The following is a 144,179-nucleotide window of genomic DNA, read 5'->3' on the forward strand; positions in this document are numbered from 1 at the left end:
ATTTAAAAATTATGTTATTATGTATTGAAGATTTTAACAAGAAGTGTAAATAGTAACAATAAAAATTTTAATTATTGAACATGAAGTGTTGAAATATCTAAATAGTAACAATGAAATTTAGAACTTTTAATTTTACCAAATAACATGCTCAAATATTATTCTAATTTTAATTTTTTATAGTTAAAAAAAGAGAGTAAAGTCCGATATGTAATTCAATAACTTGAACCAAAAGAAAAAACAAAAACACAAAAATTAAAACTATCATATTCATGATTCATTTAATGCATTAGCATCCAAAAACTTTAAAAAAAAAATGATAATAATATTCATACTCTTCTTTTAAAAGGTTATAAAATAAAAATAAATGATTTAAAATGAAATCTAATTGTCATTGCTTAAGAAAAAAAATTTAAACAACATATTTTAAGCTAAAAAGTATGTCCAATTTTTTTCTAAAATTGATTTCCGTGCATATCACGGATGCACTGCTTGTACAGTAACAAGCAAATCATTTTTGCTACTAAAATTATAATTGATGTTAATAAATTTTTAACTAAATTAGAATAAGTTCCATATAGGAAGGTTTATTTATAAATCTCATTTAGTAGACTTACAGTCAAAAGTCTAATTTTTTTTTAATATTCTATTTAGACTTATATTCTAATAGTCCTTTTTCCTATATTATAATTATTATGTGAACTATTTTACTCTTATAGATTTTTATTATAATATATATATGTATATATATATATATATATATATATTACACCATATATCGAGGAGAGATAAAATCAATTATATTAGATATATTTTATTTGTGGTATATATAAAACATTGTATATAGAATATTAAAGATTATTATTTTTAGTATTTTTTTTGTCTCAATCTGAGGGATTCATTTAATCAAAAATCTTCATTTATCATTATTTTGCATTAAGGTCTTGCTATAGAAAAATATTTGGAAGAGAAAATTAGTTGTAGACTGATAATAGAGATGATGGACTCGCATCAGAGATAATGATAAACCAGCAATGAATAATCATTTTTTTGCTACTGTTACACATAAACCATTATCTCTTCGTCGATTTGTATAGCCATCAGTATTGTGTAGTTTATTCACCAGTATTATACCGACGTTGATTATATACATATTTTTTAAAAAAGACTCGTCAATATATATGAACTATTTGATGATTGTTTATGTATTGTTTGATCATTTTTTGTATATTGAACTATTTGATGATTTTTTTGTATATTGTTTGTTACTAGTTTTTTGAACAAATATTTTTTGTTGCCATTAAACAATCGGAATAATCAATTTGTTTTTTTTTTTAATTTTTTTTTTCATGTTTTCATGTTGCAGTATAAATGTTCACATTTGTATGAATTTAATTTTTTTAACGCTAGCTGCATGTTAATTGTAAATTGTGAACATTCACATTATATCTTGTTATTAGTTTTTTTTTTTATTTTGAAAATTAGTTGTATATTTCTTGTTTTTGTTACTATGCTTGTTGGTTGAACAATCATTTTTGTTACCATTGAACAATTGAAATAGTCAATTTTTACTTTTTTCAATTTTGTTTTATATTTTCACGTTACAATGTAAATGTTCACATTAATATGAGTTCATTTTTTTAAGGTTAGATGTATGTTTGTTATTTTTGTTACTCTGCTTGTTGGTTTAACAATCATTTTTGTTACCATTGAACAATTGAAATATTTGATTTTCACTTTTTTCAATTTTGTTTTATGTTTTCACGTTGTAGTGTAAATGTTCACATTCGTATAAATTTATTTTTGTTAAGGCTAGTTGTATGTTAATTGTAAACTGTGAATATTCACATTGTATTTTGGTATGAGTTTTATTTTTTCGAATGGTAGTTATATGTTTGTTGTTTATTGTGAATATTCACATTGTATTTTAATATGTGTTTTATTTTTTCATAAATTAGTTGTATATTTGTTATTTATTGTGAATATTCACATTGTATTTTGATTTTCGTTCAATTTTTTTGTTGCATTATTTTTAAAATTTTTATATTATAAAAATGTTAAAAGTTCATAATTTGAGATTTTTTCCGTAAAATGAAAGTGAGATTTTTTCTTTAGAATGGAGGAGAGTTTTTCTCCATAGAATAATGAATATATTTTCTCCTTTAAGGGAACTTTTTTTTACATAAAATGAGGGACTTTACACTACACCATAGAATTCTGATAGAGTGGAGTCCTACACACAAAAAAACAACAAACTTTGAGCTGTAATAAGTTACACTACTACAGTGGGCGTTGGTAGTACTAGTTCATAATTAAAGACACAAAAATTTAGTTTCAAAATGGAAATATTAGTTTCAAAACGGAAATATTTGCAAAAAATTAAAATAGTGATTTGGTCATATTATGTTAAAGAATAAAAATTGGGACCCCCTTTCCCCCACCCCCTTTTGACCCCCTTTCTTTTTTGATTGGTCACTTTTTCTTTTTCTTTTTCTTTTTTTTCTTCTCCTCCAATCACCACCCGCCATGTGTGTGTGGGGGGGTGGTGGGGGTTGAAGTTTGAGGGGGTCTAAATCACTGCTGTATATTAAATAAGATGTAATGGAATATTCCAAAAGAAGATGAGTTAGATAGAATAAAACACTTAAAAAAAAATTTCAAAAAATGACTCTTTCACATATATATCATCAATATTAAAGTCTCATAGGATGATAAATAAAAATAATAAAAGTAAATACAGTAAGCAAATCATTTTTGTTACTAAAAATATAATTGATGTTAATAAGTTTTTAATAAAATTAAAATCTTTATTCAGTCTCAAACATGTGGAATCTTCATTGTATCATATTTAGCATCACGCGTATCTGATCTGCTTCCGTGGGTATACATATTAACCCTACAACAGTAAATAATTTTGAGGTAATTACAATTTAATAGAATTTTAAAAAAGCGACTACATATTAATATTAAAAAAAACTAGCGTAAAATCTGCAACGCTCCAAAAACTATATACATTCGACAATTTCAAATTAATTCATATATGGGGACCAAATCTCATTACTTTCAATTATTAACATACAGGAACATTGAATATTATAGACATTTCAATAACCAATATTCATACTAAATCCCCACCCTTTCCTTAATAATATTCAACGTGTGATTTAACAAAACAGTGACCACATGCATTAATATTTTCATCATCCCTAAGATATGAATATATAACATATGATAATAACAAGTTAAAACAATTTAAATATAAATTAATGCTTTAATGGCTACAAATTCCAAGGCTTTGCCCAGTTACAACAAAGTGGTTTTCAAACCAATACATAGATAGCCCTTGGCTTGCAAAACAAAACAAAACAAATAAATAACTGAGCCTTGTGCTCCAAAAAGATCTTTTACACCTTCACTTTGGTGAAGGCACATCACAATCACTTGAAAAATGGTTTCCACTGAGGGATGAGCATAAAGCCGAGTAGAGATAATCTAAATAAAGTGCACACAGTTTAACAATATCATGAGGGGCAATGCATATGAGATGTCCATGCCAAAATCATAGGTTTTCGCATTTTGAAATTCTCATGCCATGAATTTGTTCAAAAACATAACCAATTCAATCATCCATTTGATAGAACAAGGAGCGGTAAATACGGCACTGGTAATCCCTAAACTGGTGTCTGCAAGTAGGCATAACCAGCACTACCAATCTCCACTTTACCGACTCCTAACCGAAAGACACGTGGTACCTACTTCGCACGTATTTTCGGTCTTTCACCTTGGAAACTCATGCCAACTTAAACAATACCAATCTACACCCCCTATCCGGACTTACCGAACGTATTTACCCCATAACTCAACACATTTCAAATATTCTCAATGAATCAATTTGAAAATCGATTTCTCAAATCCAATGTGAGGTTTAAATCATGAGATTATGCAATATTCAATGTCATGCATATGAGGTATGTGGTAACTTAAAGGAGGAGCAATTCAAAAGGGAGAAATGAAGGATTAGAGAGGTTTAACAGCCTAGAAGTCAGGAAGCAATTGCAACAGTTACACAACAACAGTTGCAGATTGAGGAGATCATGAGGGTGTGGCAAAGGAAGAGCCATAAAGGCCAAAAGATTTGTAGAAAGAGGAATGATGAACAAAAACACAACAACTTAGTTTTTAGACATATGAGTAGTTTAGATTGTAACTTAGGAGTAGTTTCTTCCACTGTAATTTGTACTTTGTAATTGGATGAGCCTTGGTGATTTCAATCTGCAATTACTTTTGTTTATCTTGTCTACTTTGTTACCATTAGTTGATATAAAGCAGTTTGTTTCTTCTTGTTTATTTTGTTACCATCAGTCGATCCAAAAATCCTTTTGAGGCATTTGAACTGAAACCACAATTGTTTAATTGTTCTTGTTTAAGTTGTTTAGTTTGAATTACTGCCTAGCTTCTGTTGATCCCACCTTAGCATAATTTTTACTAACAACTATAAAAAAATATTTTCCGTTGACTTTTGTTTTCCGTTGTACCAAATGGCAAAAAATACATAACATATTTTCCATCCAAACAAACGGAGCATAATATGAAAACATATTTTTGCAAATTATTTCCAAAAACTTTTTTTTTTTTCATTTTTTTTTTCTTTCTAAAAACAACTCCTTTACGTTGTGTTTGGTTGGGAGATTTGAGGAGGGATTTGGAAAGAGAAAGGGAAAAGATAGGTGAAATGTAAATAAAATATATCTATATTTCACATAATTTCATACACATTTTTCCTTTTCCTTTCTCTTTCCAAATCTCTCAACTAAATACAGCGTTAAGATTCTATTAAACACAAACTGAAATATAATTATAAATTTGTTTACTAGTGAATATTAAATTTTGCCATCACACCAAAATTAGTGTATACACGCAACCATTCCACAGCGATGGAGCTCTTTCCCACTAAGTTATCACCTTCAATTCCAATCCATCTCCAAAAACGAGACCACATCAAGTACACATTTTATCAACCCCAGAAGATAGACACATTTTGATCTTGAGCAAATAAAAACAGAAATAATATATCTATTATGAAAAATAAAGTAAACAAAATGTCTAATAAAAGAATTTGGAAATTTTCTTTTAATGTCATTGGCAGCTCATTGCAGGGACTGTAAGAATTTATGTATTATTGATTGATCTGTCTTGATGTTATGTTTTGGATTACAAATTACAACTTCTATAAATAGAAAAGAAAGTGGTAGTAGGTGTAGTGTAGTGGAGGTGGTAGGTGAAGTGGGTGCTAGTGGAGATGGTAGGTGTGGAGAGAAATTCTAACAGCCCCCCGCAAACTCAAGGAGGATAGGAACTAACCAACTTGAGTTTGGAGAGAGTTTACAAAACAAGAAAATACATAAAAATAAAAAAAAGAAAATACATAAAAATAAAAATAAAAAAGATAGGGGACACTGTCGGGACAGTTTATAGGGTCATGTCGGACCGTTGAAGATGCTAACCGGAATCAAATGTCGGGACAGTTTATAGGGTCATGTCGGACCGTTGGAAAAGTTGCACCCTCAAAAGGTGTGCCCAATTTTTCAAAAGGCGTGCCATCAAAAGGCGTGCCCACTTTATCAAAAGATGTGCCATGAAAAGGCGTGCCAATTTGTCGGGCGGCAAAAGGCGCGCGATGCGCGTGGCTGGCCCTGGCTATTTAAAACAAGGTTGAGGCGAAGGCTGTGCATACTAGCCTGAAACCTCTGAACGCTCGGAGAGCTTGTCTCTGCAAATCTTGAAACACCCGGAAACCAACCCTTCTCTGAAACACTTAGCAACTCAGAAACATGGCCTCTTCTTCCCGTCCAGCTACCCAGAACCTGCTCACGCTCTTTCCAGAACTGAACGAGCCCACAAGAGAAATAACTGGTGCGGTGGCCAGTGAACCGCAACCAAACACCTCTGGTTTTGCTCCATTGAACTTTCCGATGCGGTCGGTGGAGCAAAAAATGGCGATGCAAACTGATATTGAGGCTAATCAGTATACTCTGAAGTCATGCGTGGAAACCATGACGGCGGTCACAAATTTGTCGAACCGGCTGCAGAGTAGGACAAATGAGGTGCAGCATTTAAACTCCCAGCTGGCTCTGCTCCAACGCATGTATAAGGATGCGCGAGCAGAGATAAGCGTGCTAAGGGCAGAAAACAAGGAGCTGAAGCGGAAGGCCACCGTGATGTTCCGATTTGGAGGGCCACCATATGCGGCAGTGGAGGAGCAGGGAGTAAATGTGCTCGGTGGCGGAGGAAATCCGGAGGCAACATCGTCAAGGGCCGTCCAAGACGGAGGCAAGAAGAAGAGACCTGCAGCAGAGTAGAGAAGAAAAATTCCAATGTGGATGTGGGTGTTTTTTTTTTTTTTTTTTTTTTTTTTTTTTTTTTTTGTATGGTGATCGGGGTGAGCCCCGACATGAATAAAATGAGATTGAGTTTGGTGGGCAGTTCATCTGCGTCGTGGGTTTTTTTTTTTTTTTTTTTTTTTTTTTTTTTTTTTTTGGTGTTAAAGACATAATAATGAAAAAAAAATAAAAAACAGAGGAAAAATAAAGGGAAAGAGTGGGTCACGTGGGTGTGTTGGCCACGGTTAAAGTAATAAAAAAAAATAAAATAATAAAATAAAAAAAAAGAAAAAAGAAAAGGGAAGATGCAAATAAAAAAAGAGGAAAAATAAAGGGAAAGAGTGGGTCACGTGGGTGTGTTGGATAATATCAATCAAGAAAAACAGATATAATATATATATATATATATATAGAAAAGAAAGAAAGTTGGCAAAATAGTGGGTGGATTCTTTTCAAAAGAAGGATTAAAATAAATATAAAAAAAGAAAAGAAAAGAAAGTGGAGTGTGTTAAAGAAAAGACATCATTCATGTTGGTGCATTTTTCATTGGCCGACTTGATAGTAGGCTGGTTTTGTTTGAGTGTTTGATGGGTCCCTCCACATGGACGAAGAAGTGGTAACAGCAACATCCATTGCCACTGTTAAGGAAGAGAGAGAGATAGCGACTGAAGAGAGGAGAGAAGGGGTTTGTTTCATGGCATAGCGAACGCCGGCGTGAGCGGCGAGGTGGAGGATGTGGGTGCCGACGAAGCCGGCGGCGCCTGTGACGAGGATGGAGAAGCCGTGGGTCGATGTCGCCATTGATGAACAAATATGTGTGAGGCAGAGAAGAGTTCAGAAATGGATTTGTGGTGCTGGATTGGAGACCGGCGTTGCCGAAGGAGTACCTGTACAACCAATCTTGCAAGGTCGTCAGGCTAATACACTTGACCATGATGGGTACCGTATAGCAGAAAGGGGAGGAGTGAAGGTATGTGTAAAAAATTCCAGCGGGCAGCAATGGCAAAGTTGCCGGCCGGCTGCCCGCCGGTGACAAATAAATACAGGCTTAAATCTTATAGCTCTGATACCATGTAAGAATTTATGTATTATTGATTGATCTGTCTTGATGTTATGTTTTGGATTACAAATTACAACTTCTATAAATAGAAAAGAAAGTGGTAGTAGGTGTAGTGTAGTGGAGGTGGTAGGTGAAGTGGGTGCTAGTGGAGATGGTAGGTGTGGAGAGAAATTCTAACAGGGACCTTGTTACTAGAATCTTCGTCTTGCATGTGTAAAGGAGTAATGTTAGAAGTTCACAATTTGGATCATTAAATTTATCTACAATGATGCAATAAGAGATGCAGGTCATACACAATAGAATTTATGACAAATCAAAAATTTACATGTATCATGTCACATTATTGTGGGAGTTTTTTTGTGGGTCTTAAACATTTTTCTGTGTGAAGGTCAGTGGAGGCAGTAAATTAGTTGCATTCCCTTTTATTTTAGCTGGTTAAATGTGCTTAATTGAGGCCTCAATTGGAATGAAGAGATGTGGGTTTTTGCAAAGAGATGTGGAGGGTGGTAGAGTGATGAGAAAAGGGGCAGTAGTGCTTTTCAAATGAAAAGATGATAGAGAATAGATGGAGAGAGAAATAAAGGCAGCAATGACGACACTGATGCTATGATAGGGTTGTGGTGATCGGCAGGAACAGGAAAGGAGTTTGGTGGATGTATGGATCGGTAGGTTTCTTGGCTATGGTGGATGAAAGAGAGAGCAAGAGAGATATTGTGGAACAATGAGGGGTTGAAGATGGAGATTGTCTTGGTTTGAGACAGAGTATAGATCAGAAAAGCGAGAAAGAAAGAAAGAAAGGTAAAGGGTAAAGGAAAATTTTGTTTTGTAAATGCCACGTTTGTTTGGCAGTTGGGTTGGATGTGCTTGTTAGTGAGAAGATGATTAGTGAAGACATTATTAATGTAAAGATTGTTAGTGAAAGAATTAAGTAAAAGTGTGTTTATTTTGATGATAGTGGGAGTGATGATCAGTGATGGGATTACTAAATTATTTTCATATAAAATTTAAAAAATATATATTTCTATATTAAAAAAAATTCTAAAACAAATATATTTTTTTTATTACAAATAATAGGTTGCACTTGGGTAAAAAAAATATAAAAAATAAAAATAAATTAGCACTTAATCCCCTAACTATTTTTTCAATCACATACCTTCTCCAGCTTTGTTAACCCAGTTATATAAGGAGATTGTTAATCCGGCTAGACTAATAATCCACTCATAAATTTTCTCAACCAAACAAGCTTTCACAGGTCTAACCTCATTATGATTCCAATCCTACCACTCATAGGGGACAACAAACATGGCCAAAGGGTATTCCAATAATTTTATCATTTGAATTAATAGTGTTAACTGACTGGGAGATCAGTGATATTTTGATTATTAAAGGGGCGACAGTGTAATTTTATAAAAATAAGGGGTGACAGTTTAATTTACCCTTTTAAAATGACTACTGATTTGATATTTTCTCAACAATTTTCCGGAATGAGACGCGCATGTGACTTCCGAACATCAACTTTAAATCGGAAAGTCGTCCACTTAAGTCGTCTTCGGTGGGGCTCCACCCGCAGAGACGCGTGATGCCTTTCTTAACACATTCATAGAATTTTTTTTTTTATTTTTTTATTTTTTTGTTGTGGACATTCTTAGAAATTGATTCATTACTAAAATTATTTAATAATTTTAAAGATGAAACATTATTTACATAATTTTTTAAAATTTAAATTTCTTGTAGTTAAAAAATAAGCATTTATACTATCTTATTATACAAATTTTAACTCTATTTTGTGTCAATTACTAATATTTTTTAACAAATTTGGTACTCTAAAGCTACTTAATTAAAAAAAAAAAAAAAAAACTCAATGGATCACCTTTTTTATTTTTGTATCAATAACCTATAAATTTCAACAATTTTTGCATTATGAAGCTACTAAATAAAAAAAATTAAAAAAATAGCATCACTTTTCTTTTTAAAATCATGGTTAGTTTCATTTTAATTTTGTTTTGCGTCAATAAGCTATAAATTTTAGCAATTTTTGTATTTGAAACTACCAAATAAAAAGGGCAAATTACATATACCTCCCTCGAGGTTTAGCTAAATTACAGATACCCTCCTGAGGTTTCGAAAATTACAGATACCCGCCTAAGGTTTATATTTTCATAACAAATTATCCCCTGAGGTTTATATTTTCATAACAATTTGTCCCCTAATTTGTTATGCAAATATAACTTTCAGGGAGGTATCTGTAATTTCTCAAACCTCAGGGGTATCTGTAATTTTGGTAAATCTCGAGAGTGGTATACGTAATTTTCCCAAATAAAAATAAATGTAACTTTTCTTTTTAAAATTTAAATTAGTTATATTTGTATTTTGTGCTAAGTGCCGGTAAAGTAACCTTGGTAGTGCTATACACAAGTATAAATAAATAACCAAAAATTAGTTTTAAAATTAAATAATAATATAAAATTTATTTAAAATATGTTGTAAAAATAATTTATAATCAATTAAATTTTATTCATTTTTATCAGAGTTACACATCAATAACTTGTATATTTATACCAACGTTACTTTCACCAAATCATTAAAAATTGTCTTGGTTTATACCCAACTTATGAATCATTTGACCTATTTATTTATTAAATTGGTAAATAAATATTTATACGTATTTTTATTTTTAAAATAAAAATATGAACATATTTTGATATATATCTATTAAAAAATTTGAACTTGGGTAAAAAATTATATATTTATGTTAGCACTATGAAATAAATAGTTTCATATATTTATATATTATAACATTATCTAAGATAGAGTCGCCCTAAATTATATGTCATATTTTAATCTTAGTAAAAATATTTGATAATAATAAATTTAAACATTATATATAAATTATATTATAATTTATCGATTCGTGACTAGTATAAATTAGTTTGGGATTTGTAATATCGGATTAATCATTCAATGGGATAATTTTGGGGTCCCGTTTTGATGATTCGAACCGTTCACATTTTATGATTCGTTGAGTAGATTGTCGCTGCAAAAAATCAAGTTGATTAGATAACATAAATCACATGTTTGGATCAATTTTGTATGAACCGTTCATTTTCTCACCGTCCATTTTTTCATACAAACACATGGTTGCCATTATCTGATTGACTTAATTTTTTATAGGAGTGATGTAGTCGATGAATTTTAAAATATGAGTGGTTCATATTATCAAAATAGAACCCAAAAGTGGGCCCACAATGCCTAACAACACATCTCCAATCTGATGGAGGACTAGAGAGAAGCCCCGACCATGTTAAAAAATCAATAATGTTCAAATTTTAAGTTAAAGAATCGATTATTTTCCATATTTGTATGTATGAATGTATCAAAATCATGCATTAATGCAATCTTAGGGAAGCAATTTTGAAAATAAATTTGGTATGGTAAACATAAATTAAGGAAGTAATTTGAAATGGTAATTATGGTGGCATAATTTATGGGTTTAATATAAAACTTCATGAATTTAATTATGACCTAATTAAAATGCCACACATAATGACAATTAATATTTTCATTATTAAAAAAAATTAAAATTAAAAAAAAAATGAATTGAGAGTTTGAATCTTAAAGAAACCCTATTAAGGTTTACTATGTATGAAAATAATGAGATTTTCAGTAGTAATGGCCATGGTGAGGGGAAAAAAAATATCTTACGAAATTTTAATTATATAAATTATTTTATACTTTATGGTGAAGAATTTAAAATATTTTAATAGAAAATATTTTACTACAAAATATTTTTGAGTGGGATTTATTAATTTTTTAATTGAAAAATTCCTTTTTTGAGTGTGTGATTTATTAATTATTTTTTCTTAATTGGAAAACTCCTTCATTGTTTGATGGTAAGGAATGAATGATTTTAGAAATAAAAAATGCACTTTGTTTAAAAAAAAATTAAAAAAAAAATTGTTAGTGTGTGATTTATTAATTATTTTTTTAAATTAAAAAATCAAGAAATTTAGATTGAGCACTTAGAGTTCTCTTAGCTCTTCTCACTAAAAATCACCTTTTGCTTATATAATATATAGATATAGATAGATAGATTATACTAAGGGAAAAATTAACAATACATCCTTCCTGTAGTTTCAGTAATAAGAGAGGTCCAAGATAATTTTCGTTCTTAGATCTTACAGTGTTATTATTTTAATAGTTTAGGTATTTTATCACACCTTTTATATTATGCTTAATTGATTTCAAAATTTTAAATAACTTTTAATTTATATCTCCATTTTGTGTAAAATTTATATTTTTAGAATGAAGATCATTCAAACAAGATCCATGCATAATATGAATTTTGAATGAAAAAATCATGAAATTTCATTGACTCACTGACTTGGTTGTTGAAATTTCACTGACAATGGCTTGACCATCGAAATTTCACTAACCAATCGAAATTTTACTGACTTAGGCTGACTTAGTTATCGAAATTTCACTAACCAACCGAAATTTTACTGACTTAGGCTGACTTAGTTATTGAAATTTCACTGATCAATCGAAATTTTACTTAGATGAACTTGGTCAATGAAATTTCACTGACCAACACAAATTTCACTGACATGTCTTGATGAAACGATTCAAAAAACACAAATTATATATGTATATATATATATATACATATAATAGAGATTTAGATAAAAAAAAAATTATAGAATTTTCGAATTTTCAAATGGGATAAAAATAAAGTTATAGAATTTTGTCACCATGTGTTTTTGAGGACTTAAACTAATATAGAAAATTGTGTTTTCTTTTTCATTCTAAAAAATATTACTAAGGATCTTAAACTAAAAACTCATTTTAATTATTAATATTTATAAAATTTATCATTAACTTACAAATATTTTTTAAAAAGGTAAATTACACTAGCACACCCCTTCAATTTGTCACAAATCACACTATCACTCCTTTTATTCTCTGAAATATCGTTGAACTCCCCTATGTTACACAAGTGTATAACACTTGGAACCGTCTGGTGGCAAACTAGGAAAATGCTAACATCAGCATAAATAACACATGAAATGCCCAAATTACCCTCTTATAGCCACTTTACCATCTCTTTCCCCATGCTCAACTTTCCTTGCCATTTATTTGATTTCATATGATCTGTTTCCAAAAGAGAATCTTTCATCATTGAAGCAAGAAAAGAGTGAAGATTTGTAGAGGAAGAAAAATAGAAACTGTTGATGAGGGAAAACGATAAAATAGAGAAATAGAGAAGAGAGAAATTACATATTTTTGTTTGTTGTTTCTGGAAAGGTAATTGATAAGCTTCATTAATCATTCTTCGTCTACTTAGTTGGGTAGGTTATTATTTTTGTTTTATGTTTTCTGTTCACGAAAACACAACAAATGAACTAACGCTCCGTTTGTTTCGGCGAAAAACATTTTCCATGGAAAACATTTTCTTATGTTTAATTGCATTCTTGAAATTAATATAATAATGGTTGCATTAGTGGTAGTAATGTTGGCAGTAATGGTGGCGGCAGTAGGGTGGAGGTGAAAGTGGAAGCGGAAGCGGAAGCGGAAGCGTTGGAAGTGGTAATGGCAGTAATGGTATGGTGGTAGTGGTAGTAATAAGGTAAAGGTGGTAGTGGTAGTAATAAGGTAAAGGTGGTAGTGGCGGTGGATGTGGGGTGGTGAAGGTGGTGGCGACGACTGTAGTGATGGTAGTTGTGGCCATGGTAGTAATAGAGGTGATGGTAGTGGTAATAATGTAGTGACATTGAGAAAATTTTGTTTCAAAAAACGTTTTTTGCTTTTTTAAAAGTGAAAATATTTTCTGCCTACATAGGTTTGTTTTTCATTGACCATAAAAAAATGTTTTCCGTTGACTTTTGTTTTCTGTTGTACCATATGGCAGAAAATACATAACATATTTTCCATCCAAACAAACGGAGTACAATATAAAGACTTATTTTTGCAAATTATTTCGAAAAACCTTTTTTTCATTTTTTTTTTTTCTAAAAACAACCCTTTTACACTATGTTTGGTTAGGAAATTTGAAAAGGGATTTGGAAAAGAAAATGGAAAATGTAATGCCCTCAAAATACAACCCAAAAACATATATAAAGAAGGCAACGTACATCGGAGTAAACAGTTCTCCCATTACACAAAGTTAGTATTACAATAGAGTTTATCATAATAAATGCCCTTCGGGCTTCCACCTTTCCAAGTCTTAACTCGGTTATAACAAAAGTGGGTCTAGCCCTTACAATTTAAGCTCTAGGCTATACAAAAAGGAAACAAAACAAGAAGCCCTCTTGCTTCCCAAATAACCCTCCAATGCTATTACCTTGGTGGAAGCATGCCGTCATTACCTGAAATGTTTTTCCTCAAATAGGGTGAGCCACAGCCTAGTAAAGATAATTTAGCACAGTATATGAGATTTAACAGAAGTATAGGAGTAGTGAGCATAACAATGTTAAGGCTAAAACATTCATCATTTCTTGTATTTACAACATAACATGACCACAGCTCATTCCATTTTCCCTATTGTTCATCTTGCTATATGAACCAATTTTATGTATCCTCTCCAATAACTCAAGTGAGACTACAACTCAATAACTCAACAATTTCAAGTCAACACATCAACACATCCAATTGCCATTTTACGGATATTTCGTCCATAGGATCGGTACCCATGTATAGATTTCAAGACTTTCACCTAGGACACTCCGGTCAACTTAATTATAATGGAGTCCATTTCCTTTCTCCTCCCAAACAAACCTACATGTGCAATGCATATAAATACAAAATCACATATGGAGTACATCTCCTTTTCACTCCCAATTAAACATACATATACAATGTATTCACAACATGATGATATTCAATGATAGTCAACCATGGAATAGTTTCAATTCACCTAATCCACATGCAATTTCTATAACAATCAAAGCTATCTTCCACGGATAGCCCAATACAGATATTTTTAAACTGATATATAATTTATTCAAAATTTCTAAGGGTGAGACGCATCATTCATTTCATTTCACTATCCATCTCCATACATGTCCAATTCCGTGTTTACAACATCAATTTCATTCATTTATACAAAATAAACATAATACTCATTCTAGGGCAAATTTCCATTCTTTCCCCAAATCTCAACCAAGTACCAAAAGCAACTATCTTGACACTACAAGACTTCATTTTCAACCCCATATTCTTTAATTTTATTTCCACCAAAAACCTTTCTTTTACATAACACCCAAACCCTAGGTTTGTGTTCAAAATACCCCAAATCCACCATTGTTGCACAACTACAAAATACCTAAGTTAAAACCCATATCAAAGTGCAGAAATTTCCTATCTGAAAGAGTAAAGACGAGCCAAGCAAGGGTGGAATCCCAAAAATGCCAAAATCCAACTTTAATAGGGTAGAAGAGAAGATCTTAAGGAGCTCTATCTTTTTAATAAAGGCTCAATGGTGTAGAGAAAAAAGGATCTAGGTCAAAATGTAGAGAGAAAGAGAGTTTTAGAGAGAGAGGCTCTCAACTTTAGGGTTTTGGGTGAAAAGAGATGAAAAAGTTATGTAAAAAGTCACTTTTACGATCTGATATACGCGCAGTCCGCTCGAGCGGAGAGTTTGACGCTCGAGCATCAGACACAAAAATTCGTCCCCCTCGAGCGCCAAGACACAACAACAAGGCATTACCAGCTCGAGTGCAATAAGACCCGTTCAAGCGTAGAATACATACTTCTAGTATTTTACAAACTTCAGACAGCCGCTCGAGCGCAAGAAAGGCCGCTCAAGCTCAGACCCGCTCGAGCGTTAAAAACACTTCTCCAGCATTTTTGCAGACGTGCAAAGTACTGAAGGTTTGCACAACCCGCTCGAGCGGAAGGCCAAAATTTTGAACAACAAGGTTCTAGACCAACTAGCAACCAACCTGTTCTAAACACGCTCAAGACATTCCAAAACTCAAATTCAAAGAGTAAGAGGAGGAAAAGGCATAAACAACAACATTAAACCACGAGACCCCAGTCCGGAACACCATAAAAGTCGGGCTAAAATCCGGAATCGCTATATCCTCCATCTCTTAAAGAATTTCGTCCTCGAAATTTGAAATTAAGTTCAAATCAACATTAGATCTTTCAAAACCAAGTTATTCTTACAAGTTAATCACCATGACTGTAATAACCCCGATCTGTAATTAGCCACTAATCAGTAATTAAGGATATTAATTAAGTGAATAAAATAAATTATGGGTTTATTATGTAATTTGTATGACATTTGGCTCTCTATCTGTTACTTGTAGAAATATATGTCTGGAATACCGCTTTAATATGTAAATTGAAAGCATTATCAGCACCCGAAACCGAAATTGATTACATCAATATGTTCTTTGGAATTTTTAGAACCATATGGCAAGTTTTATTAAAAAAAATTGATTCAGTCTGATTAATTAAGTCATGTTTGGTTAGCCTAATATTCTAATTAATGTGTTTTAGGACCATAAACATATATATGAGACATAATCTCATTTTGAGCTCATTTTCTTTTATCCCTTGAGTGGAAAAATCTGGTGAAACATTTTAGAGAGAGAAGGAGCACAATTCTAGAGAGAGATAGGAAGAGATTGAAGAAGAATTGAAGGTTTTGTGTTGAATTCACCAAGATTGTGCTAGAACAAGAGTGATTCAAGACTCTAGGTAAGCTTTTGACTATTAATTCAAAGAGTTATGTGTTGTAGAGATGAATTCATGGAGTTGTTAGGATCATTGCATGTAATTTACATATGTTGGTCAAGAAGATGGAAGATTTGAGTTGCAATTCATACATGCATGTACATTTTCTTACAAATTGAGCATGATTTCCATGAATCCTCTCTTACGTGTTTGAAATTCAACTTCATTTAGGGATGTCATCAAGTTTCAAGTTGTTTTGTAGTGTTTGATCATGTTTTGAGAAGTTTGATACAAGAAAAATTCATGCATGTTGTGTTCATAAACATTCATCATGTTTTAAGTTGAAATTGTGAGTTTTTAACAAACTCTTGGGCCATGATTTTATGAAATTATCCTAAATTCTTCATGTTTTACAAGTTTGCTATGTTATCTCAAGTTTTAGGGCCCAAGAGATGTGTTTTGAAGGTTGGAATTCGAGTTTTGAGCTCGTAGGTGCAATCTAGAAATTCCAGAATTTGCATCTATGCTCGAGCGTGGGAGTTCATGCTCGAGCGACCACTTTGAGTGCGTGCACTCCGCTCGAGCGACCAAAAGTCCACTCGAGCGTAAATTGCAAGCTCCCAGAAGTTTCATGTCTTTTACAGATCGCTCGAGTGAAGGAATGTGCGCTCGAGCGACCATCCACATTTTGCATGTCCGCTCGAGCGAGGAAAGCTACGCTCGAGCATGGACCTTATTTTCAGAAATTTTCCTAAGTGTTCCAAGGCATGTTTTGGCATCCTCATTGCATCTTAGGCATTCCTAAGCCTTAATTAAGCCATGGTAATGAGGTTATGGATTAGAAACACACTAAGAAAAGAATGTACTAAGTTCTGAGACTGCAAGTGTGTGTGTTTTAGGCAATATGATAAGAAAGAATAGGAACCAATGTAATGAAAGCTAAGCCTTAATGGCCACTTGAATGTGTAGTGATAAGACATGCTTGTGTTATGTATTTTGTGATTGTAGGTCAAGACTCGAGGATTGATTGACCATTGCTGGAACCACTGTGAGTAACGTTATTGTAAAGATACGTTTATATGAATTATGTTCCAAATGAAATGTGATAAGCTATGATTTCTGATATGATATCTGTTTACGTGAACGAGCATCCCAAGTTTGAAATCTATTATGGCATCCATAGATAGTCCCAAGTCATGGGGGACGACATGAAAATGCGGGTCCATGACATACAAGTAATTACGAGATCTCGTTAGCCACTTCATTGTGGTGATATGTGTTTAATCGGTATCCGGAACCGATTACTCTTGTCGAAAGATGTTCTGTGATGTGTTCTATGGGATGTACCGTTATTATGTTCTGATATGAGACTGACTATGCTATGATCTGTGTTTACGCCTATGATATGTTCAGATTTCGTTCACTAACCCCTTTACCTTAATGTTATTCACTGGGCTTTAGCTCACTGTTTGTGTATATATATATATATATATATGTATAGGTGAGCATTTCTGGAGTTCGAGCCTGAAGGCTTTTGTCTGGATTTGTATTCTGTTGTCAGCCAACAATTGTGCCTCACGTGGAGGTTCCCGAAGCGTCCTGTGTTTAAGTTCTGTGGCTTCTGTTTATTTAAGACTTGATTTGATGTCGTTGGCTGTACTTAAAATACTGTAATGTGTGTGGGTATAATGTATGGTTGACTACCGGTTATGTATATAAAGTTTTAAATATTCTGTTTCATATAAGTCAACACAGCTCATTGGACAACTATATTTATGTATTTGCTTCCGCTAGCCCCTTAATCTTGTTAATATGTTCAGAGGCCTTCGGTAATCCAAGGATTACTGGCCGGTTACGATGCTAAACCTATAGGGGCGGGTTTGGGTCGTGACAATGACCCACTCCCCGGTCATCCATCCTCATTGACTCGATAAACAAGTCCCATATAGAAACGAAATTCACCATTTCCAAAACATTGACAATGTCTAATCAAAATTCAAGTTTCCAAGAAATGTACAGGGCATATACAATGCTTCCAAAGTGATACAATATATGTGGTATTCTAGATTCCTAAACATATGCAATGTTTATAGTAAACCCATGTTTCCAAGATGTCCATAACATATGCAATGTTCTCATAATTTAAAACATATACAATGTTCATACTTTTCATCAACAACAATTACAATCTCAATACGAAGTCATATATTAGCAATATGGATATTTCTTTCGAACTTCCAATTCACGTTCCCAAGTTGCTTCCTCAACTCCGTGATGTTTCCACAAAACTTTAACCAAGGAGATCGTCTTGCCCCGCAAGACTTGGTCCCGTCTATCCAAGACCCTCACCGGTCTCTCCTCATACGAGGCATCCTCGTCTACTTCTAAGTCGGTCCAATCCAACACATGCGATGGATCCGACTCATATTTCTGAAGCATACTAAGGAAAAGGTGGTAGTGGCGATGGCTGTAGGGTGGTGAAGGTGGTGGCGACGACTATGGTGATAGTGGTTGTGGCCATGGTAGTAATAGAGGTGATGGTATTGGTAGTAATGTGGTGACATTGAGAAAATTTTGTTTCAAAAAACATTTTTTGCTTTTTTAAAAGTGAAAATATTTTCTGCCTATAAATAGTTTTGTTTTTCATTGACCATAAAAAATGTTTTCCGTTGACTTTTGTTGACTTTTGTTCTCTGTTGTACCATATGGCAGAAAATACATAATATATTTTCCATCCAAACAAACAGAGTACAATATGAAGACTTATTTTTGCAAATTATTTCGAAAAACCTTTTTTTCATTTTTTTTTTCTAAAAACAACCCTTTTACACTATGTTTGGTTAGGAAATTTGAAAAGGGATTTGGAAAGGAAAATGAAAAATGTAGGTGAAATGTGAATAAAATATACTTATATTTCACATAATTTCACATACATTTTCCTTTCTAAATCTATCAACCAAATACAGCATTAAGATTTTATTAAACACAGACCAAAATATAATTATAAATTTGTTTACTAGTGAATAGTAAATTTCACCATCACACCAAAATTAGTGTATACACACAACCATTCCACAGTGATGGAGCTCTTCCCCACCAAGTTACCACCTCCAATTCCAATCCATCTCAAAAAACGAGACCACATTGTGTACATACTAGTGTATGCCCGTGCCTAAAGGCATGGCGTCAATAATGTTTTGTTTGAATAATTTTTATTTATCACTCTCTTAAGCTAGGAACATTGAGAATCAAGTATACCTAAAATTCTGTTTTCCCATGACATACAAAAAATGAATAGATAACATACATTTGAGCAAAAGGATCCCCTTTATTATAGACACAACTTCAAAATAAGAGGAACAATAAAATGGTGTTCTCCCTTTCGAGCACACCATGCCAATACGAAAATAGTATTCTTGATCAAAATCTAAATAACAAACACCTCCAAATGTCTACCTCTCAAACAAAACCAAATCTATATAAATTTACACAACGTCAATCTGCCTCTAAATAATCTTTAACTTAATACAACGTCAATCATTTTCAAAGTTTGTTAACGATAAAACCAAAAATAGTGTAAATTCTGCCATCGAGATTGTTGCTCACTCGAGATTGCCCCTCTTTCAACACTCATCAATCAAAGAAGTACACGTTTAGTTTACACAACAATAAATACAAAATCATTAGAGAGATAAGAAAAACTTAAGCTTAAAAAAATGTAGACCTGTAAAAAAAGAGTCAATATTACCATTCGCTTCTAGTCTTCAATTCAAAAAGCCAATATAAGTCAATATTACCTATAAAATACAGAAAAAAGCCAATATGATAATTAAAAGAGACTATCCAATTCAAAACAAACACATGCACTGTCACACTAATGAAAGGTTTTTTATAGACCACCCAATTCAAACTAAACACAAACATTGTTGCAAAATAATAATTGGTTACCCAATGCAAACACTACGAACAAACACAACACATTGTCAACACAGATACAAATTAATGATTGATAAAAACATTAATTTGCAAAAAGCAATCAATCTTTTCTTTGGGTTTTATTTTTTTCAACTCTTTCTTTTTGAAACTTCCTTTAATTGATCACATAAAGTTATGGGGAAAATTTAAGAAAGAAGTGTTCTGAAGAAAGAATTTAATAAAATAAAATTCAAAAAGCAAACTCTTTACATGGTAATTCAACAACAAATTCTAACTAACTTAATTCCTCCATCATTTACAAATCAATACAGCCTAAAAAACCCCATTTATTTTGTCCAAAAACCCAAAGCCATTAATTATATCAATTTAGTCCTATCAGTTTTGTGTATGTAACCCTCCATCACCTTCTTCAATCTTCACCTATACCGATTCAGATTCATTTTGCTTCCAACCTTAAATTAATTTTGAATATTTGTTAGCAATACATGACCATAAGCAAAATATCAAACCAACCCCTTTGGATCTATTTGGTTAGCTCATGGGCGGCAACAAACAAAATTTAGATTGAAATTAAATAAACTATAAGACTAAATTGATATAATAAAATTCAATAGATAAAACAACAAATCAACAACATACAGTAAGGGGACAATTGTTTCCAGGGTCTTAAAAAAGTAATAGGCAATGCAGAAACTATATATATATTTTTTTATCACAGCTTACCAATCCCCACTCCCAAATAAAGGGGAAAAAAAATAGAAAAACACAAAAAGCCCAATAAATATAGGAAAATCCATATCAGTATTTAAAGAGTATTTAGCAAACTCAGAAGTATTTATAGATCCGTATATATTTATGAGTATTTAGCAAACAATAGCAAAACTCATAATATAGAAAAACCCATTTTATAAATAAAAAATTAGTACCCATTTCAAAAATTAACACCCATTTCTCATTAAAGAATCAAACATTTCATTAACTCTGTGTGTGTGTGTGTGTTGAGTCAGTACCTTTGAGACTCAAAAATAGTAGGAAGTGTCTGGTTCATCCTCTTCAATCACAACATATAAAAAAGAAAAAAGAAAAAAAAAGTCACTAAGATTACTTGCCTCCAATTCTTAACTAATGTCTGATTCTCTGCCCTTTCAGAACTTTCTCAATAAGTCATCCTCTTTCTCTGAGGCCAAACACTATTCTTCTCTCATTGAACCAGTTTTTGCTCATCATCTTCCAAAACAGCTTGGCATGCAGAATCGGAATTAGAGGTTGGCGATATTTAGATGATTGTTTAAACACCTCTTGGCATAATGTTGTTTTAAATTGGGGTTATGTTCCTGACAGAAAATTGACTATATGGTCAAGAATTATGTGATAAAATATTGAATTTGGTTTATAAACATGTCTATTCTAAGCAAAAGGAGCTTATTCTAGCTTGAATGAAACAGAACTTTGATATTTGTTCATAACTATGTGATCTCAAAAGTACTGTACACATACCTTATTTGTTTGTTAGAAATCAAAATCTAATTATGGAAATGGCTGTGAAATTATGTTATTTATTTTTGAGTTGAACAGAAAGGTCTGGAACCATTATTCTAATATTGCTTTCTTAGTTGGAGAAAATTGTGGCCAAAATTGCCCATTGATGTTACAGGGCGTCTGGGTTATTATTTGACCAAAATGGGGGCAATCCCTCTGGATGTCTTTTTATTCTTTATTTTTTATAGCAACACTCTGAGCTTTTCTGGATTCTGATTTCATTCTTGTTTTGAGAGGGAATTGGAGTTTAACATATCCCTCAATACTTTTCTGTCTCTCAAGGCATTTGTGTCCCTCTCGAATGTAACAAATCCCATACTGCCAAGTATTTGTAAGTGCATTCCTATTATAAAAAGTGGTTGTTATTTCCTGGCAAAAAAATAAAAACAAACTGACTGAATCTATACAATCTAATGCCTAAAATGAATGCATACCTTACACTTCCATGTATTATTTTTGTGTGTTCCTGTTATGTTGACGCAGAATCTATAATGTCTATAATAGCCATAAGTTATGGCAGTTTGTGTGTTCCTGTGTTCCTGAAGGCACTGACAACAATTTTTTTGATATCATGTGCTACGAAACTCAGTGGTAATGAATCAATTCAAAATGATAATATTACTCCGATTTAAAACTTCACCTATAAGAAACTGAAATTGTTTCTACACATTGAATTAGCGAAAGCATTTATAAATTTCAAATATCAAATTTTAAAATTAAAGTCCAAAAAATGAATTATATATTTCAATGTAACATAAGCAAAGAATCTAGAAATATTTAAAGTCCAAATAGCAAATTTTAGATTTTTATCCACGTCAAAATAACACATATATACACTATAGCAAGTTAGAATGGGATAACCTTCAATAAAAAAACATTATTGAATTAGTATCATAACTGGTAACGTTTTTGCTTTATCAAATTTCAATGCCTTCAAATAAAGGTCAATGAACATTTTGGTACAAAACAATCATCCTAGCTAACCCAAAAAAAAAAAAAAAAAAAAAAAATTAATCATTTTGTTTAGAATGAGAGAGCCGACCAACCACACACATGTAGAAGCAACGTAACCCAACGTTTCTAATATGGATCAGTCACCTGCAATAAAATCAATCGTTTAAATTCGCTTTAAAAAACCAATAGCTATGAAAAATTACATCAAAATACATATGAGAAATCGGAAGAAATTGTAATGAAGAATAATTGCATCAAAAGAAACTGTAACATGAAAAATCGTATCAAAATACATATGAGAAATACAAAAATCAATAACTATGAATTAAGAAGAATTAAACATAACTATTATGGTCAACTGAATTATGTCATTCAATGGTGAAGTGAGAATAGACATATGTATGCATTACTAAAGTAAACAAATGAATAGAAAAGCAAATAGATCATACAAACTTCCAAATAGAATTAAACTCAAATTTTGTAAGGGGAGCGAATAATTAAACTCAAATTTTATTAAGACTAAGAGTCTTGTTATAAAGAAGAAGAATTTTTGAAAGCTGTAAAACCAAACAAAATTAAATTTTAAAACAATTAAAGCTTACCTTGTGCGAAGATCCTTTTTTGGATGATCATGCTCCTTTGAGTTTCTATCCCTGTGATAATGCATATCTCATTTTCTAGTTGAAGCATTATGTATAACAATTAGTAGGCAACACAAAAAGAATCAAACTTGAAATCAATGTTAATGGACAAATCTAACTAAAATTAAACCTAAGGTTCATTAAATAAAATTAACTGTACTATTTTTTTAAACAAAGATCACAACCAAATACTTATAAAAGATACTTACCACAACTGAAAAATGAAAGAGAGAATGAAACTGAATGAAACAGAACAGTTAGAAAGAGAATGAGAAAAACATAATTAATACTCCAAATGATATAAATAGAATAGTTACATAGGGGAACTAAATTAAACAAAATAAAGATAGGTTTCCGAAAATCAGTACATGAAAATTGATTTTAGAAACTCATTTAGAAACCCATTATAATAATTGCGTTGGTTCATTTATCATTTTCATATTTTTGAAATCAAAACCATTTAGAAACACATTTAAATCTAACCCATTTTAAAAAATCATTACATGAAGATAGGTTTCTAAAATCTAAACCATTTCAAAAAATCATTATATGAAATTCACGGCTTTTCCTCACCTCATACCCAACACCACCTTTGCCTCAAACTAATTAATTGACCTGCCTACTAAAAAAAAGAAAAGAAAAAGGGATTAGTTAGTTTGTATGCTTTGTAGGTGATTGATAACATGCTAGTTATTAAGTGAGGATAGAGAAAAGTGAAAAAATAAAACTTTATTATAAACACGCCCAATAAAACTTAAGAATAAAAAACTTTATTGATAGCCCGTGCCTGAAGGCACGCCCAATAAAACTTAAGAATATATTTTAATTTTATTAGACATTTGGTTTCTATTAACAGAAACCAAAGTGTAAGCTTCACATCAACACTGAAGTGTAAATCGCCTACTAAACAAAGCACACAAACCAAAGCTATTGTACACATGTTAACGCTTTATAATCCCCCCAAAAAAAAAAAATTACTAAACACCAGATAAAGCACACCAGCAAGTGTTTTGCAATCCCACAAAAATTAAAACTAAACACCAAACAATGCACACCAACCAATACTCTGCAATATAAAAATATTAAAATTAAAATGGACACCAACCAATACTCTGCAATTCAAAAATATTAAAATTAAAATGAGCATTAGTTAGTGCTCTACAATCTCACCAAACAATGTACACCTCCTAGTGCTACTACTGCCAATCACATTTGCAAATTATAAACCCGAAATATAGTGAGAAAAATAGAGAAAAAAAAAATGCACTGCTCTAATTTTTTTAACCACAAAGCACTCCCATATAAAGACCGCTTAAATGGTGAAATTTACTCTCTATAAAAAATAAAAAATAAAAATCCCTAAAAAATAGCCAAATTAAAAGGATTCGAAAAGAATAAGTCAGATGGATTAAAGTCATTTTGAAATAAAAAATAACTAATGTTTGGCTATTTCCAAATCACGTCACATAGTAAGCAACGAACTTTCTAACTGCTAAAAAATATGCTAATTCTTGTGGTACCTGCTCCCATGTTCTTCACCTTTTTTCCTCATCTACTTTTACTATCTTCTCTAAAGCACTCGATAAAAAATAAGCACACATTTTCTCTTACCAATTGAATCATATTTTGAAAAAAATGAGCTCACATGTAGGAAGAACAATGGGACAACAAAAACAATACACTATGATTTTGTTAGCTTTTATTCCAATGGGGATTAAAACAAATGTGATAGAGACGGGGAAGGGAAAAAAACATTTGCAATTTATAGTTTCTCTGTAAATAAAATGGATATAAACCAAAAACCCAAATAAATTCAAAAGAAAAAAAGATAAAGGAGAGAAGAGGAGGAGAGGGGTGGAGTGAAAAAAAAAAAAAAAGCACAAAATACCAAAAGATCCAACAAAAGACCCAATACGTAATAGACCCCAAAAAAATAAATTTTCTAAAATTTTGAGTAATGAAACAAATATAATAAAAAACAAAAAAATCGCTTAAAGTTTATACCTTTGATTATATCAAAAACCCATAAATTGATGACCTACAACAAAAAGACACAACATAACATGAAAATGGCGAAAAGAAACAAACTAAAATTTAGGAAAACTAATTATTAAAGGGAGAAAGGCACTCCCATATACACTTTAAATCGAAAATATTAACAAAGAAATCGAAATTGTTTCCTAAAAAGTGGCCAAAGTAAAAGGCTTCCAGAGCCATCCAATAGATAATTTACTTGTGACTAAAGCCATTCCCAAATATATTCTAATCCAAACTTAAACCAATGCCTTATAGATAGAGTGTAACTTTATGGTAACTGTTACATAAAATAACAATTCAATCTAATAAAACATAGCCCAAGAAATATAATTCTGACAAAACAAAATTGTCAGACCAATCTCAATGTAAAATGCAACTACTCCCAAGTCTTCTTATTAGTCCCAGCAATAATATGTCCCAGAAAAACCACCACTCTTCAGGCTATCAAATATCAATACAATTTACCATTAAAAATCAGCATATGTATTGATTAAAAATCAGCATCCAATTGTGCATGTAGTGACAAAAACCCAATAGACTTCATGTGTGAAATAATGAGAAAAAGAGAGGGCTAACCAAACCAAAAAGAGAACGCTGGTTTAAAAATAAAAAAAAAAAAGTGACAAAAACCCAATAGGCTTTATGTGTGAAAGAATGAGAGAAGAAGCGAGTGTTAACCAAAACCAATAGAGCATGCTGTTTTTTTTTTTAAAAAAAAAAAAGAAAAAAAAAAAGAAGAAGAAGAAGAAGAAAAAGAAGCAATCTATGACAGTTTGTAATAAGGTGCTCATGGCTAAAACAATCAAATCCAAAATTCAAAACTTATTTTGCTTAAGAAATTCAAATCAGAACATGCAAAATGAAGCTGAGTAATGACAATTTCCATCTAAGCAAGCAGAAACTAATTCTTGCAATCCAAAATAGATGTATCCACCATGTTCCCATTTTCATCTCCACTTCTCCCTTCATGCTTTTTGTTTTTCTGTAAATCCAAACTCCAAATAATGTGTCCAAGGATTTGGCAACTAAAACTAAGTTAACAATGACAATATAATGGATTACCTGATATTGGAAGCACTACAAAAATTTATAGAAAAAATGAAGTTTTTCAATTTATGTCAACAATAAGAAATTTTAAAAACAATGTCACACTCGATTAAAACTATTTCATAAGAGTCTTCAATTTTGTAGAGCATAAGCAAAGATATATTCACAATAAGTTATAAACACCAAACAAAGCACACCTGTATTGGCCTACTGTTGCCAATCACAAATGAGATTCAGCGGTCCTGAAGAAAAAGAAAAAAAAATAGAGAGAGAGAGAGAGAGAGAGAGAGAGAGAGAGAGAGAGAGAGAATAAGAAATGGACCATAGCAACTACAAAAATACACTTTCAGTTTATAAGAAAAATTTATAGATAAAATTTATTAAATCATTCAGTAGAAAAGAACCATGCTCATCTTTAGAAACTTTACACTAAAATAGGTTATGCATGCTCCAAAATATAATGATTGAAGAACCAAAAAGTAATGATTGAGGAACCAAAAAGTAATGATTGAGGAACCATACCATTTGTGATACACTTTGTGTTCCCATTCCTACGTGGCTTTCATTTTCTTTTTTGTTAAGACACCTTAGCCTTTTCTTTTTCCTTTTGAAAAAGAAATAAAATTTATTAACAGAATAAAAAGAAATAAATTTAATAAGCAAAGAAGTTTGATAAGTGGACTTACCCAATGAACACAGAGGACATTAAGGTCTCGCTCATCGTGGATTGCAACGCTAACATTTCAATCTCGAAAAAATTGAACCTATATATAGTGGGAATTTACACAGATGTAGAGATAGCTATAGAAATTGATATATAATTAAAACTCAAAGCACTTATAATATCTAAAAAGCAAACAATTCAACAACAGCAACAACAACAGCAACTCAAAGCCTAATGAACCACCAACAGCAGCACAGCAACCACAGCAACAAACAACTCAACAACAGCAACTCAAAACCACCACACCAGCAGCAGCATAATCAAACAGAACAGAGCAAATAAAAACCCAAAAACCAGAGCAAAAACCCCAGCAAAACAGCACACAACATTAGCAAAAATTAGCAAAACTGAGAATGAAGACCCAAGACAACTCCTGAGTTATTAAAAATTGAAAACAACTCCATTAACTGAGAATGAAGCTCTACTGATATGAAGATTTCAACCAAATTGCCACTCACACCTTGAAACACATCACAAATCAGTAGAAAACACCAGCACCCAGAAACAGCCAACACCAGCAAACCCGATAGAGATGGGCGACAGAGAACAGAAATCTAAGAGACAGTGGAGCTTATCTAAATACAGAGAAAGCAATTTTGGCAGGAAACCGTAAATTATATACACACACAAAAAAAACATGAAATTGCTTTATGTGTGGTTTGTAGTGATTACACTTCTCAAAGTAGTTTGTAGTGATTACACTTTTCAAACATTTATTATAATACAATGTAATAAATAATAACAACTCTCAAAGTGGTACCTTCCATTCACATAATTAAAAGGACTAAACAAATTAAATATGTGTTATATGAACCCAATTTAAATTGATTCTAAATTATGGCTTTTGAATCAAATTTCCATCCATAACTAAACATGCCCCAAATATATGCAAAACTAAACCCAATAAGTTTTACCTCAAGTCATGATTTTAATATCAAATCTCAACACTGTTCAATTTGTAAATTTTCAAAAAATAATTATTCATGCATAAAAACTTCATAAAATTTTCGTAAGTAAGGTCTTCAACTCAAGATACACAAATTTCACCCTGAACATGTGTGACAAAAAAAGAACTATTTTTTTTTTCAATTATCATAAACCCATTTACAAATAATCTTTTAATATAAAGCAAATATCACTAATCACGTAGTGCAACAACTATTCAATTAAATTATGTAATGATTATTAAAAAAAATTCGAGTGATTACACTTTTTCTTCTTCTTCTTTATAATTTTCTGGCATTTCTAACCTCTAAACCCACAAAACCAGATCTTTATGAACCCCTATTGAACTTTCAAGCTTGGTATGGTGTCTTCTTTTTACTTCTATAAGTTATTTGGTTGTAGCTCAACGCAGGGGTTTTGGGGGACAAATTTGAGGGCACTGATTCTACTCTTTTTTTTAGGGCACAAATTTATGGGACAGTTGGTTATGTTTCCTCTTCTTTTTTTTTGGGTTTCTGAACCTTTTTAGGGGATTCCATTATTTTTATTTCTAGGGATTGAAGAGCAATGTGTGGTTTGTAGTTTGTAAAAAAACATGAAATTATTTAATAAACAAAACTTTAATCACGATCTGTAATGAAGGAGAAGAAGAGAGAGAGAAGGGTACAAAATATCAAACCCAAATCAGAATCTTCATAAGTTGATGCAGAATCTGTAATGAAGGATTCCATTATCTTCAAAATATCAAACCCAATTATTTAATAAACAAAACTTTATACAGGGGCCATTATAGACATAACAGGAACATACTGTCAAAACATACTGTTTATGATGCAGAATCTTCATAAACATGGGCCATTATGGACTGCGATCTTTTACCTCATGTATTTCAAACCTTCTTGTCGGGAACGGCGGGGTAGGGTGTCGGCGTCGGCGTCGGCGGGGCGGGACGACGATGCCCTCCTCTTTCTGAATCGAAGCATGTATGGGTTTGTTGCAAAACAAAGGCCTAAAATGGGGAAGGGGGATGAAAAAGCGGGAGATGAAGGGAGGAAGACAGGAAAAGAGGGTTCGAGTTTGGGTCTCCGGCGAGGGAGAGGAGAGGTGGTCGGTGGTCATCGCAAGAGAAGGGAGAGTAGCGTATGAAAGAGATAGGAGGAAGAGAGAGATGTATCTGTGAAAGAGATTCAAGAACAGAGAGGGAGAGGGAGAGAGATAGAAAGGGAAGGTAGGGAGGCAGACATGGGTAGGTGGAGAGAAGTGTTGGGCGGGAGATATTTTGATCTGAGCCATTGATATAAATTTGAAATTAATCTTAGCCATTGAATCAAAATGTATCTCACATACATTTTTATACATTTTCAAAAACTCTCCTCCCTTATTATATAGATTTCATCAACTCTACAAGATAGACACATTTTGATCTTGAGCAAATAAAAACAGAAATAATATATCTATTATGAAAAATAAAGTAAACAAAATGTCTAATATAAGAATTTGGAATTTTAATTTATTTATTTTTTTAATGTCATTGGCAGCTCATTGTAGAAACCTTGTTACTGGAACCTTCGTCTTACATGTGTAAAGGAGTAATGTTTGAAGTCCCCAATTTGGATAATTAAATTTATCTACAATGATGCGGTAACAGATGTAGGCCATACACAATTGAATTTATGACAAATAAAAAATTGACATGTATCATGTCACATTATTGTGGGAGTTTTTTTTTGTGGGTCTTAAACATTTTTTTGTGCGAAGATCAATGGAGACAGTAAATAAATTGCATCCCCTTTTGTTTTAGCTGGTTAAATGTGCTTAATTGAGGCCTCAAAAGGAATAAAGAGATGTGGGTTTTGCAAAGGGATGTGAAGGGTGGTAGAGTGATGAGAAAACAGGGTCAGTAGTGCCTTTCAGACGAAAAGACGATAGAGAATAGATGGAGAGAGAAATAGAGGCAACAATGACGACACTTATGCCATGACAGGGTTGTGGTCATCGGCAGGAACAGGAAAGGAGTTTGGTGGATGTATGGATCTGTAGGTTTCTTGTCTATGGTGGATGAAAGACAGAGCAAGATACTGTGGAAGAATGAGAGGTTGAAGGTGAAGATTGTCTTGGTTTGAGATACGGAGTAGAGATCAGAAAAGAGAGAAAGGCAAAGGGTAAAGGAAAATTTTGTCTTACAAAGGCCACGTTTGTTTGACAGTTAGGTTGGATGAGATTGTTAGTAAAGGGATGGTTAATGAAGATATTTTTAATGTGAAAATTATTAGTGAGGGTATTAAATAAAATTGTGTTTATTTTGATGATAGTGGGAGTGATGATTAGTGATGGAATTGCTAAATTATTTTTATATAATTTTTTTTTAAAAAATTCTATATTAAAATTTTTTTAAAAATAAATATAATTTAAAAAAAAAAAAGGTTGTGCTTGGGTAAAAAAAATAAAAATAAAATAATACTTAATTCCCTCACTATTTTTTCAACCACATACCTTCTCTAGTTTTGTTAATCCGGTTGTATAGTGGGATTGTTAATCTGGTTCGACTAATAATCCACTCATAAATTTTCTCAACCGAATATGTTTTCACAGGTCTAACCTCACTAACATTCCAACGCTACCACTCATAGGGGATAACAAACATGGCCAAAGGATATTCCAATAATTTTATCATTTGAATTAGGGTAAATTACACTGACACCCCCTAAGGTTTATGTTTATTACAGTTTTCCCCTCACATTTTGGAAATTACATCTCCCTTCCTGACGTTTAAAGTTTCATAACAGATCTCCCCTTCTCAACAATTTAATTTTTTTAAATACCAATTTTGTCTTCACGGGGTAAATTACATTGACACCCCTCACATTTTAGAAATTACTATCCCTTCCCTAAAGTTTAAAGTAGCATTACCAATTTCCCCATTGGTTAGTATTAGTTGGAAAAAAAATTAATTGAAAATTTTTTTTGTTAGTAAAATTTTTAAATTTCTATTTAAAAACAAACATAAACTCATTTTTTGAATTTACGTTTTTTCCTCAAATTTACAAACTGAGACAACAATTTATAAACCAAAAAAATTATCAAACAAGTTTTTATGACAATTTTTAAAATTTTTTCAAATATAAATTGAAAACTGAAAAAAAAATAGTTACCAAACAGGTCTCAGATAGAAAAAAATGTCGTAAAATTAACAAATAATTAAATAAGTTACCAACGTAAGAAATGACTTATCAAAAGATTTTTAGGCTATGTATGATTTGATTTTTAGAATTTTTTTTAAAAAATTAAAAATTAATTTGGTTAAGAAATAAAAAATAAAAAATAATTATCATTTAAGGGTAAAAAATAATTATCATTTTAATTTTTGGGCAGGTTATATACATACGTATGGCTGTTTGAATTTAATTTGTAAAACATTATTTCTAGCCACTCGAAAGATAAAAATTATATAAAAATGATAATTATTTTTTATTTTTTATTTCTTAACCAAATTAATTTTTTATTTTTATTTTTTATTTTCTAAAAATCAAACCATATATAGCCTAAGAATCTTTTGATAAGTCATTTCTTACGTTGATAACTTATTTAATTATTTGTTAATTTTATTGTATTTTTACCATCTAAAGCCTGTTTGGTAACCATTTCGTTTTCAGTTTTCAATTTATATTTACAAAAATTTAAAAAACTGTGATAAAAACTTGTTTGATAATCTTTTTGATTTATAAATGGTTGTCTCAGTTTGTAAATTGGAGGAAAAAACGTAAATTCAAAAAATGAGTTTACATTGGTTTTTAAATAGAAATTTAAAAATTTTACTAACAAAATTTGTTTTCAATTAATTCTTTTTTCAAATAATTTGTTTTCAATTATTTTTTTTTCTAATAATTTTTTTTCCAATTCATTTTTTTTTTCAATTAATTTTTTCCAACTAATACTAACCAAAGAGGCAATTGGTAATGTTAATTTAAACCTTAGGGAGGGATTGTAATTTTTAAAATGTGGGGGGTGCCAATGTAATTTATCCAGTGAGGGCATAATTGGTATTTAAAAAAATTAAATTGCTGAGAGGGAAAATCTGTAACGAAACTTTAAACCTCAGGGAGGGAGATGTAATTTCTAAAAGATGAGAGGAGAATTGTAACAAATATAAACCTCAAGGGGTGTTAGTGTAATTTACCCTTTGAATTAGTAGTTTTATGACTGGGAGATCAGTGATATTTTGATTATTAAAGGGTGATAGTGTAATTTTATAAAAATAAGGGGTGGCAGTTTAATTTACCTTTTTAAAAAGACTATTGATTTGATATTTTCTCAATAATTTTCCGTAATGATGCGCGCATGGGACTTCTGTCTGAACACCAACTTTAATCTGTCATCGGAATGTCGTCTTCGATGGGGCTCCACCTGCAAAGACGCGTGATGACTTTCTTAGCTCATTCTTTGAATTTTTTTTTAGTTGTGGTCATTCTTAGAAATTGATTCATTCCTAATTATTTAATAATTTTAAAGTATTATGAAATATTTGTTTACATAATTTTTTAAATCAATTAGATAGTTAAAAAAAATTGAAGTTTATTGCTGATCGGCTTGTTTCTATGGATATATGACATTAAATTCAATGATTTATTTATTAATTTTTTTGTGTCAAGATAATGACATGATTAATGAAATTATTTGATAAAAATGATAAATTATTATTTTGAAAGATTTTTTTTTGAAATTTTTTGTTCCATTGTTGCTAGATCTCTGTTGGATCAATGTTAGCTAGAAAAATCAATGAAAAAATGACGGGGAAATTCGATTGAAAAATGGTTGAAAAAGTCACAAATCGCAGCAATTGGTGGTGATTTTGATATGAACAAATAGATAATTTGGATGGATAAATAGATAACATGTGAATAAATAAATAATGACACACGTGGACAAATAAATAAACAAATAAATGACATGTGAATAGATATGTGACGAGGATATAAGACAGATAAGTAGATGTATTATGATCTTTCAAATTGGTTTGTCCTTTTAGCTATAAAATAGAGCTTGAGACTATTGCCATTAAAAGTTTAAAATCATAGTTATGGCCCAAGTCTCCTAAAAATTATATTGAGATTATAAATATTTATTTTATTTATTTCTTATTGATAACCTTATCCTCCGTCATTACCATGATCAATTTTTAATCACAGTTTCTCTCTAGTCTAAATCAGATTAGAGAGTGCTGTTAGACCTATGTGGGCTCACAACGGAATTCGCATCGATAATCCAAACCGTTCAATGTATAAGACTTATTGAGTATTTCATTCATGCAAAAAAAAAACACATGATCGAATATCGATAGCCACTTAATTAGATCACATTTGTGTTAACGATAAGTACGATACAAATATGATCTGATCAAGTGACTATCGATATCCCTTTAACATAATTTTTTTTACAAAGATAAAATAGTCAACGAACACTATATATTGAATGGTTCAGATTATCAATGTAAGCTCCAGGTGAGTCCATGAAGAAAGGAGCATCTCCCTTTTAATAATAATAATATTAGTTTTTAATTTATTTTTATAGTAAATTTATTGCTAGAAAAATTGATAACTTTGGTAAATAATAAAAAGCTAACTTTTTTATTAGTAAAAAAAGTTGAGTGGATTCCTTCACTTTTTTTTTTTTTTAAAACATAAATAGCCGTACTTTTTTTTTTAATTAAATACTGGTTGGACTTCGTTTGGATTGGGTTGTGGGTTGACTTTTTGATTTTTTAGTTATCTTAGCTTGGGGTTAAAAGGTCTCATTTGGGATAGATTTTTGATTTTTTTAACTTTTGTGAGAGAAAAAATAAAATGATTATAAATTACATGTAATAATTTATCTTATTTGGCTAAAATAGCCAATTTTATCATTTAGGACTATTTTAGCCCAAACTTGCTTTCCAAACAAGTGACTGTTATTTTTTGTTTTTGAGCTTGGGATTGGCTTCCTTTCCGTATGTTATCAGATTGAAGGGCGTTGTTAAGCCTGTGAGGGCCTATCATGGGTCCCATTTCAATAATTCAAACTGTTAAATGTGTAGAACTCGTCAAGTATTATATGTCTGTAAAAAATCACCTTAATCGGATATTGATAGCTATTTCATTAGACTAGATTTCTGTCAACCGTTTATTTTTTTATGCAAAACTGATTTGATACGTAGCTATCGATATTCAATCAACGTGATATTTTACAGGTATATAGTACTCGATGAGTTCTACACATTAAACGGTTCAAATTATCAAAACATGACCTATAATAATGGACCTCAAGAGGTTCATCAACACTCTCTAATCTAATCACGGACTAGAATGAGGCGAAATCCTTTGAGCTTTATATCTGTAAATACTTTCTGTCCCTCATTTTCACAACCCTCTCTCTCTCTCTCTCTCTCTCTCTTTGAAGAAATCTTTCCCTGCACTCTCTATCTCTCTCACTCTCCTTGAAGAAATCCCTAGCCTCCACGCCATTCGCAACACCACCCTTGAAGACTCGAAATTGTGGTTCACAAGAAAAGCTCGTGGTGAGTTCCTTCATATTTTTTATTTTATTTACTTATTTGTAGCCATGGTTATGACTTACATATATTTACAAAAGGGCCTATCTTAGATCCATATCGTCTTTAGGTTTAGCTTTGCTATTCTTTTATTTTTCTTCAATCATGACTGAGATTTACGTGGTTTCTTTGTTTATATTTCTGTGGCTGTGAATTCAACACTTTTCTGTTCGTTTGCATTTTTATTCTCTGTTTTATATTTTATTTATTTTTTATAAAAAATACAAAAAAAAAATTGTTTGGCGATCTTTTTTTTTTTTTTATAACTGTGTTTTTAAAATCTTTTCGAAAATTATCCACTTTTTAAATATATATATATATATATATATATTTTAACTTTTTTTTATTTGAGCTCAACTTGATAAGTTTAAAATTATATAAAAATATCATACTATTTTAGTTCAGTTGAACAAAATCTCGTTTGAAATCAATTTGAAAGTTTAACAAATCAAATTTAAATAAATTTTAAAACTTATTAAAATTTTCAAACCAAAATAAAATAGTAATTGTTCAGTTTATTGGACTCGTTTGTCACCCTTACTCCATCAATAGACTAACTATGCATGACAAATAAATCAATAGAGGGGAAGATTCTCGCTTATCCTAAAATAGAGGCACTGTTGGGGCTCCGAGGTCGACCACGAGTATTATTTTGACACTGAATTGTTTTTTTTATTTGATTAGGTCGATATATCTTTTATAAATATATATATATTTTTGATTATATTTGTTTTAAAATTGGTAAATTACACTTACCTACCTAGAGATTTCTGACAATTATAAGAGCCTCCATATAGTTCGAATAATTGCAGAAACTTTCCTTATTTTTACTAAAAATATCAAGAATTTCTCAATCTGTTAAGTTGGTACAACGTTATTTGGTGTGAAAACGACTATATTACCTTTTGGTTTGTACGCGAAAAGACAAAAATACTCATAAACTAAGAAGCTTTATTCATTATTAATGAGTAAATAACATTTACACCCACTAAAGTTTTGCATACATATTATTAAAGACTCATAAATATTTAGCATTATTTAATAAAATTCTTAAATTTATGCAATACTAAATAAAACCCTTAAATTGTTAAGATATTATTAAAACATTTAACAGAAAAAAAAATTAATTTTTATCGATAAAATACTTTAAAATAGACAATCTCTCTACAATTAATGTTAGATAATATCTTAATAATTTAATATAAGACTTATTTCATACATAAACAATGTAAATTTTATTATTTTAAGCAATGCATTTATTATTTGAATTTTTTTTAAGTTGAAATAAATGAATTTATTTTTTGGACAAATTACACCGGTAGTCCATATATTTTACTTCTTGTATCATTTTGGTTATTACACTTTCAATTGACTCAATTTTAACCCTTAATTTTAGATTTTATTTCAATTTGGTCTAATTAATAATATTGTTAGTATTTTTTAAAGAAAATTATCACTAAATTGGTTGAGGTTAACTAGCTGAATTGAGCAAGTTTATAATTTTGCCTTAAAAAAAATGTGCGTATTTTCTATAAAAAAAAATGTTAAGAGTTGTAATTAATTAGACCAAGTTGAGATAAAATCATAAATTCAGGATCAAAATTGAGCTAATTGAAAATACAGAGATTAAAATGACACAAGGGGTACGTAAAATATAAGGCCTACCGTCGTAATTTACCCTTTATTTTTTTCTCAACAATTTGTATTACTTATTTATGTATATATAAAAAATTATTATTTTATCTTTTCTCAATCGTATATTATTATCAAATTTGAATTTTTATATCTTTGAGTCATAAAACTTGTAGTCGATGTATATTTAGAAAAACGCAAATTAATATTTCTTATATGATTAAAAAAAATTAAGAAATAAATATAGAAGTAAATCCTTGAGATTTTTGACAATTAAACCAAACTCATTTATTATCAACATTAATCTTAACCTTAAATGCATTAAATTTAATCTACCCTAGTAAATATATATGAAATTATTATTTATTTTCTTAATTTTTTCAAAATATAAATGTAATATGTTGATTCTATTTTTTTTCACAAAAGGTTTTGAACTTTTGTAAACAAAAAAATAAAATAAAAATTCAACCCTTAATGAAGGTGAAAAATTAATTTTAAGATTTAATTTAATAAAAATAGTTTACATGAGATAAATAAAGATGGAGAAATAGATTTGAAGTATCATAAATAACAAATTAATTTAGTATATATTTTATTATTCTCAAATAATTTATCCATTCAAGTAAAAATTAATTTTAATTTTAGGTGTAAGAAATGATAAATTGTTTGAATTGTTTATTATTCTCAAATGATTTATTGATCTTTTATCCTTATTAACTAATTTTAATTTATTGTACGGTGATTATATTGTTTTTTACTTCTATATTTATTTTAATTTTTTAAAATCATTTAACCTGTGTTTTTTTAAATATGTATCGCCTAGAAGTTTAACGACTCAAAGGTAAAAATTAAAATTTGAGAATAATATATAATTGAAAAAAGATAAAATAATATTTTCTTTTACATATGAATAGTAATTCAAGTTGTCGGGGAAAAAATAAATCAATTTATTTCAACTTTAAAAAAAAATTAAATATTAAATGCATTACTTAAAATGATAAATTTTAAATCTTATATTAAATTGGGATGTTATCTAATATTAATTTTAGAGAAATTACTTATTTTAAAGTATTTTATCAATAAAAATTAATTTTTTTTTCCATAAAATGCTTTAACAATTTATGGGTTTTATTTATTATTGCATAAAATTTAATAATTTTATTAAATAATGCTAATATATATATATATATATATATGAATCTTTGATAATGCATATGCTAAGTGAAATTTCTCATTTGAATAGATAAGGTAACTAATGGGCTATTTCATCTTTTTTGGTATTATAACTTATGGTATCAGCAAATTCTGTTAAATAGCCTAATAGAGGGTAACAGTAGGAGAATCTTGATAATAGTTTCAAAAGTAAGAGAGGTTAATGTAATTATTAAAATTATAAGGGAAGTTCAGAAACTTCGGGAGAGATAAGTGTAATTCACCTTTTTTTAAAAAATAGATAGTAAAGATAATTTTTAAAATAATCCATTTTTTTAAAAGAAAAATATGACAATATTGTGACCTATATTTATTGAATCAATGTAATTATACATTTTGTGGTTCAAAACTTCTATGAAAAAATGTGTAATATTACATAACTTCATTTTTGAAATAATAATTATCAAAATTCAATCATAAGATTACGTAACATTTATTAAAAAAATGTGTAATATGAGTCACAAAAATACATAATAATGGGCGTTTAATATATTCATTTTATGATTGTGCATAGAAGGAATTTCTATGAATTGGGCAGAAATCCATCCCATTAATCTAAAGAGCAAACAAATAAATTAAAAAACTAAGCATTTCGTAAACCATTTAACGCGGTCATTTAATCAGCTGACACTAACAAATATTTTAACTTGTCCATTAGAAACCCTAGCATGTAGTAGGCACTGTTTGGCGCAATTGGTGATTGCTCAGTAGTACATCGCTTCCTTTGTCATCTACTTCAGACGGCTCCCTTTTGTTCTTGTTGTGCTACTTCTCAAATCCAAGGTACCAAAACAAAAATTAAAAATTTCAATTTGCTTTGACTTACCATTCTGTTTTATTCTATTACAACTACTTTGCTTCGACCTGTCCCTTTTGGATTTTCACTGTGTATTGCTTCTTAATTTGTCTTGGATTTTCATTTTTTTCTGATAAATATAAAATATATATACAAGCAATGAGAAGAAAATGTATAGATATTCCTGTAATTTATTATTATTATTATTATTATTATTATTGGGTTCTATTACCCATAGAATTGAATATCTAGTCTCTACTCTTTCCTTTCGAAAAGGAAAATGCACATGGAGCACTGTCTTTTTAAATTGATAAAGACAAAGCAGGTAATAAACATTTTTAGACAATGGTGTGGCTTCTTTTAAGTTGATTGTCTCAACTTGAGAAAGTTTTCGGACTTGATAGGTTTATTTTGAAATCGATTTCGACGACCCGAACGTTTACTTTTTAGGAATTGTTGAGTAGAATATTCATGTAAAAAATTAAGATGATCAGATTTTGGTAGTTAGATATTTGAATCAAATTTGTATTACAAAAAATGAATGGTTATTCTTACAATTATATTTATCGTTCATTTTTTTAAAAACCAAATATGATACAAATATATAGCTACCGATGTCCAATCATCTTGATTTTTTTACACGAATATTCTACTCAACGAATGTTGAGAAGCGAACTATTCGGATTATTAAAATTGATTCCAAAATGTGGGTCTATTAAACCTAAATATTATCTCAAATTAAATGACAACTTAAGAAAAGTTAAACGAATTATCAACGGGAATTCCATAGTATGGTTGAGTAAATTGAAAATTCATGAACGACTAGATTAGGTTGGCGGGACTTTCTAGACCTATTTATTAAATAAGTTCAATTTAAAAAAAATTAGAGCAATAATTCTAAAGTTTATTTTGTTGGGACTGAAAGGACAAAACAATTTGAAAAGAACATATTATACATATTTATATGTCAATTTGTCCACTGTCAGCCTATCATAGCTTATTTTTTCAAGTGTTATCTATTTGTTCACCTATTTGTCCAAATGTTATCTCCTTATTTATTATCGTGTTACCTATTTGTCTATCTAATCTATCTATTTATTCACATTTTTGTCAATAGTAAATATGATTTTAAAAATAAATTGTTAATAAAAATGTGTTCAGATCAAGGGACTATCAATGTCCGATCAACGTGATTTGTTGCAAAAATAAAGTACTTGACGAGCTCCACACATTAAACAATTCGGATTATTAAAACGGGACCATAGTGGGTCCAACAGTATGCTCCAATCCACTATGTGGATTAGAGAGAAGTCATCTCCATTAATTAATATGAATGAAACCGGACATCTAAGGTCTTATCAATAATTGAAGAAATAAAATGAAAACGATTCTAATTTCACATCTTAAAATGAAATAAGCGAATTAGAATCGGCAAAATTCTATGTGATTTGGAGTTAGAAGTTCCCATATTAGACTCTTGTTTTCTGCTTTCTTAAAATAATTTTTTTTTGATAGTTTGATAAAAATAGAAAGAGAAATATATTTATGGTTCTTAAAATATTCGGTTTTGTTTAAATTTTATTTTATTTTTTTTCAATTTTGTCTTTAAATTTTTTTATTTGATCTAATTTCAAATGGACAGTTTAAATAGTTAATGGAATGATAAAAAATACGCATATAGTCTCAAGTATGTGTTCCGTGTCACTTTAGTCCCTAAAATTTGGATAAATTACAGTTTACGTCCTTACATTTTGTACCAAATATAACTTTGATCCGTACATATGAAATCGTGACAGTCAACCACTGCACTTCTGGTCAAATTCCACTTTAGTCCCTATACATGAAATCGTAACACTCAACTCCTTACACTTATAAGATCTTGACTGTTAACTCTCTACACTTCTAGTCAAGTGTCAATGTTCTCATTTTGTTACTCCACCATATAAGTCTTTAATAGAAGTCAGTAATGTGACAAATACATGACTACAAAATGAGGGCAAAAGAGAAAAATCACCCAAATTTCTTGTCTCTACACATTTCATTCCAAAATTTATATTAAATTTTGACTGTATTCAATTACAACAAAACGTAAATTGTGAACGATTATAGAGATGAACTAAGGTTTTGCAAACATTAGGATCATAAAACTCTGTTTTTCATAATAACATAGTCTTCTGTCTATTCTTTTATTTCTCTGCTTTATTATTATTATTATTATTATTATTATTATTATTATTATTATTATTATTATTTATAATAATTTCAATAGGTTTGTTTTCTTGTCTTTTTGTCCCAAATTTCAGCGTATGAACATATATAGATTGTATTATATAATTGAGAGGGGAATTTGTGTTGAGATATTTGGGCGAGCTAAATCAGGCCTTTGTTGTAGACGGGGCTATGGACTTCAAGGTTGTATGGTTTGGGCCATATAGAGGAGGTCTGCCATATATTTATTTACTACATAACTCACATCAATCTAGGTTTGCCCTTTTTCCTAATACTTTCATCTACCGTCACTGTATCGCATCTCTTCACTACTGCCTCTGTTGGTTTCTATTGTATATGACTAAACCATCTCAATCAATTCTCCATCAACTTAACTTCTATCGGTACTACTCTTACCCATTCTCAGATATACTAATTTCTAACTTTGTCTTTTTTAGTCTTGCTATACATCCACCTTAGCATCTTCATCTCAGCAATACTCATCTTATCTATATATTTCTTATTTGCCCAACATTCCATCCCCTACAATATCGTTGGCCTAATAGCCGTTCTATAGAACTTTGTTTTTAGTCTAGTGGGTACTCGTTTATCGCATAGTACTCCAGATGTACTCATCCACTTATGCCACCCCGTCTTAATTCTATGGATCACATCCGCTCCAATCTCTACAGTGTAGACGTCCTCGAACGTCCCGGGAGAGATCCCTCCCTTCCGGTTTTGTTCATCTTGAGTTTACTACAGTTCGGACTCAAATGTCACGGTTCTGAATCTAGTCTCGCAAAGTGCAATGCAAGACCGATAAATCACCAAAGAGTCCAAATCTGGCAAATCGTTTTGGAAAACATATTTTTAAGAAAGAAGTGCCAAACGTAGACTGCTTTGTCAGATACAAAGTCGCCACCTAAATGTTTTATTTTTAGAAAATTTAGGAAACCCAGACTCGTGCCTATGGCCACGTGTCCGTCATCACCAAAGTTGCCTCGGCTCGAGAACTTGGGTACGATTGGGGAATGTCATCTATGAGCACCCCCGCTCGCCTGATCAAAGATCGGCCACTACTGAACATGATATCTTATTTTTGAAAACACATGTGCTCTTATTCCGGTTAATTAGCTAATCTTTACTACGTGATGCGCACAGCAAACAAGTATAGACTAGATCGCCTAATTTGGAACAAAGCATTGCATATCCATTTTGTTTGGAAACGGTTTGAAGTTTGCTACTCGCAAGTAGGCTAAAACATGGATTTCAATGAATTGTTCCAATTCAAGCAATCTAACCTTCACCCACAAGCATTCAGGCAGTTATATCACATAAGCAATTAGCCTCATGGCAAGCATACTGTCATGTTGACACTCACATATATGCAAGATGCTAAAGCATAAACACTCACAGTGTACTCCAAGCCAAAACAAAGAACTAGTTAGAAATCATGCATGACCCTAGTTCATGTCAACAATGGCTAATGCATCACATGCAAATGCAACTGGAATAGGCTCGACTAATCTAAAATGGTATATGAGATGCGACAATTTGATACATGTATTCAACTTGGAATTGAAATACGATGCGATTAGTATGATGCGCCGAGCCCGGTGCATGCAATACAAATGGATGGATGCACGCATGCAAAGCATAAGGTATGCTAATTGAAAATGCCCTAAAACTAACCATCATAAGCTGATAAATAAAAGGGAGAAAGACGTGGGGTTGGAAGACATTCACACACTTACGCACACTTATTACAAAATTTTCCCTCTCTCGGAGGGAGCGAAAGAATAATACAAATTAACTAACTAATAAAGCTATTTAATTATTACATAACACTTAACTAATTAAACAAATTAATTAAACTACGAAAGCAGTAAAGAGGCCTCGGGAAGAGGGATGAATGTATGCATGCTCGGCTCCGCTCGGAAATCCATCGCCATGTCGCATGCTACCTCTGTTTGCACTGCTCTGCACCTCTGGAAACTGCACAAGTCTCAAGGATGCTTCTAAACCACCCTCTGAACACTATAGGAGGTCATCAACCAAGAGATGAGGCCATTGGCCATATGAAACTGGTCCTCGACCATGTGTGAAGCCATCGACCAACAATGAACAGCCGGCCAGCACTAAAGATGGCCGACTGACTATCTCTTCCTGCAGAATGCTGTTTTTGCTGCAGCAGAGGACAAACAGAGCATGGCAATGCATTTTCAAGGCAATGTTTGCACCACCTCTATCATGGTTGATCAAGAGGCAAGGGATGCAAACATGCAAGCAAAACTATGGCAACATGAGCATGTTAATAACAATGCCATACAAGGCAAATAGTAACAAGCATGTCAAATGCAATGCAACCTAGACAAACATGCAAACATGCAAGGCATGTGACAACATTCAAGCATGTAACAACGTGTGAGATAGACATGTAACAACATATTAAGAAACTTAAAAAGAGATGCATGCCAAATGCAATACCACTTAAACATGCAACAACATGTTAATAGGCCGAGTATGTAACAACATGCAAGAGATGTACTTAAACCAATATGGGCAGCTCTCAAATAGGCCCAAATCAGTGGCCAGTATGCTAAGGGATAAGGGACAAAATCACATACAAGCATGCATGGTAATTGGCCTAACACTTAAGCATCAAAGGGCAACTTTTAAGAATACTTAAAAGGAATAAAAAGCATGCAAATGTGACAACATTACATACTCTGAAATGATGCTAGGGGTGATGCAAAATCACATAAACAAATCATAGTCATAGCATGTACAAGGCTTAAAACCTAAGACTAGAGAAGGGACTTGAACCAAAGCTACACAAAACAAAGAGCATATGGCAAGCATAACTCAAAACAGTCCTAAAGCATGGCAAAGTAAGCCTAAAACATGCAATGGCCAAAGCCAAAACAAGCTAAAACAAAGGGGCAAAAACATGAGACCTGCAAGGCTATCAAAGAGGTATTACACTACACCTAAGGCAACCAAACATAACATGTTTTAAGCCAATAAAAACAGAGTTATGGCACGTCAAAATAAGCCCAAAAACCAACTTAGATGGCATCCCAAAGGCCTAAACATGATGGCATACACAATGACACATTCATGAGGCATGCAACACAAACTCTTTAAAACATTAAAGGAGTCGTAAGTGCAAGCATAGGAGCATACTATATGGACTGAAATAACATGAAAAGTGATGTCAAACCACTGAAATGGTCGAAATAGACCATGCTAGTGACTTGAACACTCAAAGCTAACAAGCTATATTGCATGGTGGCTATACAAAACAATGTAAGCATGACCAAAATAATGAAAAGCAGAGCTTAAGCATGCTACAACAAGGCTAAAAGCTTCATTGAGTTGAGCCAAAATCATGCTAAAATGACATGTTACAACATGAAGCATGTTAGGCCAAATCATGGGATTATAAGACAAGTATACAAAGCATGCATGGTATGTCTAAACCAAGTCAAAACAGTGCTATATCATGGCAGAACAAAGCCTAATATATACTGAAATGAAGCTAAAACAAGCTAAGCATACAAGCTACCAACATAAGCCATTTATGTAAGCATTAAAGACAATAAGGAGAGCGGATGACCCTCTCCTATTTAAAACACCAAAACCACCTCTCCACCACTGAAAATCCTCTGAATTTTAGTGGTAGAGAGGTCATGCAAAGACAAGGACAACGGCCAAAAGGGATGGCCTAAAACAAGGCCTAACAAGGCCTTGGAGGGGGGAAACAATCCCAAACCTCAAAGTAACCTTAAACAAAGATTTAAAGCACCAAAAAATAGAACTTTTATCAGTTATAGTCAAGGCTCAAAACAGCATGCAAGATAGGCTAAAAGCTTATGCAAGAATGGGGAATCTAAAGTAAGGATGCTCACCCTTGAAGAACACCTTCAAGAACACAATACCAGCACCTTTCTCTGATCAAAACCACCTCAAGAACCCTAACAACAACCCTCTAGTGCCTCAGCAACCCAAGAATGGTGTAATGCTAGGTGTTCAAGTGCAAAAGTAAGACAAAAACTCACTTTAGGTCACAAATACACACACAAATGTATAGAGAGAGGGAAATATAGAGATAGATAGATACCAAAATCCTAACCCTAATTTCTGAACCCTTCAGGAGAGAGGAGGAGCTCTCTTTTTATAGAAGCTCAATAGCAAAGCTTCCAAAGCAAGCTAAACCAAGAGGCAAATCCCTCCATACACGTGTATGGAGGGGAGCAAATGTGCATGCCAGCTAATCCAGCTGGCATAAAATATCTGCATAAAGCAGATGAACAGGGTTCGGCCAGCATAAATGGCCGATCGACCAACACAATGGCCGGCCGACTAAATCAAGTGCCGATCGGCCAACACTTTTGGCCGATGGAAAGAAATCATGGCCGATGGCCTCAAGCCTTGGCCGGTGGGTTGAGGGAATGACAAACAAGCCACCCTCTTCCCTCAGAAGCAAAAACACAAGTGTTTGGTCCACAACCAAGCACAAAACATGCATGTTGAGAGATCTTGAGGCAAGGCGCGCGGCTGAGACTTCCAAAAACTCAAAACGAACACAAACATGGATGATCGTCGAGTGTTCAAACGATGACGTCCAAGTCTTAAGGACGGTCAAAAATGGAGTGTCTACACACAATCGTTATAATAATCGATCATAAATTAAAAAAATGTTCACTCTTAGGTAGTGCTTGGTTCTCAATCTTCACTTTTCCTCTGCTTTTATTGTTACTGTAGCTAAAATTGTACTCCATGTACTTTGTCTTAATTCTACTTATCCTAAATCTTTTAGATTTAAGTGTTTCTCTCCAAATTTCCAACTTAGTATTAAATCTTTCTCTAGTCTCATCCACTAACACTATATCATCTGCAAAAAGCATACAACATGACACATCATCTTGAATATTTCTCGACAACTCATCTATAACTAAAAAAAAAAAAAAAAGATAAGGACTTAAGGTTGATTTTTGGTGTAACCCTACAGTAATTGGTATTTGTCAAAATCTATTCTCTCATAAAAATTCAAAAAGAAAAATTAAGAAAGCTCCAAAACTATATTCCCTCCGTCCCAAAATAATGGTCCATTTGGGTGAATCCAACTTTTTTTGATAATACAATTATTGCACATTAAAAAAATTAATCTTCCAAAATTACCATTTGATAGTACATTTTTTGAGACATATCAATGTCATAATTATACTTTTTATGTTGTTAATGAATTTAAAAGAAGGGCAAAATAGGAAATTTATATTACTTTTGTACTTGATTTTTGAAAATGGACTAATATTTTGGGATGGAGGGAGTATAAATTTGTCAATTTTATGATTTTAAAAATTAAGAAATACAAATAATAAAACTAAAAAAAAAAAATTAAAATACTTGAATTATGTTGGAAAATAAATAAGAAAAATAACTAATGAAAATATATAAAAAAAATGTAATGAAAAATGTGTAGCCTAGGTCGGTTTGATTTTGACTTGTCAAATTTGAACTTATGAGTGAGACGTGAATTTGATTTTTTAAATAGGTCTGATACATAACAATCCATTGGCTAGTTAAAATTTAAAAAACTCATTAAAATATGAAATTTGAACACAATAATTACGGTTTAGATAAATTTAGCCCAATCCATTGATGACTCTTAATTGTCATATGCTTACAAACATAATTTTTATACATAAAATATGTTTAGAATGATATGATATTACTCCTGGCGGACGGAAGGGGGCTGGCCCCTGCAAAACTTTCACAAACTCTATTAATTTATGTATATTGCTGCCAACTGGTGAAGTAAGAAGGGATGCCCATCATCCACGTGAGAGGTGGCCGCACAAGTTCATATATTTTCAAAAAATTTTAAATAATAAAATAATTATTATTTTATGTTAATAATTTTTATTGTAATTGAAAATTAAATCTGAAGAAAAGTTTTGAGTGTTTTGTAAGATATTTTTATGTTGTAATTTTATTGTGATTTATTTATATAGTGAGGTATGTAATTTTTTATGCTCATATTTTATTTAACTATAACTATACGAGGGGTGATAAATAATTATTAGTGTGAAACAACATATGAAAAGTCAAAAATGATTATTCCAATAATAAGGCCAAGTTTGGAATACTCAAAAAAAGTAAAAAATTTAAAAAGTTATTCAAAAAGTTAAAAAGTTAACATTATTCACCAAAAGTCAACAATTATGGCTGCACAACTCCCAATTCTAATTTTCTTCTACAAATCAATTTTTACAATTTTTTAGGCCTCGTTTGGGAACAGGCTAATTTAGTAACTTTTTGGCTAATTGGCTAAAAAAGTAGGTTAAAAAAACTTGTATGTTTGGGATGACTTTTTGACTAATTACGAAAAGCTGTGCAAAAAGTAGAGAGAAGCCGTAATTGTTGACTTTTTGATATGACTAATTGGCTAATTGGCTAATTTAGTAACTTTTTGGCTTTTTGGCTAAAACAGAGCCTTCCCAAACGAGGCCTTATTATACATTTTTCCATAAAAAGTCAAAAAGTTAACCCAAATATCGATATTTTTTCCCTCAACTTTTTAGTCCAAAAAGACAAAAAGTACACTTATTTAGGACACTCCAAACAATCCCTAAAAGTATGATAAAATTCCTCCTTATTCAAAAGATCTTTAATAGTAAAACTTAAAATTCTTATTTTCTAAAGACACTCAATAATAAAGCTTTAAAAAAGAAAAAATCATTCTCCAAAAATCCAATTAAAAGGTTCATTTTTTCCCCAAATAATAATAAAGATTGTGAATAATCTCAAGATTAATTATAAAAGTTGGAGAGGAACGTGTATTTTACATTAAAAATATATAATAATTTAAATGTAAGAAAAGGATGCTCGTTGAGATTTTGTATTAAACCTCTTATTGAACCGCCCTTATTCAGATGAAAAATATTCTTATTTTGTATAGCTATAAAAATGTATCTTTTATTCTTATTTTGTAGAACTATAAATGTGTATCTTTTCATATACTTATTTATGATGATTTAGCTATTAATAAAAGAATTAAAATTTAGGAAAATTCTATTTGCACACCATATAAACTCTCAATACACACTATAAATGTGTTCGAATATAAATTTCTGAAAAAATCAAATGTTCGGATTTAACGTTATGAACAAAAATAAATTGTTCGAATGTAGTCCATTTAATTATTTATATCCAAACAAGAGTTCTATGTTCATAAATCTAAATCCGAATATTTGATATTTGTTTGAAAATTTATATCCGAAAATATTTATAATATGTACTAAGAACTTATACGATATACAAATAGAATTATCCTAAAATTTAATTGTGGAATTTGAATGCGGCCCCTCTAACTAAAATTCCTGTCCGCCACTGCTAATGCTAAAAAAACCCTTCATTCTATAATTTTTTTTGGCAACAATGCTACAGACCACTAAATTTCTACCACTAACACCACCACTAATGATGTGGCAAGTAAAAAAAAATAAAATAAAATAAAAACTAAGACACAAAACACATGTGGCAGTGGGTAGTGCAACCACTAATTAGTGGGTACAAAATCATGTTGGTATAGTTTTACTTCTGATTAAGGACGCTCATTCTTTTCACCATTTTGTAGTTGTTATTCTAATTTGTTACATGAATAAAATGATAAAAAAAAGTAAATTACGCTCACTTCCTCCGAAATTTGATAAAAATATAATTAATCTTATAAGTTTAATATAATTATACAAACTTTTCTTCTAATAAAGTTAAAGTAATCAACATTAATGCACATAGTGGATAGACACATAAATTAAAAAAAGATAAATATATAGTTTAGAAGAAAAGACGAGATAACACAATTTTTTCATTTGTACGACTCACAAATTAATGATGAAAAAGGACCTAAGTGTTAAATGAATTAAAACATCAAGAGAGATTGGTGCAATTATGTCAAAAGTGTAGAGATAATTGTATTTTTTTCCAAACCTCAGGAGCCGTGAGTGAATTTACCCTAAAAAAAAAAAAAAGAAGATAAACTTTCAATCTCTTGGTTGGGGTTGTTTTTTTAGTAACTTTTTGGTTTAGTACAAAGATTAACACTTTTAAATTCTACTTGACTACATGGATCAAATTTTTATTTTATTTTTTTGAAAGAAAGTCAACTAAAAAAAAAAAAAACTATCTAGTGATTTTTTTTTTGGATTTTTTCAATATATATATGTTACTTCTTCTTCTTCTTTTTCTTTTTTTTTTTTTTTTTTAATCCTTCTACACTTGAGAGATGTGAAAAGTAAAATTTTTGGCACAAATTTGAAAAAAACCACTAAACTGGCTGTTTTTTAAGTGTCTCCCAAATTAGAATTAGAATTACACAATCTCTTGCATTGGTTTGTGGATATGTATTGAATTTTCATCTTGTATTTGTTTGTTGATTTTTTTTACTTTAACCAAAACAGCATCAGCTGAAGAACAAGTTTAAATGGCTGAGGGAATTGGTTTCTCCTGTTTGGGGAAAGCTCTGGGGGGAATTGGAGAGTACTTGGTTGCTCCGATCTGCCGACAGTTTGGTTATCTGTTTTGCTTCAACACCAACATTCAAAATCTTGAGACTCAATTGGACAGCCTAAAAGTGACAAGAGAAGGGGTTCAACTAGGGGTGGATGAAACACGCAACAATGTCAGAACCGTTGGACCTCATCTTGTGGCATGGCTGACTAAAGCAAATGACAACACAGCAGAGGCAGAGACAATTATTAAAGACAAGGCCCAAGTTCAAAAGGGGTGTTTCAATGGGTGGTGTCCAAATCTCAAGTTGCGTTACTCACTGGGCAGGGAAGTCGTGAAGAAGACTCAGGAACTTGCTCTTCTCCATGGTGAGGGTAGCAACTACACTCAATCGTCCTACAATCCACCACCATCAAGCATACAACCTATACCTACAACAACAGAATTCCAGGGGTTTGATTCTCGAATTCTGGTCATGAACGAGATCATTGAGGCTTTGGAAGATGATGGGATCCACTTGATTGGGATATGCGGGATGGGCGGAATGGGCAAGACAACAATGGCAAAAGAAGTTGCAAAAAGAACCAAAAATCTCTTCAATGAATTTCCAATGGCAGTTGTCAGCCAAGAGCCAGACCTAACTAAGGTTCAAGGGTGTATTGCAGACATGTTGGGTCTCAAACTTGATGACAGGGAGAGCCCGATAGCAAGAGCAAGTCTCCTACGCAAGAGACTTGTACTAGACAATAAGAAAATTCTTGTCATATTGGATGATGTCTGGGCAGAGTTTGATCTAGAGGACTTGGGATTTCCTCTGGGGCGAGGCAGCAACAAGAGTTGTAAGATCCTTTTCACTTCACGAAATCGAAATATTTGGAAAGGAATACAAAATAAAAGGTATATCCAACTTCAAGTCCTAGTGGGGGATGAACCATGGCATCTCTTTAGAGAGAAGGTAGGCGATTGTGCTGACAAGCTTGATCTGCTACCACTTGCAAAAGATATTGTAAATGAATGTGGAGGTTTACCACTTGCTCTCGTAACTATGGGAAGTACACTTATGAATGAACACAAGCAATATCACTGGAAAGATGCACTTCGAATACTAAGAACCCCTTGTTCAGAAAGTTTGTTGTCAGAAGTGCCTGCAAAAGTGTATCAAGCTCTATATTTTAGTTACAATTTTCTACAAGATGAGAGAGCCAAGAAGCTATTTCTGCTCTGTTGCTTGTTTCCAGAAGACTATGGTATTCCTATTGAAGATTTGGTTAGATACGGAATCGGATTGCGGTGGTTTGAAGGCATCGACAAAGTGGATGAAGTAAGAGATAGAGTGAATGTCTTAGTTGATCAACTTAAAAGTTGTTACTTACTGTTGGATGGTGATGAGGAGGTGCAAATAAAAATGCACGATGTAGTGCGTGATGTCGCCATATCAATTGCGGCTAAAGATAAGCATGGTTTTATGACAATCCATGGTGCCAAATCGAGAGAGTGGCCAAAGAAGGCGACCTATGAGCTTAATACTTCCATTTCGGTGATATCAGGGGAAATTGTAGAGTTTCCAGGAGGATTGAGATGCTCAAAACTTGAGTTTTTACTAATACAATGCTGGAATAGGTCACTAAAAGTACCAAGCAATTTTTTTGAGGGCATGGGGGAACTCAAAGTTTTGGACCTGACAATCACGAGAGACATCTCGTTACTGCCGTCGTCACTGCAATTCTTGAGCAACCTGTTGACATTGCATCTTGATTACTGTAAGAAGTTCGATAATATATCTGTAATTGGAAAGCTATTGAATATGGAAATCCTCTGGTTTCGTGATTCCGACATTGAGGAGTTACCTGAGGAAATAGGAGGACTGGTTAATTTAAAGTTGTTAGATCTAACAGGATGTAATGAACTTAAAAGAATAGCACCTGGTGTCATATCAGCCCTAGTCCAATTACAAGAGTTGTACATGGGTGGCTGCAAAATCATTTGGGAACGAGAAGGCAAGGAAGGAGGAGAAAATGCAAGCTTGAGAGAGTTTGATTACTTGTCCAATTTGAATACTTTAGAGATTAATATAGAAGATGTCAAGTGTTTGCCAAGAATCCCATTGTTTAGCAAATTGACAAAATACTCAATTTCTATAGGTTATTATGATGACGAGTTTTTTGGTGCAGAACAGAGAACAAGTTTCGGAAATCATCTCAAACTTAAGAGCCCGTGTACTATCCCGTTAGAATGCGTCAATTCTTTGTTAAGGAGTAGTGCTTTTCTAGAGTTAAGGGGGATGGGTTCGGAGGATGCAGTGCAAGAGTTGTTTCGAGAGGGAGTTGAAGGACTCCAACACTTGAAGGACCTAGTAATTAATGATTGTGTTACACCAGAATGTTTTGTCAATACAATGGAATGGGTCCCGCGTACACCTAATGCTATTTCTCCTATTTTTCCTATCCTAGAGAACTTAGGGCTCTTTGCTCTACCCAATTTAAGAAAGATATGTCACTGCCAACTTCCAACTGGCTCTTTTGGAAAACTAAAACATCTTCATATTTATGATTGTGACAAAATTGAAGAAGTTATTTGGAACGAAAAAGTTGAAGACGATGCAACAAACAAGATGGAGTTTCCAGCGTTAGAATCCATGACTTTGTTCAATCTGCCAATGCTCATTGGTTTTTGCAGAGGGATTGACGAGATTGAGTTCCCTCAATTGAAGGAATTGAGTCTTGGGCGTCTACCACAACTCAAGCGTCTCTTCCTCAATAGCAGTAATCCGTTTTCAGAGTCAATGGAAAACCACAATGCTACCTTCCTATCTCTTTCCCCCCACAAGGTATGTGCACACGTCTTTCTTTTCTTAAGGTCTTCTCTCTCTTTCTTAATTTTTTCTATAAGAAAAAGTAATCATTCTATTATTATTATGAAGACAGGGTTCTGAATCCATAGAAGCATCTCAGTTATTCTTTGCAAAACTCTGATTGTTCCACTTTCATAGTTTCTTCATTCTAATAAGATTTGTTGTAAATAAATTTTAAAAAAAAAATTGTGAAAATTGAAATTTAGGGAGAAAAAAAAAAAGAGTTAATACTGTGTCATAAAATGTGATTATACAATAAAAAGATCTAAATTTCTATAGGAAAACTCTGATTAACATTACTAAATATGAGATAAACTTCATGTGTGATTTTTGTTTTTCTTTTTCAAATAATTAATATGGTATATTCAGAACCATAGACATGGATATGTGACATGTTAAAGTCAATTAAAAAAAATACAAACAAATATGTGCAAATTACATTTTAATAGTCTGATTAATGATATAAATATTTATCATATTTATAGTTACTCTCTTATCAATTGACCCCAAAAAAATTTACATTTTATCCATATCAACTCAATTAAAATTTGTAACGCCTAACTCTTCTCGTCTACTAATTTTTTTCAATTTGGACTTTTATAATGAAAATACCCTCTCATCAATAGGATAAATTACATTTCAATGTCACTTGATCCCCTCAACTAAAAATAATACATTTATCACTTCGAATTATAAATTTATATCAATGTCGTAAATATTTTGTTAATGATATGTATCTTAAATACATCAAAATTTGACATATGACTTATACATGACATCCCAAATGGAATGCCTAAAATGACATAATCAGTCTGTTTGGTTTAGTTTTTAAAAACTGTTTTTGATTTTTTTTTTTTTTTGATTTTTGTTTTTTTTTTAATTTTTCATATTTTTTTTTGGTCTTTAATGAACTTTTTTCAGTTTTAGTTAAAAAAAAAATTATTTTTAGGTACATCAATTCTGGATGCTTCTAAAAAGTAAATATTTATGAAAAATTCTAAAAAAAAAAAATTAACTAAAGAAAAAAAAAATACAAAAATATACCAGTTTTTTTTTTTTCCATCTTTAGTGAAATTTTTAAAAATATTTCACAAATATTTACTTTTTAGGTGCATCTAAAAATTAATTTTTTTTTACTAAAGTATGAAAAAAATTAACCAAAAAAAAAAAAAACTAAAAAATTGTAATTTAACTTAAAAATTAAACAATTTTTTTAATTGCGGGGGTAGAGTGATATGGAGCGGTAGATATAGTTGAAAAAATATTTTCATCATGAAGGTCCAAATTGAAAATAAAATAAAATAGTGAAGTGTTAAAACTTTTAGTTCTAAGGACAATAGAGGAGGGGGATAAAATGTAATTTTCCCAATAAATATTTATAAATGTATATATATTTTTGCATAAAAATATTAACTATTCATTTCTTACATTATATATTTATGTTTTATTATATCGATAAGGAATCAGTTTTTACATTATAAATATTCAAGAAAAAATTCAAAAGAAAAAAAAAAAAAAAATCTTACCAATGTTGTGTTGAAACATACCTTTTGTCATTGGGAGCTAATCTTTTGTAATTTGTGGACCAAAGTTTAAACAAAAAGACTAAAATACACTTGTACATAATTAACGCCATTGTCCAAACCACAAGTATTTCGTAAGTGTTTTAGAAAGCAAAATTCACTTTAATATTTCTTGTGTTTTACTCTATTTGTGGTTTATCTCTTATGTCTTGGAATGTGTTTCACACTTGTTAATGTCTTTCATATTTAACCGTACACTTTAGATCACAAATCATAAAGATTAGTTCCAAATGAATGACAGTAAGTAAACCACACATGGAATAAACCACAAGAGTAAAGTGAAATTTACCTAAAATAAAATTTAGTTTACAAACTACAAGGAGTAATGTGCTTATTTATAAATGACAAGGGTAAACCAGACATAGAGTAAACCAAGGAGTAAAGTGAGGTTTGTCTAAAAAAATATTTATTCTACAAATCACAAGAAATTATGTGTTTATTTTCAAATAATAAAAAAATAAATAGCACTTAGAGTAAACTTAAAAATAAAGTGAAATTTGCCTAAAAAAATAGTATCATCATAATATTATTGAAATTATTAAAATAATGTTTTTATATATATAAAAGAACACTAGAATAACGTAGTTTACAATAATTGTTCCTCAAGTTACCGAAACATCTTTTTTTTCTCTCATGTGTGATAAAAGTAGCCAAGTAGAAGAAAGCATGACTGAATATTCTACACAAAAGTCATCGAAGAATAAGTAACCGTTTCTTAGAAGAACTAACCACTCACCAAGGATGGATCTAGGGATGCGAGTTGTGGCGGTCGCGCTCCAAATTTTTTTAAAAATTAAAGTAAATTATCAATAGGTTTTACAATAAGGTTTTAGAGCTCTAAATTGGGAGCATTAGAACATCACTAATGATGTGGCACAGGGGCCCCACTAAAGTGATGTGATGTTTTGGCTTGAGTTTGTTTTTTGTTTTTTTTTTTTTTTTTTAAGTTCATTAGTGCTATTAGTGGTCAAAAAATTTGTGGGATGAATCACCACCCATAGGTCTTAATAGTTGGAATTAATTTCCATCAAATTCTATTGAAATAAATCCTAATAAAATTTTCGTTAAAAATAATTTTTTGTGACGATTTTTTGCATGTCGCTAAAATTTGACAATTAGTAACTTTTTTTTTCATGAATTTTATAAATTATCGCTAAAACTTATAATTATTGATTTTTTTTTGTGACAATTTTTTCAAACTGTTGCTAAAAGTTGAAACTTAGCTACTTTTTTTGTTACAAAATTTTTAAACTATAGTTGTAAATTAACAATTAGTAACTTTTTTTTAATATTGTTTGATGAAGAACGAACAAGAGCTAATGGACAATAAGTCCACCTATTAAGACTTGCATGTAAATGCCCCTAAAAATTATATATTGTAATAGTAATTAGTAAGATTATTATAAATTGGAGTTCTTCGCATTTACAAAATTTCAATAGTTCGTACCCTCCAAATTATTTACATTACAAAATTTTAAAAATAATTTTTAAATTGAGTTTTATCAAATATTGATATATTCTATTTGTTATTTGTATTATTTGTTACTATTCTTATTTTTTGTGCATATGCCATTTTTTTTTTTTTTTGTTCTTTTATAAATCACACTTTAATTTGCTTACTATGTTACATGGACTCAGATGCGGGTGTCGGGTGTGGGTGTGTTTCTAAAGGTTGGACTCATCAAACCATAAATTTAAGGGTACGCGGACTCGCAAGAAAATGTCATATTTTATTTTATGTTTTTAATGATATATGTGAGATAAAATGGTATTATATGTAACTTATAGTGTGAAAAAGATATTTATAGCAATTATACAATAATATGTACATTTAATAATTGTATTATATATAATTATATAAGAAGTGTCCGTTGAAAAGTATTCGACACATATCTCATACCCTTGTCTAAGTGTCGGGTGTCCAACACGGGTATTTGATTTATTTTGAAGAGTCTGTGTAACATAGTTTGCTTATGCATTCATTTTTGTTTGTTTATTATCTAGAAATAAGAATATTGTCTGAAAATAAAAATATTATCTATTTCAACATGACATTCTTAAAATAAGTTAATAAAATTTAATACCGCTTATTGAAATGGATTATCATTACTCATAAAAACATAAATTTTCAATTATAATTTCTTTTCAAAACTAAACTACGTAATAAGATGGAAGATAATTTTGTAGCAAGTTACTTGATCATATTTATTGAGAAAGATATTAATTAAGGTTTTGATGTCGAGTTTAACATAGATATATATTATATAAAGTGGTGATTACAACATGAAAAATTCTAAAAGTCCCCCAAGATATTGATTTGTAATTATGTTTCAATTTTAAATAATGAATTATAATCTTAATCAAATAATCAAAGACAAATTGACACAATGATTTAACGTGGAAAAATCACAATCGGAGTCTCCAATTGTGATAAAAAAAACCATGGGCTAAAGCCATAAAACAATCCACTAAGAAGACAAAAATGAATTACGTAAGTATACTCTCAATAACTTAGTGAATGCACGCCCAAATTGAATCGACCACAATGTGCCTCTTCCACCACTGTCTTCACCTCGGAATTGTCTTGTCTAACGTTGAATCCACAACGTTGATGCTGACAATGAGCCGCTCCAAAATCCACCAAAGCTTCAAGCTCAAGTTCCCTGAAATCCTCTGGAGAATAACTCTCTCTTGTAAACGAAACAATAATAACCGCCCTTGATGTTCGACAATCTGAAGTTCGTTGCTCAATCACCTTCTATACACCAAGGAAACTTATATAAAATAGCCTCCAATATAAAACACTTTGTTTTTTCTTCCTCTCTGAAAATCTGGACGGCTCAAACCCTAGAGCAACAAATTGTGCACTTTATAGTAAACTGAATCACGCAGACCACTCGAGCGCACATTCCACTGCTTGAGCAGTGTGACTAAAGGCAGTGTGAAACATATAGGCTGATTACTCGAGCGCAACTTTCACTGCTCAAGTGGTGAAACTTTCTTCCCAGAAGTTCAGCTCGATCCTCGTACTTAATCAGTGAAGTGGCAAACACGAAAGGATTAAGATCACAAACTCCTCTACACAGGCACAATTCAAGTTGGATTCGCATCTAAATACTCATAGCCCCATTGAAATAAAAGATTGAATAAAATTACAACTGAAAGCAGTTTTGTCAATTACAAAAACCTAACACAACATTTTCAAATAGTTAACTTTACTAGATGGAGACATAGTAATAGTTAATATTTTGTTAAATTAATGCAAACAAGAAATATTTCTAACTATATTTTTATTCTCAATTAAGTTAACAAAGAATGCCCCATTAATAGTAATATTATTTATTTATTGTGCTGGTATAAATCAAAATGTAAAATTTTATAATAATTTTTTCGATGAAAAGTTACATGTGTCCCTCCAAAACTCAAATCCTAAATCTGTCCCTGCCACTCACTCTGTTTAGAAATGAGCTAAGATCTTTAGAAATGTTTTGTCATTTGGTCATGGATGGAAATTTTACTATTAAACGTAGCTTATTCTATAGTTCTTTAGTTGAATGACACAATCATTTGTTTCTCTTCTTTCTCTTTTCATTGTCAAGGATTAGTATTTTTATTTTTTTCTTTATTTATTTTGTCTCAATAACCAAATGAAAAAAAAGGCAATCATATCTTATTTCATTCATTTAAACGTTTTGGTTGTAAAATTTTTTGGTCATATATGCAAACTACAAGAGGAGAGACAGAGATGAGTGATATCCATAACCATTCCTACAAATGTTATAACTACCACTGACAAAAGTTTTATTTTCAGGTTGCACTACCTAGCTTGGAGCAGCTACAACTCAACAATCTTGACAATCTGGAAGGGTTGGAACACATTCCAATCTCAGTGGGTTCCTTTTCAAAGAGAGATCCCATTGGACTTAAGTACATTTCACAATTAAGTATCCTACGTGTTCATGACTGTAATAACTTGAGATATCTATTCCCACATTCCATGATGAAGTGTATGTTACAACTCCAAGAATTGGACACAAGGAGATGTAAAATGATGTCAAGGATTCTTGCAGATGGGAAAGGGCACGGCGAAAGCTCGGTGGATAAAATTGAGTTCACTGAATTGAAAATTTTGCGACTTTATGATCTACCGAACCTTGAGAGTTTCTTCCCCAAAGTGATTGCTACTTCGGCTACATCAACAGAACGCCTCCAAAATGTCATGCGAACTCTATTCAATGAGAAGGTAAAATGAAGAAGTAGAATGCTAGTGAAACCAAAGATACTTACCTTTTACAATGATTTGCATGATTTTTTTTTTTTGGTTCAAGTAACAAAATGAAATGGGCAACCATATCTTATTGCAATAATTTGAAATTCAAGGTTAAAAAATGTTCTAGGTAACACATACAAAGTACAGAGAGGTATATATCTCATAACCATTCTTGCTATCATTATACTACAACTAAAAGAATCAGTTCTTTTTAGGTTGTATTCCCCACTTTGGAGGTGCTAGAACTTGAGCATCTTGACAATCTGGAAGGGATGGGACACTGTCCACCTTCATCGATGTCCTTGTCCAAACTTAAATATGTATATATACGACACTGCGGCAAATTGCCCAAAGTTTTTCAAGCACAATTGCTTACGAGGCTGCAAAATCTTGAATAACTATCTATGGAGGATTGTAATTTGCTAGAGAAAGTGTTTGAATTGGAAGTGGCTGACTGTACGTAACACGACTCGAAGATATTCTCGTTATTGAAATCTCTCAAATTAAAAAGTCTACCCCAATTGAACCATATTCAGAGAGAGATCCCATTGGATTGATGCACATTCCACAATTAAGTATTCTAGATATTGATGGTTGTGACAACTTGAGATTTCTATTCACACAGTCCATGATGCAATGTATCCTACAACTCCAGGAATTGGAAATAAGGGGATGTAAAATGATATCAGCAATTGTTAGGGAGGAGGATAGCCAGGGTGAAATTTTGGTCGATAATATTGAGTTCACTCAATTGAAAATTCATCAACTTTATGATCTGCAAAACCTTGTGAGTATCTTCCCCAAAGTGACTACTATTGTGGTGACATCATTTGAACACATCCAGAACCCAGGACAAAGTCTCTTCAATGAAGTTGAATGCTCTAATGACACTAGAGCAGTAAATCTCCTTTTTAAACATTTTATATTACTTTTAGTAGTGTGGTTGTTAATGCAATTGTTTAGTTTGCAGGTTGCATTCCCTAGCTTGGAGGAATTGGAACTCCATGGATTTCAGAACATGAACGAAATATGGTGCAATCAACTTCAAACCGGCTCGTTCAACAAACTAATTAAACTGGATGTCTCAGATTGTGGCAGTTTGAGAAATATGTTCTCTCCTTTTATGGCCAGACATCTTGTGCATCTAGAAAGGCTAGTCATAATTAGATGCTCGATGATGGAAGAAGTAGTTGCAAAGGAGGAAGAAGAAGGAGGAAGGATAAACAGAACTCCATTGCCTAAATTGGAGTATTTGGAACTCAAAGATCTACCAGAGCTCAAGAGTTTTTGCCACATTACTCATGATTGGGAATTGCCTTTGGTAGAACACATCACTATCCTTAAATGCCCTAAATTGAAGACCTTTCCTGGAGTCATGTGCACCCCAAAGTTGCGACATGTATGTGTGGAGGGAAGGGTCAACCGGTACCTAGTCACAGAAAGAAGAGACTGTCGATGGATAAGCGACCGCAATCTAACCATACCACACCAAATTGAGGTATGTTGTTTATATGAATACTTGTTTTTCTCTCTTTTTCTTCCATTAAGTGCGTAAGCCACATTTTAATGTCCAAGTATCCAAAAAGGAAAACAAGCTCCAGACAATTGAGAAATAAGTATTTTAAAACTATCAAACCGTGATTTTTTCAAAAATTAAAATTTTGTTTACCATATTGCTAAATTTGCAATTAAAAGAAGTATCAAATAAATATATCTGAAGTACATTTTACATAAAATTTTCTTCCTTTCAATTATAAAAGATCAAAAGTTCGTTCTTTCTAAAGTATGAAAGTTTCTTTTAAGTTGTGTCTGGATCATAAATTTAAATAGAGATTAAAAAAAAAAGAGAAAATGTGAATAAAATATAATTACATTTCACACACTTTTTTTTTTCCTTTCTAAATCTCTATTCAAAACTATGATTCAATTTTGGATTTATCACTGGTGAGCATTACTCTTAAAATTATTATTATTTAAATTCATGATTAATGATAGTACTCCTGAAGTGTATCCAACAATTCACTGTAGTTTATAGAAAAGTCAAAATAACAGGGATCAAATTAACATATTCTGTAAATTACAGGTTTCAAATTGAAACATCATTTGATTTTTCGTCCATCAAATTTAACTGCCGATATTTATTGGACTAATATGACACAATTTGTAAAATTAAGGGGCAAAATTGATCAAATTAAAATAACAAGAACCAAAATGAAAAAAAGATAAACTACTAGGACTACTGCTATAATTTGTCCCCAAAAAAAAAAATTGTGTGAGAGAGAGAGAATTGAGCCGAGAGAGAGAGAGAGAGGCAGCTCAGTTTCTATGGTTCAAAAGAAGGAAAAGAAATGAATGAAGGTTGATGGAATAGAGGCAGCCAGGCAGGCCCCCACTTGGGCTTGCTTCCTTTATTATTATTTTATTTTATTTATATCCATCTCTCCCTATATATATATTAAACGTACAATTAGCAACATTATAAGATTTTATAATCTAATTTATAAAATGATATTATTATTTTCTCATCACAAATTATATTTTGTTTGATGGTATACATCATAAATATTCATAGTTAACGATAATAATAATAACAACAAAAATAATAAACGGTTACAAACGAGTCGTGATTCAATTAATTAGATCCAAAATGAATCAAATTTAATAATTTAAAATAAATCTCTAACTGAGATTAAACCCACCATTAACATAATCAAATATGAATTAAAACAATACAGTTTGGGTTAATTAAAAGAAATCCCAAAAATTAAATTCATATCCATATTCAATACTCAAGACCCAAGAATAATTAAAACTAAAACTAAAAAAAATTGCCAAGCAGGCCTACGAAATCGAAATCAAGAAGTAATATAATTTATTTTCACCAATTTAAATAGAATGGCCCACAACACCACAACTATAATAATAATAACGACACAATCAAACAATTTGGAAATTCATACCAATCCAACTCCAATCAATACCCGAGCCCACAAACATATTAAAAAAATTACAAAAAAATACCGAAAAGAATAATAAATAAATAAATTCAATTTGATTCAACTCATTACAATCTTTCCCCCTTAAGAAATTTCTCCCTCAAAATTTGCCTTGATAAAAGAAAATAATGAGATTTACCCTTAACATAATTACTTGAGCCTTAAAATCTCAATAACCATTTTCTCATTGAGACATTCCTTCAATACCCCAAACATGTACTAAGCTCACTCTCAAGAATTTAACGCTCTCTTATCTCCCATTGTAAAAGACACCGTAACTAAAATTGAAACTCTTAGACTCACTTTAATCAAGAGCTGTAAACAAAACAATAACTCCTCAATGATGGTACTACTTATAGCTTGAATCAAACAAGAATGACGAACAGTCTAATCCAATCGACCTAAATATCGGGATAACATTTCTTTCTAATTACATCCACAAAATTATTTTACCAATATAAAGTAACAAATTTTCAATAGACTCAAAAATAAAATTTCTACACCCACTAGCTATCCATAATATTAAGATACACTACTCCACAGAAGCCACCCCTCAACTTAAAACCATCGTACTAGAATTTCAACCAACAATCCGTAATATGAAGGGAAAATACAAGTGACTTTTGCAACATATAAAGGGTTAATTAAAATCAATCAAACTCGCAATTGGAATACAACCGTACTCACCATCTCACTTGAACACGTTCAAACACCTCCACAAAATTTACTCACTCCACACAACTACTTCAACATGTCACAGCAACAAAAGAATCCAACTATTTTAAAAAGCACTCAGAAAAGTATTCAAACGTTACATACCATTAAAAATGACTCACCACAAATTATTTTTTCCATAATCTAGTGCAACAATCTACCTAAAATCAATCCAAAGTGATTATCTGAAGACTCTTAACTAATGAGAACACCCTCCCTTTAAAGTATCATCACACGACAACTAATACATCTCAACATTAAAACAAATCCGCACTCGGTTACCCAATTGAAACTAAACTAACACAAATAATAACTTGAAATATTTCATCTCATAAGAACCTCTGTTCATTTCCCAATACAATCATATTCATTTTGAATTACTTTATACAAAGCAGAATTCACAAAGCACCATAGTCTCAAAGTTCCACCTATAACCATAAGAAACACATACACTCACGAAATATAATACGACCACACCAAACACACTACTCGAAAACTCTAAGCCATAACCTTAATTGCCCAACCAAGCAAATTTTTTTTTTAAAGGGTTTATCTATCCCTTTCACTCGACGAATCGACTAATAGTTTATGCAAAATTGTCTACATCCACCCAAACAATCTCACTCCAACATAAAATGTATCCAAACGCTTTGACAATGCACTTCGAGTCCACATAAAATTTATCAAGACTAGGTACACATTCCAACCATACTAAGGTATTCCCAACAAAAGTTAATTTAGAACCGCTCCCACTCTTTGAAATCAATTCCATGACAATAGCTCTCAAGTTGCAACACAATTCCACATCACACTAATATTACGATAACCCCAAAGATCAAACTCAAATTCGAAAACTCTTACTATATGAACTCACTTATTGACAAGTATTAATACTGCTCTTGAGGCCAGTTAACAGAATAGTCTACCTCTCACCCTAGAAGTATGCAGAACCAATCACAATGAGACACTTGTAAAGATTAACACTAAAACAACTCTAATATTTCTGAATTGTTAATAAATAGATTAACCTCAAATAACAATAAAGGTAGCGTTTGGTAGAACTTTAGAATTATGATTTGAGAATAGAGTTGTATTTTGAGTTTATGAGTTTTGGAATTATGATTTGATTGTGGAAAATTTGTTTGGTTATGAGTTTTGAAAAAAGTTTTGAATTGAGTTTGAATTGAGTGATGTGACATGATATTTGATTGAAAAACTTACAACTCATAACCAAACACACAACTCAAAATTCTATTCAAAGCTCATAAAAAATTTTAAAAAATTCTAAACATATTTTTTATTTTAAAATATAAAAGTAACAGCTACCAAAAAAAAAAAAAGAACACTTTTCGGTCAACCGGCTGGTCAACCGGCCGAACATCAGGGAGGATGACCGGGTAGACGTGTTTTCAACTATGGGTGTGGAATCAATTCTTGAAAGCTCTCACCAAACAACACACTCTAATCAAGGGGTGGAATTAAACTTACAAAGCTCTGCCAAACAGAGCCAAAATCTCTCAAAGTGAAATTCAATGTACATCCCTCGCCCAAAAGAAAAAAAAAAATACTACATATCTGATACAAAATTCTGACAAAGATAATCTTTTCAGTATTTCAATCCAATCATTACTAAATTTGTTCTGCACCTAAAAAAATTTAACTCAGGAATTATTTACCACAACTTACTAAAGTGTAAAAAAAATAAAATCTAATTCTTATAGCTATATGTCACAAAATAACGATACTAACTATCGTATCAAACCCACCATGAAAAGTCTACACAGCTTGAGACAAAAGATTACACCAACAAATATTTGTAGTTATTTTGAAATCTTCTCCGAAGTCTCTAATCAACTCACTTCTACCTAAAATCTCAAAGATACAACCATGAGTTATAATACCACTCATTCACTCTAAGAAATTTTCTATGTCAACAACGGTTATTCGAAAGCAATTTTCAAGACTAACAAAATAGCGAGGGGTCTGTCGAATAACTTCTCCTAAGATAATATCACCACAACCACGATGAAATAAAATTAAAATAAGGAATCATCCTCTATCAAGCAAAACTAAATACTTCTTAATTATGACCACCACTAACCACTCAATGCCAAACCCACCCAAATTAAACCCAATAATAATATTAGATCAACATACCAACAACACAAATTCTCACCACTTATAGCAAAATGAAGGATCAATATAAGGGGTTCACAACTCTTGCACAAAAAATACAAAACAATCTTATAGCTAAGTACAAGGGATACAAAAATAATCTCCATTTCAATTGCACGAAACACACCGTCTCTACATATGCCAAAGTTAACCAAAAATGCTCACATATACTTCTCATCTTCAAAATTTCTAACCTATAAGTAATAGTAACTATAAAGTTAACATCAATCTTTCGCAATGGATCAAGCATAAATTTCCATGAAAATACTCAAATTACAGTCATATCAACCATTTCAAGGCACCTAATCATAATCTCCCTAGAATTACAACATCCTCACAAGATCATTTCAAACAATATCTCTAAAGACATTTCTTTGCTAATACAACCCCCGAGACATCAATCACATCGTATCCCTAAACACTCATATATTGCACTTGGGTACATCAACAACCAACTCTGAGACAATTGACTCCGCCAAACTTGAAAACATTCAAAACTCGGCTATATATCCTAAAATGTCAACTCACAAGTCACTATTTTTTTGCTATTAAAAATTCAATTAAATGGTGCAATCCCAATCAAATTTAATCTCATTCTAATCTATCTCAAAATTATTTATCTCATTTTCCCTCTTAGGATTTGCAACAAAATTATGAATAAAACAAACTCTCTAAGAAACACATCTCTTACTACACTATAATTTTTATCATGCTAAGGCCACATTTATTCCCAAACACACAGGAAAAATAATTGACAAGGCTCATCACTAACCTCGCAAGTAGTCAATCAAACAAGTGAAACAACCCAACCATAACTAACTTCATCTATCTCAAGGAAAATTAAAACTAGTTTTATGTGTTCTGATGTCAACAATCCAAAACATATTATCTTAGGTTACTTTAATCATCATTAAAGTCACAACCAAACCATACTACCACAAGAAGTTTAATCTCTAACTCACTCTACTTTTAAGATTTTTCATCTATCCCATTTCCACAAACTTGATAACAACAAACCATTCACCATGCAACATAATTTCTACTATTTTGAGGTCACACTTAACCTAAAATCATACAAATCGGTTAACCCATGCTTCAATGCTAATTCTACAACATCTTAACCCATCATTCCGGCCATATTAACCTATCCCTTCTTCTTGGGGAAAGATATCCTTCTGAAAGGGGAACACCCCGATGGCCTCTACTACAGCCTCTCCCACTTTATGACATTAGATATAAGAGACAGAATTAAGCTCAAAAGTAAGTACTCCACACTAAATCTCACATGCCGTATACAGATTAAACATAAACCTACACATGTATCTACATCACATCAGGCAAACCACATAAGCTCATAGTCACATAGAGCACATACGAGTTACCCCTCCAAGATATTGGTTCGTCCTACAAACGTTCAAAACCTTCCAAATAGAAATAGCATTGATCAGGTGCTTTTCTAAAAGGACTTCTAAGAATTTTATGGATGCAAATCACATCTCAGAAGTTTAACCCCATACCCACATAGTCACAAAAACATGTTATCACATAGCACAAAAGATATACAACATTTTCAACGAGCGAAATGAACCTATTGTGGTAAAAACCACTTCCCGTAAGCTCCAAGTTTTCAAACCCGGTAGCTCTGATACTAAATTGTAACGCTCCAAATCTAATAGCTCCAGACCAAACCCCATTACTTCCAATTATTAACATACAGGAACATTGAGTATTATAGACATTTCAATAACCAATATTCACACTAAATTCCCATCTTTCCCTTAAAAACATTTAGTGTGAGATTTAACAAAAAAGTCACCACATGCATTAATATATTCATCATCCTTAAGATATGATTCTATAGCATGTGATAACAACAAGTTAAAGCAACAAAATACAAATTAATGCCTTAATGGCTACAAGTTCTATGGCTTTGCCCGGTCATAACAAAGTTGTTTTCAAACCCATACATAGATAGCCCTTGGTTTGCGAAAGAAAACAAAACAAATAAATGACTGAGCCTTGTGCTCCAAAAAGATCCTCCACGCCTTCACTTTGGCGGAGGCACATCACAATCACCTGAAAACGGTTTCCACTAAGGGATAAGCATAAAGCCTAACAAAGATAATCTAAATAAAGTGCACCCAGTTTAACAATATCATGAGGTGCAATGCATAAGAGATGTTAATGCCAAAATCATAGGTTTTCTCATTTTAAAATTCTCGTTGTTCTAAAATATAAACAATTCAATCATTCGTTTGATAGAACAAAAAGCGGTAAATACGACTTTGGTAATCCCTAGGCTAGTGTCTGCAAATAGGCATAACTAGCGCTACCAATCTCCATTTTACTGGCTCCTAACCGGAAGGCAAGTAGTACCTACTCCGCGCGTGTTTTTGGTGTTTCATCCTAGATAATCAAGCCGGCTTAAACAATACCAATCTACGCCCCCTATCCAGACTTACTAAACGTATTTACCCCATAATTCAACACATTTCAAATATTCTCAATGTGTCGCAACCCAGATTTACACGGTCCGACTCACGTGAATAAACCACCCAACGATGAACAATAGATAACAACTCTCATGTAAATGAATATCATTTAGTCACACAATACATGTGTTTATCCGATTTCATACATTTTTAGATACAACATCTAAGTCAAATAGATGTTCTGTAACTAAAAACATGCATGGATGTTATAAATTAAATTGAACATCTAGAGGCTTACATAATATGCAAAGGGTGTAACCCTTACAAGAATGGCATACGGCCAATAAATAATATGAATGATCCATGACCTACAAATAACAAAACCACCCTACATGATTCCGAACACAACTTCACGTCTTAGTCCACATCCACATATGTACACTAGAAAAATATTTCCAGCGACATAGGGTGAGCATAAAGCCTAGTAAAGAATATTTTAAAAACTAAACATGCTCCACAAGTATAAATGATCATGATGCGTATATACAATATGTCCAAATACATTTTCAAATCCATTTGACTTCCCAACAAAATCCTTTCTTTCCAATTACCAAAACCTTACGTTTAATCCAAACAATTTCCGAGTTCAAAACATCTGTTTGATATAAAATTCCTTTTCAAAAACCAATCCAAGTATCTCAATACCAACCAACAAATACATTGCTAAATCAAATACGAATACATCGCTAAAACTATATCCAAACATCCTGTTCCAAAACCAAAATGATAATAAATAAAATGGGTAAATCTCCAAGACTAGTGTTTATACGAGTAACTATACAAATCACAAGGTCATTTTTAACCAGTGCTAACCGGAATGCTTGACACCTATCGCTCAGGTTTAGGTCTTTCACCATGAACACACAAGCTAACTTAATTTTGCTTTAACACCGCCTCATAGCTTTACCACTTTATTTATCTTATTCCAATAGCACAATACGTGTGATTCAAATTATTGTTTTCCAAAACAATGCAAACGTTCCAAAACATAATACTGGAATTTACAAAGCCTCTTTCCAAACATACGGTTTCAAATTTCAAAAATCCATTACATGCTCCGTAATATGAATGATTTCAAATTGCCTAATCCACATGCAATTTTCTAACACACGGCAATTCTATCCTCCACCGATAGCCAAAATAGTTATCTCTAATGCAATAATTAAAAGATAACAATACAGATATACAATCCAATAATTTTCTAAAAAAAATCACCTTTCTAGAACATTTTCGAAAGAGTATTCAACACTCTGTGTTTTTCAAAATCTCATCATACTTTTCCAACCAAATCCATTTTCTAGAAACTCTACCCCATGTCCCAAAATCAACATCATTTAGAATTTTTTTTTCCCCGCAAATTGGGCTTTTTCTCTTTTAGAAAATCATATGCAAGTTTGTATATTTAAAGTAGATTTAATAGCAAAATTATAACCAACAAGTCCCAATTTGGACAAACCCTCAACCCATGAAATATACCTCAAAAGCAATTTAAGCACAACAAGATCTATATATCAAAACATACCACAAATACACCAACGAACTCATATTGAGTTAAGGAAATAGACCCTACCTCTTGAAGCGAAGAGGAGATGAGAAAGAGAGAGAGAGAATGGAGAAACCTCAACAACATCAAAACTCAACTTTGTTCCGATGAAAAGAAGGCTCACGATGTGCTCTACTTTTTTATCAAAGGGACACTGGTGAAGAAATCAATGGACCTAGGTGTATTTATAGAAAGAATGTGAGTTTTAGAGTGAGAAACTCTAGATTTAGGGTTTTTAGAATGTTTAGAGCGAGGGAGAAATGAAAGAGTGACTCAAAAAGACGACTTTACGATCTGATATATGCATAGACCACTCGAGCGCAAGAATGTCGCTCGAGCGTCCAGACAGAAAAAGTGTGACCGCTCGAGCGTAGGAAACACTGCTCGAGTGAAGAATGTCAACTCCCAGTATCTCTATAGGCCTGGAAAAGTACTGAGAGTTCTTAAAGACCACTCAAGTGCAAGAAGTGTCGCTCGAGTGAAGAAGCTAAAATTTGGGCAGAAACCATTTTGAAAAACTAACTCCTGACCTGTTCCAAACACAACTAAGACACTCTAATAACCCAACTCAATGAGAAATAAAGAGAGTAAGACATAAATAACTATATAAGACAATGAAACCCAAATCCAGAATATCAACGGGTCGGGTTCAAACCAGAATTGCTATACATTGAATCAATTTGAAAATCAATTTCTCAAATCCAATACGAGGATTAAATCATGAGATTATGCAATGTTCCATGCTATGTATGAATTTGCAAATATGTCAATTTATGCAATTTTTACAACAATCAATACAATCCTTCAGCCGGTTCCCCAAACAATTTTCTCTATACAAAATATAAATTTTAAGAGATAAATATAACTCATAATCTCAAATTGTCAATAATTTCAACATAGAAGTAACAACATGTTCAATTTTCTCTTTCCCAACTCAATCAAGAATAATAACATTCTTTCAAAAAAATTTATCAATTTTACCTTTTTATTCAAACTCAAGAATTCACCAAGAATTTTCATAATACCAAAAACAACATATGTTTCTTTCAACTTTCCTTAATACCACAACATGATAAATATTTTCATCTTTCTCAATAGTTCTATATTTTTAAATTAGACAATTTCCAAAAGGAACCTCAATGGCTTCTAATATTCCCAACAACATTCTCATCAATCTCATCCCTTTAAACATCTACTTTCAAATTCTCATTTGTTCAAATAAACATATGTTTTTAACTCTTGTAAGCTTTTTACAAACTTATCCCAAAAATCTAAATCTTAACATTTTAAATTTCTAAGGTTTTATTAAAATTTGGGGATTTCTCATTAAAAAAAAAAATTACATTCCTCAACATCCTTGAGTCATACAAAATCACACTCAACTAATAAGAGATTTTCAAAAAAAAGTTGAGAACTTTCCCCTTTTTATACATTTAATATACCATTAATAAAACCCTAATCTTTTCAAATATCACATTATCAAAATTACACATAATAAAGCTAAAACACATACACAATGTTTAAAAAATTCCTACCTCAAAGCTTAGGAGAGAAAATGAATGAAAATCTCAAAATTCCACGTTGCCGAATTTCGATTTCCACTGGTCAAAATGTTGCTCTCGCCAAGCTTTTTACTTTAGCCTCAAAAACTAGGGTCTAAAACCTTAGATTTTGGTGGATCACAAGTTGTACTTGATGAATGTAAAAGAGAAAAAAAAAAAAAAAAAAAAAGGGGGATAAATTATGCAAATGGTCCCTGTAGTTTATCTATTTTTTCATTTTGGTCCTGCTGTTTCAATTTGATTAATTTTGCCCATTAATTTTATGGATTGTGTCATATTAGTCTAATAAATAACGAAAGTTAAGTTTGATAGACGAAAAATCAAATGATGTTTCAATTTGGTCCCTGCAGTTTATAGGAAAGTCAAAATAACAGGAACTAAATTGACACATCTTGTGAATTACAGGGACCAAATTGAAACATTATTTAATTTTCTGTCCATCAAACGTAACCACTATTATTTATTAGACTAATATGACACAATTCGTAAAATTAATTAAATTAAAACAATAAAAACAAAAATAAAACAAAAGTAGACTCTAAGGACTAACGCTTTAATTTATCCCAAAAAAATTGTTAAAGAGAGAGAGAATTGAGCTGAGAGAGATAGAGCAGAGTTTCTATGGCTCAAAAGAAGGAAAACAAATGAATGAAGGTTGATAGAATGAAGGCAGGGCCCCACGTGTGAGCTTGCTTCCTTTATTATTATTTTATTTTATTTTTATCCATCTCTCTCTATATATAATTAAAAGTACAATTAAAAACATTATAAGATTTTGCAATCTAATTTCACTACAGAAAAAATGGGGTTTAATAGTGTTTTTTTAATGACGTTTTTTTAAATGTCACTTTTATTAATTTTTAGTGGCATTTTATAATCGTCGCATATTTCTTTAATCAAAACGACACTATTTTATAATTAAAAGCATTTAAAAACGCCTCCAAATGCAGTAGGAGTCACGCGCTTCCTCTATCCTTCTTTTTCGAAACCCTTATTTTGAATCTGGTCTCTCTAGATCGATCTCTCTCTCTCTCTCTCTACACCCTTATACGCACATCTCTCTCTCTCTCTCTCTCAACCCTAATCATTCTCAGAGCAATTTCGAAGCTCTATCGCCACCACCATCTGCACCGACGAGGTAGCGAGCTCCACCGTCTCTCTCTCTCTCTCTAGATCTATGAAATTAATGTTTTAAGGCATTCTTACTTTATCTTTATTTGCAGAGATTCGGAGATCCCGTGATTCAGAGATGCAAAGCAATTGTGATGCTCCATCGCCACCACAATTTGCACCGACGTGGTAGCGAGCTCCATCGTCTCTCTGTCTCTCTCTAGATCTATGAAATCAATGTTTTAAGGCATTCTTACTTTATCCTTATTTGCAGAGATTCAGAGATCCCGTGATTCAGAGATTCAGAGCAATTGTGAAGCTCCATCGCCACCACAATCTGCACGGGCGATTTCGATTTCAGTAAGGTGAGCTCCACCATCTCTCTCTCTCTCTCTCTCAAATTACTTCAAATTTTTTGTGGCTTCTCTTCTAATGATCCGAATCTTGTTTTTGTTTTTTCATAGTAAAGTTCGAGCTTCTCTTCTAATGATATGAATCTTGTTCTGTCTCACATGCGATCTCATGGCTGTAAGTTGTTTGATTTCACTTCTGAATTTGAATTTAAATTTAATTTTTTTTTTTGGTCATGTTTAGTTTTTAAGTGTTTTGTGGTGCGATAGAATTGCATTGGTGATGTCTGTTGATATTTGTAATATAATATTTATCAATTGAGCAGGGACATCTATTTTTGAATAATATACAGTTGTCCTAAAAACTGAAATTTAATTGTATGAACTTCAGGAAATAAGAAGAAAAGTTCATGAAACAAACATAAATTTCAGAAACAGATGCACAAGTTCTTATACTAAACCATGTATTCTTTTATGCTGCCAAATTCCGCAGCATTGGAATATTTGCAAAGTTCCAGTGGGTAATGCAGAGTGAAAAGAAAAGAGAGATGGATTTCTTAAAAAAGTTACAGACCGTTTGAGCTAGTTCAAACGGTGAAAGCCTTTTCATTATTGTTGTTATCATTCTTTATCACTTTTTGTTAAAAAATACTCACAATTATTATTATTATCATTCCCCAGTTTTGTTCAAAAATGTAGTTAGAATCATGTATAGACAGAGAATCAACATAAAAAGTTTGTACTGGGTAGGAAACAGCTCATAAGTTTCTGACTACCTACTATTTGTCCCCAAAAAGGAAAAAGAAAAAAAAGAAAAGAAAAGGGAATTCTGAATACCACTTTGATTTTATGCAGTTGAATCCATTGATTGTCTTTTTAAGTTGTTTATTTATTTATTTTTTTAATTTTTTAATTTTTTATTTCAGATGAAGCATATTGCATTGATGTGGAAATCCTATCAAGGTGCCTGGAAGCAAAGCTGACAGTTTGTTGCTGCTTTCTCGGTAGAGACAAAGAGGTTATATATGTTGACATTAAATACATGTTTAGTGACAAAAATACACAAAGCATTGCTCTTACAACCACCACTTATGGGTTCAGCCTTATAGAAATTAACAAATAAATGATGTGTTCTCCCCTTTGTACTGCTAAGTTGATATAATTTCTCTTTTTGGAGGGGGGGTTGGGGGAATTTGTTTCAAGAATTTTGGATAGTGGGCAGAGATATGCCAAGAGGTAATAAATTTGTTCACTAGTTTTTAATTTCTCACTTTTCTAAATCTATTAAGACACGATGTGATTTAGCGTTGGAAATTAGTGAATAATTGTAGTTTTTAATTGTTTTATTAACAAAACAATTGATGTGTTCTAATTGAAGTTTTTTGGGATGATGTTGTGGAATATTTTGCTAGAACTACTTGGTGAAGGATGTGATTCTACAGAGGTGTGCAACAGGGAATCATTTGGACATAACCTCCCACTAGGTTTTTTTTCTTGTCTTTTCTTTACTTTTCTTTTCCTTTCCCGTGAGTTGCAAATATTTGGAAGAAGTGAAAGGTGATTGTAAAAACATGGAGATGATTTGTAATTCTAAAAAAAAAAAAAAAAAACAGAATTGGGAATTTGATTCCATTTGAATGGTGATGTGGCCTACTACTTGGGGTGAAAACTGATCTCTTTCTTCTTTTTTTTTTTTTTTTTAAAATTTTTCCAATTAGTTTGTATATCTAGAGAGGCATTAAATTTTTGTTTTAAATGATAATTTGCTACCCCCATCTCCCTGGTTTTAGATTGATCTGTATGACATTACTGTTGATGTGAATGGCTTTGTTGATTAAATGTAAAGATCAGAAGTTACATTTAATGGCGTTTATTTAATATGACATCAGCAGGAAATATGAGTTTTGACGACATTTATTTAACTACACCGCCACCACCATCTGCACCAGCGAGGTATCGATTTCTCTCTCTCTCTCTCTCAAGCTCTTCCTTCCCATCTCTCTCGATTTGGTTATTGAAATTGAAATTGTAAGGAAGAAACTACAAGTTGATTTGTGTCTAAACACATCATTTTCTTCTTTTCTTCACTCTCTGCTTCATTGAACTAGATTTAAGTCTTTTCCTCTTGGATTCTTGTCGTGAGGCTCTTATTTAGAAAGACTTTGTGAAAATAAATCTCATAAAATTCTACTAAATCTGCAGATCCAAATTAATTGTATATCCGTGTATGGATTATGTTGTTTAGTAATTTTTCTGGGTACCGACTTATCAATCCAAAAAATTAATAGTTACCTACTTGCTACATCGGTTCTACTAGCGAGGAGAGATAGCTAATATGCAACGGATCTCTTTCCTGGTATACGACCAATTGTTGACCTACTATTATGGTCCGCGTTAGTATTTGACAAAAGATGGGTTTGGAGCACCTTGATTATTGTAGCAAGATTTGTATCGTATAGTTGGATGGTTGTAGAAGGTGACATGGTTGACTGAATGTCCTAACTATGTTGTGCTATGTTGTATAGGATATTTTTGAGTCCATGGGACATTTTGTTGATGGGTTATAGTTTTCTGGAGCCTCTCATAGTTTGATACCAAAAGCTTACATCAAGGAAGTGACAAAAATGGCCAACAAACACAATGCATATGTCAGTACTGGCTACTGGGCTAAACATTTGCTTCATAAAGGTCCATATGCTTTCAAAGAATACATAGAGGTGTGAAAGAAAATTTGTTATTTTTCTCTGCAATAGTGTATTAAAGCACTTTTCATTTATCAACAAGAAATGAAAACAAGTTCTGCAATTCTTCGCAATAATAGTCTCTCTTATTTTTGTTGTTTTAGGAGTGTAAACAAGTGGGATTTGATACGATTGAGCTAAATGTGGGATCACTCGGAGTTCCTGAAGAAACACTCTTGAGATTTATCTGATTGATTAAGAGTGGTGGCCCGAAAGCCAAGCCACAATTTGCTGTCAAGTTTAACGTGTCTGATATCCCCATGAAAGGTGATAGAGCATTTGGAGCTTATGTGGACCCAGTGCTGCGATCATCTGGTATGCCAATGCCTTTTATTGTCAGTGTTTGATTCGAAGTTTCATATATTTTAATTTGATTCCCTTGTCAACATATGGATTTGAAATTTTCATAAGATATTTGTTTGAATGCATAACTAGTAATTATTGATGTTTAAAGAGAAGCGATACGGGGAACTGAACAACTTTTTATTATAACATGCTTAATTGCCAACGCATATTCAATTTTAGGACATCCATTGGCCAATCTATTCAGGAAATGCATTTGTAGCATTTTTGCAAGTGAAATTAAATATGGCGAAGTATGAGCTTGATATATTTTGATTCCTTCCTGTGTCAATAACTAGGATGAAAAAAAGGGAAACACCAACGCATTCCCATCTATATATATATATATATTTGGCTAAGTGAGATTTTAACACTTCGTTTTGAAAGGTGATGCTGAAGATGATTTAGGTTTCCTAGAGGTCATGCTTCCTTCCAAAATTCAATGGGTGCTCTGTCAAAGTTAGCACTGAAAATGAATACAAAATTTCAATGTCAAGGTGTAGATACATTTGCTGGTTACTCTGATTGGGTATCTTTAATTTCATTTTATAGCATTTAATTAATTGTTACTTGGTTGAGCTTTTAAAGAACTAAAAGCAAATGGAACACAAATATCTCGAACTAATGTAGAAGGTACTTGTTGGGAAAATTTTAAGGGATACTGTAATATATATTCTATTTCAAGCATTAAAATGCTCTGTCTATTAGATTTCCTAATCTTTAAGACTCAAAATGCCCCTAGGGCTGTGCTGAGATTTCGGATTTGTGGAGGGAAAAAAAAAAGAGAAGGGAAAAGTATATGACGTAGAAGCTAAATTTTGTTCACCTTTCCTTTCCCATTGCTTTTCCTTCTACAAACCAAATATCCAAACATAGTGCAAGTGGTAAAGGCTAACAATGGTGAACAATTTTGCCATGCGAACATGGTTGTGGTTAACAGCTCTTCACTAGGTATTTGGAATGTCGTTCTCTTTTGTGGCAATGCCGCCATTTCTATACAAAACATTAATAGCACATTCATGAGTTGTCAGTTCTTGAGCAACCAAAATGTGGATGAAATTTCATGCCTCTGCCCAAAAAAAAAAAAAAAAAAAAAAAAAATTCATAAACTTGGCACTAAGTCACTGAGTTGATTAAAATTTAACTAGGATGGGGCTCTTCCAAAGAAATTATCAATATTGTCTTGAGCATTTTCATTTTCTGAGGCTTCCAACCACAAAAATCCCCTATTTGGGGAGCTACAGCCTATATGGATCTGTTTAAGTCAATTTATTCAATACTTCTCTGATGGCCAATGGTTTCTGATATATTTCTTTTGCTTTTTTTTTTTTTTTTTTTTTTCTTTTAATGAGTATATTTTTGGGTTTTGGTAACTTGACTGTTTGTTTCCAGTTGGCTTTTGTGCTGTCCAACCTCTTGGTGGGGGTTCCAGTTACTCCTCCAAGGAAAACCAAAGGAGAAACAAGTTTAAAAAAAAGAAAAAAAAAAAGAAAAGTTCTTCATTAAGAATGACACTTCTTGTTACAGTGGAGTCGAAGCATCAAGTATTGAGTTAGTTGGGGAATCAATATAGTCACTTAGGATTTTGTACATGTTAGCAATTGTTAGTTAGCTGAACTTGTTTCAAAATGTTGCAAGTAGGGGTGTTCACTTGTAAGTTTGGGTTGGGTTCACCCTTGGCGCGTCAACCAAACAAAACACTTAGTATTAGGGAATCATTAATCTGAAATCTGAGCTTGGTCTTATGATTGTGTGATCTGGGTTGTGCCCAATTCTAATGGGTTTGGAAAATTCAACCTAAAAATCGTTGATAATGAATGATAATATGGAACGATTTGTGTGAGTTGGAAAATAGGGCATTTGACTCATTTTTGTGATATCATAATTAGAGGAAATGAGTTTTGGCAATACTCAAAAGTCTATTGAGAACCTGCTTCTAACTATCCCATTTTATTATGCTATACAATTTATTATGTATATTGCATAGCATCATGATCGTGTGCTTACACAATCTCAAAGTCCCAATGTTTGTGCACTTGCAGGTATTGAAAGAAGACTTGGTTTTTGTAGTAACTTCCAAAAGATCAACACTAGATAAATGCTGTCTACCTGTGCAAATCAGATTATTCATCTCAGCTGCTCATTCTGAATCTGATCTGCGCAAGGCCTCTGAATCATTGAAGAGAGTTGTAACAGCAGTTTTGGCAGCTCATGACTGAATTGAAGAGTGCACATCAGATCTCATTTTATTTTTCCAATGATCTTTCAGACATTTCTTTGACTGCGTCAACAGACGTACACGGGAAATTCTGTTTCTTGGTAGATGCTTTTATAGTACTTGTGTGTATAATTAGTTTGAATTGCATCTTTTGTGCCGATCTGTGTTATAATAACTTTCAACTTACCACTAGGCACTAGTTTAACTTTATTTCATCTTGGAATTGAAATGTTTTCGCATATTGAGAAACATGAATTGATCTAGTATTATGTTTGCCTAAATTTAGTCAATATATTGAATATTTTTCAGCTTTATTACAGGCATTTTTTTTTAATTAAATCTCATAGAATTAGCACAATTTAAAATTTAAAAAAAAATGAAGCTATAACGGTGTTTTCAAAAAAACGCATATTGCTAATGGTTATATTTTTAAAATAGAAAAGAGCTATCACGATGTTTTTAAAACGTCGCTAAATATGGAATGGCGTCAATGTATCATTGTGTAGCATATTTAGCGGCATTTTAAAAAACGCCGCCTATATTAATATAGCGATACTTTTAAAGTGTCATATAGGTATAACGACGGTTGCGTCTTCGGCGTTTGGTACTAAACGTCACAAAAGGAATTAGCAGCATTTTTGATAGCTATAGTGACATTTTTTAAACACCTCTAAAAGTCTTATTTCCACCAGTAATTTATAAAATGATATTATTGTTTCCTCATCACAAAATATATTTCGTTTGATAGTATACATCTTAAATATTCGTAACTGTTAGGTAGTAAAATAAATAATAACAATAATAATAATAACAACAATAATAATAGGTGGTTTTAAACCAGTTGTGATTCAATTAATTAGATCCAAAATGAATCAACTTTAATAATCTAGAATAAATTTGCAACTGAGATTAAAGTATAAAATAATCTAAATAGACTCAAGTTAGCCCCCACCATTAACACAATCAAATATGAATAAAACAGCATAGTTTGGATTAATTAAATGAAATCCCAAAAATTAAATTTATATCCACATTCAATACTCAAGACCCAAGAATAATTAAAACCAAAACTAAAAAAAAATTGCCAAGCAGGCCTTACAAAGTCAAAATCAACAAGTAATATAATTTATTTCATCATTTTAAATAGAATGACCCACGACACCACAACTATAATAATAATAACCACACAATCAAACGATTTGGAAATTCATACCAATCTAAGTCCAATCAATACCCAAGCCCACAAACATATTAAAAAAATTACTAAACAGATACCGAAAATAATAATAAATAAATAAATTTAATTTGATTCAACTCATTACACAATTTTTTGATTTAATATGAATTACTTTAACTTTTTATTAAATTTTTATCAATTTTTAAAAGAACTTTCATTCTTATCCCAATTTTTTTTTCTTTTCATCAATTTTGATGGAAAAAACAATAATTTTCAATGATTCATCTTTTTAAATTTTTATCAAATTGTAATTTGATAAAAAAAATATTAAGAGTTGAAGATTCTATTAATTGGAATTATAGTGAAATAACATTTTGAAATGGTCAAAGTTTGAGTATGTGGTTGGTTGAAATGTATAATTTAATTAATTCTCTTCTCATATTTGTATAAAAATTGACATTGATGACTATCTATATAATAAGGCACAAAGCTTTTTGAAAAATATATCAAAATGTATGTGAGATACATTTTGATTCAATGGCTGAGATCAATTCCAAATATATATCAATGGTTGGGATGTGTTTGATTCCCGCCCAAACAGCCTCTGCTCTCTCTCCCACGCCTGCCTCTACCCAAACGTTATCCTCAACTCCCTCTCTCTCTCTCTCTCTCTCTCTCTCTCTCTCTCTCTCTACTGTGCTTCACAACCGATCTGAGATCAGATAGCATTGCTGAAGGACGGAAGGAGGTCGAGATCAGATAGCATTACAGTATAGCATGGCTGAGATGTGTTCGATCTAGGGCTTGATCTGATCGATCTTCGGAAGGAGGTCGAGATCTGGCGTTCATATCTGGCGTTCCGATCAGACCACTGCAATGGTATCCACAGTATGATTTCACACCCATGTTTCAGACCACTTCTAATTAAAGGATAATTTGAGTTTTAATTTCGGAAACACTTTGCATCTGATTGTTTATCGATTTTGCAGGGGATAGATTTGCATGGCTGTGTGACAACGAGTTTTCACGCCAGGCGTTGGCAGGGGTTAACCCAGTAAACATTGAACTCTTTGGTGATAATGCTTCAGCAGCTGTGCCGGTAGACAACTTGACAAATTTTCCCCCTGTTAATACTTCAGTGGCAGCACCTGTTGGGCATGTATCCATGTCCCCCCCTTTGGGGTTGGTGCTCCAGTAGCTGCAACAGCAAACAAATCGACAACATTTTCATCGGGATTGCCATCAAACGGTGCAAATTCTTTTGTCAAAGTTGCTGATGGAGGGCAGTGGCCCAACATGCTTCCTCATCAACCTTCTTTATTTCCTGCTACTGGTAGTCAGCCTACTGCTCAGCCATTCACTCCACCAGTTAGTGGATCTTCAAACAATCAGGTGTGCTTCATGGCTTATCTTCTTTCATCCAGTTATACAACTCCGCTATGGTTATTGTAGTAGTTTTAAATTTTACCTAATACACTATGCTATTTTTGCAGCCATGGAATTTGTCTATTGCCTCAAATCCACAAGGTCCTTCGAGTATACCATCTGCACAAATATCGCAGGCTTTTTCAAAACCTGCCCCAGACGTCACTTCACAATCCTCTTCATGGAAGTTAAACCAAGTGGGAGAACAGAACTTCCAGAGGTGATGATGGAGTTACATATTTGCTCCATCCTCTTACTTTTTGTGTTCCTTTTGGTTTTGTTCATGGTTTTCCACATCTTACAATTTATTGTTCTTTTTTGATAAGTATCTTACAATGAATTATATTTTATATGCAGAATTTATTCGCTGCAACTTATCCATCTTCTGTACCAGTTCCGGGCTGGCAAACTGGTCCACCCCAGGGATATGGATTCAATATGCAATATAACAATACTGCAATGGTATCTAGCACACCCCAACATAATTATGTTGATTACTTGCTGCTGTCTCTTATTTTTAATTATGTTGATCTGGCGTTCAGTAGTTCTCGCCTCGCCGGCGTCGGCGCTGCCACATCGGATTGATGGAAAAAAAAAATTGGAAATTTCGACTTCTTTGGTTATTGACTTGTTGATTTTGCAGACATGTGGTTCTACCTCCTGAAGTCCCCAAACTTCTTCCCAAGAATCGCCTTCTCTCTGAAGTAAGTAACTAGGGTTTAAAGAAAATGGAGTGGAATAGAAATTTGATTTTGGTTTTATTTAAAAATGGAGTGGAATAGAAATTTCGCCTTCTCACTGTGTTGTCATTAGGTATATGAGATAAATAAATCAAATTACTTGATTTTGGTTTTATTTCACATTTGAAATTTTCTACTGAGATAAATTTCGCCTGTTCACATTCCAGTAGAAATTTTGTGGAATAGAATTGGCTGAGATGTGTTCGATCTAAATTTCGCCTGTTCACATTCCAGTAGATCAGTTTATGAGAAAATTTGATCAGTTTATCAGTTTAAAGAAAACAAAACACTTTTGATGGTATCATATATTTGATAATTTTTGATGGTATCATAATTTTGATAATTTCACATTCCAGTATTTCACTTCCGAAACACTTTTGATAATTTTTAGAGCACTGTTTATGCAAATTTCAATATTAAACAATTTGATGGTATCATATATTTGATTTTGTGTATCAGAACGAGCGGCGTGCGTTTGGGGTGCAGCAGAGCCGAGGATGGGTCCACTATGCTCTTCAGGAGGCCTCTGAACTATCAGCAGCAGCAGGAGAATGGTGGTTTTTCTTAGGGGTGTGGGAGTGAGTGTTTAGAGAGATGGGAAATTGGGTTTAAAGATTCATTACATCTCCTTTCCCTTTATCCATTAAAAAATAACACCTTTTTATACCCACCTTCAAATTCAAATACCCACCTTCAAAACCCACCTTCAAATTCAAACCTTCGATTCCCTCTCCTTTCAGATCCGTAGCGTTCCACTCCAATCCCACCCCAAATTCCGAATTCTTGCCGAAGAAAACCCCTGTTTCGCCTCTCTCTCTCTCTCTCTCTCTCTCTCTCGCATTCGGTGTTTCTCTGCTTCTGTTACTTTCTCGGAGTCGTGTGAACAGGTATGTTCTGTTTCTCTGCTTCTGTTTCGCGACCTTTTCTTGAATTTCTAAATTCTAGGGCTTATTTGGTTTCTGTTTTAGTCAGCCAACACTCACCCCCTCAAGAATTCAAGTTTCTTTTTCAGTATGTGTACTTTTCTGATAATTGTTCGAATTAGTGAGAGAAAGCTGAAAGGTAAATTGGGTTTTTTTAGGATAGCGAGTATGATTTTATTTTATTTTATTTTTTAGTTTGCAAAACTTTTCTTTTTTTTCTTTTTTTTTTAATTTGCTGCTCATTTATTGCTGTCAAACTAAATCCGTGAATTTGAGAGGCCCGTTGAACTTTGTGGCTCATCGCATTCAACATTCCCTTCAAAATTTTGTGTCAGACCCCTTGAAGAATCAACATTAATACAGAACTCTCTCTCTCTCTCTCTCTCTCTCATACCCTCAATCTTTATTGTTTTCATCTTCAGTAATATCATAGCTTCATTCAATTGAAATGTGTGAAGAGAATAGTCCAAGTACAAATTAGAACAAGAGACACTCTATGAATTGAAGTTTATGGGTTCTTCTGGGTCTGCAATTCAATATGAATACTAGGTTATACAACATTTTTGCTTCTGGGTACTGAATAGTGAAGACCGAATTTGCTTTGATGGGTGTTCTTCTAATGAATTTGGTTTTTTTTTTTTTTTTTTTTTTTAATATCAGCTGCTTATGACAAGGAAGGTTTCGACTAAATTTAGACGTTTTAGGCATTTTAATCGGATGTGTTTTGCTTATTTTTGAAGTAACTGGGTTTGATTTCTATTTGTTGCTCGAAATTGTCAAGTGGGAAATTTAGGGGAAATTTATGTTTTTCTCGGATTCTCTTACCTTTTCGAGAAGAAAGCGGGGATGAAGAGCTTTTTGTTCTTCCTAGGCACACCAAATTTATTGTAACAGGAAACAACAGAACAACAGAACAAGGTGTCGTCAAGAAGGCTGTTGGTCTTGGTGGTTGGCATTGGCTGGTAATTTTCTTTTTTACCTTTACACCACTTTATCCTCTATTCATTTGACTTTAATCATATCATTGCTATTTTAAATTCTTTTGCCAAGTCACATTATTGTTATCTTTCTAGCTTTTTCAATTTCTAAGGCCTGTGGTGCTCTCTTGCCAGGTGCGGTTCCTGAGTTTGAGCTCCTATTTCCCTTCTATTGAATGTAAAGAAATAGAAGTGAAAATCATCCAAATTTAAAATTTTGTTTTCTTACTAAACATCTGTATTATCAAACATATATCTATATAATAAGGGAAGAGGGTTTTTGGTGTTCTGTTTGTGCATTCTTATCCCAATTTTTATTTATTTATTTTTTTATGTAGCTTATGGGTTTGGATTTAATTTTTTAAAAAATTTTGGGTCTGAAATGTATCATGATTGGCAATGAGCTTTTACTTTGTTCACTTATTCTTTATTTTTATTTTTATTTTTCCACAAATTTAATATCCCAATACAACATCAAGGAACCGGCAAGGAACCATTAAGAGCACTACAATTTATGTAGCTGAAGTGTTATTTGGGGTTAGACCCAAATGTTTCTCTGCTGAATGGAACCAGTAAGAGCACTACAATTTATATATAGAAAAATTATTGTGGTTTAAATTCATTATGGTTGTAGTCTTCACATCACCTAGAATCAATTTGCATATTGATTTTGTATGCATGTTTTTCTGATTTTTATGCGTACATGGAATTACTGTCGTATTTAATTTAGTTTTGGGATCTTTCCAATTATATAACTCTCCATAAGAAAATGATGTTTTATTTTAGATATTTAAATTTATTATTAGCAAAACATTTAATTATCTATTTCTTGGCGAATTTTAATTGAAAGAACAAGAATTTTGTTTACGAAAGATAGAGGGTAACTCTTCTAGATTAATGTTAAAGACTTGCACTTTGGAATTTACAATTCATTTGCAATGACATCGCAATGGAGTTGAGTTACATGATTGAATTTGTAATAAATCAAAAGTTAATATGTAATTTGTCATATCATTACATATAAAATTAGAAGAGATTGTTTTTTATTGGTGTGAATTCTTTTTCCAATTATTATTATTTTGTTTGTTTGTTTGTTTGTTTGTTTGTTTTGTTTTTTTTTTTTTTTTAGGACGTATACATTGACCACTTCCCATCATTTCTCCCCTTATTTTATTAAGGGTAGCTCTAATTTAATGGATAAATAAAAAATATTGGAAATAGCATATTAGTTGCTTTTTAAGAACAATAATTAAGAAATTGAGGTGATTCACCTACAAAGTGGCTTATCAAATAATGTCAGCTACTTCATACGTTAAAAAATACTAAGAAAAATAATATATAGATCAAGAATTCAAACACAAAACAAATGTTAATAAAGTAATGTATGTTTTAAATTCACTTCACATGTGAATTCGACTGTAACCGAGTTAAACCACACACTATTTAATTTAAATTTTTTTTTTTGACATACTATTTAAGGCTATATTTGTTTGGGTATACTACATAATTTCTCTTAAGTAGTTTTATGAAAAATCATCTAACCTTTGTAGGTCGATTGATTGATCCTGAACATTTTTGGCTATTTGATCACAACTTTGAGACACTTTTCATAAAACATTTTTATGATCGTTAACATTTTTGCAACACATAGGCTGTAATATAAGAATTTTATTAGATAGTGCCTTCAGGCACGGGCAATCTCTGTTATTTTTTAAAAAGGTGTTATTTTTAAAATGAAAGTGGTATTTGATGAATCTTTTTTCTCTTTGTTTCACTTTTTCAGGTTGGTGATGATATACGGACGATGATCCAAGTTAGGTTTTTTTTCCATTCAATTTGTTTCGTATGAATAAAAATTTCAGCATCGACAACCACCCTCCCTTCGAACTCGCACTCGCAAGGTTCGATTTCTGCCTCTCCCCTTTCGTAGATCAGTTTATTACTTCTTTTAATTAATTTCAATAAACTTCTTGATTTCTAATTTCGTAGATCAGTTTATTGCATTCCAGTAGATCAGTTTATGGCTATGTCTGGTTTGTCTATAAGGTTGCAACACCACCACCGCTGCTCATCATCACCACTGCCGCTGTTGATGCAAAACCCACTTCATGCTCAAACAGAATGTGTTCAAGGAAAGCTTCAAGTAAAATTCTTCAATACTTTGAAATAGACCACAGCTCTATTCATACTTTTTTTTATTTTTTTATTTCTCAATCAATAAGTAACTAATTATAAATACGAAAAATATTTATATTATCAAACAAATCACTAACTCATACTTTTGTACAGTATTATTACTATTTTTTTAAATAAGTTTTAAACATCCAATACAGACTCAACACAATGTATGCTACAACACTATGGATTGGGAATCAGATCACAGTGAACATTTTGAGTTGTGTATTGTATGTGTTTGTTTGAACCTACATGGAAGGAAGCACATGCGAATTTGGGACAGTGACTGCATACCCTTTCCTTTCTTTTGATTTTTTAAGTATCTACTGTATTGTTCTGCATGCTAATTTTGTAATTAAGTTCTGATGTCAAACTTAAACATTTCAATTGACTTAAACCCACTTCATATTGTATTGTTTTGCATGCTACATCCTTTCAATTTTCTCCCACAAAAGCACCCTGTCACAATTATATATATATATATATATTTTAATCTTAATATATATATTCCTTGCCTTCTATAGCTCCTACAGTATTACCTACACTTCCTTCACTGGGACAAACTTCATATATTATACCAAGGGATTGTTGATAGTGTATTATTTGCTTCTTTTGACAGTGGCATATATTCTTCAACCTTGAATAGATTTAATTTTTTGAATTGGATATTTTGATGGCTATACTAGAAATGTATCAATGTGCTCTATCTTCATTTATTTGTTTTTTTGAATTAATGATTGAAGACTGAATAGTGATCTTTGAAACATAAACTTGACACGCAGACCTGGCCATAATGCAAATGAAGATGTTCACTTGACAGTGAGGAAATCTACAGCATGTCCGCATTTGAATATGAGAAATATGGGATTTGTTACGCTACACTAGATGTAAATTATAGTATTTATGGTGCATATATGGTGGTGAAAATCCATTAGAAAAGGAGATTGTAAACTTAAGACTAGGGAAAGCTTCGAGTAACTCACTTAGAGATCAATTAAAATTTGTTATTTAAAATATTAACATATAGTTCTGGGAAAGCTACTGAAGATTAAAGTTGGTTTTGTTGGTTGTTGTTTATGTTGGTTGTTGATTTACTTGATAGATAGTATAAATTTGTTTTGTTTTTTTGTTTTTGTTTTGTGGCATAAATTTATGTTTGGACTTTCTAAATGATAAATGGTGAACTTCAAAATACTTATGATTATAACGAATTTTGATTTTGGTTTTAATTTGAATTGGATACTTTGATGATGGTTATACTAGAAATGTATCAATGTGCTCAATCTTCGTTTATTTATTTTTCTTAATTAATGATTGAAGACTAGATAGTCATCTTTTAAACATAAACTTGACATGCAGATCTGGCCATAGAGCAAATGAAGATGTTCACTTGATAGTGAGGAAATCTCCAGTCCTCGATTTCTGCCTCTCGAACTCGGCTCGCAAGGTAGTCCTCGGTTTCTACTTCTCCCCTTCTCTCTCTGTTGGGCTGTGTGTTTTTTTTATTATTGTGATTTCTGATACTGTTTGGTTAATTTTAGGTTTTTTTTTTTTTGAGTTCATCGTGTCCTGCCTCTCTCTTTCTCTTTCTGACGGGCTGTGTCTATTTTTTAATTGTATCTACATATGAATAATTGCGATTTCTGATGTTGTTTGGTTAATTTTAGTGGTTTTTTTGAGTTCATTGTGAAATTCGATTATATTTGATTGGATGTTATTGTTGCTGTTGTTTATATTCATGTTATTGTGTGTACGAATTTTTTCCCGGAAAAAAGTACCCATAAAGTGCCTTCAATTTATAAATGTGGTTTCACACAATCACAGCACCTTCGATCTTCCTTACCATTGCCAGACTTGGCTTGGAGAATGAGATTTAATTATTATGGTGTTACCCTCCCTCTGAAATTTCGACAATTTTTACTTTATTTTTAACAGGAAATTTCAACATTGTCGAGGAAGCGTCATTGTATCAGTGAAGTTTCGGTTCAGTTCTTATCCCCGAGACAGTGAGTCTTCGCTCTCAGTTTTTAGATTTGATACATTGATTTCAATAAATTTCTTGATTTCTAATTTATCTTATTTGAAATATTGCATTCCGGTATAAAAATTGTTAATTTCTGTGTTTGATATTAAAGATTTAGATTTTGTAACAATATTATCTGATGTAAAAATGTGAAACAGCACATCTAGCAAAAAATCAACTCAAACAGAAAGGAAACAAGTCACCAATTCCTTTGTTGTTTTTCAGCTATGTTAACTCACAATTTCATTATTCTTTTTTGTTTTCCTCAAAGATGTTTGGTTCATAGAATTGTACAGCATTTGAAGATAACAGAGTATTTAACAATTCTTCCAAATTTGAGTTTGAATTCCCAAACGAGGCACAACTCTTGATAAAACAATGTAACCAAGAACAATAAAATGGCTGCATCATTCACAAAATAAAAATTCAATGATATGATCAATTTTTTTTAATATGATATCACCGTTATATTATTTTTTTTTTTTAACGTCCAATGCCCATTTACAAACGAATAATAGTGTGATAAGTAAATTTGTTTATCTTATATCATGGCTCAACACAATCCATATGTTGCACATATTGTTTTATAGTTTGGCAACTTAATTTCAATAGGACTTCTAATATAATATATCCTTTTAGTCATGGGGGAACCAAAATTTAAAGCTTAAATTAAAAAAAAAAAAAAAACTATCCATGCATTCTTCTTTAATTGAATTGTCATTTGTGCTTCTATTTTATTGCACTTTTCATCAGGTTTATTTAAGAAAATTAATTCCATGATTGTATCCATAAATCCTATATCACATCTCTCTTGCTTGCTTTGTATCTTCAAGTGATTAACAGCTTTCTTGATTTCTTCAGTGCAATGGTATTTTAAAGTGCGTAGGTTTCTTGATTTCAAATTTAAAACTCTCTCTCTCTTTTCTCTCTCTCAGCTTTTGTTGTTTCCTTCTTTCCCCCATCAGAGCTCACTCCGGTAAGTTATTTCTCTCAGATTTTGTTGTTTCACTCCTCTCCTTCTTTCTCTTTCAGCTTTTGTTGCCCTCCGTGAAATTTATAATTTTAAAGTTGCCCTTTTGTTCTCTATTCTGTTTAAAATATGTAGAAATTCAAACATGTCTACAACTCCAGATATTGATTATTCTTTGTTTTTCCTTTTCCCCTCCCGTTTCTGCCTCTGCTACATTAATTTTGTTTCCTAGCTCTTTGATTTACACATTATGATGAGAAGGTAGACCAATGTAGCTCTTTTTTATTTTTTAGACAACTAAATGAAGAATTATGTTCGAAATCAAAATTACAGCGCTGATAGGAAGTTGACTGACTGGAATACAGGGAGAAACTAAGCCTGGGCGCAAAACACTTCTCTTGATGATGGTTTATTAGATAGACTTATGCCACTGGGACACCCAAGTATGTGTTCCATCAGTGCAATGGTGTTTTAAAGTGCGTAAGTTTCTTCATTTTTCATTCAAAAATTTTAAATATGATTCAAACTCCAAGGTTTATTTGGTAGCACATTGTTGTTCATTGTTGGTTTTCAAATAATTTCTTCTTCCCTCTTGCTTGCTTTGTATCTTCAAGTGATTAACAGGTTTCTTGATTTCTTTAGTGCAATGGTATTTTAAAGTGCGTAGGTTTCTTGATTTCAAATTTAAAACTCTCTCTCTTTTCTCTCTCTCAGCTTTTGTTGTTTCCTTCTTTCCCCCATCAGAGCTCACTCCGGTAAGTTATTTCGCTCAGATTTTGTTGTTTCACTCCTCTCCTTCTTTCTCTTTCAGCTTTTGTTGCCCTTCGTGAAATTTATAATTTTAAAGTTGCCCTTTTGTTCTCTATTCTGTTTAAAATATGTAGAAATTCAAATATGTCTACAACTCCAGATATTGATTATTCTTTGTTTTTCCTTTTCCCCTCCCGTTTCTGCCTCTGCTACATTAATTTCGTTTCCTAGCTCTTTGATTTACATATTATGATGAGAAGGTAGACCAATGTAGCTCTTTTTTATTTTTTAGATAACTAAATGAAGAATTATGTTCGAAATCAAAATTACAGCGCTGATAGGAAGTTGACTGACTGGAATATAGGGAGAAACTAAGCCTGGGCGCAAAACACTTCTCCTGATGATGGTTTATTAGACAGACTTATGCCACTGGGACACCCAAGTATGTGTTCCATCAGTGCAATGGTGTTTTAAAGTGCGTAAGTTTCTTCATTTTTCATTCAAAAATTTTAAATATGATTCAAACTCCAAGGTTTATTTGGTAGCACATTTTTGTTCATTGTTGGTTTTCAAATAATTCCTTCTTCCATGTGTTTGTTTTTTTTATTATTATTTTTATTTATTGAGTTGGCCTTCCATGTGTTTTGTATTAGCCACAACTGGTTGCATATGTAATGCTTGATAAAAAGGTTCAGTTAGAAGGATCATTTGCTTACATATGTATTATCATGTGCAACGTCTCCTATTTGGAACTCTAGAACCTTTGTACACTTGAGAAAAGTCTAATATCTATATTCAAACATATTATTGTGATTTGTGAATAAGGTACTGCAAGTCCAAGGAAAAATCAAACACTGAATTTTCATTATTGATGAGTTGGTTTTTTTAACTTTTACGTTTGATTCATTGTTTCTAGATTTATAGATGTTCATTTAGGTGATTTTTGTGTAGTTAGTTCAGTTTATAGTTGTAGCAAATTTTGAAAATATTTCTCTTATATTTGGTTAGAATGGTTTAGATAATCCCAACTAAAAAGTGAAGCGTTGAGATTTTTTTCACTCTCTCACTATTTCCATTTCTCTCTTCTTTCTCACCATACCTCTTCTATCTTCTATTGACTCTTTCTCTTCTTTCCCTACACCTACAACACTGCCGTTCACCCCTAAGCCATCACCGACTCTGTTCGCCTCACATGTGCCTCCTCCGCATCCCCTTCATTCCCTGCTAATGATGTCGCCACCAGTGGCAATGGATGCCTCCCAAACCTTTTTTTTTTTTTTGTTAATCTTTTTCCCATTTGTATCCTTTTTCCCATTTGTTTTCTTTACACCATGCTTTTAGGTACGGGCATACACTAAATTTTCTTTACACCGTGCCTCCCAAACAATGTATGATGCTAAATTTTCTTTAGGGAATTGACCCACAATGCCTAAAATATTGTTCTGTTGCTATACATGGTGTAATTGGTATTGTTTATGCATTTGTATTTGTTGTATAGGTACCTTAACTCATTGCAGAGTGAATGCTTTTCTGCCTGTTTCCAATCCGATGTAAATATGGTCATTTCAGCACCAACGAGAAGTGGAAAAACAATATTTTTTGAGCTTTGCATTTTGAGACTGCTCTCAAGGTTCATCTCTACAGAGGGAAGATTTATTCACTTAAAGCGAATGCTTAAAACAGTAGGCTTTCTACAATTTTGTATATGAAAATTTTTTAGATGTTTATTTAAACACTGAAAAGTGCAGAAGATTATTGATTTCACACCACAGATGTTCTTTATTTCATTAACTTTGTATTGTTGGTTGGTTTTGGAAATAAACTCCTTATGTTGCGGAAGGAATTTTGTTATTATTTGATTTATATACAGATATATAATATATTTTTAGGGTCTATTATACCTTATTGTCTGACTGATGAGGTCTATTATAATTGTTAAATCCATAATTGCTTCAACAGTTGAAATCTTTTCCTGTATGCATTCACATTTATCAGTGATTAGAAAAGGGATGTACCTTACAAAACATTTACAGTAGTATTTAGTCCTTACATAGGTGTTTCCATGATTTTATATATCTGTTGTGTTACATAAGGTTTGAACAAAATATATATGGTCTCTCTGCACCATTAGTAAGTTGTTGTACTTGATTTTTTCTTATTTCCATGTGGTGTAGATTGTGCTGAGAATATATTTTTTAAAATCTCATGTGACCATGTAGGCAAGTTAAATTTTTTTTTCCCCTTATATTTTTTCTCATGTAGTTTTGGGTTTATAATTTGCAAAGAACTATTACAATGTTGAGTTGTGGCAATAGCACTAGCAAGTGTGCATTGCTTGGTGTTTAAAATTATTTTTTTTTAAATTACAAAGTATTGGTTGGTGTGCATTTCAATTTTAATTTTTTTATAGATTATAGAGCACTGGCTGGCATGCATTGTTTGGTATTCAATTTTAATTTGATTTTTTTTTTTGTAATTGTCAAGCATTGGTTGGTGTAATTTTTTTTGGATTATTGTGTTAACAAATGTACAATATCTTTGGTTTGTGCGTTTTATTTTGTATCTATAAATTTTTTTTTTTTTTTTTTTTTTGACTTGCTTGGTAAGGATGCTTTTATTTTTAATTTTTGTGTTGATATGAAGTTTATGCTTTAGAGTCATAAAGTTTGTTAATAAAATCAAAATGTTTATGATTGAGTTACTTGCCGTACTTTAAATAGTTGATTAGGAAATGTTTATTTTCAAGTTTTTAAAAAAAAAAAACTTTTCAAAATTAACCAGACCTTGATTTATATTTTGACTTCAATTTTTTAGCAACAAATGGAATAAATTATATTTTAACCCAACAATTTTATATTCAATTACATTTTGATTTTATCATTATTTGCACCGTGCCTTTAGGCACGGGCATACACTAGTTATATTATAAAATAACAAAAAAAAAAAACTAAACTAAAAATTAGATATACAAATAGATAAAATTAATAAATTTGATTTTTATTTATTCAGTTGAAACCTTTCTTTAGCATCTCAATATTCAATTTTAAATTTAAAAAATTTTTAAAGTCTGTCTAAACAAATCTAATTTAAAAATATCTCCCGCCATCATACTTGAAATCAATAAAACTCATATGTCTATCACATATATAACTCATATCGTAACTTACCTAAATAATAATAATTAAAAACAAATAGAAACTATAGATAAATTAAATTAAAAACAAATAGAAACCAACAACCCCATCTTAAATAAATTGGAAAAAAAAAACCAACTAGAAACTACACAAAAATAAAAATAAAAAAATAAGAATTTAGATATGGATCTCAAAAAGATATGACAATAGCTAAATTTAAATTATGATTTAGTAAAATAATTATCTATTTATTTTGATGTATATCTATCAAAATTTTAAATCACTTAATGGGACAAATTAATCAATTTTCAAGTCTTATTTAAAGAATAATTTGATTAGTCATTCCAACTCCTAAACTTCGCGGGCATTGGCGGAGGAGCTAACGGATTGGGTTAGGTGAGGTCTAAGTTGTTGGAGGTAACATCCTCTCATTGCATAAATTTATTTATTTTTTAATTTTATTTGTTTCCCTATGTGATTATCTTTCTTTGCTGTTGGTTTGGTTTTGGTTTCGATTTTAGTGAGATTTATGTGTTTGTTTATAGGTTTGCATGGTAGAGAAGAATTATTGGTGATTATAATTGCAATCGAAGTATTTATGTCCATTCTATACCAAGGATTATGATTGGATTTTGTTTTCTTCAATGAAGACAAAAAAATTGAAGTAAAAAAATGGGTATCAAATTTTTTATTTTTTATTGCCATTTTATTTTATAGAATATGTGAAAAATTATTGAGAATTTAAGATTTTTCTATAACATTAGATTTTTGTATAGCTAGGTAAATTTAAAAATTTTAAATATCATTATGTTATTTATTTTTATCATCTTTCTATCTCATTATACCATTACTGTTATTTGTTAGTTTGTTAATTATAATTCAATTAATTAAAAATGAAAGCTAAATATAACTTTTCATATATATTATAGTTAATTTGTTACTACTATAGTTGTATATAATAGCACAATATATAGAGATAATCTCTAAATATAATTTTTATTTTTTTATGTGATTAAAATAGTCCATCTTAAATAGTATATAGAATAGTTAAATAGCTTTTTTTATCTCTAAAAAACCTTTTTTTTTTTTTTTACTTTGTAATTTTTTAAATTGAAACATCAATTGTTTATGTCTATAAAACAAAACCAATAAACAAATATCCAAAAGCTACACATTTTTTTTTCTTTTTCCTTTCTTTTTTTTTTTCAATATGTAGGATATTTACAAATAGAAAATGTTTGACACCTCAAAAAAAAATTTCATAATCTAACTTATAATGATACTAGTGTATGCCCGTGCCTAAAGGCACGGTGCAAATAATGATAAAATCAAAATGTAATTGAATATAAAATTGTTGGGTTAAAATATAATTTATTCCATTTGTTGCTAAAAAATTGAAGTCAAAATATAAATCAAGGTCTGGTTAATTTTGAAAAGTTTTTTTTAAAAAAAACTTGAAAATAAACATTTCCTAATCAACTATTTAAAGTACGGCAAGTAACTCAATCATAAACATTTTGATTTTATTAACAAACTTTATGACTCTAAAGCATAAACTTCATATCAACACAAAAATTAAAAATAAAAGCATCCTTACCAAGCAAGTCAAAAAAAAAAAAAAAAAAAAAATTTATAGATACAAAATAAAACGCACAAACCAAAGATATTGTACATTTGTTAACACAATAATCCAAAAAAAATTACACCAACCAATGCTTGACAATTACAAAAAAAAAAATCAAATTAAAATTGAATACCAAACAATGCATGCCAGCCAGTGCTCTATAATCTATAAAAAAATTAAAATTGAAATGCACACCAACCAATACTTTGTAATTTAAAAAAAAATAATTTTAAACACCAAGCAATGCACACTTGCTAGTGCTATTGCCACAACTCAACATTGTAATAGTTCTTTGCAAATTATAAACCCAAAACTACATGAGAAAAAATATAAGGGGAAAAAAAAATTTAACTTGCCTACATGGTCACATGAGATTTTAAAAAATATATTCTCAGCACAATCTACACCACATGGAAATAAGAAAAAATCAAGTACAACAACTTACTAATGGTGCAGAGAGACCATATATATTTTGTTCAAACCTTATGTAACACAACAGATATATAAAATCATGGAAACACCTATGTAAGGACTAAATACTACTGTAAATGTTTTGTAAGGTACATCCCTTTTCTAATCACTGATAAATGTGAATGCATACAGGAAAAGATTTCAACTGTTGAAGCAATTATGGATTTAACAATTATAATAGACCTCATCAGTCAGACAATAAGGTATAATAGACCCTAAAAATATATTATATATCTGTATATAAATCAAATAATAACAAAATTCCTTCCGCAACATAAGGAGTTTATTTCCAAAACCAACCAACAATACAAAGTTAATGAAATAAAGAACATCTGTGGTGTGAAATCAATAATCTTCTGCACTTTTCAGTGTTTAAATAAACATCTAAAAAATTTTCATATACAAAATTGTAGAAAGCCTACTGTTTTAAGCATTCGCTTTAAGTGAATAAATCTTCCCTCTGTAGAGATGAACCTTGAGAGCAGTCTCAAAATGCAAAGCTCAAAAAATATTGTTTTTCCACTTCTCGTTGGTGCTGAAATGACCATATTTACATCGGATTGGAAACAGGCAGAAAAGCATTCACTCTGCAATGAGTTAAGGTACCTATACAACAAATACAAATGCATAAACAATACCAATTACACCATGTATAGCAACAGAACAATATTTTAGGCATTGTGGGTCAATTCCCTAAAGAAAATTTAGCATCATACATTGTTTGGGAGGCACGGTGTAAAGAAAATTTAGTGTATGCCCGTACCTAAAAGCATGGTGTAAAGAAAACAAATGGGAAAAAGGATACAAATGGGAAAAAGATTAACAAAAAAAAAAAAAAGGTTTGGGAGGCATCCATTGCCACTGGTGGCGACATCATTAGCAGGGAATGAAGGGGATGCGGAGGAGGCACATGTGAGGCGAACAGAGTCGGTGATGGCTTAGGGGTGAACGGCAGTGTTGTAGGTGTAGGGAAAGAAGAGAAAGAGTCAATAGAAGATAGAAGAGGTATGGTGAGAAAGAAGAGAGAAATGGAAATAGTGAGAGAGTGAAAAAAATCTCAACGCTTCACTTTTTAGTTGGGATTATCTAAACCATTCTAACCAAATATAAGAGAAATATTTTCAAAATTTGCTACAACTATAAACTGAACTAACTACACAAAAATCACCTAAATGAACATCTATAAATCTAGAAACAATGAATCAAACGTAAAAGTTAAAAAAACCAACTCATCAATAATGAAAATTCAGTGTTTGATTTTTCCTTGGACTTGCAGTACCTTATTCACAAATCACAATAATATGTTTGAATATAGATATTAGACTTTTCTCAAGTGTACAAAGGTTCTAGAGTTCCAAATAGGAGACGTTGCACATGATAATACATATGTAAGCAAATGATCCTTCTAACTGAACCTTTTTATCAAGCATTACATATGCAACCAGTTGTGGCTAATACAAAACACATGGAAGGCCAACTCAATAAATAAAAATAATAATAAAAAAAACAAACACATGGAAGAAGGAATTATTTGAAAACCAACAATGAACAAAAATGTGCTACCAAATAAACCTTGGAGTTTGAATCATATTTAAAATTTTTGAATGAAAAATGAAGAAACTTACGCACTTTAAAACACCATTGCACTGATGGAACACATACTTGGGTGTCCCAGTGGCATAAGTCTGTCTAATAAACCATCATCAGGAGAAGTGTTTTGCGCCCAGGCTTAGTTTCTCCCTATATTCCAGTCAGTCAACTTCCTATCAGCGCTGTAATTTTGATTTCGAACATAATTCTTCATTTAGTTATCTAAAAAATAAAAAAGAGCTACATTGGTCTACCTTCTCATCATAATATGTAAATCAAAGAGCTAGGAAACGAAATTAATGTAGCAGAGGCAGAAACGGGAGGGGAAAAGGAAAAACAAAGAATAATCAATATCTGGAGTTGTAGACATATTTGAATTTCTACATATTTTAAACAGAATAGAGAACAAAAGGGCAACTTTAAAATTATAAATTTCACGAAGGGCAACAAAAGCTGAAAGAGAAAGAAGGAGAGGAGTGAAACAACAAAATCTGAGCGAAATAACTTACCGGAGTGAGCTCTGATGGGGGAAAGAAGGAAACAACAAAAGCTGAGAGAGAGAAAAGAGAGAGAGTTTTAAATTTGAAATCAAGAAACCTACGCACTTTAAAATACCATTGCACTAAAGAAATCAAGAAACCTGTTAATCACTTGAAGATACAAAGCAAGCAAGAGGGAAGAAGAAATTATTTGAAAACCAACAATGAACAACAATGTGCTACCAAATAAACCTTGGAGTTTGAATCATATTTAAAATTTTTGAATGAAAAATGAAGAAACTTACGCACTTTAAAACACCATTGCACTGATGGAACACATACTTGGGTGTCCCAGTGGCATAAGTCTATCTAATAAACCATCATCAAGAGAAGTGTTTTGCGCCCAGGCTTAGTTTCTCCCTGTATTCCAGTCAGTCAACTTCCTATCAGCGCTGTAATTTTGATTTCGAACATAATTCTTCATTTAGTTGTCTAAAAAATAAAAAAGAGCTACATTGGTCTACCTTCTCATCATAATGTGTAAATCAAAGAGCTAGGAAACAAAATTAATGTAGCAGAGGCAGAAACGGGAGGGGAAAAGGAAAAACAAAGAATAATCAATATCTGGAGTTGTAGACATGTTTGAATTTCTACATATTTTAAACAGAATAGAGAACAAAAGGGCAACTTTAAAATTATAAATTTCACGGAGGGCAACAAAAGCTGAAAGAGAAAGAAGGAGAGGAGTGAAACAACAAAATCTGAGAGAAATAACTTACCGGAGTGAGCTCTGATGGGGGAAAGAAGGAAACAACAAAAGCTGAGAGAGAGAAAAGAGAGAGAGAGTTTTAAATTTGAAATCAAGAAACCTACGCACTTTAAAATACCATTGCACTGAAGAAATCAAGAAAGCTGTTAATCACTTGAAGATACAAAGCAAGCAAGAGAGATGTGATATAGGATTTATGGATACAATCATGGAATTAATTTTCTTAAATAAACCTGATGAAAAGTGCAATAAAATAGAAGCACAAATGACAATTCAATTAAAGAAGAATGCATGGATAGTTTTTTTTTTTTTTTTAATTTAAGCTTTAAATTTTGGTTCCCCCATGACTAAAAGGATATATTATATTAGAAGTCCTATTGAAATTAAGTTGCCAAACTATAAAACAATATGTGCAACATATGGATTGTGTTGAGCCATGATATAAGATAAACAAATTTACTTATCACACTATTATTCGTTTGTAAATGGGCATTGGACGTTAAAAAAAAAAAAATAATATAACGGTGATATCATATTAAAAAAAATTGATCATATCATTGAATTTTTATTTTGTGAATGATGCAGCCATTTTATTGTTCTTGGTTACATTGTTTTATCAAGAGTTGTGCCTCGTTTGGGAATTCAAACTCAAATTTGGAAGAATTGTTAAATACTCTGTTATCTTCAAATGCTGTACAATTCTATGAACCAAACATCTTTGAGGAAAACAAAAAAGAATAATGAAATTGTGAGTTAACATAGCTGAAAAACAACAAAGGAATTGGTGACTTGTTTCCTTTCTGTTTGAGTTGATTTTTTGCTAGATGTGCTGTTTCACATTTTTACATCAGATAATATTGTTACAAAATCTAAATCTTTAATATCAAACACAGAAATTAACAATTTTTATACCGGAATGCAATATTTCAAATAAGATAAATTAGAAATCAAGAAATTTATTGAAATCAATGTATCAAATCTAAAAACTGAGAGCGAAGACTCACTGTCTCGGGGATAAGAACTGAACCGAAACTTCACTGATACAATGACGCTTCCTCGACAATGTTGAAATTTCCTGTTAAAAATAAAGTAAAAATTGTCGAAATTTCAGAGGGAGGGTAACACCATAATAATTAAATCTCATTCTCCAAGCCAAGTCTGGCAATGGTAAGGAAGATCGAAGGTGCTGTGATTGTGTGAAACCACATTTATAAATTGAAGGCACTTTATGGGTACTTTTTTCCGGGAAAAAATTCGTACACACAATAACATGAATATAAACAACAGCAACAATAACATCCAATCAAATATAATCGAATTTCACAATGAACTCAAAAAAACCACTAAAATTAACCAAACAACATCAGAAATCGCAATTATTCATATGTAGATACAATTAAAAAATAGACACAGCCCGTCAGAAAGAGAAAGAGAGAGGCAGGACACGATGAACTCAAAAAAAAAAAAACCTAAAATTAACCAAACAGTATCAGAAATCACAATAATAAAAAAAACACACAGCCCAACAGAGAGAGAAGGGGAGAAGTAGAAACCGAGGACTACCTTGCGAGCCGAGTTCGAGAGGCAGAAATCGAGGACTGGAGATTTCCTCACTATCAAGTGAACATCTTCATTTGCTCTATGGCCAGATCTGCATGTCAAGTTTATGTTTAAAAGATGACTATCTAGTCTTCAATCATTAATTAAGAAAAATAAATAAACGAAGATTGAGCACATTGATACATTTCTAGTATAACCATCATCAAAGTATCCAATTCAAATTAAAACCAAAATCAAAATTCGTTATAATCATAAGTATTTTGAAGTTCACCATTTATCATTTAGAAAGTCCAAACATAAATTTATGCCACAAAACAAAAACAAAAAAACAAAACAAATTTATACTATCTATCAAGTAAATCAACAACCAACATAAACAACAACCAACAAAACCAACTTTAATCTTCAGTAGCTTTCCCAGAACTATATGTTAATATTTTAAATAACAAATTTTAATTGATCTCTAAGTGAGTTACTCGAAGCTTTCCCTAGTCTTAAGTTTACAATCTCCTTTTCTAATGGATTTTCACCACCATATATGCACCATAAATACTATAATTTACATCTAGTGTAGCGTAACAAATCCCATATTTCTCATATTCAAATGCGGACATGCTGTAGATTTCCTCACTGTCAAGTGAACATCTTCATTTGCATTATGGCCAGGTCTGCGTGTCAAGTTTATGTTTCAAAGATCACTATTCAGTCTTCAATCATTAATTCAAAAAAACAAATAAATGAAGATAGAGCACATTGATACATTTCTAGTATAGCCATCAAAATATCCAATTCAAAAAATTAAATCTATTCAAGGTTGAAGAATATATGCCACTGTCAAAAGAAGCAAATAATACACTATCAACAATCCCTTGGTATAATATATGAAGTTTGTCCCAGTGAAGGAAGTGTAGGTAATACTGTAGGAGCTATAGAAGGCAAGGAATATATATATTAAGATTAAAATATATATATATATATATAATTGTGACAGGGTGCTTTTGTGGGAGAAAATTGAAAGGATGTAGCATGCAAAACAATACAATATGAAGTGGGTTTAAGTCAATTGAAATGTTTAAGTTTGACATCAGAACTTAATTACAAAATTAGCATGCAGAACAATACAGTAGATACTTAAAAAATCAAAAGAAAGGAAAGGGTATGCAGTCACTGTCCCAAATTCGCATGTGCTTCCTTCCATGTAGGTTCAAACAAACACATACAATACACAACTCAAAATGTTCACTGTGATCTGATTCCCAATCCATAGTGTTGTAGCATACATTGTGTTGAGTCTGTATTGGATGTTTAAAACTTATTTAAAAAAATAGTAATAATACTGTACAAAAGTATGAGTTAGTGATTTGTTTGATAATATAAATATTTTTCGTATTTATAATTAGTTACTTATTGATTGAGAAATAAAAAAATAAAAAAAAGTATGAATAGAGCTGTGGTCTATTTCAAAGTATTGAAGAATTTTACTTGAAGCTTTCCTTGAACACATTCTGTTTGAGCATGAAGTGGGTTTTGCATCAACAGCGGCAGTGGTGATGATGAGCAGCGGTGGTGGTGTTGCAACCTTATAGACAAACCAGACATAGCCATAAACTGATCTACTGGAATGCAATAAACTGATCTACGAAATTAGAAATCAAGAAGTTTATTGAAATTAATTAAAAGAAGTAATAAACTGATCTACGAAAGGGGAGAGGCAGAAATCGAACCTTGCGAGTGCGAGTTCGAAGGGAGGGTGGTTGTCGATGCTGAAATTTTTATTCATACGAAACAAATTGAATGGAAAAAAAACCTAACTTGGATCATCGTCCGTATATCATCACCAACCTGAAAAAGTGAAACAAAGAGAAAAAAGATTCATCAAATACCACTTTCATTTTAAAAATAACACCTTTTTAAAAAATAACAGAGATTGCCCGTGCCTGAAGGCACTATCTAATAAAATTCTTATATTACAGCCTATGTGTTGCAAAAATGTTAACGATCATAAAAATGTTTTATGAAAAGTGTCTCAAAGTTGTGATCAAATAGCCAAAAATGTTCAGGATCAATCAATCGACCTACAAAGGTTAGATGATTTTTCATAAAACTACTTAAGAGAAATTATGTAGTATACCCAAACAAATATAGCCTTAAATAGTATGTCAAAAAAAAAAATTTAAATTAAATAGTGTGTGGTTTAACTCGGTTACAGTCGAATTCACATGTGAAGTGAATTTAAAACATACATTACTTTATTAACATTTGTTTTGTGTTTGAATTCTTGATCTATATATTATTTTTCTTAGTATTTTTTAACGTATGAAGTAGCTGACATTATTTGATAAGCCACTTTGTAGGTGAATCACCTCAATTTCTTAATTATTGTTCTTAAAAAGCAACTAATATGCTATTTCCAATATTTTTTATTTATCCATTAAATTAGAGCTACCCTTAATAAAATAAGGGGAGAAATGATGGGAAGTGGTCAATGTATACGTCCTAAAAAAAAAAAAAAAACAAAACAAACAAACAAACAAACAAACAAACAAAATAATAATAATTGGAAAAAGAATTCACACCAATAAAAAACAATCTCTTCTAATTTTATATGTAATGATATGACAAATTACATATTAACTTTTGATTTATTACAAATTCAATCATGTAACTCAACTCCATTGCGATGTCATTGCAAATGAATTGTAAATTCCAAAGTGCAAGTCTTTAACATTAATCTAGAAGAGTTACCCTCTATCTTTCGTAAACAAAATTCTTGTTCTTTCAATTAAAATTCGCCAAGAAATAGATAATTAAATGTTTTGCTAATAATAAATTTAAATATCTAAAATAAAACATCATTTTCTTATGGAGAGTTATATAATTGGAAAGATCCCAAAACTAAATTAAATACGACAGTAATTCCATGTACGCATAAAAATCAGAAAAACATGCATACAAAATCAATATGCAAATTGATTCTAGGTGATGTGAAGACTACAACCATAATGAATTTAAACCACAATAATTTTTCTATATATAAATTGTAGTGCTCTTACTGGTTCCATTCAGCAGAGAAACATTTGGGTCTAACCCCAAATAACACTTCAGCTACATAAATTGTAGTGCTCTTAATGGTTCCTTGCCGGTTCCTTGATGTTGTATTGGGATATTAAATTTGTGGAAAAATAAAAATAAAAATAAAGAATAAGTGAACAAAGTAAAAGCTCATTGCCAATCATGATACATTTCAGACCCAAAATTTTTTAAAAAATTAAATCCAAACCCATAAGCTACATAAAAAAATAAATAAATAAAAATTGGGATAAGAATGCACAAACAGAACACCAAAAACCCTCTTCCCTTATTATATAGATATATGTTTGATAATACAGATGTTTAGTAAGAAAACAAAATTTTAAATTTGGATGATTTTCACTTCTATTTCTTTACATTCAATAGAAGGGAAATAGGAGCTCAAACTCAGGAACCGCACCTGGCAAGAGAGCACCACAGGCCTTAGAAATTGAAAAAGCTAGAAAGATAACAATAATGTGACTTGGCAAAAGAATTTAAAATAGCAATGATATGATTAAAGTCAAATGAATAGAGGATAAAGTGGTGTAAAGGTAAAAAAGAAAATTACCAGCCAATGCCAACCACCAAGACCAACAGCCTTCTTGACGACACCTTGTTCTGTTGTTCTGTTGTTTCCTGTTACAATAACTTTGGTGTGCCTAGGAAGAACAAAAAGCTCTTCATCCCCGCTTTCTTCTCGAAAAGGTAAGAGAATCCGAGAAAAACATAAATTTCCCCTAAATTTCCCACTTGACAATTTCGAGCAACAAATAGAAATCAAACCCAGTTACTTCAAAAATAAGCAAAACACATCCGATTAAAATGCCTAAAACGTCTAAATTTAGTCGAAACCTTCCTTGTCATAAGCAGCTGATATTAAAAAAAAAAAAAAAAAAAAAAACCAAATTCATTAGAAGAACACCCATCAAAGCAAATTCGGTCTTCACTATTCAGTACCCAGAAGCAAAAATGTTGTATAACCTAGTATTCATATTGAATTGCAGACCCAGAAGAACCCATAAACTTCAATTCATAGAGTGTCTCTTGTTCTAATTTGTACTTGGACTATTCTCTTCACACATTTCAATTGAATGAAGCTATGATATTACTGAAGATGAAAACAATAAAGATTGAGGGTATGAGAGAGAGAGAGAGAGAGAGAGTTCTGTATTAATGTTGATTCTTCAAGGGGTCTGACACAAAATTTTGAAGGGAATGTTGAATGCGATGAGCCACAAAGTTCAACGGGCCTCTCAAATTCACGGATTTAGTTTGACAGCAATAAATGAGCAGCAAATTAAAAAAAAAAAGAAAAAAAAGAAAAGTTTTGCAAACTAAAAAATAAAATAAAATAAAATCATACTCGCTATCCTAAAAAAACCCAATTTACCTTTCAGCTTTCTCTCACTAATTCGAACAATTATCAGAAAAGTACACATACTGAAAAAGAAACTTGAATTCTTGAGGGGGTGAGTGTTGGCTGACTAAAACAGAAACCAAATAAGCCCTAGAATTTAGAAATTCAAGAAAAGGTCGCGAAACAGAAGCAGAGAAACAGAACATACCTGTTCACACGACTCCGAGAAAGTAACAGAAGCAGAGAAACACCGAATGCGAGAGAGAGAGAGAGAGAGAGAGAGAGGCGAAACAGGGGTTTTCTTCGGCAAGAATTCGGAATTTGGGGTGGGATTGGAGTGGAACGCTACGGATCTGAAAGGAGAGGGAATCGAAGGTTTGAATTTGAAGGTGGGTTTTGAAGGTGGGTATTTGAATTTGAAGGTGGGTATAAAAAGGTGTTATTTTTTAATGGATAAAGGGAAAGGAGATGTAATGAATCTTTAAACCCAATTTCCCATCTCTCTAAACACTCACTCCCACACCCCTAAGAAAAACCACCATTCTCCTGCTGCTGCTGATAGTTCAGAGGCCTCCTGAAGAGCATAGTGGACCCATCCTCGGCTCTGCTGCACCCCAAACGCACGCCGCTCGTTCTGATACACAAAATCAAATATATGATACCATCAAATTGTTTAATATTGAAATTTGCATAAACAGTGCTCTAAAAATTATCAAAAGTGTTTCGGAAGTGAAATACTGGAATGTGAAATTATCAAAATTATGATACCATCAAAAATTATCAAATATATGATACCATCAAAAGTGTTTTGTTTTCTTTAAACTGATAAACTGATCAAATTTTCTCATAAACTGATCTACTGGAATGTGAACAGGCGAAATTTAGATCGAACACATCTCAGCCAATTCTATTCCACAAAATTTCTACTGGAATGTGAACAGGCGAAATTTATCTCAGTAGAAAATTTCAAATGTGAAATAAAACCAAAATCAAGTAATTTGATTTATTTATCTCATATACCTAATGACAACACAGTGAGAAGGCGAAATTTCTATTCCACTCCATTTTTAAATAAAACCAAAATCAAATTTCTATTCCACTCCATTTTCTTTAAACCCTAGTTACTTACTTCAGAGAGAAGGCGATTCTTGGGAAGAAGTTTGGGGACTTCAGGAGGTAGAACCACATGTCTGCAAAATCAACAAGTCAATAACCAAAGAAGTCGAAATTTCCAATTTTTTTTTTCCATCAATCCGATGTGGCAGCGCCGACGCCGGCGAGGCGAGAACTACTGAACGCCAGATCAACATAATTAAAAATAAGAGACAGCAGCAAGTAATCAACATAATTATGTTGGGGTGTGCTAGATACCATTGCAGTATTGTTATATTGCATATTGAATCCATATCCCTGGGGTGGACCAGTTTGCCAGCCCGGAACTGGTACAGAAGATGGATAAGTTGCAGCGAATAAATTCTGCATATAAAATATAATTCATTGTAAGATACTTATCAAAAAAGAACAATAAATTGTAAGATGTGGAAAACCATGAACAAAACCAAAAGGAACACAAAAAGTAAGAGGATGGAGCAAATATGTAACTCTATCATCACCTCTGGAAGTTCTGTTCTCCCACTTGGTTTAACTTCCATGAAGAGGATTGTGAAGTGACGTCTGGGGCAGGTTTTGAAAAAGCCTGCGATATTTGTGCAGATGGTATACTCGAAGGACCTTGTGGATTTGAGGCAATAGACAAATTCCATGGCTGCAAAAATAGCATAGTGTATTAGGTAAAATTTAAAACTACTACAATAACCATAGCGGAGTTGTATAACTGGATGAAAGAAGATAAGCCATGAAGCACACCTGATTGTTTGAAGATCCACTAACTGGTGGAGTGAATGGCTGAGCAGTAGGCTGACTACCAGTAGCAGGAAATAAAGAAGGTTGATGAGGAAGCCTGTTGGGCCACTGCCCTCCATCAGCAACTTTGACAAAAGAATTTGCACCGTTTGATGGCAATCCCGATGAAAATGTTGTCGATTTTTTTGCTGTTGCAGCTACTGGAGCACCAACCCCAAAGGGGGGACATGGATACATGCCCAACAGGTGCTGCCACTGGAGTATTAACAGGGGGAAAATTTGTCAAGTTGTCTACCGGCACAGCTGCTGAAGCATTATCACCAAAGAGTTCAATGTTTACTGGGTTAACCCCTGCCAACGCCTGGCGTGAAAACTCGTTGTCACACAGCCATGCAAATCTATCCCCTGCAAAATCGATAAACAATCAGATGCAAAGTGTTTCCGAAATTAAAACTCAAATTATCCTTTAATTAGAAGTGGTCTGAAACATGGGTGTGAAATCATACTGTGGATACCATTGCAGTGGTCTGATCGGAACGCCAGATATGAACGCCAGATCTCGACCTCCTTCCGAAGATCGATCAGATCAAGCCCTAGATCGAACACATCTCAGCCATGCTATACTGTAATGCTATCTGATCTCGACCTCCTTCCGTCCTTCAGCAATGCTATCTGATCTCAGATCGGTTGTGAAGCACAGTAGAGAGAGAGAGAGAGAGAGGGAGTTGAGGATAACGTTTGGGTAGAGGCAGGCATGTTTGGTAGGCGTGGGAGAGAGAGCAGAGGCTGTTTGGGCGGGAATCAAACACATCCCAACCATTGATATATATTTGGAATTGATCTCAGCCATTGAATCAAAATGTATCTCACATACATTTTGATATATTTTTCAAAAAGCTTTGTGCCTTATTATATAGATATATAAGATATAGATAGATATCCACAACTTTCATGAAAAATATTATCTAATTTTTGTGGGGAGAGAGAAGGAAGAAAAATTTTAATATTTTCTTTGGGAAATTGGTGAGAGAGATTAAGATGGAGAGATTATAAAATATTTTTGGTATCTTTTCATTTGAAATTCATAAATTAAGGGATACTTATTATTTATAAAATAATTAAATAAATAAATCAGTCAATAGTTTTTTAAATCTATTTATAAATTGAAAAATCAATAATTTTAGAAAATTGATTAATTTGTCCTATTAAGTGATTTAAAATTTTGATAGATATACATCAAAAAAATAGATAATTATATTACTAAATCATAATTCAAATTTAGATATTGCCATATATTTTTGAGATCCATATCTAAATTCTTATCTCCTTTATTTTTGTGTAGTTTCTATTTTTTTTTTCAATTTATTTAAGGTGGAGTTGTGAGTTTCTATTTTTTAAAAATTTAATTTATCTATGATTTCTATTTGTTTTTAATTATTATTATTATTTAAGTAAGTTATGATGCAAGTTAGATACGTGATAGATATGTGAGTTTTATTGATTTAAAGGATGATAGTGGGAGATATTTTCAAATTAGATTTATATAGATAGACTTTATAGATTTTTAATATTTAAAATTGGATATTGAGAGGCAAAAGAAAGATTTTAGTTGAATAAATAAAAATCAAATTTATTAATTTTATCTGTTTGTACATCTAATTTTATTTTATTTTTTGTTATTTATAATATAATATATACGATATAGATAGATATCCACAACTCTCATGAAAAGTATTATCTAATTTTTTGGAGGAGAGAAAAGGAATGCAATTTAATTTTTTTTTTTTTTTTTTTTTGAAAATTGGTGAGAGAGATTATGATGGAGAGATTATAAAATATTCGTGTTATCTTCTCATTTGAAATCCATAAACTAAGGGATAATTATTATTATAAAATAATTAAATAAATAAATCAGCCAATTTTTTTAATCTATTTTATAAATTAAAAAATCAATAATTTTAGAATGAGAGTTTGGACCTCTTAACAGGCTTTTCATTAGAAACCCCATAATATATAGATACACTATCCTGTATAAAGTTTAAAATCTACTATCTTATAAAGCATTGAACTTGTTTGGTTCTTTATCATAAAAGCAGAATAATTTTTTATATACTAACTATTTTATTAAAAATATAAGAAGTTAAATGTGATTGGTTGTTAAAAAAGTAATGATACTTAAACATCCAATGATGTGATGACATGTACGTTTTTAGTAAGATTGTTAGTAAGAAATTAAATACATGTAACATTGCTTATAAAAGTATCTATGTTACTGTTGGCTTTTTGGCTTTTCGAAGGGTATTTTTGTGAATGTGAGCGTGCCAGCAAGGATCAATCAGTCCTTACAGAAATTGTGATTGCCAACCAATTATCAGACGATTGTGTTTTAGTTCTTTTCAGCCTCAATGAAGAGGACTTTTACTGGTGGCTTGACTTAGGAGAAGTTAATAGAAATAACAGTAATATGAAGAACAATTGAAGTATTTCATAAAAATGAACACTTACAATGGTCCGAACTCAGCCTCGGAGAGGTTTACAACAGCAATCTACTTGAATCTACTTGAAGCTACTCCTATGAATCGAAGTGCAGTGCGGGTATTTAAAGTGCAGGTATTTAAAGACTGGAAATGTAAAAGACTGGAAAAGAAAATCTATGAAGTAAACGACTGGTTTATATGATCTGAGTCCGTCCTTTTTTCTGGGGGCTGCCCTGCTATTTATACTCGTCAGTGATGACCTTCGAACTGCACTTCGAACCGTCGAACTGCTCCTCCATGATCGCTGATCATGCTTCCTCACAAGTAGCTCCATTACGCCATTACTGGCAGTTGAGTTTCCCTCTTGTACTTGAATTTGAATATGAGTAACCGTTGAAGATATGTCATCTTGCATCCCGTTATTGATCTAGTGTTACTCAGATCATGTGAGGACCAATATTTATTGCCACGTGTACGATCAGGATTAAAGGCTTGAATAACCTTCCTTTATTACCCTTACTCTGCCACGTGTCGAACTGTAACTGGCTTTTACAAAATATGTAGCCAACATTACCCCCCGCACTAATATACCCAATACTTGGTGATATTAGTGGATTACAGTTTTCCCGCGCCTCTAGATCGTGTATGGAGTCCAAATTCTGGAAATACAACCGTCATCCATTTGGTGATCATTTGCATTAACTCGTTGAACATCCCAATACCTTAGTATTCGAACAGGCTATGGTTGCATCAACTTCCCTTACTACTGATCAAGCATATGAAGAGCCTTTGAGTGATGTTATTCCTCCTCGAAAGAATCTCCACGCATTCATTAGCCACCCTTACCCGCCCTTCTCTATTCAGGTAATGGAGGCTTTTGCAGATTATAAACCTTTGGACTATGAACACATTGCCTTTAATCCCTTGGTTTACAAACTTATAGACACAAAGAGTTCTTCCCCTAAGCTCCCTTTGTATTTTGACCGAACTACTCTCAAGCCTTTGCTTCGACAAGTTGCAAATATGGACTTAGGAAACTCTTCTTCACAGACCTCTGCATGGGATGAAACTGTAACCTCTTCACCCTCTGGGGCTTCTGGCTGGACAAGCTGGTCAACTCCTGAGACTTATGATTTAAGGGAGCGAATCAATCACCATTTTGTTGAGTTCACTGACCCCTTGGAGTTTCCCTCCTACGCTCGAAGCTCAGTGGTCTACCCTTACGTGCCCATTGACCTTCGACGTAGCTTGGAAGAGACTCTGCTTGTGGCTTGGTATACTTCTTCCATGCCTACAAAGATAATGCACCCTGCCCGGCGTCTAGAAGAAGCACAAGGGTATACCCCTTCATTCTTAGCCAAGAAGGCGAAGATTTGTTCTTCTGATTGGCTTGATTACATTAATGCCTTTGTTCCTTCTGCTCCCGTGCCATCTCCCATAATAGAGGCATCCACACCCTCTTCTGCATCTTCTGAGATAGAAACATCTACTCCCTCCCCTTTGTCTTCTGAAGCAGAGCCATCTACTCTCTTCCCATCTTCCGAAGCAGGATCATCTTCTCCTTCTCCTTCTCCCATTCTTTCCTGGACAGAGAAACTAAGACTTGCCCTTCCAATGGACAAAGTTTTTCCACCTTACCAACCTCCGTCACCCCCTTCTCCAGCCGAGCGAAAGCAAGCTCAACCTTTGCTCGCGGCTTTCTCCCACCTGCCCTTCAATGTTCTTGAGGATGACATTCCTCTTAAGAACTTTCAATGGGCTTGTGATGTCCTGACTAGGGGTCATGTCCTCAACCCTCTTGCCCAAGCAGAGCTTCATTTGTTTTTGGACCAACTCCCAGTGCTCCTCTACTGGCATCAGAATTCTAAGATCACCATCCAAAATCTGGATCAACTTTTATCTCTCCGAATTCATGCCCAGTATGAAGCAGAGAATTTTATCGAAGAGTTCGATGACTTCAGGAATAAAGATTCTGCGTACTGGGATGATTTGGTTATAGATGAATTGGAACAAAAATCGAGGGAAGAGGCTTTCGAAGCAAAGGCTGAAGAACTCTATTATGAAGTGAGAGCTCATCAGCTTATGCAACCAACTTTAGAAGAGATAGAAGAAATAATAAAGAAAGAACAGAAATTTATTGACCATTGCTGGACAAAATTTCATGACCTTGTTATTTATTCTATTCCTTATTTTTATGAGCTTGAATTTGTACCCAGATAGGGTTACTCAATGTAATCATCTTGGCTTTAATATAAACAAAGTCTTTCTGTATTTAACACTGTTTGACTTTGTTTCCTTTTATCTTTAACAGCTAACTCGTAACTTCGAATTTGAACAATCTCCCCCTTCGAATCAATTGTTTAATGAAGTACTAAAAGAACCAATCATGTCTTTTTCCAATTCATGGAGTAAAATTGACAATTCTGGCAGATATTATTTTAGTACTTCGATTTCAATGACTTTACTCTTCAACACTAACTGTAACCAATATATGGTCATGGTTGATAAAGCCAATCAATTTTAAACTGATCTCTTTTGGCTTCGAAGGGCAACCTATGGCAATTCCTTCTCGCTCATATAGAAACCAATGATTGGTCTTGGATGTTTCGAACATTGCCCCTCTTCCTTAAAGAATCCTAGGGTTTGCTTCGAATGTTGTCATTTTGACTGATAACCTTCAAACAGGTCTTTGGATTTTTGAAGTAGACCAATACTTTGAGTATTCAAGCATTTTTAAGCATGTAGTATGCTCCGAACAGCGTTTCTCATACTCAGAGAATACTAGGGTTTGCTCCGAAGGTCGTTACTTTGATTTATAACCCCTAAACAGACCCATAATCAAGCAATTTAGCACCTTTAAGCATATACTAGGCTTCGAAGCCGACTTATGTATTTCGAAGCCGTTGTTATTTGATTTTTTGATGCCAAGATCTTGTTTTCGAAGCCAAATATTTCATTTCGAAGCTGGCCCCAATCCCCGGAATAAGCTCTTCCCTCCAAAACTATCAATATTGGAAGAAATTCCTCGCATTCGTACGTTTAGTACTTAACGACTTACGGGGTATAATTTCGGACACAAAGGTTTTAAAACCCTCTCGTTTCGTGTTCCGAAATCTCTTGCCTTTTACAAACCCTTCTCTCTACTGGTTCTTCTGATCTTCTTTGCTCTTCTTTTGCTTACTACCAATGGATCCCTCCTCTCTAAAAGTACTTGCTGGCGACCATATCAGCCCTACCATGGCTTTGAAATATTGTATCGATGAAGAAATCAGCAAGCTGACATCTGGTGAGTCAAGTAACATCGATGGTCGTCTTTTCATTCCTCGCCACAGCAACAAACAGGAGTACGTCCTAGGTCCTATCTTCCGGGAGGTTCCTGCTCAACTCCCAGCTCTGTACCCTCGTTTGGAGGACCATTTCCTTCTCTACGAAGGAAGGCTTGATTGGGGAAATTGGAGGGTAAATCGTCCTCATCGTTGCTGGCCGACATTGAGGACTGAATGGGAGGAATGGTATGACAGAGTGGTGCCTGCGAGAGAAGATGACCTGCAAGAGCTTTATATCCTCGATGCCCTTCGACTTTCCAGGTTCATTATTCCTGAAGACCCCTTTTTGATTCCTGCTGCCTTATGTTTTTGGAATATGGCTTTCAATTTCTTCCAGTTTCGGTGCGGTATGATGGCCCCCACCGTTCTTGATATTTGCCATCTCCTAGGGCTTTCACCCCATGGTTCTCCTTTTACTCCCAACTATCCAGACCTTCCTGTCAAATTTTCTCTTCCAGCCCTAAGCTCTTCTTATAGTGACTTCGTAAAGGCTGAAAATAAGAGAGAAGGTCCTGTGCGGGACAGAGAATTCTTCTCCTTCATATTATACTGGTTATGCAAATTCCTCTTTTGCACCTCACCTCAGAGGATTATGCCTGAGTTTGCTCCACTTGCAAAGGCACTCGTCTTGAAGAAACATATCGCTCTTGCTCCTTATCTTCTAGGTCATGTCTACAGAACCTGTTCCCAATTTTGCGAAAAAACCCCTCGATGCTAACCAAGGAGGTCCCCTCTGGGTGCTCCAACTCTGGCTCTTTGCTTATTTCACTGACCTACATCCCAAGTGTTTAGGATTCCTTGTTCAGGACCCTAGTACTTACGGGGAAAAATATGCCAGGATTGCCTTTTACCCTGCTTCCTTTGCTTATTACTTTACCTTCTTTTATCAACTTCCTATCTCTCCATCTGCTTCCTTCTTTTGTCCTTTCGAAGCCAATAGAGGGCCAACCTGGCTACAATCTTTTCTGGCTGATAAGGAATGTTCCACTTCTCCCCACAAAGATATGTGGGCCTCTATATTATTACCAAGGGAGCTGTTCATTGGCACTCTGAACCCTCGAGCCTATAAATGCATATCTGAGGTATACTGCCCTTCTTAATTTGCAAGGCAATTTGGGCTCTCTCAAGGGATACCTGTTCCTCTTTGCAGTCTTTCAAATGTCCATCTCACTGCCAGGGATTTGAGAATACCCAAATCCAAGCCAGAGGCAGCAGTACTCAGACTGCTGAAGGAATTGAGTGAATTCCAATTTATCCCCTTTCGCCCCTTTGGCTTAGTTTTAAAAAGGTTTAAGAACTGGTGGACAGCCAATATGGAAGTGCGCCTCTCTGCACACCCTTATGACTTGTTGGTGGGGTTGGGATTGCCTTCGAAGGATAAGTCAACAACAGCCCAGAACACTTCTCCCCCTCCTGAAGTTGTCACCACCACTCCTGCCACTTTACCCCTTCCAGCCAGGATTACTAGAGCTGCTTCGAAGAAGGGTGAGTATCTTCAAGTTCTTTTCCTCCCCTTTTATTTCTGAATCTTTTGTTGGTTTCCTTATACTCATGCTTTTGGTGTAGGGTCTCCACAAGAAGAATCTCCCAAGAGAGCTGAGACTTTAGCTATTCTCAAGAAGAAACAACAACAAAAAACAAAAAGGAGACTAGTCCTTCCTCCTGAAGTACCTGAATCTCTTGAAGAAGAAAGAGAGGTTGATCCAGAGAAGGAAGTGCCCTTACAAAGAACAAAGAGACAAAAGGTAGCTGTATCTTCATCTGATGCCATTGAAAATCCTGTTAGCTAGGCAACCACCATAATAGCGGAGAAAGAACTTATCTCTGGAGAGTCTGAACCCCGATCTGAAGAAGAGGAGGTTGGAAAAGAATTGGTTGTATCTCTGCCAAGGGAGAAGAGAAAGAAAATGACTGTTCCTGTCACTGACCATGTTGAGGACTCTACTCGTAAAGCAGCTGCCAAGGCAGTCGAACAAGAACATTCCAAGGCAATCATTGTATTTGAGAGGGCCAAGAAAAGATGGCAAGAGCAAATGCTAAGAGAGGAAGCTGCTACTGCCGATGCAACACAAGGGGAAATGGTAAGAAGGCAGCAGACTGCTGGACATTACTCTCTCCGCAGTTCTCCCATCAGTACTAGCGCCTCTGGAACAAGTAATTTCTTTCATACCTCTGCTGTTTTTTACTTTGTCAGCTTGTGGTATTGAAGTTTAACATTGTTTTGCATTTCTTCTTTTTGCAGCGACAACTACTGCACTCACCTTTCCAATGAGACCTTCCTCAATTTCGGTTGAGGTTGACCAAATGCAGAATGTCAGGGTTGTTCGAGTCGTACTTCCACTTCCAAAGCCTATATTTGTCGTACCTTCTTTAAACTCCAGTATTCCTGCATCTCTTTTTCTTGGATTAAAGCCATACCTCCCTTTTTTGGCTCGTGACCTACCTCAGTCTACTTTTCCTTCGAGCCTTGCTCTTTTTCCGTCCTTTATAGAAACTCCAACTGCTACTCCATTCCCAATGGCAGTTGATTCTTCCACAGAGGACACTGGTAGCCCTTCAATTCATGGTTCATCACCAATGCCCACTTCCAGTCCCTCTTCTCTTGATTTGCTGGTGGCCAAGACCATAGAGGCTGCCAAAGATGCTCTATCCGTTTCTCCCATCCCTATGCAGCCCTTTGCGTCTTCCACCACAACACTCTCTATGCCCTTCATGTCAAGGGATGAGGTAGACATTTTTGAAGGAAGACTAGCTAGTCTCTTTGACATACCTTCTACCTCTCCCACCTCTACTGCTGAAGCTGAGCCATTAGCCTTGGCTGACTCCCTATTGGAAATCTTCGAGAGTTCTCCTTCCTCCAGCAACAAGCCTTTTGTACCTTCAGTAGATTTGGACACATGCTTGCAACTGTTGACTTCCTTTTCAAGGATCCCCTTCGAGGCTCTACAAAGGCCTATCATCAGGAATGGGTTCCTTCAATGTTGTAACATTGCTGAGCAGTCTGCCATGAGTGTCTCAAGTCATCTATCTCAGGCTGCAGCTACTATTGATTTTTATCTCAACATTTGCCATGCTGCTAAGGCTGCGGATGATAAGCTGGCTAAGGACCAGAGTTTTGTTTCTCAAGTGCATACTGAAGTATCAACTCTGAAAGAACAACACTCTTCTGCCTCCCACTTTCGAGTCCAACTTCTGGAGAAGAAAGCTCAGCTCGAAGAGGAGTTAGCCGCAGTAAACCAAGCCTTGGTTCGAACTGATAAGAAACTGCACATCACCACTCAAGGGCTGGCTGATCGAAAAGAAGGCATGGCTGTAGCTATTCAATTATTTCCCTCCCTTAGCAATAGGAAAGCTATTGTACAAAAACAATTAAAGCATTGTAATGATTTTTGGGCCAATTTGTGGCACAATGTACTTGATTCTTTATGAAAGCACAATATTTTGAATATCATTTGAACAAGCTTGTGTTTTTGCATATGGTGTTCACTCTATCCCTTGTGTTTCCCAAATGGTTGGAAAATAAGGTTTTAAATATCTGCCATAAATCTTTTTGGGATGTACATAACCATTCAAATTTCTTAAATGGTATGCTCCAAAAGGCAAAACCTTATGAATTTGATATGGTCCTTCCCAGTTAGGTGACCATTTGCCAAACTTATGGCTTTTAATCCCAATTGGGAGTATTGTCTTCCATACCAAATCACCTTCATCAAAGCCAATGTGTTTGACTTTCTTATTATAATTCTTGGCTGCTTTCTTCTTTTGGAAAATAATGCTATTTAATGCCAAAATTCTGGCTTCATCTATGCCTTCTAATTCTAAGCACATACTTTGATGGTATTGTTCAGGATTCAATTGATCTTGACATCTTACTCTCAAAGATTTAACATTAATCTCTACTGGTAAGACTGCATCATGTCCATACACCAAGGCATAGGGAGTGACTCCTGTGCTTGACCTCGGTGAGGTTCTATATGCCCACAGAACATCCAATAATAGGTTATGCCAATCCCTAGGATTGTCATCCACAACCTTTTGTATTCCTTTTTTCAAGGACTTATTGGATGACTCAGCTTGACCATTAGCTTGTGCATAATAGGGTGTGGAATTAACAAGACTAATTCCAAATTCTGCCACAAAAGACTTCACCATCTTCCCATCAAACACAGTTCCATTATCAACTGTTATGGTTTGCGGGATGCCAAATCTATGGATCAAATCTTTAATAAAACCAATAACCTCTGTTTGGTCTACAGCCTTGTATGGCTTAGCTTCGACCCATTTAGTGAAGTAGTCAGTAGCCACTAGAATGAAACAATGATGTTTCGAAGAAGGTGGGTGTATTTTTCCCATCATATCCATGGCCCACCCTCTGAATGGCCAAGGCTTCACTACTGCATGTAGGTCAGTTATGGGCACGTGCCTTATTGTGCCATGCTTTTGACATGCCTGACACCCCTTTGCATATTCTATGCAGTCTTTAAGGATGGTTGGCCAATAATAGGAATGCCTTCGAAGCAACCACCTCATTTTTACACCAGGTTGGTGAGCACCACAGATACCTTCATGGACCTCAGCCATGGCTGTTAGCGCTTCTTTCGGGCCTAGACATTCTAACAATAAGCCATCTCCCCCCTTTTTGTAGAGAGCATTACCATATATCATATATTGCATAGACTGCAATTTGACTTTTCTACTGGCCTTCGAAGATGGACCAGCCAAGTACTGCATTATTGGATGCCTCCAATCTTGTTCTTGTAAATCATTATGATTGACTTCCAAGATTACATCCCTTTTATTCAAAGGTTGTATTAATCTCTGATATGTTGTTTGGCTTATGTCCCTTTGTGTATCATCCCTTCTCTTGAAGTTCGAAGCTTTCTGAGCCACATCATTGGCTCTATTGTTCAAGAATCTTGGAACATGGGTTACATTTGCTATTTGAAACTGAGAAAGCAAATGTAATGCAACAACATAATATGGCAGGATACTTATGCTTTGACACTTGAAAATTCCTTTCACTTGGTTAACCACCAATTGAGAATCTCCAAATATGTCAACTGCATGTACTTGTAATCCAATAAGAATCTCTAGTCCCACAATTAAGGCTTCATATTCAGCCTGGTTATTGGAACAGGTAGCTTCATCCACTCTAAAACCATGGGTAGTTTCTGTCCCTTGTGGAGACTTGATTACAATACTAATTCCAATTAAGCCATTGGCTTTCGACCCATCGAACCGCATTTGCTATGGCTCAACACTGGCCATACCAAGTTCCATTACTTCTTGGCTCTCTGTTTGAGATGGATGGTCTGCCAGAAAATTGGCTAAAACTTGCCCTTTTACTGCCCTCTGAGGGACATATTCTAAATGAAATTCTGATAAGGCTAGTATCCACTTGCCAATTCTTCCCCTCAACATAGGTCTAGATAACATGTATTTAACCAAATCTGTGGTTGCAATTATCAAGACAGTTGTAGGTAAAAGATAGTATCTCAATTTCATTGCAGCAAAATACAAAGCAAGGCACAGCTTTTCAACAGCTGAGTATTTACATTCACAAGAATTTAAAAACCTACTAAGGTAATAAATAGCTTGCTCCTTGCCTTCTTCATTGTCTTGGGCCAAGAAAGCTCCCAATGAATCTTCTGCTGCAGCTATGTACAACTTCAAGGGGTTGTTACCCTTTGGTGGCATCAGCACTGGAGGGTTGGCCAAGTAGGCCTTGATACCTTCGAAAGCAATTTGATGCTCTGCTGTCCACATAAATTCCTCTTCATCTTTCAGCCTTAACAAGGAAGAAAATACTTTAGTTTTCCCTGCAGTGTTAGAAATGAACCTTCGAAGAAAGTTAACCTGCCCAAGGAACCTTTGTAATTCTTTCTTACTTGATGGGGGTTTGGCTTCAATGATTGATTTGGCTTTATTCTGATCAATCTGTATTTCCTTCTTGTGAACAACATAGCCCAAGAAATTTCCAGATGATACACCAAAAGCACATTTAAGAGGATTGAGCTTCAACTTGAACTTCCTCATCCTTTCAAAGGCTGCTTCTAAGTGAAGCAGGTGTTCCTCCATGGACTGGGATTTCACTACAATGTCATCAATATAACATTCTAAATACCCTCCAATGAGGTCATGAAAAATGGTGTTCATAGCCCTCTGGTATGTAGCTCCAGCATTCTTCAGGCCAAATGGCATCTTAACCCATTCGAAGGTGCCAATATTTCCAGGACATCTGAATGCTGTCTTATGGACATCCTCCTCTGCAATGCAGATTTGATTATAACCAGAATGTCCATCCATCATTGATAAAACTTGATGCCCTGCTGAACTATCTACTAGCAAATCTACTATGGGCATAGGGTACTCATCTTTTGGAGTTGCTAGATTCAAATTTCTGAAATCGATGCATACCCTCATTTTACCGTTCTTCTTGACTACAGGCACAATATTAGATAGCCATTCAACATACCTGGCTGTCCTAATAAAACCTGCCTTGAGTAGTCTGAGGATCTCTTCCTTGACCTTCTGAATTACTTCTGGACTCATCCTTCTTGGTTTCTGCTTATATGGCTTGAAGTTAGGCTTCATAGGGAGCCTATGTTCCACTAATGACCTGTCCAATCCTGGTAGTTCATTATAAGACCATGCAAAGCAATCTTTGTATTTCTTCAGAACAACCAATAGCTGGTTTCTGTCCAGAGCATTCAAACAAGCACTTACATAAGTGGGCTGTTGTACAGAACCTTCCCCTAGATTTACTTATTCTAAAGGGTCTTGTGCATGAGAACTCCCTCTGGTTTCTGCTACTTTTGAAGTGATCTTCAAGCTTGGTTCTGCCCCCAGGTTCTTCAATTCAATATCTCTGTCCTCCTCCTCATAGACAAAATCTGTCCACAAGGCTTCCTCTTCCTGTATCTCCTGGACTTTTGTTTCAATGTCCAAGGCACAGTACTTACCAAGAGTCAAGACCCTAGCCTGTTGCTGCTGCTGTTTGCAGCCAATTATCATGGCCTCTCTCTCTTGCTCCTGAACTTTCTGGACTATTGCTTTTATATCCAATGCTGAAAATTTAACCAAAGCCAAGGACTTGGCTTCTTGTGGTTCCTCTCTTTGCTTATAACCAGGCATCATTGTCATCTCTAAGGACAACCTCTTCATCAGCACTTTCTTGGACTAAGTGCTTCAGGTGTGTCACCTCCTCATCAGCCGTCACTTCGGCTGAACTGTCATCTTTCATCAGTATACTGAGCGGTGTCACTCCCTCAATATACAATTTAGCCTCCGCAAAGTCTGCACAGGCTATGAAGGGTTGAGGATCTGCATTGATTTCCTCTGTCTCTCCATTGCCTAAAGCCATCATGATTTTCTGATGTAAAGAAGAAGGCACACATTTGTTAGTGTGGATCCAATCCCTTCCAAGCAAAGCATTGTATTTAGCATTACTGTCGATTACGAAGAATGCTGTCATACAATCCCTGGTTCCCACACTTAAATTAATGGGTAGAATCCCCTGAGCCATTTGCTTATCTCCAGCAAAACCAGCAATGGTTGTGCTGGTTGGTATCAACCTGGGATTCTTTTTTCCTAGTTTCTTCAAAGAAGATTTCGGGAGTAGGTTTACTGCTGCCCCGTTGTCTATCAGGACTCGGTTCAGCTGTATCCCATCAAAGAAAGCCTTGATGTACAAAGGCCTGACGTGCTGCGTCATCGAATCCGAAGGGTACTCAAATGGATACGATAGATTGATGCTTACCACTTCCTCACTTTCATATTCATCTTCCATCGGGGTAACCATTTCGAAATTATCTTGCACCATACTTGCTTGCGAGTCTTTACTAGAGATCTGAACTGGATCAGCTTCCTGCCCTTCTTGATTTTCATCTCCAGCTTGGAATTCCTGTGGTAGTATGTGTACCATGTTCACTGATACTGGGGGAAACGAGCCAAACTGGATGGCTGGCTGTACTTGTTCCCCCTCTTGGTTACTTTGGTTGACTCCCTCAGAAACATCCTGCATGATGCATTCTGGTATTTCATTGCTAACTGATCCCTTCGAAGGATCTTTCTCAACTGGTTCTTCAGTCAGAAACGTTTGTTCAGCCATGAAGGCTTCGAACATTTCTTCTTCCATTATTTCTTTCTTTTGGCTTGTGCCAATCTCTTCTTCCGTCTCACTATCACTCTCCATCAGAGTCTTCTCCAATCCAACTAAACTAGACTTCTCTCTGGCTGTTAGTTCGGCATGAACCTTAGCCAATTGTTCTCGGCTGCAGACCACTTTGCTCTGTGGAACCGGCTTTGGAGCATGGTCTGACTTTGGGTTCTTCCTTCCTTCCGTTTTGACTGGTGAAGAATTTTCTCCACTTTCCTTCAGATCTTTCTGGTACTGGGTGTACCTGCGCTGAATTTTTCTCTTCTGTGATCTTGAGATGACTGGGACCATACCTGGTTCCCTCGTCTTTGGGTGTTTAAGCAGCACCCAGTTATTCGGAGCCACCATAGGAGGCCTGATCATCCTGCCTTGGTTTACAACATCTCCTCGAACAGGCAATTCTCTAGGTTTGTTTTGCATTACAAACCAGTCTGGGACTCCAGGTACCCATGAACTTGCTGATTCAGACGCTGAACTGCCCTTTTCCACCTTCGAAGCCATCTTCGAAACTGGCCGTGAAGGTAAGTGCTTGGTTTTGTCCTCATGTTTTGAATCTGATTCAGACCTTCGATAAGGGTGACCATTTTCTGTCCTGCGTGAAACTGGTCTAGGGGGCCAATCTCTGGCTTTGATTCCCTGAACTGAACCCCTCTCCAGTTTTCTTTCAGAATGGCTACTCTCCATTCTATAATAGTTATGTGGCCTGGATTCATGCAAGAGCTTCTTGCCTTTGTCATGCATTCTGTTCACCACAGGCTCAACCACTGGTGGTCTCTGCCTATCACTAGCCGGATACGGCCTTTTGTTGTAAGCATTGGTTGACTTAGGACGTCTCTGAACATCCCTGTAGTATTGCTTCCCATCAGTTGGGAGCCCCTTCAACCACTTGTAACTGAGTCTGCACCTGGGGCACATTCTCTGCATCACCGCTGCTTCTAAAGAATCATCATCCAGTGATTCTTCATCAGAGTGTTCCTTCTGGTGCGAGAAACCTTGTTCAATAATTGGTGGGCTTCTAGCATTCTTCTTGATGTTGGTTTGATTAGCAACATGCATCTGCACATTGACTTCCTCCAATTCTGTCAAGGACAAGTTCTGAAAGTCTGATGTAATGACATTGGCTGCTGCCTCTCCAACTTCTGGAAAGGGATCACTGTCAATTCCCATGGCTTTTTCTGTTTTAGCTGAGAACTTCAAACTTCCTTTTCGAATCTGTTCTTGGATCCTGTCTCGAAAAACAATGCAGTTTTTAGTCGAGTGAGACCAAGAATTATGCCATTTACAGTATACTTTTCCTTTCAGTTCATCTGGAGATGGTAGTTTTACTCCTTTAGGTAACTTAAGGAAATTAGCCGCGAGCAAATGATCAAAGATGTCATCTGCTTTTGTTAAATCGAAAGAGTATTTTCTGTGAAAGTCTTTCTTTTTAAACTGCTGGTCTATAGTTGTATCCTTATGAATTAATGTTTCACAGATTACAGGTTCTTTGCCTACAATCTCTGCTGCATCTATTTCATAATTAGGATCTCTATAATATGTCTTATATGATGCATTATTTCGATCTTGTTCCTCTTCTAATAATGCTTCATATCGAGACACCTTATAGGTCAGTTCGACCAAATCTCTGAATTCAGTTGAATCAAACTTCTTTCGAAGCCTGAATTCCAAACCATTTTGAGCCAATCTGACGAATTCTGGCTCTGGCAGGATGACTCTACATTTATTTCGAGCCCTTTTAAATCTGGCAATAAACTGAGTAGCCTTTTCTTCAGGCCTTTGACTCAATCTAGCCAAATCTGCCATAGATACTTCTGGCTCTGATTGGAAGAATTGGGCATGAAATGCCTCTTCCATTTGTTGCCAATTTTGAATGGAGCCAGGTGTAAGGTTGATGTACCATACAAATGCTCCCCCTGTTAGGGAATTTGGAAATAATCTCAGTTTCATATAGTCATGGTTAGTAAATTCACCGCATTGAGCAGCAAATCTAGCAATATGTTCTATCGTTGATTGATTTCCAGTCCCATAAAAAAGGGTAAAATCTGGTATCCTGAATCCCCTTGGGTATTCATGTACCCTATCCACCCATTCTGGGTATGGTTTTTTGTATATAGGAGTCTGGACCCCCCGAGCCATTGGTCCACATATCTCCCTAACAATATCAGCAATCTGGTCTCTAGGGACCATATTTTGTGCCTGCTGAACCACTACTGGAGGGGCAAACACAGGATTTGGTGGACAAACTTGTGCTTGTGGTCCTCTTGGTCCATAAGGTGGTAAATTTGGGGCTGGTTGTCCTTGCGGTGCAGGTTGCTGTTGAGGGTATGGGTAACCCCTTTGAGCATGACCTGTGAAAGGACCTGCAAAAGGTGCTGAAACAGGTGTTGTGTCTCTGCGATTTGTAGGAAAACCCTCCAACCCCCCGGGTGTAAATTCGAATAAGGGATTAGTGTACCCCCTTGTGCCAGGTATGGCTTCGAACATGGGATTTGTAACCATTCTTATGCCAGTTTCTTGTATTTGGCCAGATCCACCAACTTGTGTGGCTTCATTATTAAGTACTGAGGCATTTTGGCCTGCTATAGGCCTTGAAATGGGTTCATACCAAGACTGAGGTGATGGTCTTTCAAAGTTTTGGGTACTAGTTTGACCATTAGAATGTCCATTAACTTGCATAGGCTGTTTCTCTCTAGCCAATCTTTGTTGGGGGACATTTACAACTTCCTCCGTGTGTCTTGTGTTTGTTGGTTGGTGGTTATTCATTCGATCCAAAAAGGATGTTGCCCACCTTTCCATTGTGTTCATTAATTGTTGTCTCATGGCATCTACTAAACCATCCCATGGATTTGTTGGTTGAGTAAATGGCACAGTGGATGGTCCAATTCCTTGGTTTTGTCCAGTAATATGAACATATGGTTCTTGTCCAGAAGTACTGGTCTGTTCGACCATAGGTTCTGATAATATAGGAGTTTCCACAGGATGTGTTACCACATTATCCTCTGGATTTGGTATTTCTACCTCTCCTTCCACGCCTTCTTCCAAGCGTTCATTTTCTCCTTGTCGTCTTCTTCTAGCCATTTTTAATTCGAGTCCCACTGGGCGTGCCAAAAATATATGTTGGCTTTTTGGCTTTTCGAAGGGTATTTTTGTGAATGTGAGCGTGCCAGCAAGGATCAATCAGTCCTTACAGAAATTGTGATTGCCAACCAATTATCAGACAATTGTGTTTTAGTTCTTTTCAGCCTCAATGAAGAGGACTTTTACTGGTGGCTTGACTTAGGAGAAGTTAATAGAAATAACAGTAATATGAAGAACAATTGAAGTATTTCATAAAAATGAACACTTACAATGGTCCGAACTCAGCCTCGGAGAGGTTTACAACAGCAATCTACTTGAATCTACTTGAAGCTACTCCTATGAATCGAAGTGCAGTGCGGGTATTTAAAGTGCAGGTATTTAAAGACTGGAAATGTAAAAGACTGGAAAAGAAAATCTATGAAGTAAATGACTAGTTTATATGATCTGAGTCCGTCCTTTTTTCTGGGGGCTGCCCTGCTATTTATACTCGTCAGTGATGACCTTCGAACTGCACTTCGAACCGTCGAACTGCTCCTCCATGATCGCTGATCATGCTTCCTTACAAGTAGCTCCATTACGCCATTACTGGCAGTTGAGTTTCCCTCTTGTACTTGAATTTGAATATGAGTAACCGTTGAAGATATGTCATCTTGCATCCCGTTATTGATCTAGTGTTACTCAGATCATGTGAGGACTAATATTTATTGCCACGTGTACGATCAGGATTAAAGGCTTGAATAACCTTCCTTTATTATCCTTACTCTGCCACGTGTCGAACTGTAACTGGCTTTTACAAAATATGTAGCCAACAGTTACATGGCCTTAAGTATGAGTATTGGTTGTTAATGCCTATCCAAGGACAAGACTTTCTAAACTGAAATCTTAGAATATTGGGATATACATCTAAAAGTTATGTGGACATTTCAAAATGTATATATATATTTCATATATAATTTTATTAGATAATATGAGTAACTTTATTGGGAAATTTATTAGAAAATCTTCTTTCAAATATTTGTATCTCAGTTAGTCCATAAGATACTATTGTATTCCAATACGTCCTATTATTTTAGATATTTAATCTACCAAATCCTAATTCTTATATTTAAGATATTTTATGAATAACTTTACCCTTACAAATAGTTTTTGAACCCTTAGCAACTTGATGATGTGAATATTCACATCAAATAAATTTGACAGTGCGAATGTTCACGTTGACAATGTAAACATTAATGTGCACTTCACCTTATTATTATTAGGGGTATTTCGTTACCTATGTCACTTATAGGACTTATTGGAACATAAAAAAATAATTTCCATTAAGTGAAATATAAGTAGGTGAAAAGGAATTTACGAATAAATTTCCTTTAAACTATTTAAAAATGTATGTGAAATTAAGTCATATTTAGAGGGGGAAAAAAAAGTATAGAATTTCTAGCTCTTAGTTATGTGAAAGAGAAAATATTTTTTACAAGCAAATGAGCTTGTTCCTCTTCAAACATTATATAAAATTAGAAAATACAAGTGTCTAAGTTAGATACAGGTGTCAGACACATATCCCACACTCATATTCCTATCATATCTAGTAGACATGGATATTGTAGGAAAAAATTTAACCACCCCCCCCCCCCCAAAAAAAAAAAAAAGAAAAAAGAAAAAGAAAAAGAAGAGGAAAAAGAGTCCATCTAACATTAAAAATGATCAATTGAGACCTTGCTACTTTTTAGTGAAAGTGGATGATTAACATAATTTTTTTATATATATATTATATAAATCTAAACAAATTCAAAGGTTTCAAAAGGAAAAATATAAAATGGCATATGTAGAAATAAATTTCCTCCACTAATCAGGAATGTTAGTCCAAGATAGCAATATTGGTCTAACAATTTTTTAACTTTCATCAATTTTGGAGAACAATTATATTCATTCACACACAAATCTTTTACACATCCCTTGTAAGAGGAAAAGAAAAATCGAGTATAAGAAACTTAAATTAGAGAGTGCATATCATTATCTTATTTATAAGTCATGCTCTTTTTAAATTGGATAAATTACAAATATATCCTTGAAGTTTGCTTAAAATACAAATTGCCCTTTGTGGTTTGGGAAATTACAAATACCTCTCTGTTAGAATTTTTTATTTAACAGAATTAATTGAAAAAGTGAAATTTTTAAATGTTCGTTTAGACAATAATAAAATTTTCTAAATTATTAATTGAAATAAAATTTTAACATTATTAAAAACTGTTAATTAACTTGATAATTTATTAATAAAAGGACCTATTTGTTATGAAATTAGAAACCATAAGGGGCAAAATGTAATTTCTAGAACCACAGGGGATAATTTGTAATTTAAGTAAATCTTAGGGGGTGTGTTTGTAATTTATCCTTTTAAATTTCATCCTCAATAATATATTGAAAGGGCTTGATTAAAAACCGAAATTATCACCAATGAAGATGCCAAATCAAGTATGAAGTTCATGTGCCACTTGAAAATTTTAATGGTAAACTTGCTAATCTCTCATGTGTTAGAGGGGAGCTTCTAAATACACCTCTTCCCCTGCCCCAAACCAATTCCTTTAGCAAAGCCAATACTAATAGCGATTCCGGTTTTGACCCCGACTCTTGTTGCCTTTCGGAATCGGGCTTATGGTTTCTGAATGTTGATCATTGTTGTTTTGCCCTTATTTCCTTAAATTGGGTTATTAGATTGTAATTGTGGTGTTTGGAACAGGTTGGTTGCTAAATTTTCAAACCTTTGTTGCCTAGATTTTTGCTCCTCTGCTCGAGTGGCACTTCTTGCGCTCGAGCGGGCTTTGAAAACTATCAGTATTTTTGCAGACTTAAAAAATACTAGAAGAGTGTATTCTACGCTCTAGCGGCATTTCTTACGCTTGAGCAGGTGGGAGATCAAGTGACCAATCTTGAGCTCGCGTGACATCTGCAAAACTTCTAAAAGTGTGTATTCTGTGCTTCAACGTCACTTCTTGCACTCGAGCGGACCATTGTGTCTAGCGCTCGAGCGTCATTTCTCATGCTCGAGCAGACTGCGCGTATATCAGTTCATAACAAGGTCATTTTAAATCACTTTTTCATCTCTCTCTTTCTCTCTCTCTCTCTCTACATTTTTACCTAGATCTGTGGGTTTCTCTACCCATGTGCCTTTGTTAAAAAGGTAGAGCGTCTCAAGAGCTCTGTTTTGATCCGAGTAGTTTCGGCATCTTTGAAGTTCCTCCATTGTTGCTTTGGTCATCAAAGCTTGAGGTAGAGACTCTCTACACTCTCTATGAGTTTTAACTTGGTTATCTTGTGGAAAAATAGTTGATTTTGGCCTTTGGGTTGATATTTGGAAAAAGGGAGTTTGCCCTAAAATTGTTCAAATATTTATTTTGTATAAATAAATGAAATTGGTGTTGTAAGTATGAAATTGGATGAATGTTAGAATAAACGGTGGAGTTGGATATATGTATCACTTCACACCCAAGAAAATTTGAATAAATTATCTATCTTGAGATTGAATATTTGTTTAGAAATATCTTTATTAGGCTATCGGTGGAGGATAGTTATGATTGTTGTAGAAATTGCAGGTAAATTGAAACTAATCTCTTGTTGGTAGTCATTGAATATGATTATGTTTTAAATACATTGTATATGTATGATGTTTGGGAGGAGAAAGGGATGTACTCCATGTTTGGGAGGAGATAGGGGATGGACTCCATTGAAATTAAGTTGGCCGGAGTGTCTAGGGTGAAAGTCCCAAAACCATGCGTATACATGGATGCCGATTCCAGCGGACAAAATTTCTGTGAAATGGCAAATTGAAGTGTTTGTATGTAATGATTGTGTGGTAAGAGAACCACTGAGTTATAGTCTTAGTTGGGTGCCTAGATAATAATGGATATAACTCATGAATTGAGGAGATATGACATGACATGACATGAAACAAATTGATGTAAAATGGATGGGGATATATTATTTGGCATAATATGATTTTAGAAAAAGAGTTGTAAATGATTTTATCTTTGACCGTTGGTCACGTGCATCATATTCATAACTTTGTTAAAGTTCATATATTGTGTTAGGTTGTTTTTACTGGGCTTTAGCTCACCCTATTTGAAAAAAACCATTTTCAGGTGTTGGTGACATGCCTCCGCCAAGGCAATAGCTTGGAGGGACTTTGGAGCAAGAGCTTTCTTTTGTTGTATTTTCTTTGAATGACCAAGGGCTTTATTTGTATTGAGTTAGTCTCACTTTTGTTATAACCAACCAATGACTTGGAAAGATGTAAGCCTTTAGGGCATATAAATATTTGTTTAACTTTCATTTCTCTTTACTACTTGTAACACAAGCTGTAGATTCAAGATGAACTATTTATGAATGTATATCGCATGTGTCACTTGTGTATATCAATTTAGATTAACGAAAGCATATTGTTTCTATCATTCTTCCACTTATGGATTGGGCTTAGTGTATTTTATTTTGGGGCGTTACAACTTGGTATCAGAGCATACAGGGTTTGAATACTTTGTGTACGTGGGGAGTGGTTATTACCACAATGGGTTTGTCTCGCTTAGCTGAGACGTTAGTATGTATTATATGCTTATGTGATAGCATGCTTATATGATTATATGGCTATGTGATTTAGTTCCTAAGAAATTGATTGGGTCTACGGGTTTCTAGAAGTTCTATTAGAAGAGTACCTGATCACTGCTATTTCTAATTGGAACTCTGGCAACGCCACGAGATGGTCATTATCTAGGAAGGAAATTCATATGTGTTTATATGATTACGTACTTATGTGGAGTGAATTACTATTGTCCACCATATTAGGATGTGAGTAAGTTAGCATCAGCACATTTGTAAACGTGCTAATCTCTTTTGTTACCTTCATTAGGAAGTCAGGATGTGACGATTGAGTCTTTTCTTCTCTTTTCTTCGCTTTTCTTTCCTTCGTTGCCCCGTTCTCCTTTTGCTTTCATTGGGTTTGAAATGACCAGAAATAGTTCTCTAAATAGAGTCCTTGTTCTTGTTTTGTTTGGTGTTGATTTTCACCAGTTCCAGAGAGCGTAGGGTCAGGTCCAGAGTGGCCGGGAGTCAAACCAAAAAAATTTCTGGACTGCTTAACTGGCCGCACGTATGGGTGCTAAGGGCCGCATGTGCAGGAGGGGGCCGCTCGTGCGGGAGGGTGAGGCCACACATGCGGAATTCAGGGGAAATCTGAGCTCCATTATGTCTAATATGCATGAGTGGGGAGAGGTGCGAGAGAGGAGCCCCGAACGTACGAGGATGAAGGCCGCACGTGCGGGAAGGGCGCTCCGCACGTGCAGGGAGGGGCGCCACACGTGTGGCAGACGGGGCAGTCCGAATCTCTACTTTTCTTCTCTTTTTGGCCTAGTGTGTATCTCATTTAGGGCATTTCCCTCTCACTCTAAACTTTATTTCTCTCCTCATTCTCTCTAGAAAACCCTTCTAACAACCTAAAATATTTTGATTCTTGCAATCTTTGGGGCTAGATCATCATCTTCTCCCTCCAATCTTGAGGATCAAGGGCTAGAGCTTCATTTGGTGTGATTGAAGTCAAGCTTTCTCATCTTTTGATTTTAGGGTTTCTTCTTCCAATATTCACCAAAACATTGAGGTAGGGACATTCTTGAGTTATATATATATATATATGTTTTGCAAGATACATGTTGATTTTATTGCTTCTCTTGAATTTATTTTGAGGGTTTGGTTCTTGGCTCAAGGATGATGAGATTTCTCAAAATGAGGGTTTAAACTTTAAATATTCTAAGTTGATCCTTGAAGCCTTTTATCTATGATTTTAAGAAGGATGATTTTGATGAGTTCTCACATGAAAATGAGAGGTATTTTGGTTTTGAGAAAGAACTCTAGAAATTGGGGGTTTTTAGAAAACATGAGAAAAACTATGAAATTCTTCTTTTTCTTGTGTTTAAATAAGTCAATGAGTGTGGATTTTACAATGTGACATAAAGAGATGATAATTTTCTTGATATAAAAGAGTGAAGGACTTATTTTTAAACTATTGTTGAATGCATGGAAATATTTAAGTGTAAGATGATAATTGTTGTGCACTATGGATTGTGAGAATTATAAACATTGGGAATTAATGTTTGAAAACATTACATGTGGTCTTGATGAGACTATATTGCTAAGAATTATGAAAAGTGAAATTGTGGCTAAGTGTAGATAACATATGGTTATCTTGGGGATGAGCATTAAAAAGAGGTAATGGGAAACGTGACTGTTGATATTATTGTAGAGACTTTGAAAATGGAGAAATGTTATGAGATATGGAAAATCATTGCATTGCATACTCATTCAATTATTATTTTGCATTGTAAATTTCGATTGAAGATATTTATTTCATGAAAGAAAATGATGTTGTAATAAGAACTATGGAATTGTGGCATGGGGTAAACGTAGTAAGTCCAGATAGGGGATGTAGTTAATCTTGTTAAGTTGGCCTGAGTGTCCATGGTGAAAGACCAGAAAACTGCACGGATAGGTGTCGAGCCTTCCGGTTAATGCCGGTAAAAATGACAATTTGGTAGTGCTCGTAGAGTCTACTTGCAGACACCAGCCTAGGGATTACCAGTGTCGTATTTACCGCCCCTATTAATTTAAAATTGGAAGTTTTGAAATGTGTTGAGATTGCAGGTTTTTATTGAAACATGGAAATCTTCAAGTAGAGCATGAAATGAAATTTCCTACAAAGAGGATGGCATGGCATTAGCATTTGCATTTTGTTTGAGAGTTTGCATAACTGTATATACTTTGTTAGAATTCTCTACTGGACTTTATGCTCACCCCTATGGGATTTGGTGCAGGTAAAGATGTAGTGATCCCACCGAACTGAGGGCGTGGATATTTTGTGAAGAGTAAATAGCTCTTTTATTTTTGTTATGAATTTTGTAAAGCCTAGGGCTAAATGTGTATGGGTTCGAAAGACCATTTTGTGTAACCGGGCTATTGCCTTGGAAGATATAAGCCCTTAAGGGCATTTTATTGTTTTGAGATTAGGTACTTCACATGCTGTAGATTCATGTGTATTTTGATCATTGAATGTATATCCGCATGTGAAACTTTTGTATTAACTCTCATATTAACTATGTAAGGTTTTGGAGGTTTATAGTCATGATTTAGTAAATGTTAATTAATATGGGTAGTTCATGTTGAATTATTTCGGGGCGTTACACAGGACGAGGATATGGTGGTGATAGGCGTGATAGGCCTATGAGGCATGAGGTGCCTATACTGGATCAGGAGGAAGGGGTTGGTCAGGCCAACGTGGTTGAACAAGTGGCTCAGCAAGCCATGGGTGCCTTAGCCCACGAAATGGCCGAAGCATTACGGGAATCTATGGACATTCTCAGGGCAGAGAATCAAGTCCAGGCCCAAGTAGCTGAACCAGGGCCATCTTTTCTGAAGAGAGAGAGTTTTTTGGTCAAATCTAAATGATTATTTGGGTGATCCCAAGGAGCCACTGAAGGCAGATAAATGGCTAGAGCAGATAGTGAACAGGTTGAGCAAAGACCTACGGGGCTCGTGTATGCTATTCCTGCGACAGATCTTGTACTTGCTCCTTCTGTAGTGAGAGGTACCTTTTTGTTTTGTAATTTAGTTGCTAATGTGTTGATTGATACAGGTGCATCCCATTTATTTATCTCTTCTACATTTGTATCAAGTTTGGGGTTAGAGTTGGCTCAATTAGCATCTCATATATGTGTAGAGTCACCTATTAGGGGTGAGGTTATCTTGAAACAGGGGTGTCGGGGTTGTGACATCGAGGTTGCCAATTACCTTTTTCATTTGTATTGCTTGACATGTCTAGTTTTGATGTCATCTTGGGTATGGACTGGTTATCATCATACCGGGCTGTTATAGATTGTTATCGTTAGAGGGTTATTATATGTACCTTGAGTGGTGATTGCTTTTACTTCTTGGAAGACCAGGTGGATAGAGTCTTATTATCGATATATGATCCACGTGGGCGGAGTGAACTTAGTTGCCTTCTTGCTAGCTTCTTGAGTAGTGAGTGTGATGAAGTCTGGGTTGAGCTGCCAAGGGTAGTTTCCGAATACCCAGATGTCTTTCCCGAGGATCTTACTAGTTTATGACCTCACCGAGAGATCGAGTTTTCTATTGATTTGGTGCCTAGCATGGCATCGATTTCTATGGCATCGTATAGATTTGCACCTGCTGAATTGAGTGAGTTAAAGATTCAACTCCAAGAATTACTAGATAAGGGTTTTATCCGCCCTAATACTTCACATTGGGGAGCACTGAGTCTCTTTGCCAAAAAAAAAGATGGAGCGTTGTGACTTTGTATAGACTACCGAAAGTTGAACCGAGTGACTGTTAAGAACAAGTACTTAATGCCTCGTATAGATGAATTGTTTGATTAGTTGAAGGGATCTTTTCTAAGATAGATTTGAGATCGGACTATCACCAGTTGAGGGTAAGGGAGAAAGATATCCCGAAGACGACATTTCGTACGCGGTATGGCCATTACGAGTTTCTAGTGATGCCTTTTGGGCTAACCAATGCACCGGCTATATTTATGGATTTAATGAACTGGATCTTTTGTGAGTATTTAGACCATTTTGTGGTCTTCTTTGTGGACGACATCTTGATTTACTTACCCTCTGAGGAGGAACACGAGGAACACTTGCGAGGGATACTTGAATTGCTTAGAACCCAACAGCTGTATGCTAAGTTTGGAAAGTGTGAATTCTGGTTGAAGAAGTTAAGTTCTTAGGCCATGTGGTATCCGGGAAAAGGTTGACTGTAGATTCATCCAAGATAGAGGTAGTGCAAGATTGGGTACAACCTAAGAATGCTTTTGAGATCCGTAGTTTCTTGCGATTGGTCGACTATTATCATAGATTTGTGAAGGATTTCTCTAGGCTAGCCTCACTGTTGACTAGATTGACAAGGAAAGGGATCAAATTTATGTGGAGTGAGACTTGTGAGAAGTCATTTCAAGAACTTAAGGTTAGACCTACCACTACTCCAGTCTTCATTATTCCGGAGAGGGGTTTGGGCTATTCAGTTTATTGTGATGCCTCACGGGAAGGTTTGGGTTGTGTTTTGATGCAAGAGGGGAATGTAGTATCCTATGGCTCGCGGCAATTGAAAACACATAAGAGGAACTACCCTACTCATGACCTAGAGTTAGCGGCCATGATCTTTGAGAAATTTGAGATATTTTCTAATCACAAGAGTTTGAAGTATCTGTTTACATAGAAAGATTTGAATCTAAGGCAAAGGAGGTGGATGGAGTTTATAGAGGATTATGATTTCTAGTTGCATTATCATATGAGAAAGGCCAACGTTGTGGCTGACGCCTTGAGTAGAAAATCGATTAGCAGTATAGCTTATATTGCCATCCGGGAATGGGAGATATTGGGTACCCTTAGTGAGTTTGACTTGTATCTTGGCAAGTCCGTGGAGTCTACAGCCTTGTTTATAATAGTTGCACAACCTACACTTATGAACCAAGTGTTAGAAGTGCAGATGAGTGATCTTGAGGTAAAAACCTTTCGCGAAAAGATTTCCAGTGGAAAAGTAGAAAATGGTTTGAACATGTTTTCTGACTTGAGTGTTAAATACCTTGACCGTCTCTTTATGCCGGAGTCTTGCCGAGGAAGTACTTTGAGAGTTTCACTATTCATGCCTTGCGGACCTGGGAGGCACAAAGATGTATCATGACCTGAGTCGCTAGTTTTGGTGGAGGGGTATAAAGAAGGATGTGGCCGTGTTTGTATCGAAGTGTCTTACTTGTCAGCAAGTAAAGGCTGATCATCAGAGGCCAGCAGATTTGTTACAACCATTGCCTATAGCCAAGTGGAAGTGAGAGCATGTCACGATGGATTTTGTTGTGGGCCTTCCAAGGACTCAACGAGGTAGTGATGCCATTTGGATAGTAGTTGACTGGTTGACTAAGTCGGCGCACTTTATCTCTATGCGTGTAAGTGATTCGGTAGATTATCTTGCCAACCTTTACATTAGGGACATAGTGAGGTTGTACGGGGTCCTTGTGACGATTGTTTCGGATAGAGATCCACGTTATAGCTCGGTTGTGATAGAGTTTGCAGAGTGCCTTAGGCACTAGATTGACTTTTAGCACTGTGTATCATCCTCAGACTGACGGGCAGTCTGAGCGTACCATTCAGATCCTTGAGGATATGCTTCGAGGTTGTGTCCTTGAATTCAAGGGGTTGTGGGAGAGGCACTTGCCCTTAGTGGAGTTTGCCTATAATAACAGCTTCCAATCGAGTATTGGCATGGCACCATTTGAGGCCTTGTATAGCCAACCGTGTAGATCTCCAGTGTGTTGGGCCGAGGTGGGTGATGCACCTTTGTTGGGTCTAGAGCTGGTTCGAGAAACAACGGAGAAAGTGGCACTTATTCGTAAGAGGTTGGTTACGGCTCTGAGTCATCAGAAAAGTTATGCCGACCGTAGGAGGAGACCTTTGTCTTTTGAGTTGGGAGATCACGTGTTTTTGAAGATATCACCTAGGCGAGGTTTGATGAGATTTGGCAAGAGTGGGATGTTGTCCCCTCGGTTTACTGGGCCTTTTGAGATCCTTGAGCGGATTGGGGAGGTAGCTTATCATTTGGCCTTGCTGCCACAACTTTCCGAGGTTCATGACGTGTTTCATATTAGTGTGCTTCAGAAGTATGAGCAAGATCCATCGCATGTGTTGAATTGGACCGACTTAGAGATAGATGAGGATGCCTCATATGAGGAAAGACCGGTGAGAGTCTTGGATACACGGGATCAAGTCTTAAGAGACAAGACAATTCCCTTGGTTAAGGTATTGTGGAAACATCATGGAGTCGAGGAAGCAACTTGGGAACGTGAATTAGAAGTTCGTGAGAGATATCCGGATCTATTTGTTAATGTTTGAACATGTACTGTATTGTTATTATGATTAATAGAATATGAAAACATTGTATATGTTGTTTATGTTTTGGAAATACGAGTTTATTATAAACATGGCATATGTTTTCAGAAGATATGAATTGTCTATTCAGTACTGAGATATTGTTTATCTTGTTGTTAAGAATGAATGACCGAAAAATGAGTAATGTTGAGGGAATTGTATGGTTATCATTGTTGTAGTTGGTTTTAACTTAGTTTTCAAAACTGAATTGAAATTTCAGGAACAAAATTCCTTAAAGGGGGAGGTAATAGGGATTCCGATTTTGACCTAACTCTTGTTGCATTTCGGAATCGGGCTTATGGTTTCTTAATGTTGTTAATTGTCATTTTCCCCTTATTTACTTTAAATTTGGTTATTGGATTGTAATTGTGGTGTTTGGAACAGGTCGGTTACTAAATTTTCAAACCTTTATTGCCTAAATTTTTGCTCCTCCGCTCGAACGACACTTTCTTGCGCTTGAGCGGGCTTTGCAAACTCTCAATATTTTTGCAAACCTGCAAAATACTGGAAGAGTGTATTCTACGCTCGAGCGGTGTTTCCTACGCTCGAGCGGGTGGGAGCTCAAGCGACCAATCTTGAGCTTGAGTGATGTCCTTCGTCTGTAAAACTTCTGAAAGTGTGTATCCTGCGCTCAAGCATCACTTCTTGCGCTCGAGCGAACCATTGTGTCTAGCGCTCGACCATCACTTCTCACACTCGAGCAGACTGCGCGTATATTAGTTCGTAACGAGGTCATTTTACATCACTTTGTCATTTCTCTCTCTCTCTCTCTACATTTTCACCTAGATCCGTGGGTTTCTCTACACATGTGCCTTTGTTAAAAAGGTAGAGCTTCTCAAGAGCTCCATTTTGATCTGAGTAGAAGTTGGTTTCAGCATCTTTGAAGTTCTTCCAATGTTGCTTTGCTCATCTAAGCTTGAGGTAGGGACTCTCTACACTCTCTATGAGTTTTAACTTGATTATTTCTCGATGTGTAGGAAATATTGGGTTTTGAGGAAATTTTAACAAACTTAGGGTTTGGGTTTAAAATCAAACGAGGGGTTTTCTAAGTGAATGTGATATAAAGGGTTATGGGGTTTGAATATGAGGTTATCTTGTGGCAAAATAGTTGATTTTGGCCTTTGGGCTGATATTTGGAAAAAGGGAGTTTGCCTTAAAATTGTTCAAATATTTATTTTGTATAAATAAATGAAATTGGTAGTAAATATGAAATTGGATGAATGTTAGAATAAACGGTGGAGTTGGATATATATATCACTTCATACCCAAGGAAATTTGAATAAATTATCTGTCTTGAGATTTGATATTTGTTTAGAAATATCTGTATTGGGCTATCGGTGAAAGATAGTTATGATTGTTGTAGAAATTGCATAAGGATTAGGTAAATTGAAACTAATCTCTTGTTGGTTGTCATTGAATATGATTATGTTTTAAATACATTGTATATGTATGATGTTTGGGAGGAGAAAATAGATGTACTCCATGTTTGGGAGGAGATAGAGAATGGATTCCATTGAAATTAGGTGGCCAGAGTGTCTAGGGTGAAAGTCCTGAACCCACGCGTCTACATGGATGCCGATTTCCGCAGACAAAATTTTCGTAAAATGGCAAATTAAAGTGTTTGTGTGTAATGATTGTGTGGTAAGAGAACCACTGAGTTGTAATATCAATTGGGCACCTGGATAACAATGGATATAACTCATGAATTGAGGAGATATAACATGACATGAAACAAATTGATATAAAATGGATGGGGATATATTATTTGGCATAATATGATTTTAGAAAAAGAGTTGTAAATGATTTTATCTTTGAGCATTGGTTACGTGCATCATATTCATAACTTTGTTAAAGTTCATATATTGTGTTAGGTTGTTTCTACTGGGCTTTGGCTCACCATATTTGGGAAAAATCATTTTCAGGTGTTAGTGACATGCCTCCGCCAAGGCAATAGCTTGGAGGGACTTTGGAGTAAGAGCTTTCTTTTGTTGTATTTTCTTTTGAATGGCCAAGGCCTTTATTTGTATTGAGCTGGTCTCACTTTTGTTATAACCAAGCAATGACTGGGAAAGATGTAAGCCTTTAGGGCATATAAATATCTATTTAACTTTCATTTCTCTTTACTACTTGTAACACAAGCTGTAGATTCAGGATGAACTATTTATGAAGGTATATTCCATGTGTCACTTTTGTATATCAATTTAGATTAACGAAAGCATATTGTTTCTATCATTCTTTCACTAATGGATTGGGCTTAGTGTATTTTATTTTGGGGCGTTACAATACTTGTGTGCCCGTGACTGGGTGTATTTAGAAGCATTGTCTAGAAAAAAATTTGTATCCTTTTTATTTTTATTTTTATTTGTATTTCTTGCAGCATAAAGTACGAAGAAGATGGAAGAAAAGATGAAGAGACTAATGACAACAATGATGATGGTGGTGATGTGTATAAGGAGGATGGAGATAGCCATAATTAATTAACATGAGGATGACTTTTGATGATAATGATGGTCACAATGCTTAATATTGTGATTATAACGCTCTCTAAACATTTTGAATACAAAGTGTGTATTAAAGTATCTTTTTTCGATATTATTTTCCAAGCCAAAGAACAAAATTGGTGTCTTGCACCTTCTCTAAACCATAACTCTCAGTTTATAGTTATATTTCTCAAGACAAAATATGAAATATCTTCATTTTCTTCCACTTTGATAAACCTGTTATGACTTTTATTTTTTAATACATTGGTGAAATTGTTAAAACTTTTAAATTAAAATTCTATTTATGAACATATTATTATTTATTACAAAGTGCATAGAGTATATCTAGCATATCATATAGTGATATATAGTGACAAAGTCATAAATGTATCGGTATTCAACTAGTTGGTTTGTACCCAATTAAAATCGTATTTGTGTCATACAAGCATCGAACTCAAAATGTTTAAGTGCAATTCATTAAACTCACTCATAATGATGTAGATTGATAACTTTGGGTTGGATAAAAGCCAGATCCTTTTGGGTTTTAATAATTTGTTGCAAGCTCTAGTCATTGAATTGATTGTGTCTTGACAAACTTTCTTGCAAAGTTGTTTTGGGTTACTTTGTCCCACTAATAGATTTGATTAATTTGTTTGCTACTCTTTTCATTCCAATTAGAGTATATAAACATCACATATAACATAGAAACCAACAAATTATTACCCAGTCCTGTAGTCACTATGATAAAAGGATTGACAAACTATTCACTATCGATACACTTCCCCATACTTTTTTAGCCATTGTGGAGTGAATCCTCCATCATAGGGATAGAGATCATTAAATACAACTTGTATATATTTGGGCTATAAGCCACCTATTATTCACGGATGACACATTACTCTTCTACAAAGCTAGTGAGGGTGATGCTTGCAAAATTAAGGAGATCTTTGGGTCAGATGATAAACAGTAACAAGTCAGCTTTGTTTTTCAGTAAGAACACTCTAGAAGAGTCATAGGGAAGGACAAGTAGTACTGAACATTCCTGGGAAGGCTAAATTGGATAAGTATTTAGATTAGGAATATAAGGTGGAGCTCTTCAATTACATCAAGGAGAGGATTCATGTCACGATCCGAACCCGCCCCTAGAGGTTTGGATCATGATCAGACCGTAATCATAGATTACTTATGGCCTCTTAATCAAATCACAACATATTTATTAGATATTAGGGCCTGAAACAGAAACAAAATAAAAATTAAATTGTCCATAGAGCTGTGCATAAGTGACATGAACAGAAATACACAAAACACTTCATAACATACTTATATAATATACAAACATTCATCTCATACAAACCTCAAGATATGCATATGACTTAACAAATTTGCTAGAGCTAAAGCTTTATAGAACTTGGGAAAAACAAAAACTAAAGTCTCAACACGAAAGCACATCTCGAATGGTCTTCACAAATGAGTTGACTCCAAAACAACTTCTAATGCTAATCTTCCAAATACTCACCTACATATATATATATATATATATATAACAAAACAAGGGTGTTGATGGGATATTTGTCCTAGGAGGCATACAAATTAATGGCTGAGATTACACTTCTTGGCATACATTTTAAGGGCTGAGATCACACTTCTCTTTTATTTTTCTTTCTCTCTCAGGCTCTGCTTTTTCAGGTTTCAAATTTCAAACATTTCAAGGCTTTGATGTCATTCTCTCTCTACCAGTCTACCAGACATTCTCTTCACCATTCCACCCTCTCTCTCTCTCTCTCTCTCTCTCTCTCTCTCACAGTCAAACACGCTGTTTGGTTCTCTCTCTCTCTCTCTCTCTCGTACCTGATCTCCCCCCATTGGAGCCCATCCTATGCGAATACCCAACCCCAACCCCCTATTCATTCTCGATTTTGCCCATTGCGAGGGTTCGATTTTGCCCAAATGGAGGTAATGATCTTTGTTAGAATATATGATTTATTGAGTTCCATTTAATTGAAATTTTGTGTTGTGGTTATGAGTTGTGTTTTCACATAATGTGTTTAACCCGTGTGTTTCTAATTTTTTATTTTTTTTGACATTTATTATCAGCATTGTGTATGTATATTGTTTTAAATCTATTGTTAAACTAAAATATTTGGTTTTTGTGTAATTAACTGTTTCCATTTATATTAACCCGTGTGTATGTATATTTATTATCAGTTAATTCAAACCTAAAATATTTGGTTTTTGTGTCACTTTGGCTCCTATTTTGTGTATTTATGTCATTTTCTTTGATCATAATATAAATGGAAAGAAAGAGAGATTATTCCTTATTTCATTTTGTTTGTTCTTTTTCTCTCCTTCAATAATGTCATTGCCTAATAAAAAGAGTAACCATTGTAAGGAAAGCAACCATCTTAATTGTTTTCTCTCTCCATGCCTCTATATCTCCTCTATATGTGTCAAGGTATGTCTCTATATCTACTTTCTCAATTAGCTTTTATTTTTTTGTTGTATTGTGTGTCTATTATTTGTTACTTTTAGATGCATCACTGTGACTAGTAGTAGCTTGGTCAGTTTCTTTCAATCTGTTATACATTCATTGTTGCTAGGGAGTTGATGGGACATTTGTCTATGTGGCATACAAATCAATGGCTGAGATCACATTTCTCTCACACTCTGTTTTTCAGATTTCAAACGTAATTCTTAAAGACTATCCTTCTTTCTCTCTCTCTCTCTCTCTCTCTCTCTCTCTCTCTTTCTCACACACACACACACACACACACACACACACACACACACACACACACCCCTCACTCTCTTCCTCACAAACCCCAACCCCTCAATGCGCAACTGTCACAGCCTCATTCTGGCAGGCGATTGATGGGTGACAAGTGGTTTATTTCGCTAACTAAAGTTGTTAAAGGGAGCATGGAGGACTGAGAATAGATCGAAATCCTGAGTCACGACAACAGATGCGGTGGGTATTCCCTATCACAAACCCCTAATCTCTCTCTATATTTGTTTAAATAATTTTCAATTATTATTCTAAGTGAAACGCAATGGTAAATCATTCATCTGTATTTAAGAAGATTGGGCAAATTTTTATGTTCTTTTTTCATTGATTCTTACAATTCGTATCGGAGGCATTGCTTTCAATTTGCTTAATAGGCTCACATTAGAGAGCTTGATAAAAAAGTGAAACTTCTTAAGAATCTTTTGCATCTAAACATTGTGGTTGGAATTTGATTACTAAAAATTTGGTAGGCTAACATTAAATTTTTTTTTTCAATTTAATTCTACATTGATTGATTTAACACTTTGTTTTTTTATTGACGAATAGTAACATTTTATCAACAATCCTATGATTCTTTGATTTTGATTGAAGACCATTAAAGCCTTCATAGAGCTGACTCTGTGTGTGTTTGTGTTTTGTTGACTTAAATGTACTATGTAATTTCTTTCTGTTTGTATGTTATTTGAGAGAGAATTTGGTTTTTTAGTAGAGGGATAATTCTTCTACTTTCTCCACCTTTTTTTTTTTTTTTTTTTTTCCGTCTCATATGCAAAATCAACAACCACCTCAAACTGAAATCCTATTGTTGAAGCATATCATACAGTCTAATCCTATTGGTGAGTTGGCTTTAAAATGAAGTGCTAACCACCCTCTTCCTAACTTTGCTGATCAACTCTAGCCTTGCTCGATCTCCCCTCCTAAAGCTCCAACTCCCTCTTCCCAATCCCTAACTCACTCCCTTTTCTCTCTCAGGCACAATTTTTGTTCTTTGTAGTATCATTATTTGTGCAATTTTGAATATTTTTTACGTAGTTCATGAAATCTGTTTGGATTTTTGTTAACAATTCTAGGAGAATTTTTTATGTGGTTCATGAATCTGTTTGTATTTTTTATTTAATTTGTATTACATGAGAATTTGTAATGTCCCTTAGTTCTTCGATCGTAGAATGGTGAAGCTATGTCAAAGGTATGAAAATTTGGTATAGATTTTTTCTAAATCAATTTCTGAAATTTGATTTCTTCTTACTTAAAGATTAACAATTTTTTGTGTTTCTAATATAATCACTATTTGTAAAAATATTTTTTATGTGATTCATGATTTTTTGGATTTTTTCTAAATCTATTTTTGAAATTTGATTTCTTCTTGCTAAAGGTCAACAATTTTTTAGGTTTCTACTATAATCACTATTTGTAAGCATATTTTTTATGTGATTCATTATTTTTTTTCCTATGAATTATTTTGTATCATTTGAATACTCATGAAGAGGACTCATATTTTTTGTAAGCATATTTTTTATAACAAGAAGAGGACTCATATGGCCGAAGTGATTCACTATCATTTTAGTAACTCCTATATTGTTGCTTATTTCCTAACTACACCTTTTGTTATTTCGGTCAATAATTCCCAAGCCTACTTCACAATATTTCCTGCACATTTTCACATTCAAAAGCTGTTGTACATGGTTTTCTAGAATGGAATCCCCTCTAAATGATCTTTTGCGTTATTCTGTAGGAAATGATTGAAGTAATCTAATTATGCTTTTACGAGATCATCCAAATAATTAAAGATATTCATTGACATCTACTTTTCATATTATGCTTAATCAATCATTATTTCTGTTGGTTGTTGATTTTGATGTTTTTGATTTTTTATTAGTTGATGCACTTTTAAATTTGTTTAGCACATTAGCTGGTTTACTTTGGTTTTATTGAATTTCTATCTTTATGGATTTGGTAAGTTGTTGGTGAGACAAAGAGGGTGTGCGGTAGGGGAGGGAAAGACAAAGAAGGTGGTGGCAATGTGTGGGGGAATAAATTTGAAAAAAAAAAACCAAATATTTAGTTTTAGAGAAAATTCTATATAACGAGGAAGGGTAGTATTTGATCGAATGGCTAGGATTACTTCTCCCTTTTATCCACAATCCATTTCCAACACTGATTTGGATGGTCTAGATTAATTTAATCCAATGGTCTATTTTTTAACACTTCACCCATCTCAGATTCTAGATATCTCTCAATTCCTCCTTAGCTTTGCCCCTTCCTCCTAGCCACCGCCTCATCAAAGTCTAATTTTTGTTGTCTAGGTTTTCTAATTTTTGCTTTCACTATTTTTGTGCCTCTTTCATTACATAATGAGCTTTTCCTTTTTTGGTTTTTTCCTTTTCCCATTATGCCAACTAATAGATCTCCAAAGACATTTCTATCTTCAACTCGAGCCGTGATGAGATCTTTAGGTGCCTTTGTTTTCTAATTTGATTTTGATTTGGTGTTTGTTTACAATTCTATTTTGGGTTTGTTTTAAACATCTGTATTCGTAGCATTGTTGTTTAGATCATATGAGAGCTCTTTCTTTTTTTTATTCTTTGTTTTGGACTTTGTTGTTAACCATTTAGAGTGAACTTTGTTACATTAATATACTTAATTTGATTTTCTTGGGAAAATTGAATCTTTGAGGATGGTTTGAGGATTAAAAATGGAGTGTGAAGCTAATAGTGAGTTTAAGGAATATCAGATGTTGATAATTTACACTTCATTTTGGTTGGGGAGGACCTTTAGGCATAGGTCATTCGCTAGATTATTTTGATATATTCTTTTTTTTGGTAATGTCTTTTTCTCACAGAAATACTTTTTTTTCTTTCTTTTCTTTTTTTTTTTTTTTTGTGGCGAGATGCTGAATTTTTTATTGTCACAAATTTATTTATTTTATTTTATTTTAAAAGAGGTTCAACAACCTTCAAAGTGTTGACATCGTAGTTTTTTTAGTCCCAGGATGGTTCTTGAATAAAATTCTAATCAACTGGTATGGTTCTTTAACAATTAAAATATTAGTATTGTTGTTAAACTTTTATTTGGTGTTATCTGTAGGTTGTGTTTTGTCAAGTTTATATGTGGCTCATAAGCTGATTTTTTGGCTTCTTACGAAAAAATATACAGAAATTATAGAGGTGATGTGACCCAAATAAGCCAATAAGTCAACGTTTTGGTTGATCCAGATGTTTTGGCTTTTGTAGATTTTGTGAATGATTTGATTTCTTAGCTTTGTCATCCCTTTGGGGGCTAAATTTTTGTATTCTTTGCATCATCTTCATGTTTTTAATAAAGTTTGCTTATTGATGAAGAAAAAAAATGATGCTGAAAGCTCCCATGTTCGAATAATTGAATGCAACATTGTGGTCTTTTCTTAATTCCGACATTGATACATAGTTAGCAATGTAGTAATAGGTGTAATATCAGCTTTGCCATGGACTACTAGATATGTTTTGTTCATCAAAAACAAAGAATTTAAGGTGTTGACATCATAGTTTTTTTTAGTCCGAGGATGGTTCTTGAATAAAATTCTTATCAACTGGTATGGTTCTTGAAGCATTTTTATTTATTTAACAATTAAAATATTAGTCTGCTTCAAGACTACAAAACACTTGATGCTTCATAATATTAGAATTGTTGTTAAAATTTTATTTGATGTTATCTGTAGGCTATGTTTCTATTGTTGTGCTTCTTATTATGTCAAAAGCTTCTCATGTTTGAATAATTGAATGAAACATTGTGGTCTTTTCTTAATTCCGACATTGATGCATACTTATCAATTTAGTAATAGGTGTAATATCAGTTTTGCCATGGACTACTAGATTTGTTATGTTTATCAAAAACTAAGAATTTAAATTTGTTTCTGCATGCATGATTTTTTTTTGGTTTGCATATTCCATATTTTTCTTCCAATGAAAAACTGGATAAGTAAATATTGACCCAAGGGCACCACAAGATGGTGACTTTGATGGCCATGGATCTCATGGATTTTTTTTTTAATTAGTTTAAATGCGTTCATAATTTCTAAACTTATTTCTTTTAATGGGATTAAGTGAGAAACAGGGGATAATGTACTATTAATGATTGTGTAAGATCTTAGATTTTAAAGATTCAAGCAGTCTCATCATTGTCTAATGAAATCATGCATGATGTAGTCAATAATTTTGTTCGATTAACTTTTACTTCAATGCCTATTTATTTATTTAACATGCTTACTTCAATTAACTTTTCTTATGTGGCTTTATGTGAACAAACTGTAAAGGTTCTTCAGATCAAGAAAGGCAAAGGAATTGAACTAATCTTTTATAATACTAATTCACAGATTGTAGTGATGGATGCATTTGGTAATTCTCGATGGCATTTGGAAGCATTGTCCTTTTTTGTAACACTACGTAAAAGAAAGTGCAGGACTTCATATTGTTTTTCCTATTTAGTTCTATGATACTCCATTACAACTCAAGGCAAATTTTTTTTGAAGGGAATAAACTATTTATCAACATTACACTTTCATATTTGGAGAATTGGTCCTCAAGAAGTGCTTCCTGCTACTAAGAAACTGGCAAACGGTAAATTAGGCCCCAACTGGAATGGTCCTTATCAGATTGATTCGATTGCCGGAACAGGGGCATATCGACTTTCAGACATGGCTGGCAAAAGTTTGTTGAATCCCTAGAATTCCACACATTTGCTTAAATTTTATCATTAAGCCAACTTGTACGGCATGCTAGTTTGTTTCTAATTTTTGCTGTTGTGCTAACATGTACACATCTACAAATTTCGCAATGCAATGCCCTTTTTTATCGTGGTCTCATCAACAATGATTGAATAATGAAAAAGCCTCCAAATTTGGAGTCCCCTTCGTGCATGTTCACATTTGGGCTGAATAAGCCTCTAAATTTGGAGCGCCCGTCGTGGATGTCATGATTGGCTAATACAAAGACTCCGAATTCAGAGCGCCCTTCGTGGATATCATGTTTGGGCTGAATAAGCCTCCGAATTCAGAGCGCCCTTAGTGGATATCATGATTGGCTAATACAAAGACTCTGAATTCAGAGCCCCCTTCGTGGATATCACGGTTGGGCCGAATAAGCCTCTGAATTCGGAGCGCCCTTCATGCATGTTCACGTTTGGGCCGAATAAGCCTCTGAATTTGGAGCGCCCTTCATTGATATCACGATTGGCCAATACAAAGACTCCGAATTTGGAGCGCCCTTCGTGCATGTTCACGTTTGGGCCGAATAAGACTCCGAATTCAGAGTGCCCTTCATGGATATCACGTTTGGGCCAAATAAACCTTCGAATTCAGAGCGCCCTTCGTGGATATCATGATTAGCCAATACAAAGACTCCGAATTCGGAACGCCCTTCATGCATGTTCACGTCTAGGGCCGAATAAGACTCCAAATTCGGAGCACCCTTCGTGGATATCACGATTGGCCAACACACCCCTTCATTCATGACCACGAACGACCGAGTAATCCTTCGAATTCTGAGCGCCCTTTGTATTTGGCAATATAGTGGCATGGGCCAACAAACATGCAATTATCACACAAGTTGATACATACATTAAACAAACCAATGTAACAAATATTTATTTATTTCACCAAAGAGGTACAAATACATGGCTTTCAACAGATTCAAAAGTACAATAACATGTTGCTTGATATCTCAGTCTTCTCCGGATCGACACCCTCTTCGTCATCAATTTTTTTGGCGTTGTAAGCTTCGAAAGGAAACTTGTAATTCTAAAATAGTGGTGACACCGAATTAATGCCCACGGCTTGCAGAGCCTTGGTCCATCCGTGCTTAAAATCGCGATTCTCGCATCGACAGACATCATCTGCCAACTTCTCCTTAGTCTTTTGAATACCGATCTTTCTGCCATAAAAAAAGCCTTGATTATAGGCCCGCGTTCTTATTGCCTCTTGTGGGAACATGCTTGCCGTATCTCGATCGGCTATGGCATGATCAAGCAAGCGCTGGTTTACTCTCTCCATCACAACCGAGTTCGTCTGACCTGCTGATTAAGACTCGACTGCCTTGGCTTTTTTCAAGTCACTCTCCGCCTTTTCTGCACGGCGCTCCAAGTCCTAAATGCGGCTATGTTTCTGCTCGATCTCTCTTCTCAGGGCACGAAGGCACATGCCGATCTCATAGGAAGTGTAAAGTCCTTTAACTGCTCCATGGACGTCATCTCGAAAAATTTCATAATCAGGCTAACCGACCATTGATTGTTGGACTTCGGGCAGAAAAAGTTGTCGAGTGAACTCTACTGCAATGTTCGGATCGCAGATAATTGAGTTCGCTTTGGTCATCATTTGATTCCCAATGAAAACTAAAAAACTCAACGGGCGCGATGACCTGTTGGTTTCATTTCGTGGTAAGGCATGTGAACTCCCAGTCCTGGAGCTCCCTTGTTACTGCCTCTCCCTTGGAGACCTACTTTGTCGACGGGGGGAGCAAAGCCTCTCATGCTCCTTCGACATCCTATTGCCCGTTCGGGTGGGTTCGTCACCAGCCCCTCAATTCAATTCTAAATCTAGTTCAGCTAGCGTCCTGTCCTCTCCTCTGCTGTTAAAGAATACTTTTCTTGACATATGAATCTCCTTAGGACGACGCAAAGCTCTTTTCCCTCTCGCACTATACTGAATTTGAGCAGAACATATTTAACGCCAACACAGGCCCCACGCATGCCTGGCCCCTCCCCCTTCCCCCCACCGCGCTTATTAATTACAGATGCAGCATTTATGAAGTGATCGCTTCAGGCATTTTGCCGAATAAAGACAGTGCCCCATCTGATCCCATGAACGTTTAGTCCATACATTCGGTGGTTATGCTCAGTGATCAGCTGAGGCAAGGGCATATTTATTAATATATTCGGTGTATCTTCAAGCATCGTATCGAATAACGATAGTATCCAATTTGATCCCATGAACGTTTAGTCTGTACATTCGGCGTTTATGCTCAGTGATCAGCTGGGGCAAGGATAGATTTATGAATATATTTAGCTTATCTTCAAGCATTTTGTTGAATAAATATAGTGCCCCATTTGATCCCATGAACGTTTAGTCTGTACATTCGACGGTCATGCTCAGTGATCAGCTGGGGCAAGGGCAGATTTATGAATCTATTTGGCTTATCTTCAAGCATTTTGCTGAATTAAGATGTAACGGTCATGATCGCAATTGATATGGCAAATTTCTGTTTTCCAATACTTAATGATTAAATTAAGATGTAAAGGTCATGATCGCAATTGATATGGCACATTTCTGTTTTCCAATACTTAATGATTAATATTCATTAACAAACTGGACATTACCAATACTTAACGATTTTCATTCATTAACAAAACGGACATTTTTATTAACAAACTGTATTGAGTACAACCACTTTATACATGAAAATGGCCTACATCTAAAATAAAGTACTAACAAAACCTAAGAAAAGCTGGCAAAACAAAAACTCATAATGGCTGTTCATTACAAAACCACTAATCAAAAGTCCAACTCCTCTGGATCCAATTCCAACGGTTTGACTTCCAGTTGTTCATAAGGAATCAGCTAATCGAGAGTCACCTTAGCAGCCGCCAAAGCTTTTAGCCATCCGTGCTTGAAGCCTCGATTCTCAAACTTCAAGACTTCATCAACGTACATCTCCTTGGCCTTCAGATGGCTGGCATCAAAAGCTTTGGTCGTGTCTGCTTCAGCGAGCTTCCTCGCCTTCTTTTCCGCTTCAAGATTGGCCTTCAGCCGAAAGACTTGTTCTTGTGCTGATTTAAGGGAGCCGTCCAGAAAGTTCGCTCGCTCCTTAACATCTCTACGTAACTGATCAATGTGTTGAGCTATTTCCTATGCAACAATGACCCTCGCCTTTTCTTGCTTCGCCTTCGCGGTTTCAGACTCGGCCTTAGCCGTTGCCACAAATCGGCAATTACAACCACGGCCTTTCCCTTCTTAACTTCAAGCTGGCCCTCATG

The 144,179-nt window shown here is 33.6% G+C and overlaps 3 protein-coding genes across 90 annotated transcripts; 2 read left to right on the plus strand and 1 right to left on the minus strand.

Annotated features, from left to right (window-relative positions):
• The first annotated feature begins 34,249 nt into the window (after nt 1–34,249).
• Nucleotides 34,250–76,142, plus strand: LOC114298485 (putative disease resistance protein At4g27220). Of its 23 annotated transcripts, none has more exons than XM_082898570.1 (15): nt 34,254–34,486; nt 38,022–38,146; nt 48,833–51,708; nt 57,127–57,558; nt 58,556–59,083; nt 70,291–70,366; nt 70,452–70,542; nt 70,642–70,705; nt 71,021–71,121; nt 71,454–71,545; nt 71,940–72,011; nt 72,420–72,480; nt 73,053–73,215; nt 73,373–73,583; nt 75,653–76,142. In XM_082898570.1, exons 3-8 carry the CDS (start codon nt 48,856–48,858, stop codon nt 70,670–70,672), a joined length of 4,011 nt encoding a protein of 1,336 aa, XP_082754696.1. In that variant the 5' UTR covers nt 34,254–34,486; nt 38,022–38,146; nt 48,833–48,855; the 3' UTR covers nt 70,673–70,705; nt 71,021–71,121; nt 71,454–71,545; nt 71,940–72,011; nt 72,420–72,480; nt 73,053–73,215; nt 73,373–73,583; nt 75,653–76,142. The 23 variants fall into 23 exon arrangements, with proteins under 23 accessions (XP_082754702.1, XP_082754701.1, XP_082754696.1 ...); XM_082898574.1 differs by having other exon boundaries at nt 70,291–70,363; XM_082898558.1 differs by lacking the exon at nt 71,021–71,121 and having other exon boundaries at nt 70,647–70,705; nt 71,454–71,763; nt 72,417–72,480; nt 73,053–73,244.
• A 1,528-nt stretch (nt 76,143–77,670) lies between these two features.
• LOC145804497 (uncharacterized) lies at nt 77,671–88,851 on the plus strand. Of its 32 annotated transcripts, none has more exons than XR_014346315.1 (14): nt 77,671–77,893; nt 77,995–78,397; nt 78,499–78,650; nt 78,788–78,892; nt 79,074–79,134; nt 79,630–81,055; nt 82,854–82,971; nt 83,060–83,213; nt 84,605–84,692; nt 85,181–85,251; nt 86,204–86,244; nt 86,604–86,714; nt 86,953–87,463; nt 88,487–88,848. XR_014346315.1 is itself a non-coding variant. In XM_082898578.1 (12 exons), exons 8-12 carry the CDS (start codon nt 83,179–83,181, stop codon nt 88,540–88,542), a joined length of 291 nt encoding a protein of 96 aa, XP_082754704.1. In that variant the 5' UTR covers nt 77,671–77,893; nt 77,995–78,397; nt 78,499–78,650; nt 78,788–78,892; nt 79,074–79,134; nt 79,630–81,055; nt 82,854–82,971; nt 83,060–83,178; the 3' UTR covers nt 88,543–88,849. The 32 variants fall into 32 exon arrangements, 2 of the variants coding, with proteins under 2 accessions (XP_082754704.1, XP_082754703.1); XR_014346309.1 differs by having other exon boundaries at nt 86,604–86,718; nt 88,487–88,845; XR_014346331.1 differs by having other exon boundaries at nt 86,204–86,718; nt 86,953–86,993; nt 87,281–87,463; nt 88,487–88,844.
• Nucleotides 88,852–92,419: 3,568 nt separating this feature from the next.
• LOC114305089 (uncharacterized) lies at nt 92,420–103,651 on the minus strand. 35 transcript variants are annotated; one of them, XM_082898546.1, is made up of 14 exons: nt 103,423–103,644; nt 102,911–103,312; nt 102,658–102,809; nt 102,416–102,520; nt 102,174–102,234; nt 101,253–101,678; nt 100,256–100,380; nt 98,340–98,457; nt 98,098–98,231; nt 96,619–96,706; nt 96,060–96,130; nt 95,066–95,106; nt 93,847–94,778; nt 92,420–92,823 (listed from the first exon to the last, which is right to left on the minus strand). In XM_082898546.1, coding segments are annotated over exons 2-5 (492 nt in total). In that variant the 5' UTR covers nt 103,145–103,312; nt 103,423–103,644; the 3' UTR covers nt 92,420–92,823; nt 93,847–94,778; nt 95,066–95,106; nt 96,060–96,130; nt 96,619–96,706; nt 98,098–98,231; nt 98,340–98,457; nt 100,256–100,380; nt 101,253–101,678; nt 102,174–102,233. The 35 variants fall into 35 exon arrangements, with proteins under 35 accessions (XP_082754672.1, XP_082754679.1, XP_082754678.1 ...); XM_082898545.1 differs by having other exon boundaries at nt 92,463–92,823; nt 93,847–94,357; nt 94,596–94,706; ... (1 more) ...; nt 100,256–101,678; nt 103,414–103,632; XM_082898544.1 differs by having other exon boundaries at nt 92,463–92,823; nt 93,847–94,357; nt 94,592–94,706; ... (1 more) ...; nt 100,256–101,678; nt 103,414–103,632.
• Between the last annotated feature and the right edge of the window lie 40,528 nt (nt 103,652–144,179).

The sequence above is a fragment of the Camellia sinensis genome, chromosome 12 (assembly GCF_055761805.1).
Source record: "Camellia sinensis isolate YWXY chromosome 12, ASM5576180v1, whole genome shotgun sequence".
NCBI lineage: Eukaryota > Viridiplantae > Streptophyta > Magnoliopsida > Ericales > Theaceae > Camellia > Camellia sinensis.

What these genes read in the sequence shown, in the direction of transcription:
- LOC114298485 (XM_082898556.1), top strand. Translation starts at nt 48,856, where the DNA reads ATGGCTGAGGGAATTGGTTTCTCCTGTTTGGGGAAAGCTCTGGGGGGA. An exon ending in TATCTCTTTCCCCCCACAAG is followed by an intron (nt 51,709 to 57,126) that starts GTATGTGCACAC and finishes TTTTATTTTCAG; the next exon opens with GTTGCACTACCTAGCTTGGA. An exon ending in TCACATGCGATCTCATGGCT is followed by an intron (nt 70,706 to 71,453) that starts GTAAGTTGTTTG and finishes TTTTTATTTCAG; the next exon opens with ATGAAGCATATTGCATTGAT.
- LOC145804497 (XM_082898577.1), top strand. Translation starts at nt 83,179, where the DNA reads ATGCTCAAACAGAATGTGTTCAAGGAAAGCTTCAA. An exon ending in TCTCGAACTCGGCTCGCAAG is followed by an intron (nt 84,693 to 85,180) that starts GTAGTCCTCGGT and finishes TATTTTTAACAG; the next exon opens with GAAATTTCAACATTGTCGAG. An exon ending in CAGTTCTTATCCCCGAGACA is followed by an intron (nt 85,252 to 88,486) that starts GTGAGTCTTCGC and finishes TTTGTTGTATAG; the next exon opens with GTACCTTAACTCATTGCAGA.
- LOC114305089 (XM_082898546.1), bottom strand. Translation starts at nt 103,144, where the DNA reads ATGTATCCATGTCCCCCCTTTGGGGTTGGTGCTCCAGTAGCTGCAACA. An exon ending in GTGGATCTTCAAACAATCAG is followed by an intron (nt 102,810 to 102,910) that starts GTGTGCTTCATG and finishes CTATTTTTGCAG; the next exon opens with CCATGGAATTTGTCTATTGC. An exon ending in GGAGAACAGAACTTCCAGAG is followed by an intron (nt 102,521 to 102,657) that starts GTGATGATAGAG and finishes TTTTATATGCAG; the next exon opens with AATTTATTCGCTGCAACTTA.